Genomic DNA, 144,179 nt, shown 5'->3' with positions numbered 1-144,179 from the left:
CTTCTCGAAAGAAGGCTTCCGGGCCTCTTGAAAGGAGGCTTCCGGGCCTCTTGAAAGGAGGCTTCCGGGCCTCTTGAAAGGAGGCTTCCGGGCCTCTTGAAAGGAGGCTTTCGGGCCTCTTGAAAGGAGGCTTCCGGGCCTCTTGAAAGGAGGCTTCGGGGCCTCTTGAAAGGAGGCTTCCGGGCCTCTTGAAAGGAGGCTTCCGGGCCTCTTGAAAGGAGGCTTCCGGGCCTCTTGAAAGGAGGCTTCCGGGCCTCTTGAAAGGAGGCTTCCGGGCCTCTTGAAAGGAGGCTTCCGGGCCTCTTGAAAGGAGGCTTCCGGGCCTCTTGAAAGGAGGCTGCGGGGCCTCTTGAAAGGAGGCTTCCGGGCCTCTTGAAAGGAGGCTTCCGGGCCTCTTGAAAGGAGGCTTCCGGGCCTCTTGAAAGGAGGCTTCCGGGCCTCTTGAAAGGAGGCTTCCGGCCTCTTGAAAGGAGGCTCTGGGCCTCTTGAAAGGAGGCCTGGGCCTCTTGAAAGGAGGCTTCCGGGCCTCTTGAAAGGAGGCCTGGGCCTCTTGAAAGGAGGCTGGGCCTCTTGAAAGGAGGCCTGGGCCTCTTGAAAGGAGGCTTCCGGGCCTCTTGAAAGGAGGCTTCCGGGCCTCTTGAAAGGAGGCTTCTGGCCTCTTGAAAGGAGGCTTCGGCCTGGCCTCTTGAAAGGAGGCTTCCGGGCCTCTTGAAAGGAGGCTTCCAGGGCCCTCTTGAAAAGGAGGCTTCTGGGCCTCTTGAAAGGAGGCTTCTGGGCCTCTTGAAAGGAGGCTTCAGGCCTCTTGAAAGGAGGCTTCCGGGCCTCTTGAAAGGAGGCTTCTGGGCCTCTTGAAAGGAGGCTTCTGGGCCTCTTGAAGGGAAGCTTCTGGGTCTCTTGAAAGGAAGCTCCTGGCCCTCTTGAAAGGAGGCCTCCCGGGCCTCTTGAAAGGAGGCTTCCGGGCCCCTTGAAGGGGGGCTTCCGGGCCTCTTGAAAGGAGGCTTCCGGGCCTCTTGAAAGGAGGCTTCCAGGCCTCTTGAAAGGAGGGCTTCCGGGCCTCTTGAAAGGAGGCCTCTTGAAAGGAGGCCCTCTTGAAGGCGGGCCTCTTGAAGGAGGCCGGGCCTCTTGAAAGGAGGCTTCAGGGCCTCTTGAAAGGAGGCTTCTGGGCCTCTTGAAAGGAGGCTTCGGGCCTCTTGAAAGGAGGCTTCCGGGCCTCTTGAAAGGAGGCTTCCGGGCCTCTTGAAAGGAGGCTTCTGGCCTCTTGAAAGGAGGCCTGGGCCTCTTGAAAGGAGGCTGGGCCTCTGAAAGAGGCCTCTTGAAAGGAGGCTCTGGGCCTCTCTTGAAAGGAGGCTTCCTGGGCCTCTTGAAAGGAGGCTTCTGGCCTCTTGAAAGGAGGCTTCCGGCCTCTTGAAAGGAGGCTTCCGGGCCTCTTGAAGGAGGCTTCGGGCCTCTTGAAAGGAGGCTTCCGGGCCTCTTGAAAGGAGGCTTCCGGGCCTCTTGAAAGGAGGCTTCTGGGCCTCTTGAAAGGAGGCTTCGGGCCTCTTGAAAGGAGGCTTCTGGGCCTCTTGAAAGGAGGCTTCGGGCCTCTTGAAAGGAGGCTTGGGCCTCTTGAAAGGAGGCTTCCTGGGCCTCTTGAAAGGAGGCTTCCTGGGCCTCTTGAAAGGAGGCTTCCGGGCCTCTTGAAAGGAGGCTTGGGCCTCTTGAAAGGAGGCTTCCGGGCCTCTTGAAAGGAGGCTTCCGGGCCTCTTGAAAGGAGGCTTCCGGGCCTCTTGAAAGGAGGCTTCGGGCCTCTTGAAAGGAGGCTTCTGGGCCTCTTGAAAGGAGGCTTCAGGGCCTCTTGAAAGGAGGCTTCGGGCCTCTTGAAAGGAGGCTTCCTGGGCCTCTTGAAAGGAGGCTTCCGGGCCTCTTGAAAGGAGGCTTCCGGGCCTCTTGAAAGGAGGCTCTGGCCTCTTGAAAGGAGGCTTCGGGCCTCTTGAAAGGAGGCTTCCGGGCCTCTTGAAAGGAGGCTTCCGGGCCTCTTGAAAGGAGGCTTCCAGGCCTCTTGAAAGGAGGCTTCCGGGCCTCTTGAAAGGAGGCTTCCGGGCCTCTTGAAAGGAGGCCTGGGCCTCTTGAAAGGAGGCTTCCGGGCCTCTTGAAAGGAGGCTTCTGGGCCTCTTGAAAGGAGGCTTCAGGCCTCTTGAAAGGAGGCTTCTGGGCCTCTTGAAAGGAGGCTTCGGGCCTCTTGAAAGGAGGCTTCCGGGCCTCTTGAAAGGAGGCCTGGGCCTCTTGAAAGGAGGCTTCAGGGCCTCTTGCAAGGAGGCTCTCGGGCCTCTTGAAAAGAGGCTTCTGGGCCTCTTGAAAGCAGGACGTCTTAAAAGGAAGCTTCCTGACCTCTTGAAAGGAGGCTTCCGAGCCTCTTGAAAGGAGGCTTCCTGGCCTCTTGAAAGGAGGCTGGCTTCCTGGGCCTCCTCTTGAAAGGAGGCTTCAGGCCTCTTGAAAGGAGGCTTGGGCCTCTTGAAAGGAGGCTTCTGGCCTCTTGAAAGGAGGCTTCTGGCCTCTTGAAAGGAGGCTTCTGGGCCTCTTGAAAGGAGGCTTCGGGCCTCTTGAAAGGAGGCCTGGGCCTCTTGAAAGGAGGCTTCCGGGCCTCTTGAAAGGAGGCTTCTGGCCTCTTGAAAGGAGGCTTCTGGGCCTCTTGAAAGGAGGCTTCCAGGCCTCTTGAAAGGAGGCTTCTGGCCTCTTGAAAGGAGGCTTCCGGGCCTCTTGAAAGGAGGCCTGGCCTCTTGAAAGGAGGCTTCCAGGGCCTCTTGAAAGGAGGCTTCCTGGCCTCTTGAAAGGAGGCTTCAGGGCCTCTTGAAAGGAGGCTTCCGGGCCTCTTGAAAGGAGGCTTCTGGCCTCTTGAAAGGAGGCTTCCGGGCCTCTTGAAAGGAGGCCTGGCCTCTTGAAAGGAGGCTTCGGGCCTCTTGAAAGGAGGCTTCCGGGCCTCTTGAAAGGAGGCTTCGGGCCTCTTGAAAGGAGGCTTCGGGCCTCTTGAAAGGAGGCTTCTGGCCTCTTGAAAGGAGGCCTGGGCCTCTTGAAAGGAGGCTTCCCTCTTGAGGAGGCTTCAGGCCTCTTGGAAAGGAGGCTTCTGGGCCTCTTGAAAGGAGGCTTCCGGGCCTCTTGAAAGGAGGCTTCAGGGCCTCTTGAAAGGAGGCTTCCGGGCCTCTTGAAAGGAGGCTTCAGGCCTCTTGAAAGGAGGCTTCCGGGCCTCTTGAAAGGAGGCTTCCGGGCCTCTTGAAAGGAGGCTTCCGGGCCTCTTGAAAGGAGGCTTCCGAGCCGCTTGGAAGAACTCAGCAATTAGTTTTTAAAATTTTACGACTTGTAAAATTGCAGAAGAATTTTACAAGCAAGAACAGCTTAAATTTATTTCGATATAAAAGAACAGTAAGATCAGTTGATTGTTACGCTTATTTGCATGCTCCAAATATGTGCATGATAATACAATTAAAACCACAACATATTTTTATCTGTCAATGCTTCCGAGCTACTTGGAAGAAGACTTTCAAGAAACCTAGGGTGCTTCCTTGCAACATGGCAACCAAGCTATTCGAAAAAAAAATCTGTCATGCCTTACAAACGGAGGATTCCGAACCTTTAGACCCTAGATTTTAGTTCAGAAGCATATCTTTAACATATTATTCAACATTTTGTTTCGATCAGGTAGATCGCATAAAAGATTTTTTTTATTTGTTTATCCAACGTTTTGTCCTTTTGATCTTTTGTTCCGCTGCCCTTCATACACTGTGCTGGTTATGATGGCAGGATTCAATTGACTTTGATTTATTTACCGCCATGCGTATTGTACAAAGTTTTGAAAGAGAAAAAAAATATACAAGTATCAAAATTTTATAAATTAGTTTTGATTGGAATTGTAACATGTCCGCCATTACGGATTTTTCCAGCGAAGGTACCCCCAGGGGTACATGTACCCCAGGTTGAGAACCGCTGGGTTATACGATAGAAGATAGACGCATAAAAAAGGAGGAAAGAAAAAATAAGCAAAAAGAAAGGAGGAAGACGGATGGAGGAGTAACGGAAAAGGGAGAAGGCAACGATAGGCATGGTGGAACAAGAAAAAGAAAGAAAAAAAAAAGAAAAAAGGAAGAAAACAGATGAAGGAAGGAGGAAGAAAGAAGGAAGTGGGAAAAGGAAAGAAAGAAGAAGAAAAGAAGAAAGAGAACTAAAAGGAGAGAAAAGAAGAAGAAGGAATAAAGAATAAAGCTGGACAAATAAAGTCGAAAGATGGAAGAGGGAAAGACGAAGAGATATAGAGGAAGAAGAAAGAGAGAGAAGAAAAAAAGGGGTGAGAAGAAGCAAGGGGAAAGAAAGAAAAAGGAAGAAGGAAAAATTATGAACTTTACACAAATTTAAAAATCACTATAATAAAGATTTTTTTAAAGTAAGAAGGAAGCAAGAATAGGGAAAAAGGGACAAGGAAGAAGGAAGAATGAAGAAATAAGAAGAGAAAAGGAAGATGGAAGAAGAAAAAAGGCTGAAAGAAGAAGCAATAAGGAAGAAGAAAGAAGAAATAAAAAAGAAAAAGGAAGAAGGAAGAAGAAAGAAGGAAAAAGGAATAAAGAAAGAGGAAGAAGGAAAAAGGACAGTGGAAGTAGAAAGAAATAAAATAGAATAAGGAAGGAGGAAGAAAGAAGGAAGTGGGAAAAGAGAAGCAGGAAGAAGTAGGATGAAGGAAGAAGAAAGGATAAGGAAGAAAGGAAAACACTAGAATAGAAAAGTAAAATAGGAGAATATAGAAGAAGGCAGAAGAGTGAGAAAGTACAAAGAAATAAGAAGGAAGACGGAAAAAGGGAAAAGTAAGAAGGAAAATGAAAGCAGGAAGCAATAATAAGGAAGAGCGAAGATGAAAGGAGAAAGTAAGAAGAAGGAGGAAGGAAGAAGGATGAACAAAGTAAGAAGATGGAAGAAGATAAAACAAAACAAGAAGGAAGAATGGAGGGCGAAGAAGGAAGACAGATGACGGAAGATGGAAGAAGTGGGAAGGAAGAAATAAGAAGAAAGAAGCGAGAAGGATGTAGAAAGTAAAAAGAAGATACAGGCAAACCTCCATGAGCCGATGTTCTATGACACGATATCGAAAAAAAAAGTCGTTTGGGCAAATGGGTCGATTACCCGTTTGGCAAGTCACATTTTTGGCTGAATGACTCGACCAAATGACATTTTCGAGTAAATGACCAATTAGGGCAAACGGATTTCTCGCTGGCAATTGTTTCGCAATCCTTTCTCTTTTTGAACAACTTCCTGTGAAATTTCCGAAGAATTACTAATAGATAATACATTGAATCTCCCGTAGAGATCCAAAGGAATTCTTTAAAAATCTTCCGTCGTTCGCCGTAGATCTAAAGGCTACTGACGAGAACAAATTTCCAACACCAGGAACATAGCCGACCCCCTGCAATCTATTTTTAAAACCAATTCTTCCACACGTATTGTTTTCTGCAATGCCAATCGAGTAGGATGAGTATTTAGTTTTGTCTGGCATCCACACACAGCATCATTAGCAAAAGCAATTGCGCACCAATTGCGCTTGGTGAGTTTAGGTAGCAAGACTATTCCCTGAGTTAGGACCCTCAACAAGGTTACCAAATTGTTAATTTGTAGTGCAGTTAGGTAGGTTTTCAAATTAACTAATCAAAACTTTCAGAGCTCTCTGTGAACCGAAATGTAGAGTAGGATAACAAATTTTATAACACAGTTCCCCCAGGAACTGGCTCCCAGCATTACTTCCGCCAGTTTGATACAGAGAGAATTTGAGAGTAATTCCCGGATATCAACGATTATTTAGATGCTCAAAGCATTTAATTGATTTTTCTTGACGGCCTTCGATGGCAACCAATGCATGTATAAGTTTGTACAATGTGTGCTCAGAGAAGATAAAACAATGATACCATTCACTGGGCAGATGACCCACAACGCCATCTTGGTTTGGAGGACCACCGATCAGGCTGTCTGAGGCCTCAACCTATCTAAGATGCAGTTCCTACAACTGAGACACGATTGGTAATCAAAACTCAAATGTATTATCCCGCATATTTTTTAATTCGCCTTCGTACGCCCTTGAAATCGCTTTGTATTAATAGACATGCCGGGGTAATATTGAATATATTCGTTTAACGAACGAAACTTATTATACTTGAATCGATTCAGTCCCTGTGTGACACATATTTAAGATTGAAAAACCTATATACTACACACTTGAGGGAAAATATATCCCATCCAGTCCAAGTTTGTTGTACGAAAAAGCAAAACTAGATGTATTGTCGCCAATCCGTTCCGGGAAACAGATTCCTTGAACAAGGCTTACAAGAAAAACAGCAAACAAGCAGATGCACCTCATAACAGAGGTTGCTACAAATTTCGTGTTGTGCGTGCTTAATTACCCTGCAGAGTGGGCGAATCCCCTGATGCGACGGTTAGTCACGTCAGAATTTTTTTTATGACTTCGTTATACGTGGTGGAGCGTTGCACCATCTCCATCGCCCAAATAGCCATTTTATGTTGCGAGCTTCATTTGTTTCTCGTGATGCTCCATCTCACTCAAAAACTCTGAGCCCAAAATTACTCTAAAAAGTTTTCTGATTATAATTAATGATGCCAGTATTTGCTGTCGTTGTTTGCAGTGTAAAATATGCAGAGATTGAAAATGAAGCAATGAAGTTGATCAATAGGAAATATTTTGCTTTGTTTAGTAGAGCTTTAGAAGAGTATTTTCAACATCAGTTGTATACTTCATCTATGTGCTTTTCTCCCGATCGGTGTAACAGCGCACTACTACTTCAAGTTTTGTGTAACACATCTAGGTGTCCTTGAAGGTAATAAACACTTTCATCATATTATGCAAAAGCACATTTACTGAGCAACCAACTATTGTACCGGAAGTTCAAAACAATGCATAAAGTCCCTCTGAATCGCATCTTCAAAGTTTTAAATTGTATTAACGGCACTACACATATCGAGTGCTGAATAGAATGGTAACACATTCGTTCGCGATAGTAACACTACTGCACCAAACATATTAGAACCCCCGTGGAAAACTCACGTGTTTATTCTTTATCATTGTAGCACCAGAAGCATTCATTACGTAGCTCGCGAAAGCTGTTTCCAACTTCCGTTCCCACACCTTCTACGTTCAGTAGAAGAACGTGCCATTCACGCAACGTTCTCTGTGTGCACATCATACCTAATTACACCGTCATCGACAATATATATCATTATAGTTGCAAGTGTGCAAACTGCATCCGCTGCAGCGAGAGCAACACTAATGCCATCACCGACACTTTATAATCATTATGAAGTGGTTTTTCGTACGCGAGAGAAAATTCTCCGGAACGATCAACCACAGCAGCAGCGGCAGCCAAACTTGATTGTAATTCACTTGGCGTACGTGGAAGAAAATTCTTTCCTCGCTCATTATCAACCGGAGAAGGTGAAACTATATTTCGTCGTCGCTGTTTGTTGGAGTAAAAACAGGTGCTGCCCCAATGTGGGAGATATTTCATCACAGGGACACTTAATTTGTAGTTAAGATGAACCAACTTCAGCTCCTAGTTCTCCACCCTAGTAAGATTTGAGTTCAATGCTGGTTTTATAGAAGTCATGTGAAGCGAATAATGGTTTTCAAGATCGTCATAAAACCAAAAAATGGATCAACTTGGGAAGGGTCAAGGCATGTTCGCACAACGGCCTGAATAGCATGTACTTCAAACTACCAACAAAAGGAAAAAATATCAAAATAGCCGAACAACATTTTCGTGAGGGCCGATCAACGACGGATCAAATGTTTACCCTGAGAAAAATCCTTGATAAACTCCGGGAGTACAACTTGCAGACACATCATCTGTTCATTGATTTCAAGGCGGCGTACGATTCAGTGAAACGGAATGAATTATAGCAAATTATGCTTAGAACATGGTTTTCCGGCGAAACTGATACGGCTGATTCGTGTAACGTTGGACGGATCGAAATCACGTGTAAGGGTTGCGGATGAAATATCGAATCGACGTCATTTGTTACCTTAGATGGATTAAAGCAGGGTGATGCACTCTCGAATCTACCGTAAAACTGTGGAAAAAGCTTTTGTGCCTTTCAAGTGAGAGATAGCGAAGATTGGACTCACGATCAATACCAGCAAAACGAAGTACATGGTCGCTGGCAATCAACGTGGGTTCGTTAGTGGTGGTGGTAGCGAAATGGTGCTGGGTGGTGAAAAATTTGAAGTGGTAGAAGAATTTGTGTATCTTGGAACATTAGTGACGTGCGATAATCATGTTACCCGCGAGGTGCAAAGGCGTATTGCAGCTGCAAATAGGGCTTATTACGGACCTCGTAACCAGCTTAAGTCCCGTAGTCTGCAAACGAAAACAAAACTCGCGCTGTATACTACTCTGATTCTTCCGGTGGCTTTATACGGCCATGAAACATGGACGTTAAAGGAGGCTGATAGGAGAGCTTTCGGAGTGTTTGAGCGTAAGGTGCTGCGGACAATACTCGGCGGTAAACTAGAGAACGGTATCTGGCGGCGTCGCATGAATCACGAATTGTACCAGGTGTATAAAGGGCTGGATATTATTAAGCTTATTCAACACGGCAGACTACGGTGGGCTGGTCACGTTGTTCGTATGCCGGAAGAACGTCAAGCGAAGATAATATTTGGTATAGAACCCGGAAGAGGCCAAAGGCTTCGTGGAAGGCCGCGTACACGATGGCTTTTTGCAGTTGAAGAGGACCTGAGGGCGCTCAATGTTCAGGGCGACTGGAAGCGATTGGCCCAGGATCCAGTCCAGTGGAGAGTACTCCAGGATATATACTCCAGGATATATATCCAATATCCAGGATATCTATACTCCAGGACATAGTGGAGGATACTCCATTCGGCGTAGGTTCATCGAAGAGCTGTAGCCCATCAAGTAAGTAAGTATGGTCCAGGATACAGATTTACGCGGAAAGATGCATTTTAGGCCAAACTATATTTTTTAGAATAAACTGTTGTTCTACAAAATTGTTAGAAATAGTAAGGCCATCATTATGGTGCTAACAAAAATAGGGTGGCCCATCATATAAAAAAAAATTGGAAATATTTTTTTTATTTCTCGGAATACTGACATGTTATGTTCCACAAAGTTGTAGCGCAGCTTATTCTAATAAATTTTGCTAAAAATGCTTTTCCTGTAGCTCTTGAATTGGCTGATTTAGAGCAATTTTACCTAATTGGATTGGGGTGTTCCTAAAAAAACAGTATTTTTGATCTACTTCTTTTGTTTCAGATTTCTAGAAAAAGTCGTCTTCGGGCGACTTTTAGAGCTCAAAAAAATGCAGCTTTTGGTGGGTCAATATGGTCAATATCTTTTTCTGATCAAAAGTTTTATTTGTTTTTCTGTCAAAAATACATTTTTTCAAAAGTTGATGTCTTAGGGCAGACCAAAAAAATATGTTCATACGGGGTTTGAAAGAGCTATTCATATTCTTTGTTTTGTCAAAAAATTGGAAATATGTTGTTTTTTTGTTTCAAGTTTTATTAATTTTACTGAAGTCATGTTTTTTCAAGTAAATTGATATAACTCGACAACAAAAGAAGATACAAACGATGTTATTATAGCAAAACACGCGTTTTGAAAAGCTCCGAAAGTGAAGGTGACATTCGTGAAAAATGAGAAATAAAAAATCTACAGCTTTAACACTTTTTATAAGTTTCATCATTATCACCGTATTGCAAGATTGACGAGAAAAGATGCATTTTCATTGTTAAGTATAATTATGGATACTTGGGCCCTTATTATGGAGTTATCGAAAAATAGGGTGGGCCATTTAATAAAAATGTGAAATTTCATTTTTTTTTATTTTGCGGAATATTGACATAAAATGTTAAACAAAATTGTAGCGCAGCTTTTCCAATCAACTTTGCTATATGAACTTTTTATGTAGCTCTTAAGCACACTTGTTTGGATCAATTTTACTTACCAGGGCTAGGATAAAAACAATATTTATGATCTGCTCATTTGATTTTTCATTTTTCTCGAATATCATCTTCTGAAGACTTTTGGAGCTTTTCAAAACGCTTGTTTTGCTATAATAACATCGTACATTAATAACACTTGAGACAAAAAAAAAACATATCTCCAATTTTTTGACGTAATGAAGAATATGAATTGCTCTTTCAAATGCCGTGTAAACATATTTTTTTGGTCTGCCCCAACTGGAGTAATCAACTTTAAAAAATGTAATTTTGCCAAAAAAAAACGATTATAACTTTTGATCGGAAGAAGATATTGATTATATTGACCCACCAAACGTTGCATTTTTTTTAGCTCTAAAAGTCACCCGAAGACGTTTTTTTTTGAAAAATCTAAAACAATAAAAATGGATCAAAAATACTGTTTGTTTTTTAGGTGCACCCTAATCCAATTAGGTAAAATTGCTCTAAATCAGCCAACTTAAGAGCTGCAGGAAAAGTTTTTTTTAGCAAAATTTATTGGAATAAGCTGCGCTACAATTTTCCGAAAAATAAAAAAAAAATCTATTTTTTTATACAATGGGCCACCCTATTTTTTGGTAGCACCATAATGATGGCCTTACTATTTCTAACAATTTTGTAGAACAACATTTTTTCCTAAAAAATATAGTTTCGGCGTAAAATGCATCTTTCCGCGTAAAACTGTATCCTGGACCATAGTGGCATTCGAAACGACGGATTTGACTAAAACGGTTGTTTTATTAATAATCCGTGGACCGATATTACGCCAAAAAACCAAAAAACCTACTTATGCAATTTTTGAATGGGGTATGTAACGCGTATTATTCATTCCTCAGAACTTCTGGATAAGGGAATTCCTAAAACTCCTAGATAAGGAATTCTTGAAGCAAATAAAAATAAATCCAGGGAGAATCAACACCACACCCCGCACAGCTTTGTTCTATTGTATAGCCTTGCCAATAGAGCACATAATGGTGGTATCCAAGAAATATGTAATTTGTTCACGGTTAATGATCCCAATTATCAAAGGCAAAGCCACAGGCGCTTTTATTACACCTTAAATAGTACGGCCAAGACCAGCGATTAGCAGCCTTACCAAACATGACCCTTTTCATAATTGAGTGCTGAATACCATGACTAATTTATTAAATCATACCGACGAACCTATAGGTCCACATCCTTCAAGAACCATGATGCAGTCCAGCACTGAAAAACACCGAGCAAGCCCTAAACGGCAACGTTATTCGCTTCGGAGTCACACTAACAATGGGTAGGAGAGAACATTGCTGTGAAATAGTTACTACGGCAAAAGTTAACAGCAGGAAACTCCACGGAGAGCAATATTTATGAGCATAATTGATGGGATTGGCGTTCGCTCACAAGTGTACAAAGATAATTAGTGGAGTTGGGTGCAACCACAGCTCAATCAAGAAAACTGTTTAGGTGACTCCTGGGATAACGCCGAACAGCTCAAACAATGTGAATGACACCACAGCAGCCAATTACAAAGAAAGGAAATTCTCGAACTTCAGCCTTTCGAACTGGGCTCATCTACATGTAACCGAAAAAGCATATACCAGTTGAAGTTGTCCCTCATGGGACTCATCAATGATAGCAGCCCCATAATACGATAAGTGAATTTATGGCTACATAACTGGTAATTTATACGTCGCTCCATGACGCCGGCATTCTAGAAGTGCGGATGAGTTCTGAAACGCCTTCCTATAGTAAACCCACGAAAGGCGTGCTGCATACCTATGGCCACTTCCCACTGCTGGTCCATCCCAAGTGACAAACATCATTAGCAGATGACAACAAAACGGCATTCAACTGGCAGCAGAGATGACGATTGTTGTCCCCGAGCTTATCTAGCATGTGCCTACTCCCCCGGCAATAAATTCTCCGCTGATTAATTGTATTCAACAGAGTCCTTCCGAAAAAGTGACCTGCCGCCTTCAGCCACCATGATAACAACCACAAGACCGATATTGTCCTTGTGCTGTCAACTTGATTCAGCCGACGTAAATCTTGACAAAAATTTGTCACGGTTTCGCCTGTCGTGCTCTGTCGCGGCCGGGTTTTCCACGAGTGAAGGGCGGTAATTATGATAACCGACGCCGAGTCGAGTAACGTTTTCTTCCGGAGAACGCGCCATGGTGCTCGTAAAGTTCCTTCCAAGAGAGTTCATCAATTTCGGGCAGATTAATTGGAAAACTTTTGATCATAAATTAATTTCCTTTGGTTTCCGACCTTCCTAACAACAAGCACCTTGTGGGAGAAAGCTATAATGAGCGAAGATCCGTCTATTTGCGGTGCAATTTTCGAGTCAATTTGGGAAACAGTAATTAGGTAATTAAATTTGCGTTTCTTGAGGCTATTGCTCGAAAACTAACCGGAAGCAACAGCTCGGGTTTCAAATGGAATGCGGTGTTATGGAATGGACAGTTTGAAAAACATGGAGAACACCCCTATTTCGGTTCCCAACGTTTCTTTCTCATTCCATCGCTCGTTTTGACGTTGGACAACGTCTTTCCCGAAAGGACTGGGTGTCAACACAGAATCCAAAATTAAGAACCATCACAAAACCATTTCAGCGTTTGAACGTTAATAGATCCTTTATCTTTGAATGAATTTTGGAGATTTATATATTAATCTTGTCCTACCCAGTAAAAATATCATATCTAAACAATCACGTTCTTGCATTCCCAACATGTACATCAGAATGATGTAAGCCATACGGGTTTTGACCCATTTCATTTACTCTGGATATAAAAAGACCCGTGTTTCGCGCTCCGCGTCATTTTTTGTTCGAGGATCCATGATGAGTGGTCACGGAGAGCGGGAAAGGAGAGCGGACAGAACGATGGGGTCGGTAGCGGTCCCAACATCGATAGCAGTGGTAGCAATTCGGCAGCACTCCAGTGAAATTTTCTCGCATGGTTCTGGATTTGGTTTTGTTGCAGTTAATTGGAAAGACACATTATTGAAAATAAATCGGTTCTTCAATTGCATATTATTCGACAACTCGGCCGTACGAGATTTTTTTTTGTTCAATATCTTGGCTGCGCAAATTCACAGTAGTGTTCACCATTTTCAAAAGTATCCCAGATTCAAAGTGCCACCCCTCTATTTCAATGAATATCTTAAATGGAGTCTCAGCCAACTCAGCTCAGCCAAATCCATGAAGATTTAGAGGTGCATCAACCAAGATTTGTGATTTTGCAGACTTTTCCAAAGAAATGTCGTCTGAACGCATCAATTTTACTCCCATAATAGAAGCATTAGTCGTTAATAGCTTCTTTAGACTATTATCTATCACTTTGTCATTGATACTAGGATGTTTAGAGGTCTATGACTTTTTAGAAGTTTTAACTGAAAAAATGCCTCCAAACCAGAAAAATAAATTTAGGTGCTTCTAGGTGTAGTATAAATTTGCAATATGTGCCCAATTCAATTTTTCCATTCTTTTCCTTCGAGTGGACTGCAGGACTCGTGGGAAATTAACAAAAAATTTGAATTGGGCACATATTGAAAATTTATACTACCCCCAGAAGCACCGAAACTTATTTTTCTGCTTTTTAGGCATTTTTTCAGTTAAATATTCTTAAAATACATAGAATAAGCCCTCTAAACATCCTAGTATTAAGTAATAACAAAGTGGTAGATAATAGTCTAAAAAAGCTATTAACGAGTAATGCTTATACTATGTGGTGTACAATTAATGCATTCAGACGACATTCCTTTGAAAAAGTCTGATAAATCACAAAGCTTGTTTAATGCCCCTTTAAATCTTCATGGATTTGGCTAAAAATCGGTCAGGAGACTCCATTTAAGATATTCATTAAAATAGAGGAGTAGCACTTTGAATCTGGAATACTTTTGAAAATGGTGAACAGATCTAATGCACAGCACATGTTTCGAAATTGACAAATTGATAAGAAATTTGCGAAAAAGGATCCACGTGTCTTGGAGGGATTCGAACCAGTGCTGTAGTTGCGGGGGGTCGGGGTTAGTCGGCGACTAACAAGCTTTATATTTTGCTTCGAGTTAATTTTTATTTTCAAAATTATAATTTAAATTTTCTTGAAATGCTAGAGCAGTGTAACATGTATATTGTAACATTAGCTTACTTAATTTATGCAAGACGATGTGAAGCACTTTCCGTTGCCGGATATGATGTGATCCACAAAGAGGAATATTAAAATTATAGATGATTCCAAATGAACGAATTGTTATCATACAGAATTTAATGAAAAAATCATATTTGAATACCAATCTGCGCATCAAAAAAGCGTTCATAGTGCACATTTGAGCTTGAACATAACCTGTCGAGGGGTTTATACAAGTATTTATCAATCAGCACGAAGGCGCCTGCAGTGAAAATATGAGTTCAAACGTGACCTGTCGGGCGTTCATAGTGGATCAAGTATTTATCAAACAGCATAGAGGCGCCTGCAGTGGAAATTTGAGTCCAAACGTGACCAGCATGGAGGCGCCTGCAGTGAACGTTTGAGTCCAAACTTGACCTGTCGAGGCGTTCATATTGGATCAAGTACTTATCAAACAGCATTGATGCGTCTGAAGTGCAAATTGGAGTCCAAACGTGACCAGCATGGAGGTGCCTGCAGTAAAAATTTGAGTTCAACATAACCTGACGCGATGAGAAAAATTCTTTGAATCTCCGACGCAGCGTCTGACAAGGCAAGTTGAAGTCGAAGATTGTTGATACCCTAATAAATAACCGCTGTAATCCTTCAATACTACCGTTCATACTGTAATTAGTCCGACGAAATGGCCTTCTTAGCATATCGTTATTTGGAAGTGCCCTCGGCTGTACGTTGATATATTTTGCTCCAAAATATCGCTACAACTATTCGGCCTTGCGAAACAACTGTAACCAGTACGGCCCAAGCAATGTTACGGCGATTCCTTAGCAGCTCCAGATCGATAAGCCGATAGCACATTACGTGGTGATGGTGGACATGATAGTTTGTTTGCCTCTGTGCGGTATTAAAAAGTTAATTATTTCGTGTGAAATTGTGCTTGTGCCACGGGAAAAATCTATTTAACGTGTGCCTATAGTGTTTTTTAATCAGGATAAGTAGGAGATATAATATCTCTGTGACTCATTTTCATATAATTTCGTAGTTTATTACTCAACACAGCATCCCGCGAAGCCATAGTACAACCTATAGTTTCGTGCGGCAAGCTGTCGTTGTCGTTTTTGCACCTTTTATTTTTGCTTGTCTCTGTGTGCTGTGTAGTGTATCGTTGCATGTTTGCATCCACTGCGGTGTGGCGACGATATGGAATGTTTTTTTTTTTTTTTTTTTTTTTTTTTTTTTTTAACGAAGGTAATGGAAATCTGCAAACAGACACCTGGGGAGGCGAACCCAGGTAGTGTGGGGATGGGATCACCACTCCCGACCCACTAAAACCAACTCCTTCCTCTCCAGTCATTCCCTGAGCCCGCAATTAAGCAATACTTCGGGGATGACTATTGGGCATTGCGCCCCTCCATGACGTACACAAGTGCACGTATGCGCCTCGACTCTTCAACGCTCCCCATGCGAAACATATGCACAAGACACACTGGCACCACATGGGCGCCCACTCTCACCGACCTATGCCGCTTGCGGGACTGCAAGGGTATAACGGTCACCTTGCATGGGGGTGCGCATGCGGCCATCTCACAGCGTAGGCAGTCCTCACTCAGTGTGGTGTTCACCCCATCCTGCAACAGGGTGGCACCACTTGTCTACCAAGCCGGAGGCGACCCTAGGTTGGTGGCTCCTATGCCGCTCCTACCTCAGCTACGAGGCAGACCCTTTCATGTCTCCTATTTCTGAGGTGCCGCAGAGGCATCAACGCCCCGACACTCCTGCCAGTCATGGCGAGACTTTCGTGTCCCCTACTTCTGAGGTGCCGCAGAGGTATCTGCCCCCCGACACTCCTGCCAGGCCTAGCGAGACTTCACTCATTCCGTCCCTGACAGCCGGATCACACTACTGCCTAAGCAGCCACTCTGACCATACGTACCATGCGAGTCTAACTTGTGTGCTCGCTCATACATTCAGTCCCAATCGCTTGCACCACTTGTGCACCACTCTCTTTGACATTCAGTCACTCACTCAGTGGGGTTGTGATACCCCATCTCCCATTTTTATCCACTCTGTGCACCTCCTGTGCATCGTTTGGGCGTGGAACACCCGGCACGTCAAGCGTGCCTAACACTCACCTACCCGGGCTTTGACACTGTCAATAGGACTCCGTAAGGTACTATGCCGGTAGCACCCACCCATTGACGTTTCGAAGCCCAGGTAGTCCTCAGCCAATGTGGTGGTCTCCCCATCCTGGGACGGGGTCACACCACTACCTTACATGTCTCCGATTTCTGAGGTGCCGCAGAAGCATCAACCTCCCGACACTCCTGCCAGACGCAGCGAGACTTTCGTGTCCCCTACTTCTGAGGTGCCGCAGAGGTATCTGCCCCTGACACTCCTGCCAGGCCTCACCAGACTTCAGTCATTCTAACACTACCGACCATGCGTACCATGCGAGACTTACTTGTGTGCTCACCCATACACTCGGTCCCTCATTCTGTGGGGGTATTACGAGTAATACCCCCAACTCCCATTCTCTTGCACCACATGTGCACCACTTGGGGGTGTGTGGGTACCACCCACTGCCACCCGCTTGCCGCCGAAGCAGCCATCACTCTGTGGAACCTCCACAGGCTCCGTTAACGACCTGGCTAATTGTTTCACCCCCAGGCCATTCATCCCTTCGGCACGGGTTAACCTTTTCCGAACTAAATCTATCACATGTTGTACATATGCATAATCAAGTTTCAGACATAGTAATTAATTTCCACTCCGGGTGGCTTAATACCCGGCATATAGGCAATTAACTTTGAATGTACTGATCTCGAGTGGCGATCTCTCTTCGCTTGTGTGGTCGTGTTGGGATCTGACGACCAAACTGGCACAACCTCACACAACCCTACTTCATTGAGCGCCGTTGCTGATGAAGCAAGTGTGTAGGAGCCGGACAATACTAAATACTCATCCTACTTGGTTGACATGATGTGTACAAAAATACATTTGAGAGAGTTAGTTCTGAAAATGTATTGCGAGAGATCGGCTGGTACCTGGTGCTGGGAACTTGGTTTCATCAGTACCCGCTAAGCTGCGGTGGACGACGGAGGTCCTTCGTAGCTTAGTAGGGAAAGCACCTGTCATGCGAACTGGGGTCGTGGGATCAAACCCCACCGAAGGGGCGGTTACCCTCCAATACCTTTTCCGAACTAAATCTATCACATGTTGTACATATGCATAATCAAGTTTCAGACATAGTAATTAATTTCCACTCCGGGTGGCTTAATACCCGGCATATAGGCAATTAACTTTGAATGTACTGATCTCGAGTGGCGATCTCTCTTCGCTTGTGTGGTCGTGTTGGGATCTGACGACCAAACTGGCACAACCTCACACAACCCTACTTCATTGAGCGCCGTTGCTGATGAAGCAAGTGTGTAGGAGCCGGACAATACTAAATACTCATCCTACTTGGTTGACATGATGTGTACAAAAATACATTTGAGAGAGTTAGTTCGGAAAATGTATTGCGAGAGATCGGCTGGTACCTGGTGCTGGGAATTTGGTTTCATCAGTACCCGCTAAGCTGCGGTGGACGACGGAGGTCCTTCGTAGCTTAGTAGGGAAAGCACCTGTCATGCGAACTGGGGTCGTGGGATCAAACCCCACCGAAGGGGCGGTTACCCTCCAATACCTTTTCCGAACTAAATCTATCACATGTTGTACATATGCATAATCAAGTTTCAGACATAGTAACTGATTAAATTGTTATTATATCATTCAATTAATTATCTTAAAGATAAATCGTCTAGCTCAAACCTTTGTAGGGGTATGTGGCGGGACCATCATCATTATCATCATCAGATATTATAACTTGACTGGCGAAATGGACCTCTCCACGGTAGTCTACGCAGAGCGAATCGTAGGAAACGTCGTTGCACGGACTCAATTTGTTCTGCACCGTTCATTGGGATTCCGCAGCAATACTCCAGTAAAGACCGCACCAGTGAGCAAAACAGATACTTCAGACAGTAAATGTCAGAAAATTCTTCGGCCAAAGAAAGATAAAGCCCAGGGTTTTGGAAGCCTTGCCCACAACGTACGAGATGTGCATCTTGTACGTTAGTTGGAAATCCAAAATTACGCCCAGGTCTTTGACATGAGTTAGTCGTTCTATTCTAGTATTCGGGTGCGTGTAAACCTCAGATTGATTCTTGGCCACCGGAGATGTTCCGGGTTTTACGAGGGTATGTTAATGCATTTTTTCTTCTGCTTGTCATTTTAAGTGACGTATACTTCCATCATGTTTTATCCTTTTCTCAGAAACTAGAACTAGTATGCCGACCAATGCTGGCTGATCGAAAATCCGTAAGGTATACGCAGAAATATGGCCATTTCCAAACGGTCTAGGATTGGCCCTGAACAGATGTAACTTTCGCAGATCACCCAGAAACTATAACCAATTGGCCAATGAGTCTTAGGGTCGATTTCTTCACCTCCGCTTAGTGCTTAAACCAGGTTTAAGCGTATGGGTAAGCAACGTTGATCTCGGCAATCACGACGCCTTCAGCGGAAGAGTGTACCACCTCTTGGACCAGATACCGTCCCGTTGTGCAAATAGCCGCCATCCTAGACCCGTTCGTCACCTAATAGACGACAGGAACTTTGTACGGGTCGAACAGGAGGACGACTGCCACAGCAGCTGCTAAACAGATGTACAGTGGTTAAAATTCAATTGTGGTATTAGCACGGCTTCTTCTTGTTTGTCTCTCTGATAGGATATGAAGGTCCACATAAAACGTGGTTACAGGCTTGCTTTTTGTTGGCGCAGATGAGGAACTTTGGTGCCTTATCGCATTCCTGCGCCTTGTGCTCTTCCTCACCACAACGCACGATGACACAGGTTACTACGGTCTGGGTCCATACAGTCGTAGGACTTGTGCCCCGACTCTAAGCACGAATAGCACTTGGTCACTGATGGCGGCTGGAGTTTGCTTACTGGGCATACTGACTAGCTGATCTTCAACTTCCATTCTCTATGAATTTTTTTGGCTTCCGTGACTGATCTAAGGTCGGCTACCTGCGTGCCGAAGGTGCCGCCTCTTAGGCGTACAGAGGTCTTCTCAACATCTGTGCCGCACTGCTCTCTGATGGCAGAGACGACATCGTCCGCGTTCGTAACCTCGTCCAGTTGCTTGAACTGGAGGGTCACTTCAGCCCCCAACGACCTCACATTGACGTCGTCACCCAAGATCTCTTGGGCCAACTTCCTATAGTCCGTCCCACTAGCTTGCACTCCGCGTTTCAGAATCAAGATCATTTCACCGGTCTTGGTGCGTCTGACGCTTCGCACGTCCTGACCTAGCACCGAAAGCTTTTCTGCCGCCCGCATCGATTCAAGGACTTCGGTGTAGTTTTCCTTATCTGTTTTCACTAACAAGGCCTCGTCTTTATCCTTTGCTTTCATTGCAGGTCGAGATACGCTCGATTTCCGCTTTGCCCTACTGACCAGCTGCCATGGATTTTCGGTCCCATGTGCCCATGGCACCGGCCGGCTGGTACCCTCTTCTGGCCCGGCGACTTGCGTCTGGTAGGCCCCTTTCGCCTTTTTGGGCCGAGAAGTCGCCTTCTTGGGTCGACGCCCTATGTATCCCAATCTTTAACAACAATTGATCAACTTAATGGTCGCAGTGGTTAAAATCCCAATAAAAAAAAATCCCAATCTGTTCCGTCCAGACAACGTTTACCCTTTATGGTCGCACGTCGTTTGGCTTTGCTCTGAGCGCCTTCGCCGGATTGCTGCCTTAGCTGTTTCGGGCCGGCCAATGAGGCCCGAAATCAATCGCCTTTTGGGCCATAGTCGCTCTTCCTAGGAAGCAGAAAGCATAAGTTTGGTCACCTTTGTCGGCCTTCTCTCTTCCCACCACCCTGATAAATGCGTTCTGTTCTTGTCTTGCGACTCGGGCGAAGCATCCGAAGGTTCTGTTTCAGTTCCTTACTGATGTTCTGCCTTGCACTCGCGAACTCGATGATATTATCGAGATGCTCGGCCTCCACCCACATCCAGTAGTCACTTGCCGAGCGTGTTTATAGGGCTACACCCCATCACTGCTGGGGAAACTCTGGGGCTATTAATTAATTATTAATTTTTGAATCACTCATTATCGTTAGGTAGAATTAATTTTTGAATCACTCATTATTGTTAGGCCCCCCATGTGGCTGTCGTCGAATCCTACTGGAGTAGTCGCCCTCAAAGATCCCATAATTATCATAATTCCTGACTTGCGCCAGATCAGCGCAAGTCAGGAAACGGCATCTGAGCCTACTCCCACCCAGCAGCAAAAGTTTGGTGCCAGGATTAGACAGCGTGCTACAAGGCTCGCCACGGATGGGCGGAAGACAGGCTAGTCATTAGCCCACTCGCCGATTCGAGTCAGGTTCACCCGGCTCTACTAAAGAGTAGAATGTCCGAGTGCCAGCCTTCACTTTCACAATATTACAAAATCCAATTACTATTATTGCGATATCTTGTCGTTAACACGCGGCCAGAATGCCATAATCAGGACTTCACTGGTATTGATCCTGATGTGCCAATTGACACTCCATGGGCCCCTGCACCTAGGAGTATGGCAACTTCAAAAAAATCCCAACCTACCCTCTGATGTATTGCTCAATCTTTCAGTACCTTATGATTTGTGGTTGTAGATTTCATTTTGGTCATGGAAGGCGCTTTATGACGTTCTCACTTTCTGCGGAGTCCGAAAACCATTTTCAATTTTTCCTGTATTGGACTTATTTTTTAGTGTGCGCCCTCTCTATTGCCTATGTGTGGTAACGCCCCCAATTTTTGCCGACTAACTAGCTTTTAGTTCACAACTACAGCACTGATTCGAACCCTCAACCTCCTACTTTCTAGATAGGCGTGTTAACCACTACATATCAAGATCACTTAAAGTTAAAGGTCACGTTTGCGGAAAAGCCATCAGAATCCGAGTACCAACCTCGAGCTCCACCGCAGTTGATGATGATCATGTGATGATTGGGCAATTCAAGCATCCGAAAGATATTCAATTTGAAAAAAAGAGATAACCGCGGTGGAGGTTGGTACTCGGATTCTGATGGCTTCTCCACAAAGATATTTAACAAAAAAATCGGCTCTTCTCAAGACCAATATACATATAAATTCTGAAGTCTGGACGAATTTGATTCAAAGTTAAAATTAATCGCTTGTCAACCGCAAAAAGTTGCCGTCCGTAGCAGAATTAAAAGCGCATGTCGAAGAGAGATGTCGCAAGCATTTATTCGCATGGTTGACATCAGTATCTGTAATGTGAAGTTTTATTTCAAGATTCTGATTTGGTTTTGTTGCTATTAGTGTCTGGAATGGCGCTTTATGGAATTATTTTCCATTCAGTTCTCTCCATTCGGTACTTTCTAGAACTACATTTTTATAAAAGAAAAGGTTAAACCAAGGCGATTTTTTTCAAAGTGCAATTCATAATCATAAACATAAGACGAGTTCGTACTATTCCATTTCAAGACAAAATTTTCAAAACGACTTATTTGCTTTTGTAAACAAAGATTCAAAAAATGATTCGACGAATCTGATAGCACTTACACGCAAACCAACACTATCTATAGTTAGTTGAACACACTTAGTTCAGCTCGGCATTTTTTGATTCTTTTGCCGAGATCCGCACAGCCGAGCGCTCGGTTCGTGACTTTCTGCTGATATCTCAGCTGAAACAGCAATTTGTTTACTGCGGCACTCAAAGGAGCCACCGTAATCATACGTTCATTCAGCCGTTATTTCAGCTAACGAACTTTAACCGAGATTTGCACAGCCGAGATCGGTGAAAAATTTTAAGTGTGAAGGTTTCGGCTACCTGTTGATGGCGTTGGTTTGCGTCAAAGTGCTATCAGATTCGTTAAATCGACGTTTGAATATTTGTTTACAAAAGCAGATAAGTCGTTTTGAAAATTTTGTCTTGATTTAATTCCACTACTTTATTGTACCTTTGACGGGTACAAAAGTGTGTCAAAGGTACAATAAAGTAGTGGAATTAAATGTAATAGTATAAACTCGTCTTATGACAAGTGAATGCATTCCACTAAAAGCTCAAAATAATTTTCTTATCAATTCATAATCGCTTGGTGACGGCAGAAAGTTTCCGTAGGTTGAAGGGTAGTATAGTAGTATTGAAGTACCCTCGACTGGTAATCAGTGGAAGCAGCTCTCAAGCCACAATTTGCTTGCAAATTCAAACTATTGAGTGGTTGCTGTTAGTGATTCAAAAAACGTATAAGGGTAAACGTACCGAGAGTCGTGGATGCTCCTACAGTTGCGGTATTCTAGTTTTTTAGAATCTACATATTAAACGTAGTAACCCGCATTGTTGATCATTTATGTGAACTGTCACTATACGAATTTATTTTAGGCAACAATGATAGGCTTCCTTGCGATCGAAACATGTTTCTCATAAAATAAAGCTGATGAACTTTTGGATACAATCTAAAGGTAAGTGAAATGAAGTATCGTTTAGATGTGAGTGATAGAATAGTGAAGGCGCGTGCTTATTGTGTGGCCCCAAATGGCCGGAACGAAATTATGACAACAACTTTCTGTGGATGCGTGTGCACGCCGCGGAGATCTGACCAGAAGAGGCCAAGTCATGGCTTGCTGCTCGCCGATTGACACGCTGAGATGTGAATCTATAGACACACTATGAAGGTATTTTACTCAAACCCCACATTTCCCCTCTTCTCTCATTAAAAACTAAAAAAAATCTTCTAGCATAGGACTTGTTTTTTCTTCACAGTTATTTAAATGAGATTAGGGTGAACATCTGTGGCATTTGAGCAACCGGTTAACTCCATTCTGAACTGCTCACCAACTTAAACTTGTTTCAACATCATGGTTTTTTAACCAGAACAGTGATTTAGACCATGGGTTCCCAAACTGTGGGTCATGAAATATAAAACGTGAATCATACATTCGTTCCTATCCCGTACCACAAATGTATACAAGCTTTAAAATTAGGACCTAAGAAAAGATATTTTAGTTACTAGATAAAGATTGTCGCTTCGGTTCCCTTTGTTCTGCTGTCCGAAACATGTGTGGTACATACCTGTCAAATCGTATGGATTTTCCTTCTTTGACATTTAGCTCCCCTATCCTCGCCAGCAAAAGATGTTCCGGACAGCGACGACAGCGACAATCTTTATCTAGTAACTAAAATATCTTTTGATCTAAGTAATGAATGGATGATTGGAGAACAACAAACTTACGAAAACAATGTTAGTGTTATTCGAGATTTTAGCAAATACAATGAAGTTCCAATTTCATCCAATAACATTACAAATATTACCCAAATGCAATCCAAAACTAAGCGGTGTTGAACTTCATTACTAATAAGATTTGAAAACAACTTAATAAAGATAAGAAAATCCATGCTAATCCAAATACAATTCAATTCAAACTCAAATCCAATCCAGATCCAATTCGAATCTTGGAATACATTTAGTCGTACGTTTAGTCCAACTTTTAGTTTGGCGTATAGTACACCATCAATCTGGGGCTTCATTGCGCATCTCCTTTCGATAGTTCTTTCGTATGACAGCTTGCATGGTGTGCTCGTTTCGAGTCGAGGTGCGCAATGCCACCTCTGAACTTCAGCATATTGATGTTGACCCTCCGAGCAAACGCCTTGCAAATTACATTTATCTTGAATCCCATAAGATCTGAGATATTATATCCAAATAAGAGACGTGTAAATTAGTACTGCTAGCCAATGACTCCGTACTAATGTTACGCATAATAAATTCGAACTTCCGAATAGCTTTGTGATATTTGGCAACCTTATTATTAATAAGTTATTAGCATATTCCAAGATATCTGTTTCCGAACAGTTTCGAATAGTGCAGCATAAAATATTTCTCAACTTGTCTCAGATTTCGTTATATGTACCATAGCTCAACTGGTAGTCTCACTAACGCCGCCAAGTGGCTACATGAAATCTAAATTTGTTCTAAGCAAAACCAATGCTCGGAGGACTTTAAGATTTTCTAGATCGTAAACCATTTCTGTCGGTCTTCCATAAGCACCTTGTAGTTTCACCAACTGCAATACATTTTTCGGCCTCCTTCCAGACACGCCTTATAGTTTTCTGCATCATAAACCATTTTTTCCAGCGGTCCTTCAGACGCACCACCTCAATCCATTTTCCGACGGTCTTCGAAAACCTGTGCGTCAATTGAAAATGTAATGGCCTCGGCATGATAGATCATTTTCAGCCAGCGGCGGCGTCACGCCGTTGGTAATTGGAAGTCCTCAGAAAGATGCTCCAGGACTTGACCCGGAACTTCCTCGAGGAATTCCTTCAGAAGTTCCATCAAGAATTCCTCCTGAAGTTCTCCGGAAGGTACTACAGGAATTCTTCCACAAATTCTTCTGGAAGTTCCTTCGGGAATTCCTCCAGGAATTCTTCTGGAAGTCCCACCAGGAATTCGCCCTCCTCCTCCCAAAGAACAGAATGAGAGAGCCCCCTCACAAAGAATAACAAATACTACAGTTCCCTCTCACTCACTGCAGCTCTCTTTATTCAACAATAGGTATATACAATCATCAATAACAAAATCTATACCAAAGAGCAACCTCAACTAACCGGAGCCTGCTTCTTATCATCTACGATCTACTGCGAAGCGTCGCACACTACCTGACATTCCAACAAGAATTCCTCCGGAAGCTCCTCCAAGAGTTCCTCCATAAATTTCTCCGGAAGTGCCTCCAGGAATTCGTTTGATAAAACACTTCAGGAATTCCACCGAAAGTTCCAATATGAATAGTTCAGGATGTTTGCTCAGGAAATCCCAGGGGAGGCTCCTAAAATTCTCTCTGGAGTTCCTCCAAAAACTCCTTCAAGAACACTTGACAAATTACTTCGCATACTCTACAGAAATTATCACGAGATCTCTTAAGATATTTCCTCTGAGTTTCTTCAGAAAATCATCCACCTTCCGGGAATTCTTCCGGAAAGTTGTCCAGGAATTTTTGAAGAACTTCCTATGGGAATTAAATGTCGAATTCTAGATCTAGAAAATCTTCCGCGCATCCCTCTGGTAATTGTTCCAGAAATTTCTATCCCAAAATTTCTCCAAGGATTCCCGGAAAGTCGTTCACGAATAAATTATCCTGGAAATTAATTTTCCGGAAGTTTGTTTAAGAATTCTTCCGATTTTTTTCCAAGAACTCTTTCACAAATTCTTCCCAGAATCTCCCCGGCAATTTCCTGAGGAACTTCTGAAAAACGCGCCCAGAAAATTCTACAGGATTTTTCTGGAAATTTCCTGGAAAACTCCGACATATCATAAAATAATTACTATGAAAAATCTCCTACTTTTTTTCAGAGATTTCTTTAGAAATTCTCCAAGAAGTCCCACAAAAATACCTACAAGAATATTTGTAAAACATCTTTCATGGACTCTTTCAGAAATATCTCCCCTGGAAATTACTCTAGAAAATTACTCAAAGAACTGCTCCGGGATATTCCTGCTACATGAACAATTCACAATGGATTTTTGTGAGAATATCAGAAGGAGTTCATAAAAGATTTTGATACTACTTTGAGTATTTCTTGAAGAAATTTACAAAGGCATTCCTGGTTTAAAACATTTCCATTATTTTCTAAATATTTAAATTTTGTTTGAACAAATATTGTTTTGTTTTACCGAGCATATGTTGTACAACAGTGGTTCCCCAGCAAACAATTCAGGCTGAATAAACTACTTTTTTAGCTAGAAAAGCCTAATTTAAATTATATAAGCCCTTCATCAGCTTTCAATTTTGATGGGTCTAGACTTTATTGAGCATGAAAATAATTGCTGCATAATTGTTAAGAAGATAATTGTCATATGAACTTGGCTGAAAATATTTATTTCCGAAAAAAGCTAGATAAATCTAGACTTTCAAGAAAAATGCCATCGGCGTTGTAAAAAAAAATTCGGCCGCGTGGACAATTTTCATAAGGCGGCGGCGTAAGAAAATCGTCGGTGGCGGCGGCGTGGCGTGGAGGCGCACAGGTCTATTCGAGACGCGTTTTGTGATTTTGCAAACTTCAAACCATTTTCCGACAATTTAACCACTTGAATTCAACTTATCTCATGCAATCAGCGACAGGATCCAAAAAGTAAACTTGCAGGATAGCCAAAATGTGTGATCAACTTTCTATTCAAAGTAAGCTGATCCGAGAAGAAACATCGCAAAGATGTCTGTATTCGCGCGGGAAACGGATCCGGTTTCGGACACTTCCAGAAGCTGTAATTAAACACTCGCTTAATTGAATCGCGACACTTTATTCCGTGCAAAAACATTGAATTTTATTCGGTACGAGCGACGTGTATTTCCCGGCGGTCTGGTTGTAACTATCTACAATTTATTTATTGGGATCAGCTGTCTACTGAGATATCAGATAAATTCAAATTGCCCTTATCTCTTATCTCCTGCTATGTGCATCTTAAAACGAAACAGGCTAACTGACACCGCGTGATAGACAGGGATCAATAGATTTCTGCCTCTGCGCTCTCTCGTGTTAACCCTTGCTTGACCATACCGGCCGCCTTGAAATCTCAATATAGGGGAACTGGGGGTAGGACGCCCACGTTAAGGAAAATGCCATTTTTATCAATGAAAACCACCATTTCAGCCAGTTTTCATCAGCGAATACTGAAGAACAGCATATCTGCCGATAACAGATATCTAATTGTCCATTTTATTGCACAGAAATTTGATTTTTAAAAAGCACCCGAAAAAAAATGATTTTGAAACCATGCGGGGTGAGATGCGCCAGTGGATGGGTTAAAACGCGCATGTGCTTATCGTACTGATTTTCATTTTAATTGCCTACATTAAGGCAATTAACCGAATGTTTCAGCTGTTTCGGTCATACGAAATGAGCATGGGCGTAATGCCCCACACCGACCTCAGAAGTTTGAAGGCCCATAAAATCGTTTTAAAACCATTTTTGACGACGATTTCGTGTGGAACATAAAGAACACGAGTAAGCAGCATGGCTCATGGCTCAATTATTAATTTATCAATGTATAACAGCGACAGAACGACTAAATTCCACCGAGCTAGAATTGCATCAAAACACGCAAAAATCGTTTTTTCGAGTTTTTCATGTATAACTAGAGAAAAATCATGAAATATATGTATCCAATGGCAATGTTTTTCATTGCTTTATCGTATAGACTATTGAAAATAATCAAAATGGGGATATTTAACCTTATTCAGGGGTGGCGCGTTTTAACCCCTATGGGCGTGCTACCCCCACTTCCCCTAACTACCTACTTCTACACTCTGTTGGTTTTACTCAACTATATGCTCAATATATTCAACTTAAGTATATAATTTGCACAGTCGGTAGCCGGTTGACCGATGAAATTTCTATTGAAATATTACTGTTGGACGTATTGTTTCTCCACTATCGAGTTGGATGGATGCTGACCCAGTTTCGGAAGTAAATATTTGGTTGCTGCTATTCACTGCGAGACGTTCTGTTTCTGCTGCTTTGCCTGACGACGACAACGACGACGACGATACCTTGCTCCAAAACGATGAAATCATTGGACTTCTGTTGCCTAGCCTGACGACGGCGATGAGGACGATTCTGTGCTTGTACTTGACGATATACATAAGACGTTTGCTGCTACTAGCCGCTTCTCCGCATACTTGATCGATTAATTAATGCTTGACTGTTTCTTCCAGGGTACCGTTGAATGTTCTACGACGAAATGCTTGTGATGCTGATGATATTGACGATGTCCAATCGAAACTTCCACATTGGTGAGACGGTTGGTTATTGGTTGACTGATCTGGTTCTACGGTGATGCGATGATGATTGGTGGTTTTTGTCCTGGTTGGTGACTCAGTGGCGGTACAATCCGAACGGGCCTTCTGGCCCCTGCATACAGTGCTACAAAATAGATGAACGGGTGCTTTTTAAACCGAATTATTGAACCATACAGAGACTTGCCTGAGACGGAGGCCGGTTGGCCTCCGTGGCGCCCCAGGCGCTGATAACGATCCTACACATCCCGATGGCGATAATTGGTACTAGTTGACAAGTGGTGTACATACTCCCATCGAACTCTCATCGTATTGAGACCGTTGTCCGAGTTGGCCATACTCGTTAACGACCTCGTTGCGGAGTCCTGGAGGACGAATAGCGCTCTTCTTCCTCCGGTGTTCACTAGTGCGTCAGTACCTCAAAATACCAAGCGTGGAATTGTGTTTAGGAGGGCTCCAACAATGGAGTTTGGGGTTGCTCCGATGATCACATCTACTGGTCCGGCTTCGTAGAAGTTTGGATCTGCCAAAAGAGCTGTCCTGGGAAGTTTCCATTCCGAAGGATTGAAGCTGGAGGTCGGCAATGAGGAAGTCAGCTTCGGAAGGACGAAAAACTGCATCTCTTCTTCGAACGGAGAAATCTTCTGTGACCTCGGTGACACTCCTGCACTAACTAACTTTGTTGACACACACTGCCCAGAACCAATACCATGAACTGACAGATATGTGGGTGAGACTCGGAACTTGAGCTTGTTCGAGAACTCCTTAGTCATCAAGCAATGTTGGGAACAGGAATCCAACAATGCTCGAGCTAGCATGACGTTTCCAAAACGGTCTTTAACTCGAATGAGTGCCGTTGGCAAAAGAATGTTTTGTGTAGGTGTCTTGGGTAATGCAATGTACGTGTGGCTTGTGCTGGCTTGACTTGTGCTTGGTTGTGGCTGTGGTGGTCTTGTGCTATGTGAGTTGGTAGTATGGGTGGGTGCATTGTTCGCTTGAGTGTGTGCTTGTTGGTTCGGTTGCTGTGGGTTGGAATGTGGTTGCCGATGAAATTGGCGTTGTGGTGGGCTAGCTTCTTGATTTCTACTCGACGCGGGTGGAACGAAGGATCTTACCGGAATGACGTGCAGGATGTTGTGGTTTTTCTGCTGGCAGGGAATGGCAGTCACCTTTGTCACATGTTCTGGCAATATGACCAGGGTGCAGGCAGTTACGATACGACAAAGTTTTCCTCTCATAACCGCTTCGTTTCGCTCCACAATCTTCATTTTCTGGAACTTGAGGCAATGGAATGGGGTGTGCCAAGAATCCCCGCAAAATGGACATTTATTCGACGTCTTCACCACAGCATGACACATTGACGCCTTCGACTGACGTTGATCTGAGCTGCTTGCCTTCAATGGGACTATTGACTGCAACACTGAACACTGATTGCGGTGGAAATTCACCAGGTCCTTATACTTCGGAACGTCCTTGGAATTGTGGTGAGCCTCCCATAAACGTAGTGTCGCTGTGTCCAACCGACCACAAAGCATGTATGCCAGTATAGTGCTCCCCTGAGCTGTCTGTTCACCAATCTTTTCCAGCATCTGCAGGTTCTTTTCAAATTCGCTGACGAGCTGATTCAGTCCGTCGTACGACTCTCTTCTGAGCGGCTCCATCGAAAAAAGTGCATCCAAGTATGCCTTGACGATCAGCTTTTTGTTCTCATAGCGCTCCTGGAGAACCTGCCCTGCAACCTCGTAGTTGACGGCCGAGAGTTCAATGGTGTTTATTTCCATCAGAGCATCTCCTTTGAGTGACGTCCTTAAGTATATGAACTTGTCCATCGGGTTGATGGATCAGACTGCGGAAAATGTTCCGAACCATTTCCCAATCTCCTTGTTTGCCGCTGAATGTAAGCAAACTGATTTCTGGCAATTTCACCTTGGAGTGTTGTGCGGATTGCCCACCAGAATTCCCATCAACTCGCTGAACCGAAACTTTTGTCGGAAGCAGTTTCAGCAAAGATCCTTTCACCATGCAGTAGCGGTTTTCAAACTTCTCTGCGACGTTCGCGGGAAATAGCATCCTTCTTCTCTTTCTCATCCTTTTTGGAATCGCTTCCGTCTTCCTCCGTAACTTTCGCATCCTCCATCAGCAGCTCGATTTTCTCACGCAGCAAAAAGAAATCTGAATACACTTCATCTAGATTTTTCAATCGCACTTCGATTTGACACTCGTCACGATCCCTGTCGAAAGCTTCGACGAACTTTGCCACCGTAGCCACTTTTTGCTGAACCATGGGCTCACGCTTCATCAAAGGACGTAAATCACTCACTGCACTGCACCGGTCAAAGTAATTACAGCAATTAATCATAATCACCGATTCTTAATCTCACTGTGACAGATCTACTCGACGTTCCACGCACGCGATTCAAACAGACAGATTTAGAACTGTACAACCCAATCAACAGCAGCGAGGGGAGGTCAACCACGGGAAAGCAACAACCAACAGAACCAAGGGGAAAATCCGAGACCAACAGAAAAGCGAACACGACTCATGCACCTTACCAAGAAATAAAGACTCACATGAGTTTATAAGATTTATTGAATTTTCATCAGTTGGCCACATGCATCAAGCCATCGTAACATGCAATCACTTTCCCTTTATGTCACTCTGCTCCCGTTGAATTTGATGGCGCCAACCTCCAATGGCGAATTGATCCTTTAGCAGGTCTTCGATGGCGCCTTCTCCTTTGTGCCCTATTGTGGCAACTCAATTCCACTCGCGATGGCGAATGATCGCGTCCACTAAAGCACAGTTTTCCTCGTCGGCCTTTGTTCACCGACGACAAGCACTTTTCTTCGTGAAATTCACAATGTTCACTTTTTTTCCCGGCGGTCTGGTTGTAACTATCTACAATTTATTTATTGGGATCAGCTGTCTACTGAGATATCAGATAAACTCAAATTGCCCTTATCTCTTATCTCCTGCTATGTGCATCTTAAAACGAAACAGGCTAACTGACACCGCGTGATAGACAGGGGTCAATAGATTTCTGCCTCTGCGCTCTCTCGTGTTAACCCTTGCTTGACCAATGTCCTTACGTTGTTCAACGTCTACCTTGCGGTCGTGTCTTGTACAAAACCCTTCTGATTTTTTTATTCTTCGACCGTACAGTGGAGACTTGGAGAATCGACTGTACTTAAGATTCCATGACTGCAGCAATACCGGAGGGTCGTTCTTATTCGCTCATTTTTTCCAAATTATTTTGGAAATTTGAATTTTAAAACTATGCAAATATTATCACCACCGCTTCTTGACATCCCTGGTTAAAGTGTAGTTGCGTTAGCTATATGATGACTTGCACTGTATGAGATTCTACCACGATTCTTTTTCTTCATATTCAATGGCTCTAGACTCCAACTGGAACTTGGTTTGCTTTTTAACTTAGTATTCTATTAGCATTTTCACAGTAATTAATAGCCCGCTGTTGCATCTTGTGTGGCAAGTACACTAGCCTCTTGGGTATAGAGTAAAATTTTATTTTTTAAATTAGTTGAAATGAACTCTGCATTGAAAACTCAATAACCTGGGTTGTCTTACGCCTTAGACTATAAATATCGAAGCCAGTAAAATGAAGACATTAAACGAAGAGGAAAAATGTCCATTAAAAGTTTCTGTCAGCTCCGGAAATTTGTGGGCTGCTGATAGCAAAGCTTGCAGTTAAATACGGTTCTACCCACCCCTCGTTCTGAATAACCGAGTTGATAAAAGTTGCATCAGGTGAACTTTATCGTGCTCTAATAATTATGCCAGTGTCTTTTTTACTCTGACCCTTTTCTAATATAGGTATATTAAAAAAAAATCATCTTCGGATTTAGTAAAGTGATTGTTAAATGATTTAAATGGTAAAAGCATGAGTAGTACGTCATCGGAAACATAATGAACGAGTAACTTATTTCCATTAACAGACATCGTTAAACCGAAAACACGTTGGTCGGCAAAAACCATCCAATTCCAGCAAAACGCAACAAATCGTTGCAAGATGCAATCGCTTGTAAACACAAATAACAACCTAACTCCATCTGCCAGGGGTCAGATTCAACAGGCTGTCAGGTCGACTAGGCTTCTATCACGTCGGGCCAAACAGTACAGAGCCAAAAATAGCAGTCGATTAATGCCGGAAGCATGCATTTCGCACATGTGTGCACAGACATGATTGAATTCCAAGCAGAATTCACAACACTTCGTACCAATAGTTGCTCCAATGCTGCACCAACTCGTCAGCTTCAACTGCACTAGTGCCGCACTGAGTGTGTGTGAATTAGAGCGATACAGCAGCAGGGAAATGCAGCTTCAAATACCATGCGGGAGCTGTCTTGAGTCGAAGTTTGGTTTGATCTTGAGAAGTTTTGGGTTATGAATTTTCACTACTTCCCTTGACGCAGACGTGGTCTAGGCATTGCAATGCTTTATTAATAAATATTATTCACAAAACAGTTATTGATTTGGATATGTTTTAAATTGAATCAATCCAAGTGAAATAATTAGATTTGTATTTATGGATATATTATGCTACGGTTTAGGTTACTTGCTGAATTGGTGGTAATTTTATCCTTCCATTTTATCATCACCCTAAGGTGCGGTGCGTATATCTCACACATGGCCCAACAGACAAAAGGAAGTCATATAATTGAATCAAATCTACAAACGAACTACTGACTAACCAAGAACGTATGTTCTACCGGCTGACCTTGGTCAGATTAACAGTGTTTATTTTGTCGATGGCACTGTATCTTTTTGTAGACTGAATCGTCTAACCAATTCCATATGTTCGATAAGAAAAATTGTCAAGCTGTAACTGGTAATCTCTTTTGAATTCAAAAACCAACAAAAAAATCAATCATGAAGCATGATTGGTTTGGTTTTATGATATTAGCAGACCCAATGTGCTATAAATTAAACGACGAATTGTTTGTAAGTGAGTACACTGACAAAAATAGGCTAAGACACCCATAAATCTATCTGACCCCAGTTTTTATTTCACTATTTGAAGTCTAGCATAGTAGGGCAAACGATCCGATAGTCGTGGGTGTTCCTATAGTTGCGGTATAACAGTGTACGTAAATCTACGAATCAAACTAAATCTATCACATGTTGCGCATATGCATGAATCGAGTTTCAGACATTGTAATTAAGACCAGATGATTTTATAACCATGATTATTTATCTTATACCAAAGACCGACCCGAACATGTAGAAAAATAGTTATTTTTCAATTACAAATGTCTGACGAGGATACAACGAGATACAAATAAAATCACTTGTAATAGAAAGCTTTGAAGTTTATCTTTTGAAAGTGCATTGATTTGGCTGCTATTTTTGCATCCATTGCATTTTGCATTTTGGTGTAAAAAATGTGTAATTTTGTTCGTAAATCTCGAATTTCCTTCTAACAATTGAAATTGTTGTTATGACTCAGTAGTTGAATGCTGTATTTTTATGTGCTGAATATGTTTTTAGAACATTGTTGACCTCAAAAATTCTACCATGGAATGTTATTCATTGAATAATAATTGAATCTTTTGTTTGAGAAACTGCATAAGTCCATTTTACACTATTTCGAGAAAACAACAAAAAACTGTTTTCGAACAAATTTGTACCGAATCTTTCGATTTCTTCGATACAGATCAATAGTTTTTGGAAAAACTCAACACCTTGGGGCATTTTCAGTGCAAAAAATGTAAGCAGTACTCCACAATTGCTCTTCAAAGTACGTGGACATATGTGGTTTCTCAAACAAATGAAAATTTTCTCATACATTCCTGAACAAAAATATTTTTTTTTTCGTATTTTTTGCCAGAATACGTATTTTTGGACGAGGATACAGAATATATAAAAATCTCATTTTGGCCAAAAATGTCACATATGCAATTTCTCAAACAAACGGTTCAATTATTACACGAATGGGGGACCTAGATTTCTGACCGCGTTTTATATAAGGTACCCCGGGGCAAGTGAAAATACGGGGTAAGTGGGTACTATGGCTGCCGATTAATCGGTGAACGTTTTTAATGGTAACAATGTTCTAGAAAGATGAAGGAGAATTATCAACGAATTAGCCTGACACAAAAAAAAATTGGACTCAAAACCATTTGCGACACCATATTAATGGTATTGTTTAATCATGACTTTAAACTACCGGAAAAACCTATCACTTTTATTTTAATTCAATAGATTTCCAACGAAATAGTTGTTTCTAAATTCATCATTGATGTGGAAAATGAATATTTTGAGCAATTAAATAATTGTGTGACATCAAAAACGATTTAAAAGTTTTGATTAAAGCCAAAATCTGCAATTTTCACTTTCCCTTGATTTTTAACATACATGGGGCAAGTGGGACATATTTGAACAACATTTTTGATAGAACCATTTTACCTGTTTTTAGATTGTTGTCTAGTGGAAAATAACTTCGACACTCATATATCATATGGATCTGAATCAAATGCAGTTTATATCGTTGGTTTAGTTGTTAAGAAGTAGCTGATTTACCAAATGTGTATTATACTTTCCGAAAATTATCTCCCTCATGGAAAAGAGCAATTTTCCGTTTACAGTGCAAACAATCTACTTATTCTGTAGATCAACAGGTTTTGTCTTGTGTTTTGTTATTTTTAAACTTCGCATCAGATTAACAGATTTTCAGATAAATAAAGTGCTTAAGACATAAATTGGCCACTTCGTTCTATTATAAATTTACAACACCGCCTGAATAAAAACGTTCCTTTTGAAGTTCTGATTTATGTAATAATTTATGTTAAACAGAGAAACATTCATTCGAAAAGTGAACAAAGATTTGCTTATCTCTTCCATCTAACACATTTGGTAAGAAAGTAAGCTAATGTAAAGCCAGACAACAGACAATTAAACGGGAAACCGGCTCTTGTCTTGATTTTATATCTGCTAACATTGTTATCCCTTTCTTTTGCCAAAAACAAAAGTCTGACAAGCAATAAACCTCCATAGAGCAGAATAGGTCCCACCTGCCCCGTTTGAAGGGGTAAGTGGGTCCCACAGGTAAATTTATTTAAGTCACTACCAATATTTTTGTAACTGAATAAATGGCTTACAACACGTCTACACTTCAACAGCGGAAGCATATAATGATGTATCCGTGGTTAATGTCCTGAAATACCCTGTTTTCTAAATATGCTTCATCGATTTTGCTGAACTAGTGTTTTTTTAGGTCCCACTTGCCCCGAGGTACCTTACCCGAGAACCAAACGTTGACTTTCCAGTGAAGTCATTTAAAAATAAGATTTGGAAATAAAAGATTACCTTAATTAATGGTGTAGCTAAAACACTGCATGTGAGTCATGTCACCATAACTTTGAATTCATGTAATTGATGTAACACAGAAACAGGCCTCACACACAATATTTTGCTTTCTTCAAACAATGATAACAAACACTTCTCCCAACTCCTACACGGTTTCGCTTCTTCATTTCCCCTCACTAATCCACCCGGGCGTTTATATATAGGGCAGCAATTAGCAGTGTGTTTGTTTGCGAGCAGGATTAAGCTAATGAAACTCTGGATTTTATCCTCTCCAGGATGAAGCATGAAAGTCAGCAAATCTTTCCAATTATTATCGACGTAGGAACTGAATGGCGACTCACATACACCCGTACACGTTCACAATTACACTCGAGAGTCAATTGAAACAAGAAGCATCCTATCGTTACATGATAAAGGCAGAATCTGCTTCGTTTCCCGTCCTCAATTCACTTCATATTCGACAGGGCAGAGTTTGTCTTCCGGCTTTGTCTGGATTAAAGCGACAATAAGATTTGATGCTGGTGGTGATGTACCTTGCATCAATTATCTCAAGAACAGAGCAAGGAAGTAAAGGCAAGGTTTTGCCATCATCTGAGATGCCGGTGTGACCTAAGGCTGTCGAACGAGGCGAACCGGATATTCAGCGCTTTCCAATGTGACCCTGTTTCAGTTAAGTAGGTTGGACGCCCTGTATGGAGGCGTACCAAGCGGTAATTCCTTCCAATTCAGTGGAACAGCAGTTCACTCGTTCGAAGGGCAACTCAATAGTACAATTCAATACCATATTTTCAAAACGACTTGTCTGCTTTTGGAAACAACGAGGCTTTAAACTTTGATTTAGGGAGTCTGATAGCAATCCTTCACCTACGTTACGATGTTTTTGGTTTGCGAGGGAATGCTATCAGTTTGGTCAAATCGGTATTTGAATCAGATAAGTGATAAGTCGATTTGAAAATTTAGTATTGAATTAAAATATTGTGAAAAGTGTGAAAAGTATGAAGAGTGAAAAAAGTACGAAAAGTGAGATATGACTTAAAATATGAAAGGTATGAAAAGCTAGATTCAATCAAAGTTGTATGTTTATTTTCCGTGCATTGACGACCCGGACAGGATTAACTATGTTGCACAACTTGTGAAAGATTTGGTCTAGCATGCTGGGGTCGTGGGTTCAATGAGGAGTGAGAAATGAGGAGTGAGAAGTGGCGATTGAAAAATGAAAAGTGAGAAGTTAGAAGTGAGAAACTCTATGTGAGGAGAGAAAAGTGAGAAGTAGTAAGGAAAAAGTTAGAAGTGAAAAGTGGTAAGTGAGAAATGAGAAGTCAGAAGTGAGATACAAGAATGTAGAAGTGAGAAGTGAAAAGGGAAAAATGAGAAATACGAAGCGAGAAATGAGATGTGTGAAGTGAGAAGTGAGAAATAAATAGTGAGAAGTAAAAAGTTTATAGCTAGCAGTGAGATATTTGAAGCAATTTGAAGAAATTAGAAGAAGTGAAAAATGAGAAGTGAGACGTGAGACGTGAGAAGTGAGAAATGAGGAGTGAGAAGTGAAAAGTAAGAAGGGAAAATTATATGTTAGAAGTAAAAGTAATAAATATGAAGTCAGAAGTGAGATATAAGAAGGTATAAGTGAGAAGTGAAAAGTGAAAAATGAGAAGTATGGAGTGAGAAGTGAGAATTGAATTGTGAGAAGTGAGAAGTTAAAAGTGAACAGTGAGGAATTCGAGATAAGAAGTGAGTAGTGGGAAATGAATAATGGGAAATGATAAATTAGAAGTGCGACATTAGTATTGCGAAGTAGTACTGAAAAGTGAGATTGGCGAAGTGAGAAATGTATAGTGAAAAATGCGAAATGAGAAGTGAATAGTGGGGGGAGGGAGGTGGGAAGAGAGAAGTAAAAAGTAAGTAATGGTAAATGAGGTGTGAGAAGGGAGCAGTAAGAAGTGAAAACTGAGAGCCTAGGAACGACAAGTGAGAAACGATTTTTTTCTGTTCCTTCTTTTTTATCATCTTTCTACTTCTGTCTTCCTTCTTCTCAACATCTCACTTCTCACTATCCAATTATCATCTCTCATTGCTCACCCCTTGCTTCTGTTTATCTAACTATTCATATCACACTATCCTCACTTTGCAACTATCACATCTCACTTCTCACTCACGTAAAAGTACGCGTAACCAAAGATCATTCGGGCTGTTTTGATTATGGTATATGCCCTTTGTGAAACATATAATAGAATGTGCTCACAACAGATGTTCTCTGTCATCCAGAGTGAGTAAATTAATTGGTGTGCAATCGGACGTGTTTCAGGTAGATCTGGAAGATTTGCAAGATTCGGGTTACTATACTCTGCTTTGGACGCTTCGCAAATAAACTTATGACTTTTCATTTTATTTTTTATTCACAAACAAACTATATTGTCGAATAGAGCTACCAAGTATTTACCCAACCCAGTAACAAATTTTCCTTCCCGAGACATCTATGAAGAGAGTACAAATTTCCTTCATTTTCACTAGGAGATAAGATTTTTTTTTCTGCTTTTAGTGGAATGTATTCATCTGTCATAAAGCGAGTTTTCACTATTCCATTTAATCCCACTACTTTATTGTAAGGCCGTCTTCAGTGTCTCGTACTTGACTCGATTACAAGTACGAGACACTGAAGATGGCCTGACTGTTGAAGTCGAAACACGTATTTGTCAAAGGTACAATAAAGTAGTGGAATTGAACGGAATAGTACAAACTCGTTTTATGACAAGTGGGCACTAGGCGATGTTAGGGACGATTCAAATATGACGTCCACTACTTTTTGAGATTTCTTGACCCCCCCTCCCCCCTCTGTCACTCTTTTTTGTATACCTAGTATATGCAGTGTCACAAAATCTTAGACCCCCTCCCCCCCCTAACACATGTGACATCATTGTTGAATGACCCCTTAAGCTAAAATGTTTTGGGCGGAGTTTGGCCAAAACCCATACGGCCGAAAGCCATTTGGCCGAAACCTGTACGGCCGAAAACCATTTGGCCGAACAAACCATGAGGCCGAAAGTCATTTGGCCGAAATGATCATTTAGCCGAAAGGGTCATTTGACCGAAAGGGACATTTGGCCGAAAAGATCGTTTGGCCCACAGAGTCATTTGGCCGAACAGGTCTGAATTCTCATTCCTCATTTCTCACTTCTCATTGTAAGAAATGAGGTCGTTTGGCCAAAAGGGTTATTTGGCGGAAAGGGTCATTTGGCCAAAAGGGTTATTTGGCTGGAAGGGTCTTTGGCCGAACGGGTCGTTTGGCCGAAAGGGTTATTAGGCCGGAGGGATCGTTTGGCCGGAAGGTTCGTTTGGCAAAAAGATTTTGCAAAGTCATTTTGCCGAATAGGATATTTGGCCGAACAAGTCATTTGAAAAGTGAGAAATTTGGAGTAAGAGGAGAGACGTCTCAATTCTCATTCCTCATTTCTCACATCTCACTGTTAAAAATAAGGAGCGCGAAGTGCGTCTCACCACTCACTTCATGCTTCTCACGTTTTACAGCGATGTCTGTCCTATTCCTATTGTGACCCTTTCTGCCAAATGACCATTTCGGTCAAACGACCCTTTCGGCCAAAGACCCTTTCGGCCAAATGGCCCTTTCGGCAAAACGACTGTTCCGGCCTAATGACACTTTCGGCCAAACTACCCTTTCGGCCAAATGGCCTTTTTGGCCATATGACCCTTTCGGCCAAACAACCATTTCGATCAAATGAGCTTTTCGGCCAAATGACCCTTTCAGCAAAATGAGCCTTTCCGCCAAATGGCCCTTTCATTTAAATGAGCTTTTCGTCCAAATGACCCTTTCGGCCAAATGAACCTTACGGCCAAATGATCGTTTCAGCCAAACGACCTGTTTAATACTTCACGGAATCCTAAATAACCTGGAAATGAAAATTGAAATTGTATATAGATAGATAATGAATTTGTAAATAATTAACCTTACCTTTAAGTACGCTAATCCTAGAATTAAGAAAATCATTTGTACAGAATTTTGATCATCAAATTACCCATACTGCGCATACTTATATTGTAAATAGCTTAATTAGTAAAACTGGCAACCCTTCCGCCAGTATGTTTATGCGCAACATAAATAAACAAAAAAGTTGGAATAAAATCTCGTCGCGAGCGGTTTATCTTCCCCACGAAAAAGTTCGTTTTTGTTGGTTGTTGCAGTGGAAGAAATCGAAATGCTATTACCGTGTGTGCACCTGCGTTAAAGGGGAACAATCTCGTAGTGGTCGAAAGTGCGGGAATTGGTAAAAAGGGTGGTGAATTATCCGTTGCAAAGAGGAAGCAAAATTGAGGTGATACAGTGAATGAGTGAAATACAGTCCGCTGATCGAATTGTTTGACTAATTACTGAACATAATTTGGTCCTTCGAGCCGGATACTGTGCCACAAGTGAACAAAAAGTGCTTAAAAGCCGTTGAAGTGGCAAAGAGCGCTGTTGAAGAGGCTACTAAATTGCAATTGAAGAGCAAAGAAACCATTTTCCCGATAGTGACCGCAGTGGAATTTCGCCATCACAGAAAATAGCCACTCAGTGCGTGTGACACGACGAGCCATAATCAAGGGATGGTTGTCACCGTGAGTGTTTGTGTGAAGCGCCACGGTTGGGACGAAGTTTACGGAGTAAAGTGGACTCGCGTTGGTCAAAATTGTGTTTGGACGAAAAGTTTGCCAAACCGGGAAAATTGGAATAGTGCTAAAAAGAAGTAGCAAAAATGTCGGAGGAAGTGCTGAAGAAGAGAAATTGTTGAGTCCGTAGCGTTGTTGGAGTCCTACAAGAAGGATTTTGATAAGGAGAAACCGCCACCAGGGCATGTCCAGGCGTGGTCAGAAAAGCTGGAGTCACTATATGAGCTGTTTCATCGCTCTGCAGCTGAGTATGAGGCTTTACCAAGAGAAAGGGAGAATCCGGTGAGTCTTCAATCTGAGCGATTAAAATTCGATGCACGTTATTATTCCCTCCGTGAATTTTACATTACTAAAATGTCAACGCCCGTAAATTCCTCCGCCCAATCGAATCCACCTTTCCGCTGTGTTAAGCTTCCGGAGCTGAACCTTCCCAAGTTCTCCGGGAAGCTCGAAGACTGGTGCGCTTTTCGAGATTTGTTCGATTCAGCTGTAGGCTCCCACACGGACATTGGCTTGGTCGAAAAACTCCAGTATCTGAAGAGATCCGTCCAGGGTGAAGCTGCACGTCTGCTGGAGCCGATCAAAACATCAAAGCAGGGGTATAGAGATGCCTGGAGAACCCTACGGCTGAGGTACGAGAAAAAGCGGCAGCTGATCAAATCTCACATTAGGATGCTTTTCGAAGTTCCGTCGATGAAGAAGGAGGCTGCCGACGAGTTACTTGGTTTGGTCGATCGGTTCGAGCAACAATTCTCTGTGCTCAATTCTCTTGGTGAGCCAGCAGATAAATGGAGCTCGATCCTAGTATACTTGCTATCCACTCGCCTGGACGCTTGCACACTTCGCACCTGGGAGAGCAACTGTGCCAAGATGGATTCCGAGAACGTTGCTGCTGTACTTGGAGGAATCTCCACCAAGCAAAAAGATGAGGACGCCGATGGAATGCCATCGTATGTGTCGATGGTGAACTTTATGCAGAACCACGCACGAGTTCCACAAGCAGCACCTCTTGATCTTGATCGCGAGGCACCATCGTTCTGGGACCGGAGGCCGAGAGGCCAGAAATCTGCATCGTATGCTGTTACGAGTGCATCAGAGACGCAATCACCGCTTCTGCCGGCGACGCCAGCTTACAGGAAGTGTTTCATGCAGTGTGATGCACCCCACTTCCTTTATCACTGTCCCAAGTTCCAGAAGCTTGACTTTAAGGGAAGAATCAACGTTGTGAGGCAGCACAATCTGTGCATGAATTGTTTGCGCTCTACGTTTCACTATGCACGGGACTGTCCAGCGCAATGTTGTCATCGTTGCCAGCAGAGGCACCATACTATTCTCCACGCCGCAAACCCCGCTCAAAGAAACACCCCGATGGAAACAAGAGGAGAACCTTGTGATTCCTTTTCTGCTTCTCCTGCTCCGACATTCTCCACAGAACCTTCCCAATTCGGAGAATCCTCCCAATCTGGAGACCCACATGTTGTCTGTGTAGCGTCCACCGACACCGTAACATCCAGTATCGTCTTCCTTCCGACTGCGCTAATCAACATTCGTGACAGCAAGGGCGCTGTTTATACTGCTCGTTGCCTGCTGGATAGTGCATCTCAACACGACTTCATCACACAAAGGCTGTGCGATCGAATGAAGCTTCCTTGCCTTCGTCTGCCAGTTCCCATTCCAGTGTGTGGTATCGGAGGTGCCACAACGTCGGTCACATACCAAGTTGTTGCTGCTATTTCCTCTCGAGTTTCTCCGTTGGCGTTAACAGCAAATGCCCTTGTACTACCAAACATCACGGTGCGGTTACCACAAACCACCACGGATCCTCGAAATTGGTCTGTCCCGGATCGTGTGGATTTGGCAGATCCAACGTTTGCGATTCCTGGCGACATCGATGTCATTCTGGGTAGTGCACACTTCTTCCGCTTACTACGCTACGGTTCCATCACGATCGGTGATAAGCTTCCGACGCTGAAGCGGACAGAATTTGGCCGGGTAGCTGCACGCTGTTCAACCACGATCATTCGGATCCGCGATCCTGCCACTTCAACACCAAGTCTAAGTCCACTCACAACACCAAAGAATGGTCGTTTTACGAGCAGTTCCGCGGAACGCACTTCTTCGAGAACACCACAAGTTTCGGAAACATTCGCAAAATAAGCCGCACCCTGCTGAACAGCAACCACTACAACGCCATCAATCGCTTTGCACATTTCGTTGGGACAAAAGCGAGCGATCAAAGCAGAAAAAAAGACGCCAAACCCCAGCACGTTTTGCCTTACGTGGTGATGAAACCGGAGAGCACGACTGCGAAACTGCCAGTCAAGATCAAGACTCCCGCTTGATGATATTCTGGCACATCCTAACGATCAACCACAATTATACATTCTCTGGTGTGGTGATGAGAACTCGCCACCCAGGATCGTTACCTACGAGTCTCGCTTCCCACTAGTCGCACCAGTCGTTTTAACTTTCGTCACCGCAAAATCTAAGTTCACAACAACGTCCACCTGGGAAGCATACGTCGCGAACCGTTTAGCGGAAATTCTGGAGCTGACTGCACATGTCTTTTGGCACCATGTTGCATCCGACGGCAATCCCGTCGATCTAATCCTCCTTGGCACTAATGAAAGCCGAAGAAGAATGTCTAGCAGCACTAGTAGCCACATTTGAGATGAGAAATCTCTCGCATAGCGATCTCACGGCACGGGGCTTAACACAAGTTGAGTATCCCATTTGTTCCATAAATCCAACCTTTTCGTACAGGATTTTCTCATTCGCCAGAATCACCTTCGGGGATGTCGGATGTCGCTTCGCTACGTAAAGACCAGCACCATGAGGAACGAGACCCTGCAGCCGATGATGATGTAAAGGATTTTCAATTGGCGGCCGGGATGTTTAATACTTTACGGAATCCTGAATAACCTGGAAATGAAAATTGAAATTATATATAGATAGATAATGAATTTGTAAATAATTAACCTTACTTTTAAGTACGCTAATCCTAGAATTAAGAAAAAACATGTGTACAGAATTTTGATCATCGAATGACCCATAGTGCGCATACTTATATTGTAAATAGCCTAATTAGTAAAACTGGCAACCCTTCCGCCAGTATATTTATGCGCAACATAAATAAACAAAGCAGTTGGAATAAAATCTCGTCGCGAGCAGTTTATCTTCCCCACGAAATAGTTCGTTTTTGTTGGTTGTTGCAGTGGAAGAAATCGGAATTCAATTACCGTGTGTGCACCTGCGTTACAGGGCAACAATCTCGTAGTGGTCGAAAGTGCGGGAATTGGCAAAAGGGTGGCGAATTGCAAAGAGGAAGCAAAATTGAGAAGATACACAGTGAAATACAGTCCGCTGATCGAATTGTTTGACTAATTACTGAACAGACCCTGTCGGCCAAATGACTTTCGGCCAGATGGGTTTCGGTCAAATGGTTTGTTCGGCCCAGTGGCATTCGGCCAAATGGCTTTCGGCCGAATGGGTTTCGGTCAAACGAAAAGCCTTCTTGGGATTAGAAAACTGTTCTCACTGTACATACTTTCATTGATTCACGACCAATAACAATATCGGCCACTCCTTACAGTCAATTTAGGATTAGACTCTGCATCTCCGTGAGCGCCACGGGAAAGGGATAGTTGGTTAGATGAAAAGGTAATATATGGGAAGTTGCCATGGTAAGCGCACAATAATTGTTTTGTACGAAGTTATGTCAAAGTAATTTACTCACCCGTACTAGCACAATGTTTGCGTCCTTGAGAAAACACGAGCAAACGCGCATCAAAACACGATCGATCGCGCAGTGATTGATCTATTGTCCGACCGTACAAAACAGAACTAATAGCCCAGATCTCGCAAAAGTTCTGCGTTCGATACGCAACATGTTTGATCAGTTTTTTTTTTAACGCGATGATTATAACAAACTATTATTCAACCGCACAAAGCAGATCGCATTAGCTACCTGCACACCGATCAGGAACACGATCAAACGCGCGCCAATTGATTTACTTTTACTGAACGCACAAAGCACAACTATACCGGATCGTGCAAAGTGTCTAAGAACCGAGCATGAACACGCGCATTCCACACCATCCATGCCTTGTGGCATATGCAAACTGTGGAGGATAGCGCTTTGAACAACCGAAATGACGCTGTTCTTTAGCGAGAAAACAATGCTTGCACGGTAGCATATGCAAACTCCATTCACATATGTCGTGAATGCATTCTTTTTTGTGTACCACAAAAGAAATGTTCTTCATTTGAAACTTATCAATAGATCTCTGGTTTCACGTGTAGACTTCAAGGCCTGACTTCAGGGATTCACTTTATGACCATACCAATATATCTGGAACGCATCCTCACTACCCCCATTTTTGGCCCTTCATACAGCGTGTAGACTTTTAAAAATTGCCTGGGTAACCATGAACGTATTCTATATGACCTCCCTCTTTTCTCAATCTGGCCTTATTATCGTACAAATCGTAAAAATTCAAATCGTGTAAAATAAAATTGTAAAGAAATAAATTGTGTAAAAACAGAATTAATTGTATTTATATTAAAAATACGGAGAAACGATTAAAAACACTTGTTGCGATATTTCACGAGATCCAACAGTTAATCAAAGCAGGGAATATAAGCAAACTATAGCGCATTTGTGCTCGCTCATATATTATGACATCACCATCGGCGGGACCCAAGGTTGGCTCGCAAAGGGAACTCTTCAAGTTCCCTGTCATCCAGTGTTGAACTTAATCTGTGAATTAAAAAAACACATAAAATAAAGGTTAAAAACAAATGTATTAGGTATGATATTTGAAAGCTGAGTAGCTGCACTACAATTTCGCTTGAGGGATTGATTCGAAATATCAATTTACCTGCTTAAGAACGAAAAAGCTTTACTTTCCACAGGACCCAGTCCTGTATGACACCTCATATAATCACAAGCTTTTTCATTATTTCGTTAAGCTCATCTTTGCTCAATTTATAATAAGCCATCTCTCTGTTTCCCAATGTGCTAACATGACAGCAGTGCTGTAATGCTGGAAACCAAAAGTCAAGTCTAATCATCTCAAAAACTTTATCACTTCTCACTACCAACATCCTGTCAACTTTAGTTTACGTCTGCAGCAAAAGTCAAAAGTTTGAAACAACTAAATAGTCTATAAATTACAGTGCTACAGTAATTTTACTGCTGAATATCACACAAGCCAAAAGCATTAACGTCAGCAAAACGCCTTCCATGTCCAATATCAACTTGCTATATGTAAAAGGCTTCAATTTTACTGAACAAGTCGTATTTTCTACACGCTCCCGTGCGTAGGGTTCTCTATGCTAAAGCATCTTCTAGCTGATAGTGAATAACCGAACACTGTGAAACAAGAATACCTTCTTCTTTTTTAACCGGCTTCACATTCCACCAGTTGGACATTGCCACCTTTCTACTTTGTATCAAGCGAAAATGGTGGTCTTTAACTGCAAGGTTTTAAACCACGCTACCATTTATGTATCTGTATATCACATGAGTAGCACAACCATTCATGTGTGTGTGTGTGTGTTTCATCCTCTACCCCTCACCCAGCTGGGGGTGTTGATTAAGTAGTACTACGAATAATTTGATCATATCTCATGATCCGTAATGGTGTCCTTTTTGTTACGAAGACTAGTACTATAAAAAGGAATCACTCCTGAAGCAAGAAAGGTTTCTTCATGAAGTGTGGGGAATGGGATGTACTAGGTGCTCATAACAGGTACAGCAATACTTCACAAGGACGCCCTTATTCGTGTTAACTACTCAGGGAATAGAAGGTCGAGAAGAGCCACCGTTGCTAACTAAAGCGTGAACCGGATATCTGGGACTCCCACAATATCCGCGGCAATAGCAGCAAACGATGCCCTGTACGTATTTAGTGTTTTTTCGCAATTTTAAAATCATGAAGCAATGAAAGATAGGAAGGCAAGAGTTAGAACTTGCTCGCCAGTTGAGTTTATCCACAATCAAAAAAACTCCAATTTTGATCATAATTGTTAATTTGATTTATCGTGTGCATCAATAGTAAGAAAATACTAGTCGAATTAGCTAATTGAAAAAACAATAAATTAAACTAATACAAAATTTTATAAAAAACGATTTAAACAAAAATGTTATTGAATATTATGGTTTGACGACTTGAATATGAAAGCAAATTACAATACTACAAATATCAGTTGAAAAAATACTGAATTATCCCGAACGTGTACTCTAATAATGGAAATTGCAATATCAGTCTATGATGAGTGTGAAAAAAAATCCTTGGGGAAGTACAATAATGGACAATGTACACAAGAACGTAAGGCGGAAACGCAAAGTCTGTGGCGGATTCGGCTGGAGTGCAAGTTACAGTGGCAATTTAGTAAAAAAAGATCGTGGATGAAGGATCAATTCTGTGGAGATTCCGAAAAACAGAAAATATGACAGATCAAAGGCACAGTTAAGAAAGATAGCTAGAGAGAATTTAAATTAATATTGGGTTGATCTCACCAATGCAAACTGGGGTTTATACGTCCTTCAAAAAACGGATGATCTTTTAGCGGGACCGAAACCAACCGGGTTCATAGTAGACGGGTTTATAGTGAAGGTAGCTTCCTACATGTCCAACTGTTGCAATAGGAATCCGCCAGGGGACATACGGTGGACACGAACACGTTGGCTGATTGGATGCGGTGAGCTTGAGGACCACTTCTTCTCGATGTACCAAATGGTGACGTGATATACAGCAGTGGTGCTTTCGAATTTCACTTTTCTTATCGAAATAAAGTAAATATACTTTTCTCAAACACGAGAAACAATTGAATTTAAATATAGGCAAAAAAAATTCACAAAAGACAAAAATAAGACGGATATTTTTTTTTTCCGCATCTTTTCCGCATAACAACCTACTTCGATCTCCATGAGTAGCACAACCATTCATATGCTCAAATAAGCTAATTTTTCAACAACAAACTTTTTAGACAGAAGCGGTATTCCAATACACTTTCAGCATGGTCTGTTTATTGACGGCACGTCTTCTAATTGAGCTACGAAAGACCCCAGCCAAGAATACCATATCCACCAATATAGCATCACCCTGCCCAGAGTTGGGCTGTCGTCTGTTAAAACAAAAGTAATTTCATACACCACTGAAGACATTATCGTCAAGCGTGGTAAAATACGACTTAGTTCCACCACCCGACGATTAGAGGCCAAAGAGTTGTTTGCTATCAACCAGCAGCGTGCGCCTTTTGGATGCCCGCCGTCCCACCCGACCGACGTGGATCTTGCCCGGTTGAAACATATCTGATGTGGAAAATGCTTCGGAAACTTTATCCAACAGTTTGCGACCATATGTGAATGGGTTGTAGTCGGCTGTAGATGGCCGACGAGTCGCAAGGACAATCCTCGGAGACGTGTGTTCGAACGGTTCCCAATACAGCCAGGAATATGGATTAAGTTCCGTCCATCGCCGTCGTCGTCGTCGTCGTTGCCATCATCATCCTTCGACTAGGCTTTCGAACTGTTCAGAACGAGAGGACATTATTTATAGTTAATATTCGGAAGGATATCAGAAATAGTATCCGGATAGGGGTTGATCCGGTCGGCGGAAAGAGGTAATAATTTAACTAAAATATCTCCAGTAGTTTCACACGGATAAATGGTTCCTTCGTGAAATTAGCTTTGAGACTTTTGGTTCCATGTCGTATCATGAAGACAGAGGGTTGTGCTTGGAAAATTTAAAGTTTATTGATTTCATGAGAACTAACTTAAATTAGTTATCGAAAGTAAAATTTTCACCGAGTTTTCTCACATCCAAGTTTGGTAAGTAAATATGCGAATTTTTACCACTTGATTAAATTCGATGACTTGTGATGATTGCCTCTACCTATTATAACATGAAAAAAATTAAATTTTTGATTGCATGCCCTCACTTATTTACTCCACTTGGTGCTTTGAGCTATCTTTTAACTGGAATGTCATTGCATAACTGAGATATTGAAGCCTCTTACTCTTAGTGTGTGTGTGTGTCATCCTCTACCCCTCACCCAACTGGGAGTGTTGATCAAGTAGTACTACGATTAATTTGATCATATCTCATGTTCCGTAAAGGTGCCTTCTTTGTTACGAAGACGAGTACTACAAAAAGGATTCACTTCTGAGGAAAAACAGGTTTCTTCAGAAAGTGTAGGGAATGGGATGTACTAGTAGTTCATAACAGGTACAGCAAAACTTCACAAGGACGCCCTTATTCGTACTAACTACTCAGGGAATAGAAGGTCGAGAAGAGCCACCGTTGCTAACTAAAGCGTGAACCGGATATCTGGGATTCCCACAATATCCGCGGCAATAGAAGCAAACGATGCCCTGTACGTATTTAGTGGTCAATTTTGAATTTTAAAATTTTTAAGTTTATAATATAATGATAGAAAGGAAAGAATTGGAACGTGCTCACCAGTTGAGTTAATCCACTAGCAGCTCCATTTGAGAACAGGACGTATCAAGAATATCCAAGTAGATGATATATTATCTTCTTTTCCTCCTTTGCTTCCATTGGAACTTTGGCCGCAATACCCAACTGTGGCCGATTTTTCACCTGGCAAGGTTCTTATAGGGTTCGTTTCCGTGGATCTTCCGATAGATGTTAGTGTCAAAGCTGCTACCTTCGTTGCCGCAGCTAAATTGGTTCAGGCCAACACATACCACAGTTCGCTCTCATTGAGTCGTGCAATATTGTTTTACTCATTGACAAAAATTCATTCTCCTGAATAACGTTGTCTACGAGTAAATAAAAATTGACGTTTATCAGTGACTTTAAGATGGTTACAAATCATGTGTATCTCACTCCTTCAAACATTTACCCTACTGTTCAGATGCAAATAAAGCATGTGTGCCAGACATTATGGGATTATCTCAGTTTATAGGAATTTAACAATGTATATCATTAGTAAATTTTGAATTCAAATAATGATATAATAAATATCTCTTAGGTCCTTTATCCTTTGTAACAATTTCCAAGAAGCTTCTATAAGCTTATTGAAAAATTTAGAATGCACTTGGTATCTAATAAAAAAAAATCTGTTTTCCCAGTATGTACGAATTTGAAGCCAAACATTAAAATTTCAGTTTTTTATTAAGGTACCCCAGGGCAAGTGGGACCTAAAAAAAACGCTAGTTAAGCAAAATTGTTAACGCATACTTAGAAAACAGGGTTTTACAGAACATTAACCACTAGGGTGGTTCAAAAAATCGATTTTGCTCCACAGTGCTCATCTGATTCCCTATCATGTTCTGAGTGCCCTGTGAAAACTTGAGCTCATTTGGATTAAAACTGATTTAGCACAAGCCGTTTCAAGTTTGCATGCAAATTAGTATGGGGAAATTCATTTCTTCATTACACTGTTAATGACGTCTCCCCATCAAGCACAGATTAAAAGAAAACCTACATAGCTAAAAGGGATACTCAACAGTTGTCACCCATCTAAAACCGCATGTTGACTAATCGTCCCAATAATTAGTAATTGATTTTAAGACAGGTTGCGAATCTTTAGTTATGATCGTTAAACTTCTTTGAGGGCATCACTGAAATGTGCAGTGCAACATAGTAGCCTGAATTCATGTGCGCTATCTTTCGCGCCACGAGCAGCAATGTTGCCTGTTGATGAGTTATGCAATTAGCTCCACAAAACCACGGTATAGATTAAATTCGATTACTAATTATTGGAACGATCAATTAAGACGCAGTTTTCACTGAGTGAAAGCTGTTGAGTATTCCTTTCAGCTATGTAGGCCTTCCCTCAACCTGCGCTTGATGGGGAAGCGTCATTAACAGTACAATGAAAAAACAAATTTCCCCATACTAATTTGCATGCAAACTTGCAACAGCTTGTGCTAAATCAGCTTTAATCCAAATGAGCTCAAACCTTCAGAGGACACTCAGAACATGGTAAAGAATCAAATGAGCACCGTGGAGCAAAATCGATTTTTTGAACCACCCTATTAACCACGGATACATCATTATATACTTCCTTTGTGAAAGTGTAGACGTGTTGGAAGCCATTTATTCAATTACAAAACATATTGGTAGTGAAAGAAATAAATTCACCTGTAGGACCCACTTACCCCTTCAAAAGGGGGCAAGCGGGACCTATTCTGCTTTACACTATCGAACGAAACTAACTAAAGAAATATACAATATTCATGTTTATTTATGAGTCGTAGTATTTTTAGATCATGGATGGAGGTTGTTTGCTTGTTGGACTTGTGTTTTAGCTTTCTTGTTGCTTATAATTTAACAATGTTGTAATAAAAACAAGACAACAAGCCGACTTACTGTTTAATTGTCTCTTGTCTTGCTTTCCATTAGCTTACTTTTGTACCAAACGTTCTAGGTGTAAAGGATGAGCAAATCTTTATTCACCATTCGAATTAATGTTACTCCGGTTAGAACACGAATTATTACATAAACCAATACTTCAAAAGAAACGTTTTTACTCAGGCAATGCGCAGTGTTCTAAATTTGTAATAGAACGAAATTACCAATTAATGTGTTAAGCACTTTATTTATCTGAAAATCTCTAAATCTGATGCAAAGTTTGAAAATAACAAAACCTGCTGACCTATTGTAGAATAAATTAATTATTTGCACTGTAAACGCAAAATATCGTATAGTCATAACGATTGCTCTTTTTATTCGGGAGATAATTTTTAGAATGTAAAATACACATTCTTTAATGAACTGTTCAGTACTTTTCAACAACGAAACCAACGATATCAAACTGCATCTGATTCAGATCCGTATGATATATGTTGTTGGATCCGTATGATATATGTTGATATATATATGTTGGAGTGATTTTTCACTAGACAAAGATCTAAAATCAGTTAAAATTGTTCTATCAAAACTGTTGTTCAAATATGTCCCACTTGCCCCATGTATGTTAAAACTCAAGGGCAAGAGAAAATTGCAAATTTTGGCTTTAATTAAAATTTTTAAATCGTTTTCGATGTCACACAATCACTCAATTACTCAAACTATTCGCCTTCCACATCAAAGAAAAATTTAGAAACGACTATTTTGTTGAAAATCCATTGTATTAAAATAAAAGTAATAGCTTTTCCCGGTAGTTTAAAGTCATGATCAAGCAATAACATTAGTATGGTGCCTCAAATGGTTTTGATTCCAAATATTTTTGTGTCGGGTGAATTCGTTGATAGTTCTGCTTTATCTTTCTAGAACATTGTTACCATTAAAAACGTTCATCGATTCATCGGCAGCCATAGTACCCACTTACCCCGTATTTTCACTTGCCCCGGGGTACCTTATTAAAAAGCAATTATCTCCCCTCCTCGGATTTTTTTTTGCCCAAAATTTATATTTTGAGGGGGCAACAAAAAAAATTAATGATTTTCAAACATTTTTTAACAAATCTGAGGAATTTTTTTATTTTTTTTTATTTTTTATCATTTTAATCAATTTTTTATCGTTTGATTTTTTATTATTCTTTGATCTGTCGGAGACCAGTAGGATATAATTGGAATTAAATATTTGTAACGCCCTAATATATTATACATAAAAATGTAAAAAACTATTCAATAAATAAACAAAAATAGTAATAATAAAAATAAATATACCATTAACTGTCCACTCAGAATACACATTTTTATGAAGATGTCCCATACTACTGTGCTAAAAATGGTATCGTTTTAGAACCTTTTTTATCAGTAGTGATAATAGGAAATGATAATTCTTTTCGATTATTCATAGCAATGAAAACTAAGAAAGATATTAACATTTTCAATTATGCTAAAAGGACTCCAATTTTTTGAATAGAAACGCCATAGAATGATGGTATAAAAAAAACAGATCCGACATCGGCTGTCAAAAAAATCAGATCTGGAAAGATTCTTCAGACTCCAGATCTTGAATAATGTTGCGATTTTTGAAATAGCACATTCTGTTGAAATCGACGAAGATGACAATGATATATAGTTCTATGCCCACGTAATATTTATATCAAAAACTCATGTTCATTCCTATGTACAGAACTAGTGTATACAAAAAATCAATAATTTGACAGGACACTATTCTTAATACCATCTACAAATTATTATCCTAAAAATTTAATACAATAACTTTTAAAAGGATACTTTGACAATTCCATTGTGAAATATATTATTTTTATTACATCCTAAGCATAAATTATTACATCCTAGCCAATAATATATTAATGAGGTTGAAAAACAATTTTCTGGAAAGTATATATTTTAAAATTATTCAATGGCTTTATTTACACTTTGATAGACGAGAGAAAGCAATCATTTTCTAAATCAATCCATCACACTCTATAAGCCGAGTGTATATAGGAGGGTATTTATATGATATTTTCTTTTAGTTGATGGGTTATAAAAGGTAATGTAGATTTTATTGCAAAAAAAAAACATTAATTTCCTGCAACTGTATTCATTCGACACTGTTGATTTCGCAAATGATTATTATTAATATTATTATTATTATTTATTTTGGACATTTCACACCACAATAGTGCCTTATTCGTGTCTAGATTTCGAGAAGGAATGTATATGAAAACGTTTCCAGCTATGTAATTCCTCAAACAACTAAAACAACAACATAAAAGTAATAAAAATGAATTAATACCATTCTAAAATTTCACATTTTGGAAAGAATCACAACATAAAATATTTGAAACATTTGTAACATATTTTGAATCTTGGCTTGATGGTAAGTGGAGCTTAGAGGCAAAATAAATTATGTAATGATGTCAATTGTTTGAAACAAGCATAATGTAAAGAATGGTTGATGATGTTAATTGTTTGGAAAACAGTATTTTTCAATGTACTACTATTTTAAAAAAAATTTGGCTTATGTATAAAAGGAACTTTCAACAATCGTAGCGTAGTCAAATCAACCAAAGTAACTTTGGAATAATATTTACTTTGTTGTTAATGTAAACTGAACACAATAAGAGCACTGACTTTCTGAATAAGGCGTTCAACCAATGATCAAATTTCAACCGGTTTGGTGTGCTCTAAAGTACATATTAGAAAAATAAAAAGTAGCAATAAAGTGACCTGCTACAGTTGTGATATATATGTACTTATATTTATCGCACCTCTATGGGCGCTAAAATTTTAAGGAATCTGGAAAGAATAATGATTACAGAACAATTATACTTAATAAAACTCCGTGTTGCTCTCCAGAAATCCAAACCGTCGTCGTCAAGGAAGATTGAAGGAATAGGAGGTTTTCAAATTCCGATATCCACTGCGAATAAAAATCCAATAACTTTTGAAGAAATGGGTTCCGACAAAGCTATATTCTTGAATGCTTCTTGAGCTTTCATAACCAGGTGATGTAAATGTTCGGAGCACGAAGGACGATGAAAAACTGCACACTCAAATATGCTTTAGGTACTCGAAAAATTTTACTTCTAGCTTGCCATAAAGCAACGAAAAAATCTAATCCACGCAAAAAAAGTAAAAATTTCAGCGCAGAGAAATGACAAAATCCTTGAAGCCTCTTACTCTTAGTAAAGTTTTTATGAAACACCATAGAACAAGCGCAGGTTCGATACTATTCGATAAAGCAGCAAGCATGCCGGTGCTTTCCAACTAATTCAATCAACATTTACCCGATGCTTAACTTGTCGAATCGAAATTTTGAGTGATATCAGAGGTTTATAAACTCCAAAAGGAGACAAATTTACAAGGTTTTCGCACTGCATCTTAACATTTTTCTTATTTAATTCTATGCAATACACTTTTTCCATAAACCGAAGTATTTGCTGGCGTGTAGGCCACCGTAAAACTTTATATCTCGCTTAACTTTTCAAAAGGTCCTAAGTAACATTTTTTTCATGAATTCATTTGAATAGTGCAATCAACAGACTAATATGAAATCTTTTAATTGCATTATTCAAATTAATTCATAAAAAAAAAATATTACTTAGGTCCTTTTGAAAAGTTAAGCGAGATATTTACTAACTTGTTGATTTTATCGGTGATTTTTATCACCGATAAAAATCAACAAACCAGAAAATATAAACCGAAGTATTATATAAAGCAATAATCCAACAATTATAGTTGGGGAAGAATAGGGATGTATATGCTTTGGATTCTCGATTATCGTAAACCACGTGTAATCGAGTCCGACTATATTGACAAATGATTTTACTTAATCAATATAACGTAGCTAAGTACGGCAATACATCATTTATTACGTGTTCACTTTTACGCAATGCCATTTATAGAATGCTCTAGCAATCATCACTTTCATTCGTTTCCTAGCGTGACAAAATCGTAAAGCAGCACCATGTCTGATATCCTGAAAACCATCCCGCTGATTTGGAAGTTTCCCAAGGAGAACATCTTTGAGTGCATGATACTGCACTACTTTTTCCTTAAAGCAAATGGTTATGCGTGCTTCTCCATCGATGGCCCAATCCAATCGGGTAAAATCCGGACCAGCATTCTCGACAAGATCTACTTCATGACACACCTATCGCTGGGTTTCGTTTTATGGATTTGCGTCGTCAAGTTCTTCAAGGCACCGCCGAACATATCGCCGCTTCAAAACATCGGAAGTCGTCTCATTTGGTTCACGTGCTATCTTTCGGCGGTGCTAGGAGTTTTGTGGAATTTCTACAACCGCGCCAAGGTTTGGTCGTTGTATGTCGGCGTGTTTCGCGTGGATCAGCAGCTCTTGGCGTTGGGGGCCAACATGAAGTACACTCAGTTCTACCTGCTAATGGTTGGGGGGTCAGCGATGGGTTCCATTGTGTTGGTGGTTCTGATCATTGGACACTTTGCTGAACGAGATTTCGATATAATTGAGTTTCTCGCTTTCTCATATTCGAATCTGAGTTTGACTATGCTGGTGACAATTTATTCGGTTGCGGGAAATTTAATAATCTTTCGTCTATGGGTCTTGAATAGAATAATGAGGTGAGACTACAGCATCTGATGTGTTTCATATATGTTAAAAAATTCTTTTTCGTTGTTAGGAGAAATATGGTTCCTACCAGAGGTTCGAAAATGATTCTGGTGGCGGAGAAGAATGGTATTCAAACCATCCAGCAATATATGCAGATTTATGACCAACTGAGCGACCTCACGGAAACAGTAAATCTATGTTACAGTGCTCAGGTATCGTATGCTTAAAGTTAGAATTAAGTTGAAGATATACAATACATGTATGTGTTTGTGAGTGTTTGTGCTTTTTAGGACGCAGCTTGTTTTCGGAACCACAAAGTTGCACTCAAAGATGATAGCCAAAGATTAGCCTCACTTAAAAATCGATCTTTGCATTGAAGGCTTGAAGGCCCATAGTGTAGTATACCAATCGACTCAGTTTGACGATTTGAACAAATGTCTTTTTGTGGTGTGCCAACGACGCGATTTTATCGCTTGGCGACTGCGATTCTGTCGCCATTGGTATGGAAGCATAAATGGAACATAGCCTGAAGCGACCCAACGATAGAATCGCGCCGACTAGTTGTCGCCGTCGCGGCGATAAAATCACTTATGTCTGGTAGAGCCTTAACCGTCATTGGGAGTGACAATGGAGCCAGGGGTGTGAATTAGGTCGTCGCTCTCACCGACAGTCTTGAGGTCGGGTTACAAAATCATCCAAAAAGGTCTGACATAATTTAGTTTTATTGCCCTAATTCAATCTATTTCACAAGCATTCTAAGTAATTGAAACATTTAGAGGAAGGTGGTCGGTTGCTATGGGGCCCTCCTTAGCTAGCCGTGCGGTAAAATGCACGGCTACAAAGCAAGACCATGCTTTGGTGACAGGGTTCGATTCCCGGTGCCGGTCTAGGCAATTTTCGGTTTGGAAATTGTATCGACTTCCCTGGGCATAAAAGTATCATTGTGTTAGCCTCATGATATTATTTTATTCTTACTGGTATTACATCCCCACACTGGGACAGAGCCGCCTCGCAGCTTAGTGTTCATTAAGCACTTCCACAGTTATTAACTGCGAGGTTTCTAAGCCAAGTTACCATTTTTGCATGCGTATATCATGAGGCTAACACGATGATACTTTTATACCCAGGGAAATCGAGACAATTTCCAATCCGAAAATTGCCTAGACCGGCACCGGGAATCGAACCCAGCCACCCTCAGCATGGTCTTGCTTTGTAGCCGCGTGCCTTACCGCACGCATCATGATATACAAATGCAAAAATGGTAACTTGGCTTATCTTCTTCTTCTTCTTCTTCTTCTTCTTCTTCTTCTTCTTCTTCTTCTTCTTCTTCTTCTTCTTCTTCTTCTTCTTCTTCTTCTTCTTCTTCTTCTTCTTCTTCTTCTTCTTCTTCTTCTTCTTCTTCTTCTTCTTCTTCTTCTTCTTCTTCTTCTTCTTCTTCTTCTTCTTCTTCTTCTTCTTCTTCTTCTTCTTCTTCTTCTTCTTCTTCTTCTTCTTCTTCTTCTTCTTCTTCTTCTTCTTCTTCTTCTTCTTCTTCTTCTTCTTCTTCTTCAATGGCTCTACATTCCAACTGGAACTTGGCCTGCTTTTCAGCTTAGTATTCTATTAGCATTTCCTCAGTTATTAATTGAAAGCTTTTCTATGCCCGCTATTGCATGAGTATGTATCTTGTGTGGCAAGTACAATAGATACACTATGCCCAGAGAGTCGAGAATGTTTCCAACCCGAAAACATACTAGACCGGACCGAGAATCGAACTCACCATCTCCGGATTGGGAATCCTGAGCCTTTGTTCGCAAGGCTACTGGAGACCCCAACTTGGCTTATAAACCTCGCAGTTAATAACTGTGGAAGTGCTTAAGGGCACTCCTGACGGAATCCAAGTTTCAAAGTACTCGCGTTTTCAAGGGCACACCATTCGACACGGAAGTAACGCACATCTGTCATTCTTATTTTTTCACGCATGCTGCGATGCAGCAAAGCAGAAACAATGAAAATGACAGTTGTGCATTGCTTCCGTATCGAATGGTGTGCCATTGAAAACGCGAGTACTAAAGGATAATTCATTACGTAGAGAGTGAGTGCTAGTAATGGACTCCTTAACGACTAAACTTTGCTTCAGTCGCTCCGAATTGTAGTTCTGCTGCACCAGATGACAAGCAACAGGTATTAGCATTGTGTTTCGTACATAAAACTAGCCAAAACAGACATGTTTACTACTAAAGCAAGAATTTTAAAATTATGTTACTAGTATGCCTATTATGGTCATCCCCGGGTCCATACTACGCAACTCGTCGTTGCGTGTGTTTATATACGTATTGTGGTCCTCCCATTTGATTTACATGTTCCATTCCCACATGTTTCTTGTGCCTATTATGGACCCCCCCCTTGTGTGCTATTAATGGACATGTTTACATTTACAAATTAGTTAATATAACTAAATTTGTGCTTCCCTATCCATACCATACCATACCGTATGTATGGAACTGCTGTCTCGTTACATGCAGCAACTCCACCCGACGGAAGTTTGCAGAAAATAATCGATTCCAGCGTTTAATTTGGGGATTTGTTCAGGGGTCCATGATACGCACAGGGTCCATTACTAGCACTCACTCCCTATTTACAAATTAAGTCTATTTGTGATTCAATTTTGAATGCTACCGTAGCGTTCGAAATTAATATTTTATTTTTACTTTTCAAAATGGTTGCTAAAAAGATTTTAGTTACCAGATGAAGATTGTCGCTGTCCGGAACATATTTTGCTGGCGAGGATAGGGGATCTAAATTTCAATGAGGGAAAAATACATACGATTTGACAGTTAGGTACCACACATGTTTCGGACAGCAGAACAAAGGGAACCGAAGCGACAATCTTTATCTGGTAACTAAAATATCTTTTGGTTGCTACCTTTGATTGTCGGCACCCAAACATGGTCGGTTGTCGGCACCCCTTTTTCCAAGGGAATATCGAGACAAATCAAAGTTAATTCATTGATGATCAACGTGGTGATCAACGTCAGGTGATCAACGTGGCAACGTGTGAACGAAAATGACATTTTTTGAGAACTTAATAAATATGTAGGGGAAGGTGGTCGGTTGCCGGCACTGGACTGTTGTCGTCACACAGTCGTAACTTTTCTAATCTAATCTAATCTCATACATGCGTAGCCAATACTTGAAAGCATCCTGGAAAATGACGGTTTCTAAATTCCGTCATTTTTCTTTTCATATGGCCAGGCCAACTACGCAGTATTACCGCAGAGATGACTCCTAGATATTGAGCGACTTCAGGAATACCTAAAGTCACTCAATAGCTTGGAATCAAGGGGAAAGGAAGAAAGCGTGGACCTCCCGTACCAAACGCTTCCAATAATATAGATACCTAATATATGATAAAAATCTTGTACGTGTTTTTTGTATGATGTATATGAGTGTGCATGTGTGTTTATATGTCTACACTGATAGACAAAAGTATTCGTCATGTTTTAATAGAACTACTATGAAAACATGACGAACACTCATGTCCATCAGTATATGTATGTATTTGTGTATATGTATGTGTGTATAATGTAAATGTGTGTGTGCGTTTGTGTGAGTGCGTGCGTGTTAAATTTACGGATAATCAAAACCTTACCTCTCCTCAATAAATCTGACGCTGAACATGTTTGAGCATTTACATAGCCTTGATCGCAATATTAGCAAGGGCATTGCCCTTGATAACAATCGATCAGCCCTTGCAAGCACAAACATGCGCACGTCTTCCGGATCTGCAGCACTTTTTTAAACACTACACATTTGTTTCGACCGCGGTCACTGCACTGGTTCTATTGTTCTACTTTTAGGCGAATCACCGCACAAAAGTAGAGCGCAAAAACCAACCGCACTGGAAGACGGTCGAAACGAGACTCCTGGAAACGCTGAAGACGTTTTATAGAAGAAAACTACATACGTATTTGTCGACCTTTTCGTCACACAGTCGTAACTTTTGACAGAAAACATGACCACATCCATTTTGACATTTGCAATACGAGCAGGGTTGGGAAAAATCAAATTTTCGAAAAATCGAGGATGATCAAACTCACCCGCGATTTTACTTTTAAATTATCAAGTGATTAAAACTCGCCAGCGATTTAGAATCGTTTGAAAATCGTATCTTGATTTGAAGCATTTACCGTTACATTTTGAACTCTTTTTCCTCACTAGCATGAAGCTATAACGCCAAATAGAAAATATAACGGGACTGTTAACAATTAGCTATTATTAGTGAAGATTAATGATTGAATGAAAATTCTGTGTTTATTATCGTTTGAGTACAAAATTTGAGAAGTTGTCGCCGGTGACAACTCGCCTACTGTTTTCACTTGAAAAGTTTTCACATGAAAATTGCAATCATGATCGTCTGATAATGATTAAGCACAACACTGAATACGAGTGCTGTGTAAGTACGATCTTGCTGTGCCCATTTCCGAAGCATGAAGAAGCTTTTGTTTCGTTTTACAGAGAAAACACTTTTTTGTCAAGTGAAAACCCACTCCAAAGTTTTTTTTGGTAAATGGCTTAGTGCTATAAACCGTAGTAAAACGATCGAAATGGTGAACGCATTACATATTTACAAAGCAAATTCACTCCATTTTGTGATTCAATATGGAATGCCATCGTAGCGGTCACAATTTAACTATTATTTTCATTTTTCAAAAGGGTTACTTATCATCAGTTTATTGCCTAATTGCGATTTTAGAAATCTTTATAAAATGTGTATAATGTACTTAAATGTATTGTTTTTGCTATTGACGCAATAAATCTTGATCTTTTCAGCCAAAACGCACGCACTTCATACTTTTTTATTTTGAGTGGGTTTTTTAGGATGCCGACAACCGACCACCTTTTTCGAAACGGTATAAAATCAACGCTTAACAAAATTGGTAATAATTACCCTATAATGTATTTTAATATAACATCATTACCATCTAAATAATAAATCGTGATATTTTTAGACATATCGCCAACAGTTCATATTTTTCCTTTTTTAATGTTTTCTTAGAGGTGCCGACAACCGACCAACTTTTTTTAAACGGCATAAAATCAACACCTAATGATACTATTTTTAAAAATTTTCTAAGAAATAGAATAAATTAAGTTTCCTCACCAGTTATTAGCTTATGTCTTAGCTTCCATTGGTATGCAAATATCAAAACTATGTTCAATAGGGTGAAGTTATGAACCAAGAACAAAAGAGTGCCGACAACCGACCACCTTCCTCTACTCATTCTAATATCTATTTGACCAATTGTCACCCTCGATGACAGTATTTTTATATTCTCATAAAGTAAAATTGATCCCCATAAAATTCTTCAGTGCAAGCGAATCTTAAGTACAGATGCATTGCGACGTAACTCTTCACATCGACGACTACGACTTCGGGCGGCATGACCTCCAGGAGTTGTCGTAGTTGGCAAATATAATCCATAAATGTTCATTAACTTCTTTAAACCATCACTTTTAAAATATTGGAAGAGCAAACTTTACACCCATGATGGCAACGCGTTGATGGAAGAAGGTCTGTTCAACCGAAACTTATTCGGCCGAAAGCCATTTGACCGGCCCGTTCGGTCATTTGGCTTAATAGGTCAGCAGGTCATTCGGCCGAATAGGTCATTCGGCCAAATAGGACATTTGTCATCTCACTTCTTAATCATCTTTTTTTCACTTTCCATTGCGAAAAGTGAAAAATAAGAAGTACGAAATGATGGATGAGAAAATAGGCGTCTCCCTTCTCACTTCGCTCTTCTTATCTTTCACAGTGAGAAGTGTAGCATGAGAAGTAAGACGTCTCTCTGCTCACTTCTCACTCATTATATAAACTAGCTTCGAAATACGAGTAGAGTTGATCATATGATAAATGGGAGGATATGAAATCTGCATGGTATTGGAAGATCAAGACAGCTGATGCAGCTGGTGGTAAATTTGATCCGATAGAAAGAAAACTGCAGCTGATGATCCGGTAGAAAGAAAACTCCGATAGAAAAAAACAGATGTTTGCGCAAATGGAGTTTCCATTGGATAAATTTACATTATTTTTGCCTTCGATCCACTAGTTTTTAATTTATACACTTGTTTGCGTCAGATTTGACATTATGTTTTGTTTGTTTTGATGTATTCTTCAACAAGAGCACTTTCTCCCAATCAAAACCACATAGTTTTAAGGAAGTTTTATAATGGCATTTTGAAGATCGTTCTTTCTTAATGAAGAGTACCATAAAACTTTCTCAAAACTATTTGGTTTCAATTGGGATAGAGTGCTCTTGCTGCATAATTTATCAAAATAAACAGCTTAAGATGGACCTGGAGCATATCATAAAACTATTATAAGAGAATTTAGCTTTGAGGTAACTTGGACTAGATGAAAACTATGATAAAACTCTACAGTTTATGGGAATCCTTGATAAAACTGCAATAAAACTTGAATAAATCCAAATAGAAATCCAAATGTTACTTGGGTTAGGACGTTTTCATCGGAATGTTCAATCAAAAACTCAGAGTGAAGTTGGGATAGGAATGAACTTAAAGTTTGTGGTGCTGTTCTTCTCCCGCCAAACCTACAGCACATTCGGTTAAAAAAAGTACCTAATTTTAGGTACTTTTTTTTCTCTTGCATCCCCCTCCTCTTCCCTTTGTTGTCATAAAATGAAAAGCAAAACCACTCAACAAGGGCTGTAAAGTGTGGGAGTTGAGTGAAAAGTACCTAATATTAGATACTTTTTTATAACCGTGCAGATTGGGCGTTCACCCTTTTTTTTTTGTTAGAGCGTAGAACCACTGCGTCCATTGAGTTGAACTTTTGTGGTATTACCGTTCACCCTTTATCCGCTTTAACTATTTCAAGCGATGAATAACGACAAAACTGACCAACCGAACTAACACGGATGTAAACGTCGTTTGACGTTTGGCCGAAAGCGACATACGGCCGAAAGGGAGATATGGCCGAATCGGCCATTTGGCCGAATATGTTTTTTTGGCCAAATACATAGAGAAACACGTTTACTGGGTGAATTTTTCAGCAGAGAGAAAGAGATAGCGAAGGAAAAGTACCCATTAATGAGTAAACGATTTTTACCGGGTAGGTTATACAGCCGGAAATGCCATTTGCCGAAATAATCGTTTGACAAAAAGGGCCATTTTGCCGAACCGGTAATTTGGCCGAAAAAGTCGTTTGGCCTAATAGGTCATTTGGGGACACGGCAAATGCTGGGTAATGCGTACCATTGGTACTTCGCGTACCTGAAAGAATAAAATAGACCCCATCTCGCGGTCCTTAGCCTCTTACCCAGCAACTCCTATCCCTACCTCCCCGTGGTGCTGGCCGGGATACGAGCAACCTTAGGAAAGATCGGGTAACCAACCCCGGTGGGAACTATGGTCGTATGCTGACAGGGAAGGGGGGGTTTGCTCCTCTCCGGAGGTGAAAATCTTATTGAGCGTCTGTTCTCCATGTCAGGATCGGCTCACAACAGCGTCTGTTCTCCATGTTAGGGGCGGCTGATCATCGTCCGAGTGCCAGCGAGGGACTCTAAGTGAAACTGTGCACCATGGTCCACCGAAAATAAGGAGGAATGGTCCTCCGGAAATTTAGGGGGTTTGGTGTCAGGCCCTGCAAGCCAGCCTTTAAAAAATCATAAGCAACGAACAATCAACAAGAGAGTACGGACCGGAACCATCGGCGAAGACCACTGCGACGACAAGGGACTAGCGATTGGAAACTCGGTTCGTGGAACTGCAAATCTCTCAACTTCATCGGGAGCACACGCATACTCGCCGATGTGCTCAAGAACCGTGGATTCGGCATCGTAGCGCTGCAGGAGGTTTGTTGGAAGGGATCAATGGTGCGAACGTTTAGAGGTAATCATACCATCTACCAGAGCTGCGGCAACACACACGAGCTGGGAACAGCTTTCATAGTGATGGGCGACATGCAAAGGCGCATGATCGGGTGGTGGCCGATCAACGAGAGAATGTGCAGGTTGAGGATCAAAGGCCGGTTCTTCAACTTCAGCATAATCAACGTCCATAGCCCACACTCCGGAAGCACTGATGATGATAAGGACGCATTCTACGCGCAGCTGGAACGTGAGTACGACAGCTGCCCAAGCCACGACGTCAAAATCATCATAGGAGATTTGAACGCTCAGGTTGGCCAAGAGGAGGAGTTTAGACCGAGTATTGGAAAGTTCAGCGCTCACCGGCTGACGAACGAAAACGGCCTACGACTAATTGATTTCGCCGCCTCCAAGAATATGGCCATTCGCAGCACCTACTTCCAACACAGCCTCCCGTATCGGTACACCTGGAGATCGCCACTGCAGACAGAATCGCAAATCGACCACGTTCTGATTGATGGACGGCACTTCTCCGACATTATCGACGTCAGGACATATCGTGGCGCTAACATCGACTCTGACCACTATCTGGTGATTGTTAAACTGCGCCCAAAACTATCCGTCATCAACAATGTTCGGTACCGACGACCGCCGCGGTACGACGTAGAGCGACTGAAGCAACCTGATGTCGCCACTGCACACGCGCAGCATCTCGAGGCAGCGTTGCCGGAAGAGGGTGAGCTCGATGGGGCCCCTCTTGAGGACTGCTGGAATACAGTCAAAGCAGCCATTAACGATGCAGCGGAGAACAACGTCGGGTATATGGGTCGAAGTCGACGGAACGATTGGTTCGACGAAGAGTGCAGACAGATTCTGGAGGAGAAGGACGCAGCGCGGGCGGTCGCGCTGCAGCAAGGTACCCGGCAGAACGTGGAACGTTATAGACGGAAGCGGAGACAGCAGACCCGCCTTTTTCAGGAGAAGAAACGCCGCCTGGAAGAAGTGGAGTGCGAGGAGATGGAACAGCTGTGCCGTTCTCAAGACACACGCAAGTTCTATCAGAAGCTCAACGCATCCCGCAAAGGCTTCGTGCCGCGAGCCGAAATGTGCCGGGATAAGGATGGGAGCATCTTGACGGACGAACGTGTGGTGATCGAAAGGTGGAAGCAGCACTACGAGGAACATCTGAATGGCGCTGAGAGTACAGGCAATGAAAGTCAAGGCAGCGGAGGAGATGACTACGTCAGTTCAGCGGACGATGGAAGCCAACCAGCCCCCACCTTGAGGAAAGTTAAGGATGCCATTCAACAGCTAAAGACCAATAAAGCAGCTGGTAAGAATGGTATCGGAGCTGAGCTCATCAAGATGGGCCCGGAAAAGCTGGTCACTTGCCTGCACAAACTGATAGTCAGAATCTGGGAAAACGAACAGCTACCGGAGGAGTGGAAGGAAGGGGTTATATGCCCCATCTACAAGAAAGGCGACAAACTGGAGTGTGAGAACTTTCGAGCGATCACCATCCTTAATGCCGCCTACAAAGTGATATCCCAGATCATCTTCCGTCGTCTGTCACCATTAGTGAACGAGTTCGTGGGAAGTTATCAAGCCGGCTTCGTTGACGGCCGCTCGACAACGGACCAGATCTTTACTGTACGGCAAATCCTTCAAAAATGCCGTGAATACCAGGTCCCAACGCACCATCTGTTCGTTGATTTCAAGGCGGCATACGACAGTATAGACTATGGACTATGGAAAATTATGGACGAGAACAGCTTCCCTGGAAAGCTTACCAGACTGATCAAAGCAACGGTGGATGGTGTGCAAAACTGTGTGAAGATCTCGGGCGAACACTCCAGTTCGTTCGAATCGCGCCGGGGACTAAGACAAGGTGATGGACTTTCGTGCCTGTTTTTCAACATTGCGCTAGAAGGTGTCATGCGGAGAGCCGGGTGTAACAGCCGGGGTACGATTTTCAACAGATCCAGTCAATTTATTTGCTTCGCGGATGACATGGACATGGTTCTCGACAACGATCCGACGGGAACAAGAAGGCGAGGTGCACAGCGGGCAAGGTGGATCGATCAGGTGGAGGACGACTTGCGGACCCTCCGCAGACTGCGTGGTTGGCGAAGTGCAGCCTTGAACCGAGCTGAATGGAGAAGTCTTTTATGTGCAGCACAGGCCACTCCGGCCTTAGTCTGATGATAAATAAATAGGATGACATGGACATTGTCGGCCGAACATTTGAAAAGGTGGCAGAACTGGACACCCGCCTGAAACGTGAAGCAACAAAAGTTGGACTGGTGGTGAATGCGTCAAAGACAAAGTACATGCTTGTGAGTGGAACCGAGCGCGACAGGGTTCGCCTGGGAAGCAGTGTTACGATAGACGGGGATACCTTCGAGGTGGTCGAGGAATTCGTCTACCTCGGATCCTTGCTAACGGCTGACAACAACGTTAGTCGTGAAATACGAAGGCGCATCATCTGTGGAAGTCGGGCCTACTACGGGCTCCAGAAGAAACTGCGGTCGAAAAAGATTCGCCACCGCACCAAATGTGTCATGTACAAGACGTTAATAAGACCGGTAGTCCTCTACGGACATGAAACATGGACAATGCTCGAGGAGGACTTGCAAGCACTCGGAGTATTCGAGAGACGGGTGCTTAGGACCATCTTTGGCGGTGTACAAGAAGACGGTGTGTGGCGGCGAAGAATGAACCATGAGCTCGCCCAGCTCTACGGCGAACCCAGTATCCAGAAGGTAGCTAAAGCCGGAAGGGTACGATGGGCAGGGCATGTTGCAAGAATGCCGGACAGCAACCCTGCAAAGATGGTGTTCGCTTCCGATCCGGCAGGTACGAGACGACGTGGAGCGCAGCGAGCGAGATGAGCAGACCAGGTGCAGAACGACTTGGCGAGCGTGGGGCGTATTCTAGGATGGAGAGATGCGGCCTCGAACCGTGTATTGTGGCGTCAAATTGTTGATTCAGTGTTATCTGTATAGATGTAGACTAAATAAATGAAATGAGATCATTTGGCCAAAATGTTCGTTTGACAGAAAACGTTATTTGCCCGGCTAAAAATGTCGTTTGCTCGAATAATCCACTATCGTGGTTCTAAATTCGACTCTATCTGATAATTGTTAAACTGTGCCCGGAGACGAGCCAGCTTCGGGCTGAGAGGCTCTCTAACAAAGACATAAAAAAAAACTATGCCCAAAACTATCCATCATCAACAATGCCCGGTACCGACGGGTACCTCGGCACGATCCAGAGAGACTGAAACTGATGCAACCTGATATCGCTAATGCATACTTGCAGCATCTTGAGGCAGAAAATGAGCTCTTGGCGACAGTTAGAGCAACCATTAATGACGCATCGGGGAAGAACGCCCGATGTGACACGAGTTTGACGAGGAGTGCATTTTTGGCGGTGTGCAAGAAAATTGTGTGTGTCGGAAAAGGATGAACCACGAGTTTGCCCAATTCCCCAGCGAGTAGGCTTCGTGGCCGTGTGGTTAGCGACGTAAATCGACTAGACGCAAGGGCTATAAGGCGTGGGTTCGATTCCCGCCCCGGTAAGGAGAAAAAATTCGTGATCGAAAAATTTTCCACCGGTCCACTGGGTGTTATGTGTCCTGTCTGTGTTGCCCTGTCTAATCTAGGTGTTGAGTGTTCCGTCTGTACGACCTCTTGCCGAAGACGGTGTTCCTGTATTTTCTAATATACAGAACGAGGCAATAACTAGAAGAATACGATGAGCAGGGCATGTTGCAATAATGCCGGACAGCAACCCTACAGAGATGGTGTTCGCTTCCAATCCGGCAGGTACAACAAGCTGGGAAGCAAAGCGAGCTAGGTTTGTGTACCAGGTACAAAACGATTTGGCGAGCGAGGGGCACTACCAAGGACGAACCGTATATTGTGGCATCAAATTGTTGATTCAGTGTTATCTGTTTAGATGCGTACCTCATACATAAAATAAATGAAGGACGCAAATATATCAAAGATTACGAACTCATTAGTCCACGGTCACATTTATAAGCCGTGCAATCGTCCGTTAATCGATTGCATTCAGTTCATATCGTGATAAACCCGTGAAGCAGCAACATGTCCGACCTTTTCAAAACCATCCGGATGATTTGGAAGTTTCCCAAGGAGAACATTTATGATTGCATGCTGCTGCACTACTTTTTCCTAAAAGCGAACGGTTACGCGTGCTTCACCATTGATGGCCCAATCCAATCGGGTAAAATTTGGACCAGCATTCTCGACAAGATCTACTTCATGACACACCTATCGATGGGTTTCGGTTTGTGGATTTGCATCATATTTTATTTCAAGACACCAGCAAACGTGTCACCACTGCAGGTTATTGGAAGTCGCCTAATTTGGTTCACGTGCTATCTTTCGGCGGTGCTAGGAGTTTTGTGGAATTTCTACAACCGCGCCAAAGTCTGGTCTTTGTACGTCGGCTTGTTTCGCGTGGATCAACAGCTCTTGGCGTTGGGAGCCAACATGAGGTACACTCAGTACTATCTACTTATGGTCGTAGGGTCAGGGATAAGCTTCTTGGCATTTCTGCTTCTGCATATCGGACACTTTGCTGAACGAGATTTCGAAATAATTGAGATTCTGGCTTTCACCTATTCAAATCTGAGCTTGACTATGCTGGTGACAATTTTTACGATTGCGGGATGTTTGATACTCTTCCGTCTATGGGTCTTGAACGGAATAATAAGGTGAGATTTCTGCTCGTGATTTGTGTCATTAGCTGAAAAGTTTTCTTTGTATTAGGAAAAATATGATTCCTCCTGGAGGATCGAAAATGATTCTGGTGGCGGAGAAAAACGGTATTCAAACCATCCAGCAATATATGCAGATTTACGACCAACTAAGCGACCTCACGGAAACAGTGAATCTATGTTACAGTGCTCAGGTATCGCTTGCATAAACAGTATGAAGAAAAAAATCGAGTGCGCAGAAAAGAGCTTGAATGATGAAGGAAGTCATATCAGGGTCAAAAAAATCAAGTTAAAGCAAATTTGAATGAATGTTTTCAACCTGCTTTTCACTTTGGATGTCACGCTTATTCTTATATTCTCCAACTCGAAAAATATTTCCAATACAATTAAAACATGTTTTAACGACATTGTTATTTGTGAACATTTAAATGTTGCAGAACAAGCAGATTTTTAGCTATGATTATACAAAACAATCCTCACATGGGAAACTCCATAACTTGGGAAGCTAATTATCAAAATTTCAGATAGTATTAGTCTAAAAAGAATAATTTTTGATTTTATGCCATATAAATGTGGTTCAGCTCTGTGCCCTCGTTAACTTTTCATCTTTTACTATGTGTTACTATTGTCTACTGATGAAAAACACAACTGTCATATACTCCACAGGTTATGATTGCCGTAGCGGGATCATTCGTTTATTTACTATTTTATGGATTCGAAGTCATACTCAACATCAAACGAGGGGTGCCGTTACAGGAATATTCTTTGTCTTCTGGCATCTGGAGTGTCTGCTATTTGACGAACGTTATTGTCGTAGTTACCATTGGAAGTTTACTCAGTCAACAGGTAAGCTAAATAAAAAAACAGAAAGAAAAAAAAACAATTCCATTATTTCAGATAAAACAATTTTCCGAATCATCACCACGCTCGACAGGGCGTGTTTGACAAATTGCCATCTATTTTTCAGGGCAAAAGCACATCAAATTTGATCGACCAGGCCATCAATTCAACAAATAATGCAGAAATAATCGAGATGGTATCTATCATCCGCATCACTATCCGAGTGTAATGTTTAATACGGGTGATAAATCGTCGGCACTGCACTGAGGGATCATAGTCATACAATATTCACACAGGCCAACCAACGCCCACCTCACGTAGATGCCTTCCGCCACACACACACCCTCTGCGTTAGTGGGTTTGCCAGCGCATATGCACTGCACCATCATCCACCGACGCCACAAACGTGCTGGTTAATACCAATCGCATGCACTGCTGTTCTAATAGAAAGAACAAAATAAATTCGTTCAGATTTTAGAAGAAGTGTTACCAGATTGACATATTTTGAATAGAGTTCGCCAAATATTTCGATGGTTGTGATGTCAACGGATATCGAAGAAAAAACCAATCTAAAGTGTTTAAACTGCAGATATGTTGCATGAGAATAGGAAAGCCTACATGTGCTTGGACGCATTCTTATGCCGTATTAAAAAATCTAGACCAACATTTGAAAAGGGCGTAACAGCCAAAATTTATTCCTTTTGATTCTTTGACTACATATATAGCTTTATATGTAGAAGAAGAATCAGAAGGAATAAATTTTGGCGGTTACGCCCTTTTCAAATGTTGGTCTAGAAATATTATAAATATTGCAATGAAGCCTTTGAGCAACTCTTCAAAGATGTTTCTCATGTGTTATAGTTTATATATATTTTATCACTTGTCGAGTCAAGTACGAGACACTGAAGACGACCTTACTGTTGAGGTCGAAATACGTATCTGTCAAGGTACAATCAAGTGGTGGAATTAAATGGGATGGTACAAACTCGTCTTATGACAAGTGAAGACATTCCACTAAAAAGCTCAGAATAATTTTCTTAATATATTTTATGTTTGCTATAAATTATTATGTTTAGATGTGACACTTTCCTTATAATATTATCCAATAAATTCGTTGAATTTATCGTAATAAAGCATTGGCATTTGTACACAGCTTTTATTATTATTTTTTAAATCTTTATTCAGGTGTTTTCATCTTTTATTAGAATTCTCGACATTTCCAAACACAGAATGCAAACTTTTCGTAATCGATCTTCATGACTATTGGGAACATATCATTTACTCTATATGATAACATGTCTTGACATTTTGAGTTTATTACCATGAAAACATTGGATTTTCTAATCTGGAGTGTAAACTGTGCAATTAGGAGCGAAAACTTACGCGTTCAGCAATGTTGTTCCACCAGATTTATAGCTCTACCAATCTACGCGAATATGGGAAAAACCATACAATTTTAAAATAGGGCGTATTTAAAATTTCACTGATGAAAGATTTTAAAACACCCCGTTTCTTTTTCCTGGTACTCTAAGCTTTCTGTTCATGAGAAAACCACGGAGGTTCATGAAAGTTCGAAAGTATATCCGTGACTGGAGCACCGTGCATCATTCAAATAAGGCTATAGCCGATGTCCTTGGCTATCCAAATTGTTCTGGAGTTAAAATCAATTGGTCCACCGGCTCAATTACGCTTGTTACCAAATCTAAAGCGAACCAGCATGTCCAAGCCAGAACCTTGTGATTTGAAATTTTGAGTGAATTGAAATTAAATCTCGACTGGGTCTTTGTTAGGTGACACTTCATACTATTTTCCGTGCTTTGCCATCAAAATGTCAAAAACGAAAAAAAAACTTATACAGCATTCTGTCTATTAATAAAACACATACATTTTCTCCAACAAATCATTATATTTATACGCGTTGCTCTCAGCTGTTACAGATCACAGTTTCATGTGCGTAATTTGCTCTAAGCTGTTGGGTCACATTTTTCATCCCGGTGTGGCAGACGAGCACCCAGCTTTGAGCTGTTTGAGCAACTGGTTTAACGTAAACAATATCAACTGCGCCGGTTATAAGTGCACCTATCTAAATAACATTATTGCCTCGTACTTTCTCTACATATAAAACTCATAAATGCCGTTTGCCTGCGATAATAAACTGGCTCAAAATGCATTTTACACAGCGCATCAAACAGCATTTGTTTGATTTGCCTGAAATTTTGCAAATGGATATAGGGTAACGGGAGGAAATGTTAGGCCTGGATCCAACGTTGGCTCATCACGCAAATTAATCGATAATTCAACAATAATACATCGTTTTTTAGAGAGAGATATTTATCAATGCTTCTTCGAAAAAGTGTATCATGCCGACTTTATTTATATTACGCAAGATTTATGCACGTCTTCAACTGATAAACGCAATAAACCTGCGTGAAAAATTGCTCTGACTCGGTTTGTTAGCAACCACTTAAGTTAGCAGGCAGTGCAAGAGATATTTCTTTTGCCCAAATAAAGTAGTTTTTGGAATGGACTTACCTATTTTCGCACATTAGATGAACGGATAACAATCACACTATTTTAGCATTCATATTAAATTCACTATTTACATTAGTATAGTGACACAATTAACCAAAACTTTTTTGAACAATATTAGAACACTCGTTGCTAAAATTCGGCTGAATAATGTGAATAATGCACCAACATTTCATGGGCCGAAAAAGCATCCAACACCAGGGCCGAGATTAGGAAAACTGGCCGAACATAAAGTACATTTCGCACAAAACTGTTGATGGATTAAATAATAGATTTTGAACCATTATTATTGTTTTTGAATATTTAGCGTAATAACCAAAAGTAAGAAAGCCGTTTGGTGGCATAATTTGCTTAAGATCTTCAATATGTGAATATTTAAATCGATAAATGTGCTCAACCACAGCATAATAGGCTAAGGTTTGAGCCTTATACCCTAGAAAATCAGGCAAATGTGGAACAGTTTTGGTTGCAGCGGCTTGTATACATCACAATCACTATCAAAGTCTCATCACAAATATCCATAAAAAAATTTGATCGTTTTATCCACAATTATTAAAAACTTCAACCGCAATCATACTCGTATTTCCGTAGCAAAAAAACTCAACGTGGAATATCATCATCCGATTTTTTTATTATCAGACTAAGGCCGGAGTGGCCTGTGCAGTGCATAAAAGTCTTCTCCATTCAGCTCGGTTCATGGCTGCACGTCGCCAAACACGCCGTCTGCGGAGAGTCCGCAAATCGTCGTCCACCTGATCGATCCACCTTGCCCGCTGTGCAGTTCGCCTTCTTGTTCCCGTCGGATCGTACTCGAGAACCATTTTCACTGGATTACTGTCCGACATTCTAGCTACGTGCCCGGTCCACCATAGATGGTACGCAGCACTTTCCTTTCATTATCTGAATTTCTTTCAAATCACGCGGAAACATTCGATAAAACATAGATTTCTCCAGATGGAGAAAACTGACGCCGGGAAAATTTGAAGTGGTCGCATGTAAAAGGTTTGTTTTTAAAAACTATTTTATTTGTGAACTCTGTGTTTTAGTGGATGTAAAGGCAAACTCGTTTTAGCTGCTTTTACAGACTGCTACGGTTAAAAGAAATTCCTAAAGCTGTGTTTCAGTTTTCTGATCGACTCTACATAAATAACAGGTGGTCTCTACTCCAAAATGGTGAGTTAACATACCTTAAAAGCTCCAATCTCACGCTTGCACGGGTCCGCCAATGACAATCGACCGCCAGTTAAGGGCTGCTTTCGTACTTGGCTGGTAGTGTAGCACGATTGACCTGACATCAGCAAGGTAGATTGAGAAGCTGCAACCTGTGCGGTGTACATAGGAAGTGGTGGGGTTTAGCAGTGGGCTGCAAGAATCCGCTAGCACACCCTACCAAAGCGATCGTTTGCCGCTCAACGCGAACTAGCCCAGTGCGCCATGCATGGCTCCAAACAGACCTGACATGACGCCTCCAGGAGGAGACGGGAGATTTGCATAGGGGAATTGTGGGTAAAACCGACACCACTTCAAATATCTGATTTCAAGTGATTATCGGTTAGAATTTCGACACACTTTGAATAAACGTTTGATTTCTTGTATTTCTAGTCATTTTGTAACTGGCGGAGATGTGTAAGAGTAATAATAAACAGACAATCAGCATTGATCACCATTGAGGAGATGAATTATGTAAAATTTTGGTATCGGTGTATAAGCTTTTTTGACAATTATTTGTTGATTTTCAGTATTTAATCCATCTTCGATCCATACTTGAACATCATTTTGTGTATGTTGTGGAAAAATAGTTTTCTTTTCTAATTATAAACCTACACATGTATCTCATCATTATTATGTTATCAGATGGGGTAAATTCGACACCTGCCATCGAATCATGAAATACCTCTGTCTTATTAGACTCATCATTCGCATAATATAATTCAAGTTTTGGAAAATGAGACGCCGGGGAATATAACTTAATCATAGACTTATTACATACCATATCAACATTAGTCGTGACAATAGGTCTAGGGGGTAATATTGAGTCATCAAGGAAAACCTGCAGGTCGGATAACAATATCGCTCAAAAAAGAACCGTATTTTCAGGCTTATTTTGCTTTTTAATATTTTCAATCCGTTCTCTAGTGTTGTTCTTTCGTGATCCTTTTTCATTCATTTTAAATCGCCGTTATAAACAACTTTTTAAAAAATGTGAAATTTAAATGTTAAATGTCTCCGCTCAACAACCTCAAAATCCTCATCTCTCCAAAAAATAGTCGCCGAATAGAACTCAAGTTGAAGTATTTTCATAGTTGTTGAGGTTCAAGTGTTCTCTACAAGAACACTTGAACTTCAACCGACTTCAATAGCTACCCCGGAGAAACGAAGACTCTAAAGTAGGTGGGCCGAAAACTAGGGTCAGGATTCCCGGGTGGGTGACAATGTTTAGAGGCAAAATAAAGAAATAGATTCACCTTATTGAAAAATTACAGAATATAAGTGATGCCCCTAGTGAGTTCGTGTACATATCAGTCTACAACTAATCAATGATTGAATGAATGAACATTAAACTGAGTCTTACCTGGGATACCACGTAATTGAGATTATTTGTCATTTGTTCGGATTGAACAGAGATCTTCTTGTATTAAAATCAAACTATGTACTCACAATACCATCCGGATGACTGTCGTCACTGCCGTCCACCACGGCAGCCCTTTTGTCTTTGACACTTCCCGTGACAGGAACGTTGAATAAAAGATCTCCGTAAGGGTCGCCTGCAACGTCTCAGTCGAAATTCAACCGTTGACCGCATATTCTTCCGGATCCCTTCGTTTCCGATCTCAGACATCCCACCTTTTTATAAACTGCGTCGTCCCTTCGCCAGTCCGTATTATATCACTAGGGCTATGCACCGCAGCTATGTGAATGATTGTGGAACACTACGTATTATATTGATTTTGGTAGGAAGGATACAAAACAGGCTAAATTCAAAATTATCGCGGAATGCAAGGCGGAGTCAAGAAAATGCGAAGCAGCAAAATGTTTGTGCTGGCATTCCCGCGCACAGATTACTTCGATCTCCCGCAGTGGATGCACTATGATCAGATAGTCGAGCTCGTCATCTTCGGATTGGCAAACTCAATCTTTTTTTAAAGCTCACTGGAAACCCCATTATAAGTAAGTAATGAAAGAATTATTATTAAAGCACTAAAGATGAGTCATAAATAGTGCTATACTGGGACGGGACTTGCAAAGAGGAAAAAATGTAACTTCATCTGCAACCAGCAAGCGCTGTCACGAGTTGTCAGATGCAACGAGCACCTTTTTGTGTGAAATTATTGTTACCCCTCAAAAAGTGTGCCAAATGATTTTGTTTTACGAGTACTTTTGACGTAGGACTACGTCTGTGTTTTCTATATTGGGGTACACTTTACGATTGCAAAAATCGGGGACCGTCACGAAAATATGATAGACTTTAAACTTTAATATCTAAGCCATTTCTCGATGGATTTTCATTTTTTTTGCAGCATTCGATCAAGGATGAGTCAACGCTTCTTTGTATTTATTTGAAAATACTGATTTTAACTATTTATTATCGATAATTGATAAAAAGTTTAGAAATAGGTAAACTAACCAATAACGTACATGCATCACTTGCACAGACATCAAAAATCAATCACTTGCGGGTGTGGATCTAATCCTCAGTTTGAACAAGATTTTACGCATAGCAGACGCATCAAAGCGATCGTAGCGGAGCGGACACAGCATCACGGAGGCGCTAATAACATTTTAAAAGAAAATCCATCGCATTTGTGGTGGTGCTCGATGTGTTGCTGCAGATCATTCAACCTCAACGAACCAGAATTTCATATGACGGAAAGGTTGACCATAAAAATAGCACTGTGGCAAACCCGCACCACTAGTGCCGATGCTGAAAAATTATAACAAATTGTGGTGTCAGTTAGTTGGAAAGGAACATTGGGAAAAGAAAATTGGTTCTTCTCAGGACCAACATTTTATGGAAAGAAAGAGTTAATTGCGAAAATGGACTGTTTCTGTGGCATCGGGTTTGGCGTGGTAGCTTGGTTGCTGTTAGTGATTCCATCCATTCAAATTTACTGCATCATCTCCCTCCGACGCGCTATCAAATTTGCTATTTACGATTGAGTTTTGCACTTTGAAGAATAGTAGTTTGTGCAACAAGTTGCAAAAAGATGATTTTTTCAGCACGAGTTGTACGTTTATCCAACGAGGCTTGCCGAGTTGGATAAATACTACGAGTGCTGAAAAAATCGAGTTTTGCAACGAGTTGCACACGCTATTTTTTGTAATGACGAAAAATGGACTTTAATTTGATAAATTTGTACCAAAAATGTACAGTCTAATTTTCTCCACATGATCACTGTTGCCGATAAATTGTATTGCTGCAAAAACAATCAGATTCCATGTTACCGTGCCACATTGCATAGTTTGCAAAGCCGTGAAGCGATAGATGAAAATTTTTGATGTCATGTCCATCGAACTATTTCAATTATTACGCAACGCAGAGAATACACTATTTGAACACTTACCCAAGCTCATTCAGCAAAATGTAGTCATGTAACTACTGTTCTTATGTTGGTTTTTCATTATAGCACCCAAATGAGTGCTGTAATGAATATTATGCAACCCATTTGAGTTGCATAATGTTCATTAAAGCACCCATTTCGTTGGTATGGAAAAGTAGGCCGTTTTATCACTCAAAGACGAACTGTAAACCAGGTATTATGATCAGGAATTGCAAAAAAATTATTTCGGTTAGTTGGATCCTTCTAATGTATAAAATGGTGGCTTTTGTATAAAATCAATGAAGACGCCACCTTTGTGAAAACTATGAAAACTACAACAACTACCCATTAGTAAACGTCGCTTGGACAGACAGATGCCAAAAGATAATGTTTTGTAATATGAAGAAACTTCGTCTTGAGTCAAATTTCTGTTTTCATTCCTCGCAACAATACGCATCTTAGATAAACAACATCTCATAACCAAATTCAGAATCTTGCGAGAAAGTTTCATTTGATTCTTAGAGTTCATCATTCTCCGAACGGTCCGTTGTCTGTGGAAACCCGATCGAAATGGCTCGCGTAAAGCAGCTTTCTTATATCTAATGAAGTAATTCCATTAGCCCCGCCCCTTCATTAATCGTTATGAGTGCACATTATATTTACATCATATAAGCTCATAAAGGGGCGGGGCTTACGGGTTTAATTAATTAAATACAAGAAAGCTGCTGTTCGGCGCGCGCGAGCCATTCCCAAGTAACAATTTTCATGCTTGTTAGATTTATTTAATTCTTATAGCGGATTTATGACAGCAGTCACCATGGCTAGTTGCTCAGATTTATTAGCGATCTTATTGCTATCAATAAACCTCTAATAAATCTATTCGAAAAGCTTCAAACGTCAAATGCCGACTGGTCTTGTTAGCAGCTCTACGGTTGTAACGAAGAGCATAATAAGTCTAATTTTCAAAGCTCGATCAAAGCCATAATTTTGGGTCGTAATGTGGTCAAATGAATAACCCCAATAAGAATATTTACATTGCAAAGGGTTTATAACGGTGTTTAATAAGAGCAACATTTTTCTGATCGAAATCTATGATGGCCATATTGGAAATGGAGAACCATCCTCAAGTCAGTGAAATTTATCACTGGAATTTATGATTAGACGGTGTTTTCGCCGCAAAAAGACACGTTTTTGGTAAAGGATATAAAAAACAAACATATCTGGGTGTAATATAAATTAGTTTAGCGAAGATTTACGTTATTGGTATTATAATAATTTTAAATTCATTGCCCAAAACTATATTATTTTGCGGGCGCGTAGTGCTAATTCTCATTTTTGCACTAGCTTTCACCATGAAATCGAGCGCGCACCTCGTTTCCATGAAAGTACATTGGAGAAAAAACTTAAAAAAGTATTATTTTGTAGTCATCATCATCATGATTTTCATCAACACTTTAGTTTGTTATTATTTGCTTGCAAGATTTTGTTTCTCTTTTTTCAAAGCAAATTTTTGACAGCTGCCGCAGCCAAATTCCCTTTTTTGTGGGCGGCTTGAAACGGATTTTTATATACTCTTATAAGAGGTTTATAGTGGTAATCTAGATGATGATGATGATGATGGTCCCGCCACATACCCCTACAAAGGTTTGAGCTAGACGATTTATCTTTAAGATAATTAATTGAATTTAATTTTTCAACAATTTAATCAGATTTGCAAAACAAAACAAAAACGATCTGATTACCATCACAGATATAAATTTCTTAACTTTCCATTACTATCCAGCAAAAATATTAAATGTAAAAAACTGTTTAGTTCATCTACAGATTCTCATAAGTATCAGTAGTGATGCTTCGAGTGCATACAAATGCAAAACTTGTGATACCTCTCGCACAGATTTCAAAAGTTCCACCAAGAATCGCGTTTCATGTAATAACAAGTAACGTTAGCCACTCAAAGCATCAATAATAATCTAATAAACTATGTCGTTGTCAACAAAATCAAAACTTGTGTTACCGCTCCGTCGATATCAAAAGTTTCGGTATCAACCGCGGAAACCAAACTCTACTAGATAGCCTATTACTAATCCGCAGAATCATTGAAACAGCTGAAAAAGCGCAAGTCTGTACATAAATTTAAAAATCATTCATATCTGCTTTACGCGCGCGAGACTCAAACTTTTGTAGACTACACAAGAAAAAAGTCAAATTACAATTACGACAATAAATATAAAATCCATCATCATCATCGAGGCGAACAAAATAGTTTATTAGTGCCTCAATAATTGAAAAAAAAAACACAATTGTCCAAACAAACTGTCCGAAGATCAAACTTCGTCAAGATACAATATAAAAGTCAACTAAGTAGCTGCTTATAATACAGGTTTTACGTGTGAAACACAAAGTCTCTTGAATTGTGATAATGTCGTTGCACGTTTGATATGTGTAGGCATCGAATTGAAAACATTTATTCCTTCGCAAAACAAAGAATTTTGTGAAGCTCCATGCAAAAAGTTTGGTGTTCTTACATCTTCCGCGTTTCTAGTGTTATATCTATGAATGTCACTTCCTCTTTCAATTCGATCACACAAATATCGAGGCAGCAAACCATTTACTACTTTAAAAATGAACACCATTGTTAAATACACAATTCTTTGCTTCACCGAGAGCCACTGCAATGCATCCAACAAAAAAGTTGAGGAAGTGAATCTGTTACATCTTAAAATCAAACGCATAATCTTATTCTGCAAGCGCTGCAATCTCGATATTTGTGTCTGATTTGCTAAAAACAAAATAGAAGGACAAAAGTCCAAGTGAGGAGAGATGATTGATTTGTACAACTGTATTTTACTAGCTGTATTTAATTCGTTTTTCAGTCGACATAGGATTCCATACTTCTTGGCTATTTTCTTGATGACATTGTCAATATGTTGGTCAAATTTCAATTTATCATCAATAATCACGCCAAGATATTTAATTTCCCGTACGCGATCAAGAGTCTCGTCATCAATTTTCACAGAGACATTATCAATTGAACGATTTCATGAAATAACCATATACTTTGTTTTACTAATATTCAATTTTAACTGTTTGTACTTCAACCATCTACTCAAAGAATGCAAATCTGCATTCAAGTATTCAATCGTTTTCTCCAGATTTTGAGCTGCAATGAATATTACAGTATTATCAGCAAACAAATTAATATCACAATAAGGCAAGACCCGTCCCATGTCTTTAATGTACATAATGAACAAAAGGGGCACTAATACACTTCCCTGTGGTACGCCAAGGTCATTCTCCACGGGACACGACACATAATCATTGAAAGCAGTCCGTTGGGATCTGTCAGACAAATAGCTTTCAAACCATTTGTATGCAGAACCCGAAATTCCAAAGCGCTTAACAGTTTTCAACAATAAGGGCCGAGAAATTGTCTCAAAAGCGCGTTTGAGATCCAAAAACACAGCTAGAATAGTATCTTTACGCTCCATGTTTTCTTTCCATTTAGATAATACCAAGTTCAATGCAGTTTCACAGGAATGACCTTCTCTGTAACCTGATTGTTCCGGTATTAACAAGTTATTACTATTTAAATATGTAATTAGCTGGCCTTTAACTACAAGTTCTAAAATTTTCTCTAATGTGTGCAACATGTTGATGGGACGAAACTCTTCGGCTTTAATCGTTCCAGCAACTTTTTGTATTGGAATCACTAGTGATTCCTTCCAAACATGCGGCACGTGCCCAGTTTGTAACGATTCATTTATAAGGTCCAGCAAGTTGCGTCCAATGACATGAAAGCAATCTTGAATAACTCTAGCATTAACATTATCAACTCCAGCCGTTTTACCTAAAGAAAAGCAAATGTTTTTAAGTTCTTCAAAAGTAATCGGGTGAAAACACTCAAATCTACAGTTAATATTTATCGGCTGTTTTATTTCATCAGGCTCATCCACTAACTCGATAGATCGGTTAATGGATAAGACACTATTGACGAAATAATCGTTGAATTTAGATGCAATTTCTTGTTCTGACTGTTCTAATGTGCCATTAAAAGTTATGGACCGCGGCTTGCAACTACTAGGCTTTAATAATGATTTCAATATTTTCCATAACTCTTTGCTGTTGTTTTGATGCTGATAAATTTTCCTCTGAATATACTCGCAACGTGTACGTGTCAAAGATTGCGAATATTTGTTCCGCGCTACCTGATACCTATTCCAATGATTTTCATTATTAGTTCTACGAAACTTTTTATACAATTTATCTCTTTTACGTTTCAGGCGCAAAAGGTCTAAATTATACCAGCTGTTAGAATTATGCAAAGTTACTATCTTCTGTTCTACTAATTGATTGGTACAGGATTTCAAAACGTTTGTAAGAACAGCTGATCTTTCATCTATATTACCGGAATTTTCTTGAAAATCCACGTTTCTTTCGACAAGACCCGAAATTGCTTGTTTAGAATATTTTCTCCAGCACTTCATTTTAATTAAATTACTATCATTACTATTATTGTCGGTAACGTTAATGACTAGCGTTTCATGATCGGTTACTTTTAAATCATTACTCGTTTCGCTAGTTACAGAATCAAAATTTGTATACACATGATCAATCAAAGTTCTACTGTGCTGGGAAATACGCGTATAAGAATTTACTTTTTGTTTCAAATTAAAAAAAATCCGCTAAATGTTTCAAATGATTCGAATTGGAATCGTCACACCAATTGATATTAAAATCACCAGCAATTACATTTAATTTACTAGGATCTATAAATGACTCAAACCAGTTTTCCAAAATTTCAATAAAACGCTGGTCACTTGCACTGGGAGAGTGATATAAAACACCATAATTACCCATCTTCATGCCACGTACAACTGCAATGCCTAAGAACCAGTTTCCATCACAAACTTCGTTCAATTGAAGCTTGAACTGAACTGATTCTTTGACATAAATAGCAACACCGCCAGTGTGTCTAGAATGTGATAAACAAGCAGCTACACTATAACCCGGAATGCTATACTGATCAAATGCTTCAATGTCGACTATATGAGTTTCAGATAAAACACTAAAAATGGACGTTTATCTTCTACAATCTTACGTAATGCAACGTAGTTTGTAGACAAACCCGCAATATTCAAATACAAAATATCGAATTTGCTCTTATTTCTACTAGAACTTGGTTGCTATTCATTGAAACGTAAGCTGCTCTTTTTCCGTTCAACTAATCGCTTATAAACACTACACTCAGTACTGAAGGCACTGTGGTTCACGTCCAATTTCATTTTACGTTCGGAATTCATTTTATACAATTGACACATTTCAATACAGTTGACGTGCATTCGGATGTCTTGTGACGATCGCTGCACTTTGAGCACGCAATGCCATTTTTGCAATCCGTACTCATGTGCCCAAATTCTCCACATTGAAAACATCTCAAAACACTAATTTCGGGAACAACAAGGCACCGATCAAACCTTATGTTAACTTTTCTCGCGGTCAACAAACAACTATAAGTCTCTTTATCGACTTCAATAACAACATTGTTCTTGTTATACTTAAAACGAGAGAGGGCCACTTGGACATATCTTACTCTTATAGTGGCCATCAGAAGGTAATCCTGTAGTAATGGGTTTTATTGTCAGTTCTTGAAATTCGATCTTGAAAACCATTTCTAGAGCGGAATAAAACTTGAAATGTTACTTGGGTTTTGATCTGGATTCCACAGAAGGCGGTTCAACATTCGATGCAGCGGAGCGGACACAGCAGCACGAAGTGGGTGGCAGTGTGGCAATGCTGCAAATTTATTTCAACCTTTGGAGGCTCAGCGAAAAACCATCAAGTGGCGGTCGGACAGTTGCAACGCAAGGTGTCATCAAGCGATTGGATGCAGTTAGTTATTGGACAGAAGGCGTATTGGGAAAAGAAAATTGGTTCTTCTCAGGACCAACATTTTATGGAAAGAGTTAATTGCGAAAATGGACTGTTTCGGTGGCATCGGGTTTGGCGTGGTACCTTGGTTGCTGTTAGTGATTCCATCCATTCAAATTTACTGCATCATCTCCCTCCGACGCGCTATCAAATTCGCTATTTACGATTGAGTTTTGTACTTTAAAGAAAGTTTATTTCGCAAAGTCGGATCATCATTCTTTTGTATAAAATCAATGAAGACGCCACCTCTGTGGAAACTATCTACCATCGGTGAACGTCGCTCGGACAGACAGATGCCGAAAGATAATGTTTGGTAATATGAAGAAATTTCGTCTTGAGTCAAATTTCTGTTGTTACTCTTCGCAACAATACGCATCTTAGATAACCGACAGCTCATAACCAAATTCAGAATCTAGCGAGGAAATTTCATAAGATTCTTAGAATTTGTCATTCTCCGTGCAGAGCGGACACAACAGCACGTAGGCGGTCGGCGGTCGGACAATTTCAACACAAGGTGATGTCAAGCGTTTGGATGCAGTTAGTTATTGGAAAGACGCATTGGGAAAAGAATATTGGTTCTTCTCAGGACCAGCATTTTATGAAACGAAAGAGTTAATTGCGAAAATGGATTGTTTCGGCGGCATCGGGTTGAGCGTGGTAGCTTGGTTGCTGTTAGTGATTCCATCCGCTCAAATTAATTGCATCATCTCCCTCCGGCGCGCTATCAAATTCCCTAGCTACGACTGAGTTTTGCTCTTTAAAGAAAGTTCATATCGGATTGTCGGATCAACCTTCTTTTGTAAGCATAAAGACCTTTTTGGAGGACACCATCCTCAAAAATGGCCGAAATAAAGGAGAAATAATCAGAATCAGAAGTGGCGTGAAACCAAACGCAAATAGATTTATATGCAACGTTTGGTTTTCACCCGCGATGTAAGCGTTCGTTACAAAGTAAGGATTGTGATGTCCCCGACTGAAAGCCAGTCGAGTGGCTTCAGCGGACAATAAGTCATGTTAATTACACGGTTAGAGACTTCCATCCAACTGGGAACAACTATTCGACCTCTTGATTCAGTTGGCCTCCGAGCAGTTTGCTCAATGTTAATAAAACGACACACATTATTATGGCAAATACTATCAATTTCGAATAGCTACGTAGTCCTACGTCACCTTTACGTACAACCCGATTGGGCTGCACCTTTGAGTTTTTCACTTTGAAAAGTATTCTAGAATAGCCGAACAGCTTAATATTGCACAGTTATGAATACGTGTTTTATTCCCGATAGGAAAATCTCTTTAAAAATAAGATTATAAATCCGTAAATTGCAAACACTTTTATTGCGCTCAGAAGATTCTACCCGGGATTTAGGTGAAACCAGAGGAGCGACATCCAATTTTTTTACTATGGATTTTGACAGGTTTGTCTGTTCGTTCTTTTTTGGGGGATAAATTTATCCCCCAGTGTCAAATTACCCCAATACTGATTTATTTTGCAATAGTATGTGCGTAAATTTTGAATGTTTACGTTTTTACAGGAGAATATGATGCAAAACGCCCATACCACTCAATAATGCAACATGATACAATCATGAGAATTTAAATTTTACAATTACAATTTACAAATAAAACAATTTTACACTCGATTCCATGCTTTAAACTTAAGAATGTTCAACTTATTTGCTCAATTATTTAGAATGCTAGTTGCACAAGGTACTGTCTATGCCTTTGTTCGTTTTATATCATTTTCACCCTCGCAATTGTTTATGCTGCATTCGCAGTGCAACTCAAGAAAACAGTTGAGAATCAATGATCAACTGTGATGAAAAGAAGAACAAGTGTCAAAACAAGGAAAAAGAAGCCGTCTTTGCAGGTCTCGTCTCAGGTACTATACACTGAGGCAAATGGACGTAAGATTTTAATCAAACGACTTATAAATTTACCACAAGGCATGAATTTCAGAAGGTTGCCTTATGAAACATGATTTTCATTTTAAAAAAAGAAAAGTCCTGGGAAAAGACTGGGATCAAACCATGGACGTCGGGGGGTCGAGAGGCCGGCATGTAGACTTCACGCCCATCGACGCTAGAGAAGGTTATGCACCTGGGTGCTGCGGATAGAGACGCTTTTCTGCTCTCAAGTCAGTAGCGGGATATTTTGAAATCAATCCTATAAGCAGAATTATTTTGCAGTTCTCCGGCTGTCAAACATTTCCCGCTCTTCGAATTTCTATTTCCATGCTGCATGAAGGCGCACGAATGCGCGAGACTCTACATGACTTTATGATGGTTTACATACATTCCTGCTCCAATCAGCTGCTGAATCTCGTGAAATCTCGTACCAAGTGCGTTTTAGTTGCATTCCTACTAATTATCCACTCGAAATATAATGTGAATATATTTGTTACAAAGAATGCAAAACTCAAACTACAAAAATCTTCAATGTTTGGCTCCGGCACAATAGAAAATTTTGACTTCAGTTTGACAACCAAATCGATTCTATCCGCACCACCCAGTTATACACTAAGTTTTTCTTTTTCGATCTTGGCAAAATCGGGCACCGCTGTAACTCTGCAAATTTTGAAACTAAACTTTGGCAGAAATTTTTGTTCATTTTTGATTCTCAGTTAAATATTTACTGTATTTCAGCAACTGAAACGTCACTTTCACTTAGATCTTGGCAAAAATCATGTTTGCTGAAACTTGACGGTGCCCATCTCGGGAAAATAAATGAAGAATTCTGAGATCACGGCAAACAAACAAGTGTTTCGGAAACCAAGTGTTACCTCATATGAAGCACTGTTGCGTAGGGTATCTGTTCCATTATTAATAACATGCTCCTGTATCAATAACATTCGCAAAACAGACAATTTAGGCTCAATTTGTGTGGTGTTTTGTTGTTTTCCGGCGTGCTCACTGCTGAAAAAAATCACAAAAATGAGAAATAAAACAATTAGCCCACCAATTCTTTGTTTTCGAGTGGTATTGATTTGGGTACATGGTATGAATTCAAGGAGCAGTTCCCCTATATGGAACACTGTTATTTGGATAATCAGTTGAAGGTTCATAATGCAACGTACACACCAGTCAAGCAGTTCGACGAACATTGACTCCGCCCCCCAGAAAACGCTTCGGTTGCTGCTTTGTTTGAACGTGTGTGAAGTTGTTCGAACAACCATTTGACAGTTGGCGGCTCGGTTGGAAAAAATTAAAACGGTTTGATTTTGGTTTGAGTTGCCGGGGGTGGAGTCAAGGTTCGCCGAACATGTTTGAGCATTTGTAGTGAAGTTGCACAAACCCTCATATATTTTTCGATGGTTGGTGCTCAAGTTGGCGCTTCGGTCGTTCGTGTGTGATATTGTTGGTCGAATAAATTGATTGTTCGTGCCGCTGTTGGTAAAACTTTATGGATGTTTGAATAAACGAGAGGTGGAGTCAATGTTGGTCAAACTGCTTGACCGTGTGTACGTTCCATAATGCGCGAATTATGAATTTCGATAGTCCTGTTCGCTGAGTGTAGGTCAAAATAAATTCGATTTAATGTTCACCTTAAATCTAGACCAACATTTGAAACGGGCGTAACAGCCAAAATTTATTCCTTTTCATTCTTTGTCTACATATATAGCTTTATACAGTCAAACCTCCATGAGTCGATGTTCTATGACTCGATATCGACTCATGGAAGCAAATTATTACATATTAAAAAATATTTTCTGGGTTACTATGATGGTCCCTTCAAACAGTTCTCCAAGGATTTTATATTCCACATCTCGATATTTCCATGAGTCGATGGTCCCTTCAATATCGACTCATGGAGGTTTGACTGTATGTAGATAAAGAATCAGAAGGAATAAATTTTGGCTGTTACGCCCTTTTCAAATGTTGGTCTAGAAATGAAGCAATGTACTAACTGAAGCGAATCTATTCGCAGCACTATTGCCAGCTCTGTTTCAGTAAGGTCAATCACGTTGCTCCGATCAGCTGGCATCAATCAACGAAGCACACAATACTGTGATAGCGAACTGTTGATGCTCAATAGGCTGCTCTGTCGTGTCCAACCAATAAATATCGCTTCCGCCTCTGCATGAACTGCTGCAATTGTGCTCCAGAAACATATAGGGTTCCACAGCACACGGAGCGAAAACACTTCAAACGTGGGTGAAATTGTTTTCATAAATAAATGTATTTGTTTCAAAAGCTTAACCAAAATATGTAAATAGTAATAGTATCTCAAAGAGCTCAGTTGAACCATACGAAAGCGTTATGAACTTTGTGTATTGGATGTCATACGTATTTCACTTTGAACTACTTACGTTTCTCGTGAAATAAGTTTGACTTAAAGCTTTTACTTCACCTTTAAAACGCTGTACAATAGCTGACATTATATATCAAAGTTCTCTAACTGTTCTATCATCAAGCTTTCATAGGGACACCCCATCATACACGCTGCATTGTATCGAGCACCACTCGCTGTCAAGTGAAACAAAGTTCAGTAAATCAATTATATTGTTAACCGTTTTGAATCAATTTAGCTTTAATGCTTCGTGGATTGTTCTCACTTTATTCCTTTCTGGCTTTTCGTTCGCTCCGATATCCTATCTCTCCTACGTACTTCCGGCCCGATTGCCAACATGGTCAGCTGCGCCTATTTTTAATGCAACTGGGTCACAGGACGCCGACATTAACATGCGGATTGTTCCCATTCGATTGGACGCTCGTTTATTCGGTGAGTTGGAATTTGTTTATTATATGTATGTATTTTTTACTGTTTTTCTACCACTACCCCTGTCCAATGTACGCACTACTTCACTATAGGGAGTAAGTATTGTAATTGGAACCGTTTGTGAGTTTGCCTGACTGACTTCAACAGGGACTGGAATTTATTTTTGCCGTATCCATCGGTGCGGAAATAGTGGAGAGTAAATCTGAAATTGCAAAAACTATTTCGGACTAAACGGGCACAGCTGAATGATGATCCATACTTTACATCGGAATACAAATGCCAATAAAGGGGGTCCCACTGAACGTTCAATATGGCATTCGCATAGCTCGCCGCCATGCTCCGAATATAAAAAATGTTTATAAATATAAGGCGTTTAAGTCAGTCAGACTGTGATGACAATTTCGTGATGCATTCATGGAATCGAAGATAATACTTTATGACTATTTCAAAAAGGGAGACCAACCAGAATGGTCGCTAAATCCAATTGAAATCGGATTTTATTCATACTTCCAGGGAATGAACTACAATTTTGCTTGAAAAACTGGAGTACAAAATGCTCGATGTTTCCTTTCAATACCACTCGTAAGTTTTCACTAAATTTTGTATATTTCAAAGATAACACATTTCACAATACCTCACATAGGCTATTTACGACGTCTATCTCCATTTTTTAATTTTGAATATATTGTTTGGACAGGTTGATTTGTTTTGTCAAAATCCCAGCACTTTTGTATTTCTTCTACCCCTTTCACTGGGGTGAGCACTATCGACTCTTACCATCTGACCTAATATCTCAGTGAGCGTTGCCGCAATATGTCAAATAATTGTGCTGAAAATCAAATTACAAATATCATTTTTCACCGAAGTTCAATTTCCAAATTTACTGAGCTGCAATGTTGCCTAATATTGCCGATCTCCAAAAAGCAATACTTAGTACAAAGACTTTCAGTTTACGTCCACAAATGAACTATGCTGGAACTTATTTCTCATCTTACTTTACACGGGATGCCTAAAAAATTCCGCTCCATCTCCATCCAATAGATCAAAGGAATATTATTCAGCAAAAAAGTATCGTACGTGACAACGCGTGAAACTTATGGTAAGAATAATCTTATCATTATTTTAATGTAATTCACTTAAGATAACGATATTCAAGAGGGATGTATTGATAGCCCTGTTGACTAAATAAGCTTACGAACTACTTATAAAAGTTTTCTTCTGAATCCACTTTTCACTCATCATTCAACCCCGATGGTCTGATTCAACGTGTTATCAAAATGCAACTTGAACTAGTGAGTTGTATGATACTGATACAAGCGATACTAGCAAGTGTTGTGATTGACTTAGAAGAAGAACATATTACCTCCGATGGAAATGGATCGATTAGCTTAACCCCATTAACAGTCGATAGCATAAGTCATTCGGTCACAGATGCTAGAGTAATTCCACAAACGTGTAACAATCATCTTTCCGGAATCCAACCCGTTCAACCAGAGTTTGGCTTCAACGACCCGTTCCTAGTGGTCTGTGATCAAGATTACTCCGGGGGGAATTGGACGGTGATACAGAACCGATTCGATGGAGCGGTGAACTTCTATCGCGGATGGAAAGCATACGAAGACGGCTTTGGTGAACTGTTTGGAGAATTTTGGCTAGGTTTGAAGAAAATTCATGAGCTAACCTACGCAAGGCAGCATGAGCTGGTTATTGTTCTAGAGGACTTTGATGGAACAACAGTGTGGGCTCGCTACAGTGATTTCTCGGTGGCAGGTCCAGAGGAAAAATATAAGGTCAACAGCTTGGGCACGTACAGTGGAACTGCTGGAGATTCATTTGGAATGGTTCTAAACCAATATTTTACTACACTGGATGCGGATAATGATCAGAACCCAAATTTAAACTGTGCTGTTTTGTACAGAAGTGGTTGGTGGCACAAAAGTTGTCATGCAAGGTTCGTATATGAAAGGTACCCAATGTTATATTGTAATCATCGTTGAAGTCTGGTATTACAGTAATTTAAACGGTATGTACCAACCTGGTCCACAAACGGAATACGCCATCACGATGTGCTGGAGAGATTTCCGAGGATATTACTATGGTTTGAAGAGTTCAAGAATGATGATTAGAGCTGTGAATAAGCGTCGAACCATCTAATACAATGACACGAGACAGAATATACATACATGTCTTAATTTATCTGAATGGTCAAAACTTGCTGTCTTTTATGCTTTCTTTTTATGCTTTTTATTCTTCATCAATATCACGTAACCTATGGGAACCATTGCCTGCTCAAAGCATATAGCTAATTTACTCCAAAAGTTATATTGTAATACTGCTTCGTTATTATCACCTTTCAAACGATTCTCGTAGGACTCCTTCAGTATAAGCACTGATGGTCGAGCTCTAACCCACGACATTTGATACATAGTAACGAATTGAAATAAAACAGGAAATGGGCAATACACCTGTGTTCAGAATAATAGCAGCAGAAGCCGTTTTTTCATACAAAATGGTCAACTTTGACAAGCTGTAACTTTGCACCCCATTGATCGATTGAGCTGAAGTTTTGACAGTGAACTACAAATATGATTAAATTTACACATACTCCGTATCATTTTTTTCGAATGACGCGTTCAAAAATTACGCACTAGGTCAAATTGTTCAAAATAATAGCAGTTTTTGTTTTGGAAATATCAGGAAAATAATTAATTGAAATATTATCAATTTGAATTCAGGTGCTGCGAGACACTAAGTTTATATTTGTTAAATATCTTGGCTGTGCATATGCACAGCATATGTTTCGAAATGGACAAATTGATATGAAATTTGCGAAAAAGAATCCACGTGTCTTGGAGGGAGGGTCCCTCCAAGACACGTGGATTCTTTTTCGCAAATTTCATATCAATTTGTCCATTGCGAAACATATGCTGTGCATATGCACAGCCAAGATATTTAACAAAAAATGGTTTTCGTACGGCCGAGTTGCCGAATAATATGCAATTAATTACCAAGTTTATAATTAAAAAAAATATAAATTGTAGAATTTGACATTTGAATTGGCCAATATATCAAAAATAAAAACTGCTATTTTTTTGAACAATTTGACCTAGTGCGTAATTTCTGAACGCGTCAATCGAAAATTGATACGTAGTATGTGTAAATTTCATCTTATTTGTAGTTCACTGCCAAAATTTTAGCTCAATCGGTCATCGGGGTACAAAGTTACAGTCTGTCAAAGTTGACCATTTTGTATGAAAAACGGCTCCCGCTGCTCTAATTCTGAACACAGGTGTACGTACAAGCCAGTTTACCAATCTAATGCCATAATTCGCCAAATATACAATCTTCAGAAACGGTTTTATGTTAACGAAAATGGCATAGCCGAAAACGGGTTACCCATCCAAACATATCAATTTGAACAATTCAATTTCACTAGCCACACGTACATGAGTATGTGCCTGCACGTTTGTTCATTTAAATTGGGATCAATTCAAGTGCACTGGAACGTGATTGATTGATTCATTGTTTTGATTGATGAGCGGCTGCACTTGATTTCGCTTGTTTCGAAATCCGTACATTTTTCCACCGAAACAGATTTTCTCGCCTGCGAAAGCTTTAGAGCCACGCTGGCGGAGGCAGGGTGGAGCACATACCCCGCAAATGGAACATTCTTCCTTCACTTTTTTGTTTCTTTTTCTTCCTTGTTTTACTCATGCCACTGCAAGTGAAAATTGTTTTCCCGCAGCTTAGTGTTAATTTAGTACTATCACAATTATTAACTCGTAGCTGTGTTAGATATTGTTTCGCTAATAAACAATAGAGGACGATTGTCGCTGCGGTTCCCTTTGTTCTCATTCCCAAAAATGTTGGGTACATAACTGTCAAAACGTGGGGGAGATATGTATAAAATGCGCCAGTTGGGTAAAATGCGCCAGCACCCTTGGTGCATACCCCAAATTTTGTCTCAAAATCGTAAGCGGCTGAAGCTAAAAAATATTTGTAAGCCGTCAAAAAAAACTCAGTCAAAAACTTTGTATTAAAAATTTTAGAAATAAAATGTTATTTTGATTCATTCCAACGTAATTTCGTCGTTTCCGTCCTCAATGGTTTTTCTTTAGACACAAAAAATATTTTCTCCTTATTACCATCAGTCTGAGACATTAACCAACTAAAAGGATAGAGTTGACACAATTCTAGTGCAGAAGAGTTTGAAAATTTTGGTTGAAAATATTGGAATATTTCGATTATCATTTTTGGGTGGCGCATATTGCCCAGTATCGTTAATTTTGGATTGAAATTCTCATTTTTGGAATAAAATTGTTTTGTTGCAATATTTCTGGCTTTACATGAAAATTTTTGGACCACATAATGACTGATATGTTGGATTATTGATAAACAGTTCGAAAATACATGTTTTCGGGGGAAATCACCATTATTAAGTGATTAGCTTAGGGGCGCATTTGCGTGACTATGATTTTTGCTCTGTGGTCTATATGTTATATGTTTTTGCACAGGAATGAGAAGGGATGAAAAAGGTTAACTTTGCGATACGTTAACCAAACCAGCTGGTGCAATTGTTTTTACAGTTCCGTATTTTGAACTTTCAAAAACAGAACTAGCTGTATGTGCCCAGCCTTACTCGGTTTTGCCAGTTTGATTCACGGTTTTTGTTACAATCGGAAAATGACAAAACCAATTAGTCAACAGGGTATTTGTGGTTCTTTTTTTATATGAATTTATTTTTATTTTTAGTTTTCTGTTTTCACAGGTACACTCAAATAAATCAACTGATAATTTCTATGTGCGAAACTCGCATAGAATTTATTTACGGTACCAGACTGTAGTGTGAAGTGCACCTTTTGAAAAATATGTGCGATCATATTGAACTGCATTACTAATTTGAAATAATTTTAAGTGCATAGGATATTGAAATCGAACTATAGTTCATCGCATTTAAAATTTATTACGAAGGCAGTCAACGAATCTCGAGTCCCTTCGTCAACAACAAAACATAAGAAACAGCGCAGAAGGCAAGCCGTTCAACAGTTGTTTTACGCGGTTTATCAACTGTATCCATTATCAAAAATAGTTGTGAAGTAAGTAGGAAGTAAGATATATCTATTCTACGAAATATAGAATCAATAATTCTATGCTTCGGATGTTGCACGTTTTTACTGGACCAGTTATGTCACATGAGCTGGAAGATAATTCCTGATGAAATAGAGATGGAAGCAAAAAACGAAGGTAGATGGAATGACGGATTAGGCAGGTTTTGTTCTATTATTGTCAGGGGGTTTTCTATAACTAATTATACTCAAATTTGGCCTAAACTTTCTTTGCATAACAAAGAATATTGTAGCCAAATTTCATAAAATTTGATCAACAAAAAACCTCCCCGACAATAATAGAACAAAACCTGCCAAAGCCGTCATTTCCCCTACTAGATTTTCATTCCAAAAAATGACGGAAAGATGGCACATTCCGCAAAAAACGCGTCCCGCATCTGATATGCAGTGTTTTTACGTGATATGATCGGGATTTTCCGGAATGGAAAAACTTGGTTTCATCCCTTAAGAAAAAAGGAACCGTTTAGAAACCTTCAACGGCGTAGTTTTATTGTTACGGAAATGTTCCCGTCATTATATACCTAAAAATGTATCAAAAATTGATAATAAACACTTTTCTAAATTCATTGAATAAACAATTATTTCATCCTTCATCCTTATTACTGTTAAATTATAGCCAGTTTGAATGATTATGGAAAATATGTGCAAGCCTAATGATTAGGAGCGAATTAGTTTCCTCATGCATTGTAAGTGCGGCCCTAATGAAGAAATGAATACGTTCGCACATAAAACTTATGATCATTGAATCGGAATATTTCTATTAGCGCCGCACATATTTTGGAAATGCGAAGTACACTGGTCAAAATACAGGTGCGAGGCACATATATACAATATGCATTTTATTCTGAGTGTAGAGGATAATATCTCATTAGGGGCTCTCTCGTTAAACTTAAAAGTGCCAGTTCGAAAAGTAAAAAATTACCCGGGCATAAGAATAGCTGGTGCAAATACAACGATGAAAAATGATTCGACATATCTGTCACAAGTAATCTTGCTCTGCGAACAGGGTTATTCGTTAATTATTAAAATGTCACTTTTAAGTTTAATTCTCCAAATGAGACAGACCCTAAGGCTTTGGTCCGATTCACGAATTAAAATCAAATTAAACATATAAATGACAGTTCGGAAATTGTGAAATCCCCCGATGCTACCCAGCAAGACCAACAAAACATCTATGAAAAATTATACAACATCTGTCAAAAGAGTAGAAGCATAAGTACTAGAACGCTAGTGGCACTGTAGTCATTAAAAGTGTTTAGCCGAAATGTGCTTCCACAAGCCGTTTATTTTGCATCATGCTGTAGTACATGTTTTGTTTCATCATCAACATTGGTTTGACACTTGTAGTACCAGTACTTCGGCTGCCAGATCAAAGTGACCTAGATGTTAGTCACGCGAACAGGAGCATCTACTGTCAAAAATAATCTTGCTCTGCTGGCAGGGTTATTTGAAAAATTTTAAACTGTAATTTTTAAGTTTAATTTGATTTTAATTCGCGAATCGGACCAAAGCCTAAGAGTAAAACGTGATATTGATAACAAAACATGATAAGAACTTGTTTGAAATAAGTAAAATAACAAGCAAAAATAACAAAAAATTGCCCTGAAATATCATAAAAATAACACGTTTTGTTATTAACAAGAACTTATCAACATCTTGAGCTATTAGTTTGTTCTTGTTAATAGCTTGTTATTTTTACTCATATTCCAAACAAGTTTTTTTTTGTGTCTTTATTATGGAGACTTTCAGCCCTAGGCTGGCTCGTCTCCGGCCTTCAAACAAGTTCATATCATGTTTTGTAATCAATATCACTGCTTCTACCCTGGTTTACTAAACTAATTTACAAGTGCAAGTGCTCGGCCGTATCGGAGCATCCATAAATTACGTAACGCTCGGAAGGGGTGGGGGATTGACCGAAGTGAAACGATCCGTACGAAAATTTTCAATGACTCATACAAAAAGTATGACACAGGGGAGAGAAGGGTTTGAAAATGGCCAATTTTTGCGTTACGTAATATATGGATGTATGGCCTATGGCCCTTCATCTTTGGATTTGTCTTTTGTCCTTAGAAAGGCGTCAATTAATGATTAAATTTGGTAACCTAACTACTATTTACATTAATATTTAAATTACAATTTGATAACCTAGATTGAAACCAGCGCCCTAATAGCGGCATGATCCGAAGCTATGCAACGGGCCCTAAACCGATCGTTACACTCACCAAAGCGCTCGTGAAGTGTTTTGATACCAGCCAGACGGTGGACCTTGGAATAGCGTGTCCTGGGAGGAGTGTTGAGATCATCCTCTGGAACTTGTTTTGCACTCGTTGGAGCTTCAGACGATGAGTTTTAGCTCAGCTATCCCAGACCGGCATGCCGTATTCGATTATGGGGAGGATGATCTGCTTGTAGACAGCAAGCTAATTCTTCTGAGACAATGACGACCAACGGTTGATCAAAGCGACAGTAGTTTCAACAAAACGTTACACTTCGTCACCGTGTTGTCAACCTGTTGCCGGAAAATAAGCTTGCTGTCGAGGGTCAAGCCAAGGTAGTCGGCCTCATTGGCCCATTCCACAGTCGTGCCATTGAGGATGATTTTACTGGTTAGGGGATTTAGGGTGATGAGCTGGATCTTTGCCGCATTGATACAGATCTTCCAGCTGGTGAGGTACTCTGTCAGGGCATCCAGGTCTCGATGGAGTTTTGCCACTAGCGCTCTAATCACTCTTATAAGCGAATGGTCATGGGTTCGATTCCCAGCCCCTCCACCAAAAAAACCCTCGTCTGTCGCCGGATGCGCAGTCGCGGTGGCGTATTGGAGAGCGCTCTTACCGTTACACTGCCTGATGACAACTGACAAACTGTTCTTCTGGGAGTCATTCGTCCTACATACACGGATACATGGCATCCGAAAATTGCAACGATCATTGGATTCACGACACGGACAAATGGACACAATGAGCTCACGGTGAGATGGACAAGCAACGACAACAACAATGAATAATGGAAAAATCTTTTAAAATAAAAATAGATTCTTTGTGGATTCTGACTGCAGAATACCACAGTAGATCTCGGCACAGTAGCGGTTAAGTAACACTGAGTACCAAATAAAGAAAGGAATAAAAAAAATCATGAGTTTGAGCTCAAGATTTAGAATGATGTCGAAGCCTGAGGCCTTCCTGTTTTTTGTTGATTTGATATAGGCCGTCCATTCAACAGCTGTGATCTCTAACTCCTCCGAGAAGTCGTTTGGAGTCAGATGGATGTTGTTCGCAAGCTCGCTGACTGCTGCTTCATGAGGACTGATGATGTTCTGTCCAAGATTGTGTGAGCTGACGAAATGGCGACCTGTTTCGGCTGCCTTCTCTGTAGGAGTTATCAAGCGATCTTTAGAGTCATGTTGTCTAGTGGAATCAAAGGTGGAATGGGCCGAGGTTTGGATTTTAGAATTTTAGTTAGCTTCCAGAACGGCTTAGACTGGGAGAACGTGGATCTTATTGGAACAATCACTATTTCTGAGGTCCACCATTCTGGCCTGGATAATTTTGGTCATACGATTGCACCGGGTCTTGATCGCAGGCAGTCCAGTACGTTGGTACTGCCTGCGAGTGACATTTTGCAAACGGATCAAATCTTTGGTGTTGCTTAACTGTCGGGCCCAAGATTCTTTTTATGTACAGGTTATCCGACTTCGTCAGTAGATGGGTAGAAGAACCGTCAGTAGAACCAGCGCGGGGGGGAAACATACATTTTCAGTGCAAAACGTAAACAAACGAGCATAAATTCCATACAAAAATCCAAGATGGCTGAGTTGGGGATATTGACAAGTCGGATAACCTGTACATAAAAAAATCTTGGTCGGGCCTTTGAAACATGCTGTTCTCGGGCTTGGAAAAGAGGCTCCTGGATGGCGTGCAGCTGCTCGTCGACGTCTTCCGGATGACACCGGATGCCGCTGGTGGTCGATGTTCTCGTACACGCACTGTTGAAACCGAGCCCAGTCGACTTGAGATAGCTACGCTGGGTTAGCTCGTGCCGATTCACCGAAGTTCCAAATTCAGCCTCCACCGGATAGTGGTCCGAGCTGAGCTCCTAGATGACGAACGGCTGGGAGACCTGATCGTTCATGTTCGTGATGAAGATGTCGAGCTTGCATGGGCCCCGGACCGTGTCAACCGGGAAGGACTGCTAGGGCTCAGGATGGTATGGTGGGCCTCCAGCACGTCGTTGGACCAGACGAATCCGTTCCGGTTTAAGACGGTGTTTCCCCACGATTGGTGCTTTGCGTTCAGGTCACCGGCGATTATGACCTGCCCCTGCGGCAAGTGAGCTTGACTATATCCTTTTTTAGTTATGCCGTCGTTCCGTCGTAGAATTTGACTTGTGTTCCACGATGAACGTGACGTGATGAACGGTGACTTCCCCTCCAAAGGCTTCGATTATATTGAACTTGAAATCCGACAGCAGGCGGCAGGCGAAGTTGGTCCGCAAAAGGATTGCCACTCCTTCCCTCTGGAGCTTGTTCGATCGAACCTCACCAGCCTAAATCCCAGAATTGCTACGCTTACCTCTATCTTCAGATGGGTTTCGGTGATGAAAATTTCCTTCACTTGAAGGAAATCGCTGAAATCGACGTTTTTGCTCTTAAGCGAGCAAGCGTTCTAGTTTACCAGACCCAATCTAGAAGCCATTTTCAATGACGAAAAGACCCAGAATGTACCGAACCGGGATTTGCAGCTTCGAAGCCGAGCCGCAACTTGTCCGGGATGTAGAGTGGATCGGAATCCTCCGGGGGTAGAGGATGCCCATCTTGCGGCCGGCGGAATCCTGAGGGAGGGAGCGGAGGTCATTTACTGGTGAACTGACTGGATGTTGCTTTACTTCCGATGGGACCGAAGCAGCAGCTGTTAGTCTTCTTTGCGGTTGCAGCGGTGAAAGGACCCGAATCGTTCACCGTGGGGCCGGGATTGCCGGGAAGTTTCGTTCGTCGAGCAATGGGAGCGAGCTTCGGGCTGGACGATTTCTTGCGAAAGTTTTCTTGCGGATTTCGCTGAATTCCGCGCGTTTCGGGTAGGCCTCCGTGGTGGCCCGGTGCTTTTCCCCACAGTTGGCATACTTGGGGTCAGCCTCTACCAGTTTATGCACTGCGTCACGTCACGATGCACGGGCTTGTATTTTGTCCACCCGACGACGGTTCTGTTGATGGCCTTGATTTGCTTGTGGTCCTTCAGCGTGGTAGTACCGTGCTCCAGGTGCCCCAGGTACAGCTGATCACGGTAGGTCTGTTAAGTGTAATGCCGGCGGATTTTGTAAATGTTGGTCGACTTCAGATCGCTTTCCTCCGGAGCTTCCTTCAGTTCCTTTTGGTCCACGTCGTCGAGACCACGCAGCACGACTTTGAGAGGCTTGCTGCCGGGGATGTCGTGTGTGTGTAAAGCTTAAACCGTTTCTCATTCAGGTCCTCCAGTACCTTATCGAAGTGAGACCTTCTCCCGGTCATCAGTCTCACACCTTCGACGCACAGTCGAAAGATGCGTTTTAGGTTCCGAGTGATCAGTTTCCGGAGGTCGGGGTAAAGGTCCGAAGGGTCCCATTTCATGAAAATCGGCGGGCACTCGCGGGCTATTGCTTCTTCCTTTTTTTCGTGATGAACAGCGGTGTCACCATCCTTGAGCGAGGAGTATTTGTTGCTCAAGAGAAGGTTTTCACTTCCCTCGTCAGAAGCAACCTCCTTCGATGGACGCTTTCGCGTTTTATTCGCGACTGGATTTACCCCGATATCTCCCATGACGGGTCCTGGAGAAAATAACGCCAACGCGACGAAGCGAAAACGTAAACACAGCGAACGAGCGAAAAAAAAAAAGCGCGAGCAAGAGGCACGTCCGTACGCTGTCACAATCTTAAATGTGGTTCGTTAATTCACCATTTTGATTAAAAGAATGACACTTTTGAGAACATTGACTACGACTTATTAATGATAGGGAAGCCACGGTAACACGGTAGATCACTTTGACGTAGTGTGTTGCGGTGTAAGATCTACCAAACAGAGCCCTAGCCTAATCCATTTTTCTAGCTAGGGCAATAAGTTGTGGTAATTTAGGATTCATCGTATTTAGTCCTCGCTACCAACAGCAATCTCAGAAATAAAACATAATTAATGTTATTACGCATTGCAAGAAAAATTTGGAATCCTGGAAAATTCAAAGCGCCTCCTATGAATATTTTCCGGGCTAATGATCAAAGATAGCTAATGTAAAATTTTAGACGTTTTATTTATATTTATATTTATGACATTTCTATATTTAATCCAATCTGAAGGAAAATAAGGATAAGGACTATGCCAAAGAGTCTCAACAATCCCTTCCTTAGCCACTGTGAGCTGTGAAACTTGCCTAGGATGTGGTGGGGCCTTGAAAGAGGGTTCTGGTAAAAGCTGCATGTATCAGCAGCAGGACCTACCAGAGCGATCGTTTGCGCTCGAAGCACACTAACCCAATTCATGGTGGAGTCTTAACAGACCCGGCACGACGGCCTCCCGGCGAGACAAGAAGTATACCCAGACTCGATAAGCCACCGATAACACCAATCATTACCAACAAAATGAGTGTTTTAGGACGTGAAACTGCATAACATTCTTCTTAATTTGATAGATATTTCTTCGAATAACATATTAGGAACCAGTCCTACATTTCGAGTTTATTGGCATATTATTGCTAAACTGATGATGAGTCCTTTCATATTTATATAAGTAGGTACACGTGTAAACACGCTATTCAACTTATTGGACTTTATGACAGTTGATTTGATATCATGTTCAATTCAACGCATACTATGTATGATTTGTTCTATGCGGGGATTGCCTTCTGCGCGTTATTTCCGCGCAGCCATCCAAATTTTTCTTTTTCTCCGTAATACCTTGCAGACAGTTGAAAGACTCGAATTCCTCTTGTTTGAGGCTAAACTGTATGCAGCGGAAACAACTTTTCAAGCAATTAGTTAAAAAACCTCGGTACCCGGTCCTAGGCTGTACTGACTGCTGGAAAAATCGAGTTAGGGGTTTAAATACGTATCAACTCTTCTTGAACTGGTGAACAATGGTAGTGAGAGGAACACACGGAAGTTCTTATTACTGAATAAATTCTCTTTCTTGAAAAGGTCTTGTAGACAGAGCTAAATCCCGGGTTTTAAGAGTTTCACTGGTGATATTCTAGAAGCAAGACAAGGATGTGGCTAGGGCTCCGATGCATGGCCAAAAACAGTATTACTGTTCTGTTTTCTCAAGAAAGGATTGATTTCCTATTGATAAGGGGCGCGCCTTCAATGGGATTGCTCTCTATGAAGGGTCTAAATAGCGGGACTTTGTCATGGTGGTCTTGAGAAAACAAAACAACAACTGTATCGAAACCGATACTGCTTTGTCTCTCAATAGCACTGGAGTAATTCGACATGCACTTAAACACTAAGGATACGGGTAACGCTACAATAGATCTAATAATTGGTCGCAGTGGCACACCCGAACAGGAAAAAAAAAGATAGGGAAAAAAGTTGATTTCTCAGGAATTTTATTTTCGGAATATGCTATTTTCGGGAAAATGTCATTTTCGTGGAAAAGTCATTTTCAGGAAAATGTCATTCTCGGGAAACGACATTTTCGGGGAAACGTTAATTTTGGAGTAAATATCATTGTCGTGACCGTTGGTCGATTGTGTCATCGAGCTGAGTCAACGCTCCGACGAATAGAGGGCGCCGCCACCCGCTTACTCATCGTCGGAGCGAGGGAAATGTCATTTCCCAGGAAAAGTCATTTTTGAGGATTTTTTTATTCTTTATTATAGTGATTTTTTTCTATCCAGTATTTTGCGCTCGATAATGGCGGCAGAGTGAGTGCCATTTTGACATCCAAGAGGTAGAAAATATTTACATATTTAAATCACAGTAGGCTTTGATTCATTGAAAAACATTGGCACTCATTCGGTATCAACAAACAAACAAACAAATGTCAAACATTTCTTCAACGATTTGGATTTGGTACTTTTGTCATGATTTTTTTTGTAATAATTACATTTTATTTTCTAGGAATAAAACCACAAAATAACGATAAATCAATGAGGATTATAATCATTGAAAGGAAATTTGCAACCGGACACCTGGGTGAGGCGATAACCAGGTTGGTAGTGTCAGGCTGGATTAACTACGCTAGACGCATAAAAATCAATTCCGTTTGCTCTATCCAGCTGCCTCCGACCCCAATCGAGCAATACTTTAAGAAGACTGTTGGGATTGCATCGACAGCTCTTGTACTCCCCTTTTCGCCACTGACTGTACACAATAACGTTCTGGCAGCTTTCCATGATTAAAATAATCATTGAATTGTCGATTTCTTGTGGCTTCATTCCTAGAAAATAAGAATAAAATACTACAAATCATCCATGAGAAAAGTACCAAATTTTTTAATAACGTAAAGGAAATGTTTGACATAAAAAAACAAATTTTGTTTGTTTGTTGACACCGGATGAGTGCCAATGTTTTTCAATGAATCAAGGCCTACTGTGATTGAAATATGTAAATATTTTCTACCTCTTGGATGTCAAGAAGGTACTCACTCGGCCGCCATTAGCGAGCGCAAAATACTGGATATACAAGAAGTTCATCACTTGTTTTTGGGAAATGTTATTGTCGAGAATTTGCTAATTTTGGAGAATTTCGGCAGTTTGAGTACCAAGCTCAAAGAACCTTACATGAACTGAAGAATGGGGGGTTTAAATTATGCCTAATGTACATTATGCCTAACGTTATTACGCTTATTATGCTTATGCAAAGGCACCGGTGAAGAATATGTGGCCGAATATTGGTGGCAATCGGTCAAGGGGTTCAGAAGACAAACTAAATTGTTAGTTTTCTAAACAATACCTACTCAACCCCAAAAATACCCCGTTTCCAAATAATGAACCTCCCATCTGCTACATAATCGTTTCTTAATGACAGAGTATACGTGTTCCAAATTTGGTTGATATCGTTTATGGGGCTCAGAAGTTACACTAAGTTGATAAATATCTTCCTCCTTCACCCTCCCCGTTTTTCAATAACCCTCCAAACTCCACTGTGATCGTCTCCTTAGAACAGAAAATATTTGTTTCTTATTTGGTTGAAATCGGTCAGGAGGTTCAGAAGTTACACTGAGTTGATCGATAATTAAATAATACCCCCTTCCTCCTCTCCTCACACCACTTTCCTTTTTCCAATGCCCCTCTTCTCCGTGATAAATATTGAACCATACATGTCCCAGATGCAAAAAGCCTGACTCCACTAGTGGGTAAAGCTATTGGCATTACGACGATGATACATTCCCCGTTTGTCCCTTTGTTTCCCCTTTAGCGAATTTAACAGTTGACCTACGATGTGATCCTTCCTCGGATTAATTCCATTGATGGAATCGGTTTGTTTGTTCTCCCTGATGGACGGGTTCCCACATTCCGGCTACATTAAAAAAAAATCAACAACGAACACATACGGCGGCTCTGATTACAATTGATGTGATGAGCACACGAACGTTTGTGTTTGTTCATTTTACACATTTTAATTTTTCATTTCTATATTTGCAGATATTGGCTACCTCTACCACTTACTTAATCATATTAATACAGTTTGAGAACTCGCGATCTGATTAAAGAAAAGTTGATAATTATTAAATTGAAAACATTCTTTCACATTTGCAACAACCTTTGTGCATCACCTGAACCAGATAGCAACGAACATACATCAAGCAGCTGCATAATCTAAGTGAACCGCCTCATGCGGCGTTCTAATGGAAAACCACCAAGTGAATCTAAGTACTCATTGCTATCCATTGTACCCCGGTCCAACAGGATACGGCCGCTGCATCACGGCGGGCGCCACAGGTACCGACGCGAATCGTTAACGTATGAGTTGAACTCCGATCTTCTCTGTGGGTGCACATTTCAATTAGCATAAATAATAAACACCGCATGAACCACCGGCAACCTTATAAGCGCGTCCCTAAGGCTCCGGTGGTGATGCATAGACGGAATGGAACCGCTTCCAGGATACGATAGTGTGCCGAACTGCTTTACATAATCCGCGAGTGGGCCACCTCCATTACCACCATCGGAATCGGGAATCAGGATAAGCTTTCATCCGGAGATCCAGACGGTGGCGAACTTTTGTCGCGCACCGAAGAGCAAGTAGCAAATAGATGCATATTTTGGCAAATGGGCTTGTACAAAGTTGGGTGATTTGCATTTTGAGTGGATCCAGGAGGATTAGTTTTAGTTCTCAGATGATTTAAAGTGTGTATTATAATATATCTCAGATTAGGAATCTAGTGCCTTTTTCATTAACTTCGAATGCAATTTTTACTTTTCTGTAATTACACAATGCTAACACTAAATATGAACTGTTCAATCGAAAATGCAAATTAATAAAGAGCCGATCACTCCCATCCCAGCAAACCAGCAATCGTATAAGAATGTATAAATTAAATTATATATATTCGCAGATCAGATCGTAATCATATAGAGATCCAGCAGAAGTTGTGAAAAATTGTAGATATAAAAGGTTACATATAATGCAAATGTACAATTTAATTGCAATCTATGTCACAAACTCACAAAGGAATCATATATCGCAAATATTTGAAAAATTGCATATATGCGCAATTGAAGTTACAATGTCGTTAAGACATTGTCCTCTGTCCTCTGTTATAATGATTTCAAATATACAAACAACAACTCTGTTGATCCTTGAATGTTTAGTAAAATATTCTTATTAAAAAATATTAGAGGCCCTCCTTGGCCGTGCGGTAGGACGCGCGGCTACAAAGCAAGACCATGGTGAGGGTGGCTGGGTACGATTCCCGGTGCCGGTCTAGGCAATTTTCGGATTGGAAATTGTTTCAACTTCCCTGGGCATAAAAGTATCATCGTGTTAGCCTCATGATATACGAATGCAAAAATGGTAACTTGGCTTAGAAACCTCGCAGTTAATAACTGTGGAAGTGCTTAATGAACACTAAGCTGCGATGCGGCTCTGTTCCAGTGTGGGGATGTAATGCTAATAAGAAGAAGAAGAAGAGCACATCGGCGAATGCGTGTTCTTCCGATGAAGTTAAGAGATTTGCAGTTTCACGAGCCGAGCTTCCAAGCGTTAGTCCCTTTTCAACGCTGTGGTCATTGCCGAATGTTCTGGTCCGTATTTTTTTCTTGCTGGTGGGCCGATGCTGTTAGCCTACCTTATAAACACCGAGGTTAACTGCTGGAATTAGACACTCTGGCTGGAGCGTAGGAGGTCGATATCTCAAGTTGTTTTCGTCCTGCTGCTGAGCTCGATTCACCTGAAATGTTTGCTGTTCTTCAAATGTATGCACCAGAACGATCCATGAATTAAATCACGATGTATTTTTGCTGGTTCACGAATTCGGGAAAGCTTTTTTTTTGCGTGGGAATCGGTTTTCTGCGAATTTTTGTACAGTCGGTAACAATTTGTTTCTTATATGACTCAAGTTATGAGTAAAGTTTATTAAATCTTCTTTTGGAAATCCTGGTATAGGCTGCGATTTCATTTAGCAAAAGCAAAAATGAGACGAAATTACTATTGAGGGCGATGTACAATAATTTGTCAAGATACAAACGAAGTACACTAGATTCTGTTTTTACACGATTTACATTTTCTCAATTTTGTACTCTTCCTAAATGTTTAATCCATATTAATTATCATGTGATTTTTCTTTGATTTATTCAGGATTTTTTGAAACATGTTGCAAAGATTTTGGTGTTAAATTGAAGTAACACGATTAAAAATACGAGCGAAAAAAAACCTGTAAAAACAGAATCCTGTGTTGATGCAAATACCAAATATTGAATACGAATTTCCATGGCCCTTTAAAATGAAACAATATGAATGATGATCTTATGGTAGAGTTATGTAGGGCTGTTCCAACTCAACAACTCATTCGAATCGTACTGTTTCCCTCCTTCTGCCTAAATGTGCAGTGAGAACACAGATGGTCGAATGAAATTTCCAAATAATCCGATTATAGGCAATGATGCTTCGCGATCTGTACGAGTGGTTTGCAGAAAATTATGTACCACCGCGACCACCAACATTAGTATGCACTCGCCAAAAAGAACAGTGTTTTGGGAACTAATTTCGGTCCCGCATCACTATGATGTGGGCTGCTATAAGCGCGACGCCACCACTGCTTCCGCACTGTGGGTGACTTTTAGACAAGGTGAATGGTATTTTAACTGATTTGCTCACTAAATCAACAGATTTTAATTCTATACTTTTAGAGAACAATGTTATACATCACTATCAGGTTATACAACTCAGTATAAAAACAAAACGCAAATCTTGGCATAAACGAAATTATAGAAAGATTAGATACAAATATAGCACAGGGACGACGTGTTTAAGTTTTTAATTCGCAACTCCGATTGCGATATATTTGCACTCTGTGAAACATGGCTTTCTTCTGAAGATGAAATCAACTTCCACGATTTTAACATTATTCGCCAAGATCGGAATGATCATTATGGTCGCGTTCTTCTGGGAATCAAAAAATGTCACACTTTCTACAGAATTCCCATTCCGACTGTTAATGGTTTAGAAATCGTCGCTTCAGTGTATATTCCCCCAAATGCCCCACTTAATCGTCGGCATCTTTGGAGCGCAGTCTCTCTTTTATCATCCCCAGTTTTAATACTGGGTGATATGAATGCACATGGTATTGCATGGGGCGAAACTAGAGACGATAACAGAGCGCCTATTTTCTATGATTTGTGCGACGATTTCAACTTGAATATTTTGAACACAGGCGAAGTAACTCGAATAGGACCTCAAGGTCAGGAAAGTCGAATAGATCTGTCTTTATGCTCTAATTCACTATCATTAGATTGCACGTGGAAGGTAATCCAAGATCCCCATGGTAGTGACCACATGCCAATAGTCACCTCAATCAAAAGCGGCTATCAACGATCAGTGCCAGTTAATGTTCCTTTCGACCTCACGAAAAACATTGACTGGCAAAAATTTGCATCGGCGGTAAACATTGGTATTGAATCAACTGATATTCTTCCTCCACTGGATGAGTATCGATTCCTTACCGAATTGATTCATAAAAGCGCACTAGAAGCTCAGAAACGACGCGTTCCAAGTACATCTGTCATTAGAAGACCAGCCACTCCTGGATGGGATGATGAATGTACTAAGTTGTATTCCGAGAAATCTGATGCTTTCAAGGCTTTCCGTAAACACGGAAGGTCGGAGCTTTTCGAAGAGTATTTGAGGCTTGAAAGAAAGCTCAAAAATCTTCTTAAGGCTAAAAAACGTAGCTACTGGCGACGTTTTGTTGAGGGACTATCACGAGAAACCTCAATGACAACACCTTGGAAAACGGCCCGCAACATGCGGAACCGCATTTCCACCAATGAGAGTGAAGAATACTCCAATCGATGGATATTCAACTTCGCAAAAAAGGTCTGCCCAGATTCCGTACCAGCAAAACCGCTATTTCGAGAATCAGTCACTGATCCCGGTTCTTTGGGTGGACCATTCTCAATGCTGGAACTATCTATGTCTCTTCTTTCATCAAACAATTCTTCTCCGGGATGCGATAATATCAAATTCAATCTTCTAAAAAACCTTCCAGATATCGCTAAAAGACGATTACTTGACCTGTACAACTGTTTCATGGAGTACAACATCGTACCACCAGAATGGCGACAGGTCAAAGTAATAGCTATTCAAAAGCCTGGGAAACCAGTGTCTGATCACAATTCATACCGACCGATTGCCATGCTATCGTGCATGAGGAAATTATTGGAGAAAATGATCCTTTCAAGAATTGACCATTGGGTCGAGCAAAATGCATTATTGTCAAATACTCAATTCGGTTTTCGAAAAGGTAAAGGAACAAATGACTGTCTAGCGTTGCTCTCTTCAGATATACAGCTGGCCTATGCGCACAAGGAGCAACTGGCTTCAGTTTTCTTGGATATTAAGGGCGCTTTTGATTCTGTTTCCATAGAAGTACTGTCGGAAAATTTGCACAGTAGTGGATTACCCGTTATTTTGAATAATTTCTTGTACAATTTGTTGTCAGTAAAACATATGAACTTTACTCTTGGCACTCTGACAACTTCCAGAAATAGCTACATGGGCCTTCCCCAAGGTTCATGTTTAAGTCCCTTGCTTTACAATTGCTATGTTAAAGATATTGACAATTGTTTGGAAGGACAATGCACGCTTAGACAACTTGCAGATGATGCCGTGATCTCCCTAAGAGGTTCATGTGCAAATGTCATGCAAAGACCATTGCAAAATTCCCAAAATAACCTGACTGTTTGGGCCAGACATTTAGGGATCGAGTTCTCTCCGCAAAAAACTCAATTGGTAGTGTTTACTAAGAAGCGGTATCCAGCTCAACTGAAACTAAAGCTGTTGAAAGATGACATAAACCAATCTTTATCTTCTAAATACCTTGGGGTCTGGTTTGATTCCAAGTGTACCTGGAAAACCCATATTGATTAACAATGATATGGAAATGCTAATATCATCTTCCAAATTCGGACGTACCTTCCTTCTGATAGCCATTAGAGGCGATATATGTAAATATTGCCTCCGCTCGCTTTCAAATCGACTTCTATAAAAAGACATGTTTTTTTTTATGCCTGCCGTATCCTAACGGAACTATCAATTCTATACTTTCGCCTCTAATGCTATCATGAACATGTACGTCCGAATTTGGAAGATGATATTAGCATTTCCATATCATTGTAAATCGTTTAACTTCACGTAGAAGTAACACACACGAAATCATTAATTTACCATATTGATTATTTGTTAGAGAAATGCCGAAAAAGGATCCATTTTCTCCGTTCTATCTCCGGAACTTGGTGGGGCGCTCACCCGGAAGACCTCATCAAACTATATAAAACGACTATTCTCTCTGTTTTAGAGTATGGCTCTTTCTGCTTCCTCTCAGCAGCTGAGTGCCACCTAATCAAATTGGAACGAATTCAATATCGCTGTTTGCGTATTGCTCTTGGCTGTATGCATTCAACGCATAACATGAGCCTGGAGGTGCTTGCTGGAGTCACTCCTTTAAAGCAACGTTACTGGGAGCTCTCACTTAGAATACTGATCAAATGTGGAACAAGTAACACACTTGTATTAGAAAACTTCGATAAAATGCTTGAACTGGCTAATCGTTCAAGATACCTGCGAGTCTATCTCAACTACATATCGTCAGATCTCTGTCTTCCATGTTATAATCCACCTCGAGTTCACTTCGTCAACGACAGTTCCTCAATTGAATACGATCTGTCCATGAAACACGCTATTCAAGGAATACCAGATCATCTTCGACAAATATCTATTCCCTCCATTTTTTCAGAAAAATATGAACATGTCAATTGCAATAACAGATATTTCACTGATGGTTCTCACATTAACGGATCCACTGGCTTCGGTGTTTTCAACGTAAGTTCAACCACCTTCCAAAAAAATCAGGAACCGTGTTCGGTTTATGTTGCTGAGCTGGCAGCAATTAACTTCGCTTTGGGGATAATTTCCAATCAGCCCGTAGACCATTATTTCATCTTCTCGGATAGTCTTAGTTCTATCGAGGCACTCCGGTCGATGAAACCAGTTAAGCACGCATCTTACTTTCTTACAACTATAAGAGAGCAGATGCATGATTTGGTCGAAAGATCATTCAAGATTACCTTTTTATGGGTCCCATCCCATTGCCTAATCCATGGCAATGAGAAGGCGGACTCGCTAGCAAAGGTGGGCGCACAGGAAGGTGAAGTTTATGAAAGACAAATCTCGAGGAACGAGTTTTTCCCATTAGTCCGTCAGAATACTCTTCAAAATTGGCAAATGATTTGGTCACACAATGAACTTGGACGGTGGCTATTTTCCATAGTTCCTAAAGTTTCTGCGCGAGCGTGATTCAGAGGTGAGGACTTAAGTCGAGGCTTCATTCGCACGATGTCGAGACTTATGTCCAATCACTATTCACTAAACACACATCTCTACAGCCTCCCGTATCGGTACACCTGGAGATCGCCACTGCAGACAGAATCACAAATCGACCACGTTCTGATTGATGGACGGCACTTCTCCGACATTATCGACGTCAGGACATATCGTGGCGCTAACATCGACTTTGACCACTATCTGGTGATGGTTAAACTGCGCCCAAAACTATCCGTCATCAACAATGTTCGGTACCGACGACCGCCGCGGTACGACCTAGAGCGACTGAAGCAACCTGATGTCGCCACTGCATACGCGCAGCAGGTGAGCTCGATGGGGCCCTCTTGAGGACTGCTGGAATACAGTCAAAGCAGCCATTAACGACGCAGCGGAGAACAACGTCGGGTATATGGGTCGAAGTCGACGGAACGATTGGTTCGACGAAGAGTGCAGACAGATTCTGGAGGAGAAGGACGCAGCGCGGGCGGTCGCGCTGCAGCAAGGTACCCGGCAGAACGTGGAACGTTATAGACGGAAGCGGAGACAGCAGACCCGCCTTTTTCAGGAGAAGAAACGCCGCCTGGAAGAAGCGGAGTGCGAGGAGATGGAACAGCTGTGCCGTTCTCAAGATACACGCAAGTTCTATCAGAAGCTCAACGCATCCCGCAAAGGCTTCGTGCCGCGAGCCGAAATGTGCCGGGATAAGGATGGGAGCATCTTGACGGACGAACGTGTGCCCAAGTAGCACACGCAACATCTTCCTAAAAGCTCCTTGTTCCTATTCAGTTCCATTAAAGGCATTGGAAAAACATCAAAGCACGAAAAAGTTGCATCAAGATGTCAAAAACGTTCGAATTGTGATCAATGTTTCATTAAAATTGCAATGCATTACTTGTTTGACATTTGGAAACAAACAAACAAAGAATACTGCACTTCATGTTGCAAACACGAAACAAAATCATTAAGTTGCATATTTTTCACCATGTTACTTCAATGCGTCTTTCAAAATTTAATTGTTTGTTTAAATTAAGTTGCAGATAAGTTGAATGTGTCTTCATGTTTAAATTAGCATCGTTCAACGTTTTGACAACTCACATTTTTTTCCTGTGATGGTGCAATCAAGTAACAGGAAACCTGAGTACAAAACTTCATAATCGTATAGTTTTTATTGCGAGTCAACATGCAGTCCCTTCGAAGTGTTGAATGGTGCTGTGGTAGAGTGAAGGACTATCAATCACAAGATCCATAAATCGAATCCAGTTTTATATTTTTATTTTATTTTTTTCCGCTGTAGTATTTTGCAACATTATTGCAATTTTACTGCAATCGAAGGATGTTTCCGTAGGCTCCACCTCTTGCGCTTTTTAGCTTGCAAGATAGTTATATTTGATGGCACATACGCAAAGATTGCTTTTTTCCGAATAGTTGCAACACAGTGAAATTTTCAGAAGTGAAACAATTTGTGCTGCTTGGGATGGTGATCGAAAGGTGGAAGCAGCACTACGAGGAACATCTGAATGGCGCTGAGAGTACAGGCAATGAAAGTCAAGGCAGCGGAGGAGATGACTACGTCAGTTCAGCGGACGATGGAAGCCAACCAGCCCCCACCTTGAGGGAAGTTAAGGATGCCATTCAACAGCTAAAGACCAATAAAGCAGCTGGTAAGGATGGTATCGGAGCTGAGCTGATCAAGATGGGCCCGGAAAAGCTGGCCACTTGCCTGCACAAACTGATAGTCAGAATCTGGGAAAACGAACAGCTACCGGAGGAGTGGAAGGAAGGGGTTATATGCCCCATCTACAAGAAAGGCGACAAACTGGAGTGTGAGAACTTTCGAGCGATCACCATCCTTAATGCCGCCTACAAAGTGATATCCCAGATCATCTTCCGTCGTCTGTCACCATTTGTGAACGAGTTCGTGGGAAGTTATCAAGCCGGCTTCGTTGACGGCCGCTCGACAACGGACCAGATCTTTACTGTACGGCAAATCCTTCAAAAATGCCGTGAATACCAGGTCCCAACGCACCATCTGTTCGTTGATTTCAAGGCGGCATATGACAGTATAGACCGCGTAGAGCTATGGAAAATTATGGACGAGAACAGCTTCCTGGAAAGCTTACCAGACTGATCAAAGCAACGGTGGATGGTGTGCAAAACTGTGTGTGAAGATCTCGGGCGAACACTCCAGTTCGTTCGAATCGCGCCGGGGACTAAGACAAGGTGATGGACTTTCGTGCCTGTTGTTCAACATTGCGCTAGAAGGTGTCATGCGGAGAGCCGGGTGTAACAGCCGGGGTACGATTTTCAACAGATCCAGTCAATTTATTTGCTTCGCGGATGACATGGACATTGTCGGCCGAACATTTGCAAAGGTGGCCGAACTGTACACCCGCCTGAAACGTGAAGCAACAAAAGTTGGACTGGTGGTGAATGCGTCAAAGACAAAGTACATGCTTGTGGGTGGAACCGAGCGCGACAGGGTCCGCCTGGGAAGCAGTGTTACGATAGACGGGGATACCTTCGAGGTGGTCGAGGAATTCGTCTACCTCGGATCCTTGCTAACGGCTGACAACAACGTTAGTCGTGAAATACGAAGGCGCATCATCTGTGGAAGTCAGGCCTACTACGGGCTCCAGAAGAAACTGCGGTCGAAAAGATTCGCCACCGCACCAAATGTGTCATGTACAAGACGTTAATAAGACCGGTAGTCCTCTACGGACATGAAACATGGACAATGCTCGAGGAGGACTTGCAAGCACTCGGAGTATTCGAGAGACGGGTGCTTAGGACCATCTTTGGCGGTGTACAAGAAGACGGTGTGTGGCGGCGAAGAATGAACCATGAGCTCGCCCAGCTCTACGGCGAACCCAGTATCCAGAAGGTAGCTAAAGCCGGAAGGGTACGATGGGCAGGGCATGTTGCAAGAATGCCGGACAGCAACCCTGCAAAGATGGTGTTCGCTTCCGATCCGGCAGGTACGAGACGACGTGGAGCGCAGCGAGCGAGATGGGCAGACCAGGTGCAGAACGACTTGGCGAGCGTGGGGCGTATTCGAGGATGGAGAGATGCGGCCTCGAACCGTGTATTGTGGCGTCAAATTGTTGATTCAGTGTTATCTGTATAGATGTAGACTAAATAAATGAAATGAAATCTCTACAGAATAAACCTGGTCGATAGCAACCTATGTAGGTGCGGAGCCGGTTACGATGACATCGATCACGTAGTTTGGCATTGCTCGGAAAATGACGCCTCCAGAGAGCAACTATTGGATACCCTTGTGGCCCGAGGTAAACAACCCTTCCGGGATATAAGAGGTGTTTTGGGAGATCGCGATGTGATATATATGCAGGCCATCTATGCCTTCCTTTGCTTGGCTGACATCAAAGTTTAATGCCTATATTCTTCTCTTTCTCAGTTTTTTTCTTTTCCAATCCGTTTTCTCTGTACCATGTACCCCGAAGCTCTGGCCCCTCTGGCTCCCTGACGAACCAAAATCGAGCACGACGCCACGCAAAATCGTTTTCAACGTTCAACGTCAAACGCCCGGATGAGCAGCTGAAATAACCTAAACCCAAATCCCTACCCCGTCCGTCCTGTATTAAGTTTTTTAACCTTGAGTCGCCACGAGTATTATGGTCTATGTCCCCTCCCAACTAACTGTTAAGATAAGATGATATACCATGTAAAAATATCATACTTGAGAATTGCGGCTCCGTAAAGTGTCACACACGACTGAGCCTACCAAATAAATGAACAGGTAAAAAAAATAGCACAGGGACGCATGCCGAATTGGACATTATACGAAACTTGTAGAGGAAGCTTGTATACAAGCTTCCTCTACATGTTTCGTATAATGTCCAATTCGGCATGCGTCCTTGTGCTATATTTGTATCTAATCTTACAATATTTATATATGTTTCACAAAGCTCTTTTATAGAATTGTGAGAAAAATTAGCACACGCTGATTGATTTTACCTATCACAGCATATGCAATCGAATAAATTCTCCGTTACAACGCGAAGTATTGAAGCAAACTTCGGCCTTATAAAATCATAGAAAGCATAATACTATTGCACAAAACGAAATTCTTTTGTTTTCGAAAGATTTTTCAGATTCTTGAGGTGTATGCGGAATATGGTTCAAGCCAATTAAGTTTTGTTCTTCTCATGGTTTTCAGTAACTTTTGGCCGCCAAGGAAAACTGAAAAAATCAAAAACATTCGTCACCTATTAACTGATTTTTATTTGATATGCTCGCTAAACTTTTCAAAAGGACCTAAGTAACATTTTTTTCATGAATTAATTTGAATAGCGCAATCAACCGAACAACATGAAAGCTTTTGATTCCAGTACTCAAATTTATTCATGAAAAAATGTTACTTAAGTCCTTTTGAAAAGTTAAGCGAGATATGTTTTAATATTTAGTTTTTCAAACCATTATTTTGCTCACGCTTTTTCTTTCCTGATCTTCACTTTGGTATGTCACCTTACTAGGATTGTGCTATCTACATCTAGCATTCTAGCGGGCTTTTTTCGATACTATCCCGTCCATCGGCTCTTTTTTTTTTTCAATTTTTGCCTCATGTCACACCATGGTGTTTCAATGCGATGCTTTCAGCCCGTTCGATGGTTCCAGTAGGACAGGAAGGTTGAGTTGAACGCTTGTCGGAGTCAATTAACGTTGGTTTTTGGCGATTGCTTGGTTGTGACCCAATTATCGCCGGGGTACACATGGACACGAACACTCACTCAACAAAACGGGGAGAATTGGGGAGGATTTTTTGGATGCTCAATTATAATAATTGGGTTGATCCTAATCGATTGTTGTCCGTCGATTGGCGACTATTGTTGATAATCTGCTTAGTGCTGCTGCGAGACATGGTTTAGTTGAAAACGGTTTTGTCAAAGATAGATTGAAATGATTGTCGCATTTGCATGGTTACTAATAGGATGAAAACAATCTATGACATTGCAGCAATGTGTTTGTTCATTTGATAAAATGCTAATTAACATTCAGGCACTCATGCAATTGCATTTCGTGCAACAATATTCCAAAATTTGCTTGTTACACACATAACTAGTCACTAATGTGATATTTAATAAAGATAGTTTTTGATCACCGCGTGGCTTAATCAAAATTAAATAACTACCTTTTTTCGGTGAAAATTGTACTAATCAAAGCGGAAGGGAGTAGATGAAAGTAATTTAGAAAGCAGTTGACTAATGAGGTGCACATGAGCCATGGCTAATTCGTCTATATACCGATCATTCGTTCATTTGGGGCCAAATGTTTTTGTTTTAATGTTGTTTAATTGGTGATAACAAAGCTTCGGAGGTATCGACGTGCTATTTTTCGACATAAACAAGCTATACAAGCAATAATTGTTCGATAAAATTCAACTAATCATAAATTTGTGTCATCAAATTTTCTTTGTCGATAATTAGCACTAACTACGAATGAATTGCCAGCGACCATATACTTCGTTTTGCTGGTATTGATCGTAAGTCCAATCCTCGCTGTCTCCCTCTTAAAAGGCACATTAAAGCCTTTTCCACAGCACGGCGATCAATCCCGATAATATCGATATCGTCCGCAAATCCCAGGAGCATATGCGCTTTTGTGATAATGGTACCGCTTATTTGCACACCAGCTCTCCTAATCGCTCCCTCGAGCACTATATTGAACAGTAGATTCGAGAGTGCATCACCCTGCTTTAATCCATCTAAGGTAACAAATGACGTCGATATTTTATCCGCAACCCTTACACTTGATTTCGATCCGTCCAACGTTATACGAATCAGCCGTATCAGTTTCGCCGGAAAACCATGTTTAAGCATAATTTGCCATAATTCATTCCGTTTCACTGAATCGTACGCCGCCTTGAAATGAATAAACAGATGATGTGTCTGTAACTTGTACTCACGGAATTTATCAAGGATTTGTCTCAGCGTAAACATTTGATCCGTCGTTGATCGGCCCTCACGAAAACCTGCATGGTATTCTCCGACGAAGGATTCTTCAAGCGGTCTCAATCTGTTGAACAGAATACGGGACATAATTGTGTACGCCGAATTAAGGAGGGTTATTCCTCGGTAATTGGCGCACTTCAATCTGTGCCCTTTCTTAAAGAGAGGGCAAATGAGTCCGTCCAACCAGCTAGCAGGCATCTCCTCGTCTTCCCATATTTTCGACATAATATGGTGCAGAATTTCATGAAACTGGTCACTGCCATGTTAGAGAAGTTCAGCCAGGAGCTGGTCCTTCTCCGCAGCCAAATTGTTTTTCAGCTCTTCAATGGCTTTTCTATTTTCATCTAGTGTTGGGGATTTCACAGCTTGTCCATCGTCGCTAATGTTTATTCTGTTCACCGATGCACTGTCACAGAGCGAGCTGCGAGATGACGTTAGACGGGTCTGCTAGTGACTTGATATAAACGGCCCAACGCAAAGTGAGGAAAATCGTGCTTTTAGCGCGTTTATTAAATAGCATTTTTATTATGCGATTGAGCGGTATGGTGTCTTCCAGACATTTTATCAGTAAGTTATTGCGCTTCTATAGAGGTATTCAGCTTAATGATCGATCCTTCTAAAAGTGAGATGAAAAAAATATATTTTTTCTACTTTACATCATGCAAGATTTGCGTCTTTACAAAAGCTGTAGCAAAATTTCTCCTGAAAAACTTTGTCGAAGACGCCAGGTTCGTAATTTCACTACTTTCTAGAATTTATTACTTACTTACTTAAATTATTACTTATTAAAACAAGTTTTGACTCAACTTTTGAGAATGTTCAGCATATAAGCATACAGGCATATGGAGACGCATGGTGCATTGTGTCATCAACTTGTGAATAAACTTTTTATTCAAAAAATATTGGTTTAAAATATTCTGCATAACAGTAAAAGCTTCCCCAGCAGCACATATATTTCACATAGGTTACTGCAACTCATATATGACCGGATTCAGTCACAATTAAGTTGCGGAAACCATTTTTGTCTGACTTGTGCTACTCGGGTTGTAACAGCTATGTTGTAAAATGGGAAAAAAATAAGTTTTTATCTCACTTATAGGGCGATTGATCATTAAACTGAATACCTACAAAGAAGCTTCTAAATTAGTAAAACAGATTTTTTTTCCTCAAACTCGTTTCAGATCCGCCCGGACCCGATATTGTTTTACCCCATTTACCCCATAATAATAATTAATTTACCCCCTTACCCCATAACCCCCCAATCGAACGCGACATCGTACATATGATATTTCAAGCCCGAACCCATCGGGTTCAGATTCAGGTCGGGTTTCGGATTTGAAAACGCGAAACCTGACCATCTCCACACTCTAACTTTCATTAACTCAGTGACGGAGTAAAATTGTATTGCCGTCTTTTTTCTTTCCATGGAATTTTAAATTAATTTCCGCCAAAAACAGGATAAAGGCTTTCCGGAGACGAGCCAGCCTCGGGCTGAAAGTCTCCTTAATAAAGACACAAAAAAAAAAAAAAAAAGGATAAAGGCTCCCTCCAGACCTAAGCGATTCCATCGCCGCGACGGCGACAACTAGTCGTCGCGATTATATCGTTGGGTCGCTGCAGGCAATGTTTCATTTACGCTTCCATACTAACTGTGACAGAATCGCAGTCGCCAAGCGATAAAATCGCGTCGCGATTGTCGTGTCGCGTATGTTTGGGGGAACCTTAATATAATTTTAATTATAATATAAATTTAGTCAGTCACTGAGTAGGTAAGTTATCGTGCAGTGCAGATGGATTGTAGGCTTTGTCTTACTAATTAAAAAATTAACTTTTCAACTGTAATTTTTAGAATCAGGAGTAAGTGTTATGTGTGACGAATCTATATTTTCAAGTAGTTATATTTAATTATCATACCGAACAGGTTGCTCTGCATTCAGGATACTGTAACTAACTGATACAAAATTACATTCAAGAAACTTGCATACAATAATGAAGAAGCTTTATCCAAGTAAAAAGCTTTCCCCGACAGGGAACATTGGATAACGTTTTGGCGAGCTTTTAAATATTCTTTAGATATAAATTTCGTTGGAAACATTAAACTGTTCATATTTGTTTAGATTACTCATAAATTTGCTTGCGTTTTCATAAAAAAAAATGTTTTTTCGATTCCCAACAAACATTGACGACGAATAAATCGCTTATACTGCCAAAAATAGGCTTTTTCGGTGAAAAACTAGCTTATTCAGCATAAATTGTTTGTTGGGTTTTTCGTAAACCAAAGTTGTACCGAAAGGCTATCATTTCATTACGAGAACGAACTTTCTATAGAATCCTTGGAAACTTATAGTGTTATATACCAATCAACTTAGCTCAACGAGCTGAGCAAATGTCAGTCTGTCCGTTTGTATGTATGTGTATATGTGTTTGTGCACAAAAGCCAGAAAAAACATTATACAACTTTTCATACATAGTAATCCTCAACCGATTCACAACAAGTTTCATTCTACAGGGGGCAAAGCTAAGTTGATCACTATTTATTTTAATAACGATCGACCGTTGTGTTAAAAAGTTATAAAGAAAATGGTAGGCGCGTTGAACCATATTAGCACCATATATGGTTGGTTTCTTGGCTAAATGCGAGAAAGGCATTAGCACTACTCGGTGAACTAGGTTGGGATTTGTTTTCTACTGCTCTGTTTTTGTCTTTCCCGTACACGAGTGAAATCAGGAGTGATTCAGTTTCATTCCAAATTTTCGACCACTATTCTAGTTTGAATCTGGAGCCAAATAGAACAAACTCGCTGGTTTCCCCAGCAGTGTTCTATTCATGTTTTTAAAATTTTCAATTAAATGAAATCATCATGTTGGCGCTAAGAAAGAGGCCGTAATTGCAAAGTGAGTTGATCAGTAGATAAAATGACGCATTCATACACCAAAACAATTGGAAAATATTTGAATCTCGTGATTCAATCGTGGTTCAAATCTGCAGAAAATAGAACGGCGCGTTATACCAGTTTTATTTTTTTGACATTTGACTGGTATAAAAAATGAATCTAGAACAGCTGCTGGGAAAATGAATGTTTCAGATTCATATTCAAACTGACAGCCCCGAACGATTTGAATCACTGCTGATTTTACCCTAAGTACATCGCAATGCTAGATGTTCGCTCAAAAAGCAAACTTGTTCATAAAGGCTCGGACACCCATTGCACAATGGGAAAAAGTTGTCAATAACGCGAATACATTCAATATCTTGGCTCGGTATGTGTGGATTGCGCTGAAATTTCGATATAAATCGTAGAACTTTCTGGATAATTGTGCAAAGGTGGTTAAGATCACTGCACGAAGCTGCAAGACCTCGTTTTACCCTAATGCTTCTTATATACTTATAATGTTTTATATACCAATCTACCAAGATCCAGAATAAAGTTTTTTGCGAAAGATGCATTTTACGCCAAAACTGTATTTTTTTTAGAAACTGATGTTGCTCTACAAAGTTGTTCGGAGTAGTATACTTATACCTTATAAGACCATAATCATGCTATCAAAGAATAGGGTGGCACACCATATAAAAAAATTAGGATTTTTTTTATTTTACGGAATACTGGCATGCAATGTTCTACAGTAGTGCAGTAGTGTAGTGCCGCTTAATCCAATAAATTTTGCTTAAAAGGCATTTTCATTTAAGTTGGCTGATTTACCTACTTTTTTTAAGTATAGTTTTGGCCGAAAATATATCTCGTAAAAGGGTGATAATAATAAAACGAATAAAAAGTTAAGAAAGTTATTATGAGCTTTTTAGTGGAATGTCTTCACTTGTCATTAGACGAGTTTGTACAACCCCATTTAATTCCACCACTTAAGGGTGAAATCAGGAGTGATTCAGTTTGATTCTAAATTTTCGACCACTATTCTAGTTTGCATCTGGAGCAAAATAGAACAAACTCGCTGGTTTCCCCAGCAGTGTTCTATTCATGTTTTTCAAATTTTCAATTAATTGAAATCATTATGTTACTGCCAAGAAAGGCGTCGGAATTGCAAAGTGGATTGATCCGTAGATAAAATGACGCATCCATACACCAAAACAATTGAAAAATATTTGAATCTCGTGATTCAATCGTGGTTCAAATCTGCAGAAAATAGAACGGAGCGTTATACCAGTTTTATTTCTTTGACAGTTGACTGGTATAAAAACTGAATCTAGAACAGCTGCTGGGAAATTCAATGTTTCAGATTCATATTCAAACTGACAGCCCCGAACGATTTGAATCACTGCTGATTTTACTCTAACTGTACCTTGAGTCAAAAAATATTAAGAGCCAGTTCGCGAGAAGCGCGACCCCCTTTCCAAGGGAGGTTGCAACGATGTTCTCCGATTTGGATGACATTTTCAGGGTTTGTTCATATATGTAAGAGAAGACATTTTGCAAATTTTCAGATTTTTTCATTGAGGGGAAGTGGGGTAAAACGGCTCTTCAAAAATTATTTATCAAAAATCTCCAAAACCAAAAAAATGCAATAACTTCGGCAGTGACTGACCGATTTTGTTTAAATTCTGCACGCTTTTTCTACTCAACTAGTGCTTTATACCAAGTGAATAATATGGTTATAATGTTGATTATTTTAGAAGAAAATGGACTTTTTCGATAAAAAATGGTCGTTTTTCCAAAGGGAATATTGTTCACCAACAGATCTAGGATAAAAAACTAAACCCGTAAGGCAATTAAGGAATTAAAGAGCTTTCATCTCATATATAATTCAGAAGCGCCAAGTCAAGAATTTCAAAGAAAATCGCAATTTTCTGCAACACTGTTTATTCAGAAGAAAGTTCGCACAAATTTCGACCCTACTTAGGTTGATGTTTTCCGATCTGGTGAAAACTGGCAAACTTTTTTGTCTAAGTAGAAATTAAAAATCAGGATTTTCCATTAGGGGAGTGTAGGGTGAAATAGGCCTTTGAAAATAAATGTCAAAAAATACATCATTTTTTTATGTGAGCTCTAGCAGAAAATAAGTTTAAAAACACTATGTCTTCTTCCTTTCAATTCATCTATATTTTTCGTCCCAATAGAAACGTATATCCTTCGCTGATCTATATTAGATGGCAATCTATTTGCAGAACAATTTTCAACACAAGTAAAATAGGACCAAAATAAGTGCCTTGAACATTAGCACGTCTTTCGCACACTGAAACAAAAATAAACGGATTCGGCGAAAGTGCTTGTTGATATTTTTTTTTAATCAGCTACAATTACTGTGGGTCCCGGTACTGATGTTGCTTTTACAGCTATGCGAAAAAAAAAATATTCTTAACGGCAAATGAACAATTTCGGTAAATTGGGTAAAATAGTCTTGTTAAAATAAAATGTCAAAAATTCACAAATGTTTATATGTGAGCTCAAGCAGAATATACATGAGTATAAAAACATGACGTATTTCCTTTCTAACTTGAAAATTTATTGAAACTTATTTCAGTGCGCCGACTTAAGAACAATCAATCAAATTATAAGTTTCCGCACACTGCACTGTTTGTTTGCAAGCCAGTTTGTGAGAATCGCAACTCCATTTTTATCGATGTTTCTGCATCTGGCTGAAACTTACAAGGTTTATTTCTATATGTAGATGAAACTATTCGGCAAAATATTATGATGGGGAGAGAGGGGTAAAATAGATCTCCAAATATAAATAATGTTACGAAACCAGATGATCGTAACCACACTTCTTAGATTTGATTATTCCGACCCAACTGGCAACTAATCTAGCGATTTTGCTAGTTTGCTTCAAAATTCTTCCAAGCGTAGTATTTTTATGGTTTTTTTGTCAATTAAATACTTCACAATCTCTCAAAAATAACGTGAACTGGTTATCCAGTCATGTCATTTATATAATATTCTGGCAGAGGTATTGTAAACTTAGCGCCGTCATAAACTTCCGTTCAAAAATATTGTTCCACCAAAATATATTTCCACCAGTTCTTCCATATATGGGTGACGTCTTAACTGCAAGAACGATGCAATTTTTAGCAAACCACACCTTGGATGGTTGGTTGGAAATATGTTCATATAAGGTTAGAAAAGATTTTAAGAGAAAAAGGCTGATATTCAAAGCATCCATTTTACACATCAACTACATAGTCTTATTAAGGTATTCAAGCACTTTCAGGTGGTGTAAATTAAGCCGAGAATAAAACAGTTTTGCTTGGTAATCTTTTAATTAATTGATTAAGCGATCTACAATTTATATACTTTATCTATGAGTGTAGAAACGTGTATCCTGAAATTTGAAGTATTTTCATTAGGGGTGTGCTTTAAAATCGTCAGACAATAGTATACTCTATCCTATTCAATAGTATACACATTACATTGTTACGCTCTCCGTGTAAAAAAAAATCAGCTCGTTGTAGCGAAAACAAAGGTTTTTTTGGATCATGCAAAATGAATGAAACTTTGTTAAACTTTGAAGTTTTTTTCACACAGTTGTGTAAACATAGAATCGAGGGTATTCCATTACCTATGAGATAAAATTGGCCAACCCTTGAAAATATATACACCCGATTAGAACTGGTATGTATTTTCTGCTAGAACTCACATACAAAATTGATGTATTTTTTGACATTTATTTTAAAAGGGCTATTTTACCCTACACTCCCCTAATAAAAAATCCTGATTTTTAATTTCTACTTAGACAAAAAAGTTTGAACAGTTTTCACCAGATCGGAAAACATCAACATAAGTAGGGTCGAAATTTATGTGAACTTTCTTTGTTGCAGAAAATTGCGATTTTCTTAGAAATTCTTGAGTTGGCGCTTCTGAATTATATATGAGATGAAAGCTCTTTAGTTCCTTAATTGCTTTACGGGTTAAGTTTTTTTATCCTAGATCTGTTGGTGAAAAATATTCCCTTTGGAAAAACGACAATTTTTTATCGAAAAAGTTCATTTTCTTCTAAAGTAAACAACTTTATAACCATATCAACTACTTGGTATAAAGTACTAATTGAGTAGAAAAAGCGTGTAAAATTTAAACAAAATCGGTCAGTCATTGCCAAAGTTATTGCATTTTTTTGGTTTTGGCGATTTTCCAACAATAATTTTTGAAGGGCCGTTTTATCCCACTTCCCCTCAATGAAAAAATCTGAAAATTTGCAAAATGTCTTCTCTTACATATATGAAGAAACCCTGAAAATTTCATCTATATCGGAGAATATCGATACAAGAGGGGGTCGCGCTTCTCGCGAACTGGCTCTTAAGGAGATGTCTTATCCTCAACCTTAACTAAAACACTTTGCTCACAACAAGTTGCATTCTACGAGAAATCCTGTCCCATTGTTTCCTATAGAAAAGTGTCCTGATCGTACAATTGGAAAGGAAGTTATGAGCAAAATTCTTTTTTTTTTTAATTGGTAATTGGTACTTTATTAAAAACGGTAGCCTGCTAATACAATGCTTTTAGTCAGGTCAAGGAAGGTATTTAAAACGTGTATGGAGAAAATAAATGTTTTGCACTTATACATACCTACTGATTCGATTTTCTCGCAACAAAAAATATAAGACGGACCTTTAATATCGCATGAGAAAGGAACTAACACCACTAGGTGGAGTAATCAGGTTTTTTTTTATGAAAGACGAACTTCCTCTTCCGCTGCAATAACGCTCTTCTTATGCAGATCATATTTAGTGCACGAAATGGAGTACTTTTAGCACGCAGAACTGTGGGCAATTTGTCCCACATAAGTATCTTCCCTACGTCTCGTGTCGTTAAAATTTATGAATGAAACTGCAGTCATCATCTTGTAGAGTCCCTCGTTCAGGTTTATTCTCGCGTGAAACCACTCAACCGTAAAAGACGAAGACGACGTGGGAAAGCGGGGGAAAAGATCTGAATGGAAATGAGCTGCAAACTGCCGCATGAAGCCATAACTTTAGCGACTTTACGGCCTGCGCTCGATCGTTATCGATTAGCTCCCTTCCCCATTCCGGACGCTGTCGCGACTTTCCGACGATCATCTAGGTAATAGGTAAATAACCGTACCGTAGGATTAGCAGTTGATGGTTCCGAACGTTCCACCACGCGTGATCCCCACCTATCGTATCATTTTTCATCGCTTGATTGAAATGGCGATTTTTGATGGGACTATATTTTTGAGCAGCTTAGAGTGGGATTCCGAATGAACAAAATTTAATTCCATGTTACGATGCCGAACCGTACCATTTTGGGAAACAAAATGTTTGTTTAGTTTTCGACCGTTAGCAAACGAAAAGTGATCCCTGTCCTTGAGTGTTGTTGAACATTTGCAACACAAAATACATACACAGCACATGCTTGTGCTACGATAAGATTCTTCAAATTGACTTGCATTTCTTTTTTTAACCATGCGATCCACTTAACTCACATATCACATACAAAACAATTATTTTCATTGCGTATCCATTCTAATCGAATCCTCCTCCATCTCGTTGAAAAATTGTGGCGTGTAAGTGCATTGACAACATCGTTTCAGTGGAAACCAGATTTCTGCAGGAGCTACATAAATGACTTCGCCATTTATACTTTTGCCGTGCAAGTGAACCAGCACAAGGGTCCTTACACATATTACGTCATGCTGTTAAATGCAAAAAGGAAGACAATGTCCAAATCAAATATAAGACTTATTATCATACGTCTTTAAAATGATACTTTTCGCGTTACGTAATTTGAGTATGATTCCCGAAAGGAACATCGTTTGGTGCACAACAATGTTGCAGAATTCCAATAATCTGCCCCAACGCTTAAAAACCTTGTATGTCACTGACTTATGCCACCTTATGCGCTAGTCATAAAAACATCAAACAGCACCTCTCAGCAAAACTGTTGATCGGACCAACTGAAATACAGATAGCCTGCAACCGAAAGCTGCCGTTTTGTTGATTGCTCACTTTCTCACCTACAGGCAGATTGCCACGATGACCTGCTTGACGTTGTTTGGTGGCTTACCATCCCACGCGCATCGTTTCCCCATGCGTTAAGTACCGGTGAAGATGGAGAGAGGAAATGGACTCCATTCAATTTGATTCGATGTAAATAGTAGCACCTCGTAATCGTTTCCGCCAAAAAGCTACGTCAAGACCGTACAATGTGATTTTCTTAACTCTAGGTGAGTTAGACCTATCAATTCTATCTGCTACAAATATGAGGCGATATTTGATACGAGCTTTTCAAATTCCAATTGATTGTGTGCTCCAGAACCGACATTGAAACATTGACGAAAGATTTCTGTTTGTTTCCTGTAATTCATTAATTGTTTCCCTATTTTTTCAGTTATTATTTTTGCATTCGTATATCATGAGGCTAACAAGATGATACTTTTATGCCCAGGGAAGTCGAGACATTTTCCAATCCGAAAATTGCCTAGACCGGCACCGGGAATCGAACCCAGCCACATACAGCATGTTCTTGCATTAAAGCCGCACGTCTTACCGCACGGCTAAGGAGGAAAGCCACATAGGCTCATGAGAAATGCAAAAAAAAAGTCGTTTGGCCGGAAAGGTTATTTGACCGGAAGTGCCGTTTGGCCGAAATGGTCGTTTGTCAGAAAGGGCCATTTGACAGAAAATGCTTTTTACAGACCTGGTAGCGAGTCACTTTTCAGTGACTTGCTCACTATTTTGAGGCCTAAAAAGTCACTATTTGCACCAAACAGTCACTAAAGTCACAATTGTTCGAAAAAATGGTCACTATAGTCACTATTTCTGCATTGCCTATTGTAAAGAAGTTAAAAAATCGTTTCTTGGGTACTTATTACTTATACGCGACAACAGATCTCTCCACCATCCATTCTATCCGGATAAATTACAGTGAGATAAACCCCGGCACAAGCGGTAGTGAGAAAAATTGTTATCATTCTTCGTAAAAATCAAATGCGGCTTACTTTGCCTCTACAAACTGATTGAATCTGACATTGCGTCACGATAAGTAGAAGGTTCAATATAGCAGTTTTTCCTTCGTTTTCAATAAGTTTATGTGGTAGTGCGGTGGACGCTCTAAACATTTTCAAATTGTTTTGGGTTCGAATCCCACTGCGGTGCTAAATTTTTGTAAATATGCTTGTAAAATTTATCTTGCTCACGAATCTATCACCCGTCATTCTATCCGGATAAAAATGTTGTATGAGAATACTTCCTCACAGGAAATCACACAATCATACTCCGCTTAATGGATTAATCGAGTGAGAATTCAGAAGCCTGCATGACGATGTTTGATGTTTCTCAACATGAGGAAGAATAATGAGCCATAAGGGCGTTGATAACAGAAACTACATTATGATTATTAAACGGTTCTTAAATCCGTTTATGATTGTTAAATCCGCTTTGCGACCCTTGGTGATAAGTTTCGAAAAAGAAATTGTAGAGCAAGCTCAGTCAGCAGTAATTCTGGCACAAGTCATCAGGCTAGATGGCGTTTTGACCGCTTTTAGAAAATGAGTTGCGGATCATTTGCAGGAAGTGGTGAATGAAAAAAATGCTTAATTGGCTTAATGGCTTTTTCAAACAGAAAAACAAAATGACACGACGTTGTTCAATTTTGCTTTCGAGGGTGTTCATTTTTACTGTAATTTAGTGCTCCTAACTCCGTAAGATTTGTAAAGAAAGAACATGTGCGTATGAAAAAAGCTCGCGAATAAAATTGTTTAAAAAAGGATCACGGTGTAATTCAAAACTTTTTGGTTGAAATTATTTACAAATATCACATTTAAAAAAAAAGATTCTGATTAACAATTAAGAATAGATACCCGAAACACTAGTGTGGAGGTGAATGAATTGGTCGGATTTTTTAAAATTTAAAATAAAACAGAAAAGACTCAAAAAAAATTTTTTAAAATGAGATTACTTCGCCATCCATTTTTTATAAACTTTAATGCTAAAGTCTGCTTGCATTTCTAATAAGAGAGCATGGTTTTATTGATGCTGGGTCATTAGGCCGAATGTTTGTGCCGAATGGTCATTAGGCCGAACGGTCATTAGGCCGAATGAGAACTGGGGAATGAGAAGTGAGTAGTGCGAAGTGAGAAGTAGAACGAAAACAAGAAAAAAGAGAAGTAAGAAGTAAGAAGGAAGAAGAAAGAAGAAAGAAAGAAGGAATATGGGGAAAAGAAGTCAGAAAACGGAAGAAAGAATAAGGAAGAAGGAAGAAGAAAGAAGGTAGAAGGAAGAGGAAAGAAGAAAGAAGAAGGAAGCAGGAAAAAGGAATAAAGAAGAAGAAAAAACACGAAGAAGGAAGAAAGAAGAAGGAAGACGGGAGGAAGAAGGAAGAAAGCGGAAAACGGGAAGAAGAAGGAAGACGGGAGAGAGAAGGGAGAAAACGGAAGAAAGAAGAAGGAAAAAGGAAAGAGGCAGAAGGAAAAGGAAGAACAAAGTAGGAAGAAAGAAGAAAGAAAAAAGAAGGAAGAAGGAAAAAAAGAAGAAAGAAAGAAGGCAAAGGGAAGGACCAAAAAAGAAGAAAGAAGAAGGAAAAATGAAGGAGGAAGGAATAAAGAAGAGGGAAGAAGGCAGAGTGAAAAAGGAAGAAGGAAGGAGACTGAAGGAAGGAGACTGAAGGAAGGAGGAAGAAAGATGAAAGAAGGAGAAAGCAGGAATGAAGAATAAGGAATAAGGAAGAAGGTGAAAGGGAGAACAAAGTGAGATGAAAAAATGAATAAGAAAGATGGAGGAAGAAAGAAGGAATAATTGAGAAGACAGAAGAAAAAGAAAGAAATAAAGAAGCAACAAGAAAGAAAGGAAAAGAAAGAAGGATAAAAGAAGAAGGAAAAAAGACGAAGGGAGAAAGAAAAAATAAGAAGGAAAAAATAAGAAGAAACTAGAAAGAAGGATGGGGAAAAGAAGAAAAAAATAAAGAAGAAAGAATGAAGAGGAAGAAGGAAGAGGGAGGAGGAAGAGGAAGAAGCAAAAACGAAGAAGGAAGAATAGAGAAAGAAGAAGAATGAATGAAGAAAGAAGGAACAAGAATGCAGAAAGAAGAAGGAAGAAGAAATAAGTAACAAAAAAGAAGGAAGAAGAAAGAGCGAAAAAGAAAAAATGAAAGAAGAAGAAAAAAGAAGACAGATAGAAGAAGGAAGATGCAAGAAGGGAGAAGGAAGACGGGGTAAGGTGAAGAAAGAACTTCTTATTTTAATTTTTTGCTAATTCGGCCTAATGGCCACTCGGCCTAATGAGCTTCGGCCAAATGGCCTTCAGCCCAATGGCCTGACACCGTTTTATTAGATTTTCAATTTTTTTTCTCAGAATGCCACGTTGAGTTCAAAATCCTAAAAAATCTCTCATTTAAATAAAAAAAACATAGTTTAATAACAGGTAAAATCGTAATTTCAAAATTTCTTCATTATTTTAATTACTTTTATTACTATATTTTTTCAAACAAATGGTTCTACCGAAGATTTATAAGCTTTGTGAGTTCAATTAGTTAACCGTCTTGGAATCCATAAGATCATTTTATATCATTCTTTTGCCATTGTACAGAAAACTTCGAGCTCATATTAAACAACAAATTTACAAAATTATCAACATAGTTTTGTGTAACTTGGGTTATTGTGTAATTCACGATTCCGTAACGCCGGTTAGATACCTTCTCGTGGTGTGTTAGTTAATATGATGTTTTATTATGATCGTCACATTGCTAGCTTCTGGCTGATCCATCGAATACCATCCTCAATATCCAACTCTGCAGTACTTATGAAAGTGTCGCAGTCACAGGCTGCTTGCTTCCATCCTCTCCCTCCTTACGGTGAAGACGGCCAGTAGCAATAATTTTCATGATTTTGTTGTTTTTTCCTTTTGTTGATTTCTTACAGCATTCTAGATAAGGATTTCAAAAATAAAACACTAGTTTGCAATCTACGAATCCTATCATATCAATGCTGATCACCTTTTGGTCACTTTTTCGTCATCGTTGGTCACTAAAGTCTCTATTTTGAACGGCATTCATCGCTACCAGCCCTCCATTTGGCCGAACAAATTATATGGCCAAAAATCTCGTTGGCTAAATGGCCAAAAAGCTAATGCAAAAAGTGTTGAGCGATTAATGATTATTGAGAAATGGAAAGTGGGAAAGACAAGTGAGAAAAAAGAACCGACATGTTTTCACTTTTAATTTTTCACCTCTCAATTCGTTCTTACTTTTCACAGTGGAAAATGAGAAGTGATAAGTCTCAAGTGGAAAATGAGAATTATTAGGCTCACGTCTAACTTCTCATTTCTCAGTGTGAAAAATGAGAAGTGAGCAGCGCTCTACACTTTTCCCCTTCACTGTTTTTCGACCAAACGACCATTTTGCCATATAAACGGTTCTGTAAACGACATAGGGGAATTGTGGGTAAAACCGACACTGCGGGTAAAACCGACAACACTTCAAATCTCTGATTTCAAGTGATTATCGGACAGAATTTCGACACACTTTGGATAAACATTTGATTTCTTGTACTTCTAGTCATTATGTAACTGACGGAGACGTGTAAGAGTCATAATAAACAGACAATTAGCATTGATCCCCATTGAGGAGATGAGTTAAGTAAAATTTTGGCATCGGTGTATAAGCTTTATCGACAATAATTTGTTGATTTTCAGTATTTAATCCACCTCTGATCCATGATTGAACATCATTTTGTGTTTGTAGAGAAAAATTGTTAACTTTCCTAATTATAAACATCCAAAAGTATCTTATCATTATTATGTTATCAGTTGGGGTATATTCGACACCTGCCATCGAATCAGGAAATACCTCTGTTTTATTAGACTCATCATTCGCATAATATAATTCAAATATTGGAAAACGAGGCGCCGGTGAATATAACTTATTCATAGACTAATTACATACCATATCATCATTGGGCGTGACAATGGGTCTAGGGGGTAATATTGAGTCATCAAGGAAAACCTGCAGGTCGGATAACAATAGCGCTCAAGGAAGATCCGTATTTTTAGGCTTATTTTGCTGTTAGGTATATTCAATCCATTCTCTAGTGTTGTTCTTTCATGATCTATTTTCACCCCTGTAGCTAGTCATTTTCATTTCATGCCATAACTGCACAATACGCATTTATTTTAAATCGCCATTAAAAACAACTTTTTAAAATAAGTGAATTTTAAATGTAGGTCAATATTTACAGTAGTTAGTTAATTTGTTACTAACATTCATATACTCTATATGTTTTTCACCCGACCTACTAAAGAAACTAAATAAAATATGATTTGTGATGATGATTTTAAATATATAAAATTTTGTGAATGAATAAACAAATATCAAAATGAATGTTGTTGAACATTTTCGATTGTATTGTAACACCATTTAGAATTGTTATGATGTTCATTTCCATAATGACTTGATGTGTCGGTTTTACCCTCATGTGGTGTCGATCTTACCCGCACCGCAGCTGTTTTGGCTGGAAGGTGGACTGTTCGCGTTTTCATCATAAATCCAAATCTATCAAGAAATATTGTCCTGAGACAGAATGGACTGAAGCATGAAGAGCCAAAGTATGCTTGTATGAAATTTCTAGACCGGGAAATTGCTTCATAGATTGGGGAACTGTAAAGTTGCTTAAGGTGTCGGTTTTACCCACTTTTCCCCTACGGGGCCCTTCTTAGCCATGTGGTAAGACGCGCGGCTACAAAGCAAGACCATGCTGAGGGTGGCTGGGTTCGATTCCCGGTGCCGGTCTAGACAATTTTCGAATTGGAAATTGTCTCGACTTCCCTGAGCATAAAGTATCTTCGTGCTAGCCTCATGATATACGAATGCAAAAATGGTAACCTGGCTTAGAAACCTCGCAGTTAATAACTGTGGAAGTGCTTAATGAACACTAAGCTGCGAGGCGGCTCTGTCCCAGTGTGGGGATGTTATGCCAATAAGAAGAAGAAGAAGAAGAAGAAAAAGAAACGACATTTTTGGTCGAATGATCCGTTCGGCCAAATGACATATTCCGCCATATATGACCTTTTCGGCCAAACGACATTTTCGGCCGTATCAACCGTTCGACCAAATAACTATTTCAGCCGAAAAGCCCTTTCTGTTTATCGACCATTTCGGACAAATGGCATTTTCGGCCAGATGACCTATTAGAACAAATGATTTTTTCGGTCAAACGTCATTTCCGGCCAAACGACATTTTCGGCCATATGACCTGTTTGACTTTCGATCAAATGACATTTAATTTAATTGGGGGTGAATTCATTTATTAAATTTCAAGCATTTATTAAATTAAAGCCTACTAAAATTAACTCCCAACTCGAACCAGTCTAAATCCACGTATGCACTATGGGGGATCCCCATACAAGCGAGCGGTCAAAAATAAAATTGGACTTTTAAAGTGATTTTCCACTTAGTTTTAGCTGTGTATGGTCGAAATAGCATGAATATACAATTTCCAACCCCCCCCCCTTTGGGGATCGTCTATGAATTACGTAATTATTTTTTTCATAGGTTCGATTAACGTGACAAAGCAAACCTATTTGGGAAGTTGAAATTTCGTGCGTTTTCTTAAGGAGAAGGAAGGGGCTGTACAAAAACTAAGTTCAGCAATTTATGGACATTATGGCGGCGATCATGTTAAATGACATTAATTTCATGACATTCCGTGATATTTTTTGTTCTCACTCTCATGCCTCACAATTTGTATTTAGAACAATTTGTTTGACAAAGTACTAGGATCTGAAGGATCATAAAGCATTAAATGTTAATCAAATAATCAGAATTGAAAATAACTTTTGAAAAAGGGTATTAGCAAATTAGAAATCGCAATCCCATGACATTTTTACGTGTACAAGTTATTCAAAAATGAGATTAATATATTCTCAAAAAATGTGGACATTCATTGTGGAATGTAAGAATGCTCCATTCTTCCGAAAAGCAAAATTCTTTTAATTTAAATAACAACACTATTTGAATTACTTTTGATTTGTTTTCATGATTTCTACAAGTTATATACAGCATCATTCTTTTCTGTGTCAAGGTTTAAGTCTTCAATGATATTTTCTTCAATTCCATCAACGATGGAAGATGAGATAAATTCATCTAAAGTATTAGAAGATAAAGAACTTTTGAAAATCTTCAAATATTACAAAATTACGCATGGCATAAGAATAACTAAGTGAAAAATTTTTTCCAACGTCTCCTCGTTATCCAAATCGAGCTTAAAATGGATCTGATTCATGTAAGGCACGAAGGAAAATGTCAACATTTGCCTCTCTTGATCATTTTCTTGCATTATGAGTTCTAAATTTCTTCAACTGTTTATATTGACTTTCCGCTGGTTGTTCAGCCAGTGAACCTCAAAGTGTAGATGAGTGAATAAATATTTCCCTACCATTAGCCAGACATTCATGAACACTAGCAGGAATTTCATACGCTCCGTTCTAACTAAGATATTGTTCGTCTTTACTTTTGCAATAAACATGTCGGGAATTATTGATTCCAGGAGATTTATAAATATTTACATATTATGAAATCTCATATTTAGTTCTCCATCAGTAGCTAATGAATAGCTCAGAAAATTAGGTTTAGAGAATAACTCAAACCACTCAAGCCCCAAACGCATTTCAGCGGAATGGCGACGGAAACGGTAAAATTTGACAGGAAATATATGAGCGAACTGTTAAATCCTTCCGTTACCGTTGTGCTGCATTGCATTGGGGGTTTTATTCATTTACTCCTTTGAAAAGTTAATTAAATGAGCTCAAATGGTTATAAATAAAGTCGAAGTTATTACCAATAAATGTATTTTGACCATACCCTTTGAGCGCATAGTTCAGTCTGACCCATTTTCAATAGGAAACGATGGGACTAGATTTCCCGTCGAATGAAACTTGTTGCGAGAAAATCGGACACAAATAAGTGTCTAAATGGCGATTGCGTTCTTTTGCGCACATACATACAGACGCGCATGCACACACATACAGACATCACCTCAATTCTTCGCGCTGAGTTAGTTGATATATACCACTAGGGGTCTCCGGGCCTTCTATCAAACATTCGTTTTTGGAATGAGCATTAACCTTGGAGTACGAGAGAGGCAAAACACGGTAAAAAACAAATGAAAAAAAAATCAGAGTGACTTAACTCTGTTAATTGCAAATACTTGCAAGAAACTCTTTCTGTACATTGTAGTCGAAGCTTTGTGCTTGCTGTGTATCATAAAAGAACCCGTGGATTCCTGAGGAAAAAAAAGTGCTTCACTATCAAAGTTGCAAATAGCGTCGTTTTTGGAAAACAATATTGCTTCCGCATTTTTTTCAATTTTTTTTCACAGTGTAACCATTAGTTTTTGCACACCATTTAGAAGCTTATACAATAACCTTTGTAATGCTGTATTAACATTTAAGACAAAACATTTAAAAAATATTTCAATAAATAGTTGAAAATAAAATATTTTTTCTGAAAATTTGCTAACTTTTTTACCCATTTCTGACTTTGCCACCTTATATCTTTGGAACTAGTGCACCTAGAGACTTCAAATTCAGAATTTCTCTTAATTAGAGTATTGACAATGGAGAGAAAATATTTTAAAATAATTCGGAAGACATGACATTTTCGATTAATGACCGCCCGAAATCCTATAGTGGTATGGTGTCCTGCATACGAGCGTAGTGTTATTGCTAATCAATATAAACGAAACAAAGTGATATGCACACCGTTCAGCGTCTCCGCAGCCATCTACTGCCCACATCCCACGCAGTTCCACTGCCATCCAATTACCATTCTCTTGCCATGTCCCAACATTTACCGTCCTCTCAGATATGAATGAAACTACTCGAATCGTTGTTTTTTTTTCTCACAAGTTCGGCTCTCAGCCGGAAGAACCTATGGAGCAGACGGAGGAATAAGTTAACTGAATGAATGAAATTTAAAAAACCTGCTCCACGCTACCCAGCTCTTCGTGAAGTTTTATTTTCCAAAGTATGCAGAGTAGGGTGATTCATAAATACAAAATAATAACGCAGCAATTACAGTGCGGATAAAAAATTCTCACCAAAAACAATTTTCGATTGATAGACTTGAGCAAAGTTGAGGTGGTCACGACGATATGTTCAGGATATGTGCACAATACACATATCTTTTCTAATTGTTTTTAGAGTATAGTGAAGTTAAGCAAAATCGAATAATCATTCGATACTCAATTTTTCTCCAATAAATAAAATAGTTTTAGTATTCACAGAATGAAAACCAAGAAAACCGATGGTAGTAAAATTTTCTATCATCAATTTTTGCAATATTTTTTTTTTACTGATTCACTCTTTCAAATCCCGGTTATCTTTGAAACTTTTATAGATAAAGAAGCATTTTTTAGGTTCAATTGTTTTATAACAGAGATGGTAGCAAAACATCATTCCTGATCAATGTTTTGCTGTTTTATTCATTTGAATGCTGAAATGCAAATCTAGTCAGCCATCTTTTCCTATCGTTTACCATGTCTTCTCAATTAAAAAGTGCATTTTGCGATTTGAGAAATTATTTTCTGTTAAGTGAGAAACGAGCCTCACTACTAGATTCTACGGCACTGTAAGGTATCATCACTTCTCCGATCTCTTCACAGATCTCCGGAATCACTTCTTTTTCGGACGTGTAACTGAACTGAACCAACCTTGAATCGTGACCAAACATTTGAACTGAAAAATGAATGTACGTACTCTAACAAAAATGAAAAACAAATAAATTTAAACGAAAAATGAAAACGTTGCCAAACGTTTGATTACAATATCAGTGGAAACCGCTTTGAAAGTAGCATAAGCCAATTAAAATAGGTGTAAATGTATTAGTCTACGAAGTTTACTGACGATCAAACTAGTGCGTAATAAAGTTGCCTTGCTGTAATAGATGGTAAAAAATGTGTTCAAAATTATAAAACAACAACTCTTGCAACAACTTGTCTAAGACGAGTTTACTACTTTCCATTTAATTCCACTACGCTTTTAAATGGAAAGTACAAAACTCGTCCTAAACATGTCAAGACATTCCACAAAAAGAGTTTGAATAATTTCTCTAACAACTTATTTACAGCATGGTTTTTTCATTCGTATGGTTTTTGGGTTGCTCTATTACAAGCAAAAAGTAAATAAAAACTGCACGTCTCGATGTCAGCCATAACCCCATAACGAATAGGTTATGACTGAAAGATTGAGGATCGCTCAACAATTTTGAGATTTTCCTAAATTTAATTTATAACATTCGACACAGGAAAGCAGTTGAAGCTCTGCAAAAGTATGCAAAGGTAGTAGAAAGTGTGCCAACTTTGCAACAAGTTGTTCAAATTTAAAGTAATATTGTTTCAAAATAACAATCGTCACCGTTGCGAGCGGAACGAAACTAACACAATAGAACGATCGCAAATTTATATCACTGTCCAACGGGGTCATAGGCATGCACTAACTCTATCGCCCACTAAATCGATCTTGTCCAGGTCGACGCGTAGGCTACCCGCTTGGATTCCACTAGTGTTCAAAGGCGAATCGCAAAACTGCGTCATTTGTTTGCTTTCCATTCCCAAGACTGAAGAGCTTCTGTTTGTGTTGTACAAATTGTCCAGTTTGGTCGTTCTCAAGAGTGCTATTGATCGTTTGTATACTGCGTTGAATTAGTCACTATTCAAACGGTTTAGGAGGTGCGATGACATAGGTATAAGAAGAAAAGTTGACTGCTGGAGGTCTACAATTGAAGAGGCATCTGTGATATAAGCGATGATCATAAGGACCTGATGGGTATACACACTTGGGAATCTTAATAATATATACGAAGTAAATATGAAATCGAGATGGGGATTCCTAACTTTTACAAACTTTGCATGAGTACGGAAGTCTCTAAACAACTGTGATTCATGAATATTGAAGTAATGAATAAATAATATAATATGCATAGAAAGCTTGTTCTTTTACCAAAACTTCACCGAAGCTGTTCGTGCTCTTTATGATGCAGTTGGTTGAGCTGTTTCAGAAAGGTGTGTCAATACGCAGCATGTGCGAATCTCAAATCCAGTAGTGTACTCGAATGATGTGGTGGAAATACTCGATTCACGAGTAAGAAACGAGTGTACCTACTGGCTGCATACACATGCTTACTTTGTTTTCGACTGTCGGCAGCGCAAAGACAAAAAGTATGGCAGTATTTTGCTCGCGAGTAAAAATCACGGTCACCGGTTTTTGTGGTTTCTTCGGATAAATTCGAATAAATTGAATAAATTTAATTCTAAATGAACACAATAACAATAAACAAGTGTGTTCTTTATTCTAGATACGTGAGAAACACGTTCCGATGCTGTTTTATGCTATTCTCGGATGACTCGCGAAGCTTCTATTTTGTGCCGAACTTAGAGCAGCAGAGCTTCACGAACATTTTCGGGATACGTTTTTCTGGTTTCCCTGCGAGTAGTAGGTAGGCAAGAAAAACGCAAAACAAATGTTTGCGAATAGTTTGCATTGCCTATTTCTTGTTTAAACCCGTTTCGACCCGGGTTACGATTTCAAATTGTAAAATCCACTAGTAGTAAATGCTCTCAATAATAATGCAATCGTTTTTATTCATCATTTTGCAATAGTGGGATTGGAAACTGCACGTTTGGACCTCCAAAATCCGGTTACCTGGCTCCCCCAGGGAAGTGGTCACTTTTTGAATGGTTCTGAAACCCAGCTTGCGACACATCAAACTTCATGATTTTGCAACACAAATACAATAGAAGACATTTGCAGAACATCTGGGCACATTGGCCATTTCCGGGGTTTCCCTGCGATTCTGAAAGAAATCCTGGAGGCACTCCTGGTGGAATTTTTGGAGGAATTCCTGGTGGAACTTCCGAAGAAATTCATGGTGGAACTTCCGGAGGAATTGCTGGTTGTAATTCCTGAGGAACTCTTGGAGATACAACCGAAGCTACTGCTGGATGAACTTCCAGGAGGAACTCCAGAAGGAACTTCCAGAGAAAATCCAAGAGGAACTACCGGAGGAATTGCTGGAGGAACTTCCAGATTATTTCCAGGAGGAACTCTTAGAGGAACTTACCGGAAGAAATCCGAGAGGAACTTCCGGAGGAACTCCTGGCGAAACTTCCGGATAAACTGCTGGAGGAGCTTCCGAAGAAACTCCTGGAGGAACATCCGTAGGAATTCCTGGTGGAACTTCCGGAGAAGTTCCTGGTAAAACTTACGGAGGAATTTCTGGTGGAACTTCCGAGGGAAGTTCTGGTGGAACTTCTGGAGGAATTACTGGTAGAGCTACTAGACGATCTCCTGGAGGAACTTCCTTAGGAATATATAAAGGAACTGCCGGAGAAATTGCTGGTGGAACTTCCGGAGGAATTCCTGGTAGAACTTCCAGAGGAACTCCTGGGGAAACTTCCGGAGAAGTTCCTGGTGGAACTTACGGAGGAATTTCTGGTGGAACTTCCGGAGGAAGTCCTGGTGGAACTTCTGGAGGAATTACTGGTAGAGCTACTAGACGATCTCCTGGAGGAACTTCCATAGGAATGTATAAAGGAACTGCCGAAGAAACTCCTGGAGGAACTTTCGGAGCAAGCCTTGGAGAAACTTCCGGAGGAACTCTTGAAGGAGCTAATGGAGGTACTCCTGGAGGATCTTCTTGAGGAATTTCTAGAGGAATATCCAAAGGAACTCCTTAAGTAAAATCCTAAGGAATTCCTTGATGAACTTCTCAACGAACTTATTGAGGAACTTCCAAAGAAATTCTCTTGAGGCTCTTGAGAAGGAAGTAAAACGCTCATGTCGACGAGACAAGCGAGCGTGGGCAGACTCTCTGGCCGACGAAGGAGAGAGAGCCGCCGCAACCGGGGACATTCGCCTCCTCTACGATATCTCACGACGCTTAAGCGGGGCGAAGATGAATGCAACGATGCCTGTGAAAGACGCGAATGATCAGTTATTGACCGACCCAACTGACCAGCTGAAACGCTGGTTCGAGCACTTCGAACAACTTTTTCAAGTGCCAACCAGGCCATTACCACCTCGGCATGATCTGCCTAGGATCCGACGTATAACACGTGTCAATACCGAAGCTCCATCACTGCTAGAGATTCAAACAGCCATCCAAAGCATGAAATCGAATAAAGCCCCAGGGGTCGACCGCATATCAGCCGAGATGCTCAAAGCTGACCCCATGACATCCGCTCAACTGCTGCATCGTTTATTTCGTAATATCTGGGACACCGCAACTTTCCCGGTCGACTGGATGCAAGGTATCTTAGTGAAGGTGCCCAAAAAGTGTGACCTGACTGTATGCGATAACTGGCGAGGCATTATGTTGCTGTGTACCGTTCTCAAAGTTCTGTGCAAAATTATCCTAGCCCGGATTCAGGAGAAGATCGATGCGACTCTCCGTGCCGGAAGATCCTGTGTGGACCATATTGTCACGCTCCGCATCATTTTGGAGCAGGTCAACGAATTCCAAGAGTCCCTTTACTTGGTATTCATTGACTATGAAAAAGCTTTCGACCGTCTCAATCACGAGAATATGTGGGGCGCCCTGAGACGCAAGGGGGTTCCTGAGAAAATCATCGGCCTCATCAAAGCACAGTACGAGGCCTTTTCGTGTAGAGTGCTGCACAATGGGGTCCTGTCCGACCCTATCCGGGTCGTAGCTGGTGTGAGGCAAGGATGTATTCTATCACCGTTACTGTTCCTCATCGTAATCGATGAGATTCTGGTAGATGCGATTGACCGTGAACCAAACCGCGGGCTGTTATGGCAGCCTATAACCATGGAGCACCTAAACGACTTCGAATTGGCGGATGACGTTGCACTACTCGCGCAACGGCGCTCTGATATGCAGAGTAAGCTCAACGACCTTGCCGATCGCTCCTCCTCGGCAGGTTTAGTCATCAACGTCAACAAAACCAAATCGTTGGATGTAAACACGGTGACTCCTTCCAGTTTCACAGTAGCCGGGCAACCAGTGGAGAATGTTGAAAGCTTCCAATATCTTGGTAGCCAAATGGCGTCAGACGGCGGTACCAAGATCGACATAGGCGCACGGATCAAGAAAGCAAGGGCTGCCTTTGCGAGTTTAAGAAATATCTGGAAAAACAGGCAGATAAGTGAACGCACCAAAATACGAATTTTCAACTCTAACGTGAAATCTGTGCTGTTATACGCTAGCGAAACATGGTGTGTATCAGTGGAGAACACTCAATGGCTGCAGGTGTTCATTAACAGATGCCTGCGGTATATAATTCGGGCCTGGTGGCCTCACAACTGGATCTCAAACAACGAGCTCCATCGTCGTTGTCACCAGAGGCCGATAGCAACAGAAATTCGGGATCGGAAGTGGGGCTGGGTCGGCCACACTCTACGTAGGGGCGGAAACGAAATCTGTAAGCAAGCATTAGACTGGAACCCAGCGGGACATCGCAGCAGAGGCAGACCCAGAGGCTCATGGCGGCGAAGCCTCAATAAAGAAATAAAAGAAGTCGACCGAAATCTAACCTGGCAACAGGTTAAAGCGATAGCCGGGCATCGTTCAGGATGGAGATCTTTCAAGTCGGCCCTTTGCACCACCGGAGGTGCACAGGATCCATAAGTAAGTAAGTAAGTCCAAAGAAATTCCGCAGAATTTTGAAGTTTGAGATCCATTCACGCCGACCCACGCCGCCGCCATCGATCATCAACGGCGTGACGCGCACCGTCACGCCGCCGCCAAATGAAAATTTTCAATCGGCGCGCAGGTCTAATTAATACAAATCATCACTACTACTACTTCTACCTCTACTTTGAGCACACGCCTATTGAACTGTGAATCTGTATATGTCAAACAACCAGCAACATGAGACCAGAAACCGTTACCAGACCGGTATCGATAAACAGCTTTTAATCGTAAGGGATATACATTCTCAATGAGGCATGGCAAATGCTGGGTAAAGCGTACCATTGGTACTTCGCGTACCTGAAGGAATAAAATAGACCCCATCTCGAGGTCCTTAGCCTCTTGCCCAGCAACTCCTATCCCTACCTCCCCGCGGTGCTGGCCGGGATACGAGCAACCTTAGGAAAGATAGGGTAACCAACCCCGGTGGGAACTATGGTCGTATGCTGACAGGGAAGGGGGGGGTTTGGTCCTCTCCGGAGGTGCAAATCTTATTGAGCGTCTGTTCTCCATGTCAGGATCGGCTCACAACAGCGTCTGTTCTCCATGTTAGGGGCGGCTGATCATCGTCCGAGTGCCAGCGAGGGACTCTAAGTGAAACTGTGCACCATGGTCCACCGGAAATAAGGAGGAATGGTCCTCCGGAAATTTAGGGGGTTTGGTGTCAGGCCCTGCAAGCCAGCTTTTAAAAAATCATAAGCAACGAACAATCAACAAGAAAGTACGGACCGGAACCATCGGCGAAGACCACTAAGACGAAAAGGGACTAGCGATTGGAAACTCGGTTCGTGGAACTGCAAATCTCTCAACTTTATCGGGAGCACACGCATACTCGCCGATGTGCTCAAGGACCGTGGATTCGGCATCGTAGCGCTGCAGGAGGTTTGTTGGAAGAGATCAATGGTGCGAACGTTTTGAGGTAATCATACCATCTACCAGAGCTGTGGCAACACACACGAGCTGGGAACAGCTTTCATAGTGATGGGCGATATGCAAAGGCGCGTGATCGAGTGGTGGCCGATCAATGAAAGAATGTGCAGGTTGGGGATCAAAAGCCAGTTCTTCAACTTCAGCATAATCAACGTCCATAGCCCACACTCCGGAAGCACTGATGATGATAAGGACGCATTCTACGCGCAGCTGGAACGTGAGTACGACAGCTGCCCAAGCCACGACGTCAAAATCATCATAGGAGATTTGAACTCTCTGGTTGGCCAAGAGGAGGAGTTTAGACCGACTATTGGAAAGTTCAGCGCTCACCGGCTAACGAACGAAAACGGCCTACGACTAATTGATTTCGCCGCCTCCAAGAATATGGCCATTCGCAGCACCTACTTCCAACACTGCCTCCCGTATCGGTACACCTGGAGATCACCACTGCAGACAGAATCACAAATCGACCACGCTCTGATTGATGGACGGCACTTCTCCGACATTATCGACGTCAGGACATATCGTGGCGCTAACATCGACTCTGACCACTATCTGGTGATGGTTAAGCTGCGCCCAAAACTATACGTCATCAACAATGTTCGGTACCGACAACCGCCGCGGTACGACCTAGAGCGACTGAAGCAACCTGATGTCGCCACTGCATACGCGCAGCATCTCGAGGCAGCGTTGCCGGAAGAGGGTGAGCTCGATGGGGCCCCTCTTGAGGACTGCTGGAATACAGTAAAAGCAGCCATTAACGACGCAGCGGAGAACAACGTCGGGTATATGGGTCGAAGTCGACGGAACGATTGGTTCGACGAAGAGTGCAGATTCTGGAGGAGAAGAACGCAGCGCGGGTGGTCGCGCTGCAGCAAGGTACCCGGCAGAACGTGGAACGTTATAGACGGAAGCGGAGACAGCAGACCCGCCTTTTTCAGGAGAAGAAACGCCGCCTGGAAGAAGCGGAGTGCGAGGAGATGGAACAGCTGTGCCGTTCTCAAGATACACGCAAGTTCTATCAGAAGCTCAACGCATCCCGCAAAGGCTTCGTGCCGCGAGCCGAAATGTGCCGGGATAAGGATGGGAGCATCTTGACGGACGAACGTGTGGTGATCGAAAGGTGGAAGCAGCACTACGAGGAACATCTGAATGGCGCTGAGAGTACAGGCAGTGAAAGTCAACGCAGCGGAGGAGATGACTACGTCAGTTCAGCGGACGATGGAAGCCAACCAGCCCCCACCTTGAGGGAAGTTAAGGATGCCATTCAACAGCTAAAGACCAATAAAGCAGCTGGTAAGGATGGTATCGGAGCTGAGCTCATCAAGATGGGCCCGGAAAAGCTGGCCACTTGCCTGCACAAACTGATAGTCAGAATCTGGGAAACCGAACAGCTACCGGAGGAGTGGAAGGAAGGGGTTATATGCCCCATCTACAAGAAAGGCGACAAACTGGAGTGTGAGAAATTTCGAGCGATCACCATCCTTAATGCCGCCTACAAAGTGATATCCCAGATCATCTTCCGTCGTCTGTCACCATTAGTGAACGAGTTCGAGGGAAGTTATCAAGCCGGCTTCGTTGACGGCCGCTCGACAACGGACCAGATCTTTACTGTACGGCAAATCCTTCAAAAATGCCGTGAATACCAGGTCCCAATGCACCATCTGTTCGTTGATTTCAAGGCGGCATATGACAGTATAGACCGCGTAGAGCTATGGAAAATTATGGACGAGAACAGCTTCCCTGGGAAGCTTACCAGACTGATCAAAGCAACGGTGGATGGTGTGCAAAACTTTGTGAAGATTTCGGGCGAACACACCAGTTCGTTCGAATCGCGCCGGGGACTAAGACAAGGTGATGGACTTTCATGCCTGTTGTTCAACATTGCGCTAGAAGGTGTCATGCGGAGAGCCGGGTGTAACAGCCGGGGTACGATTTTCAACAGATCCAGTCAATTTATTTGCTTCGCGGATGACATGGAACTTGTCGGCCGAACATTTGCAAAGGTGGCAGAACTGTACACCCGTCTGAAACGTGAAGCAACAAAAGTTGGACTGGTGGTGAATGCGTCAAAGACAAAGTACATGGTTGTGGGCGGAACCGAGCGCGACAGGGCCCGACTGGGAAGCAGTGTTACGATAGACGGGGATACCTTCGAGGTGGTCGAGGAATTCGTCTACCTCGGATCCTTGCTAACGGCTGACAACAACGTTAGTCGTGAAATACGAAGCCGCATCATTTGTGGAAGTCGGGCCTACTACGGGCTCCAGAAGAAACTGCGGTCGAAAAAGATTCGCCACCGCACCAAATGTGTGATATGTGCAAGACGCTTATAAGACCGGTTGTCCTCTACGGACATGAAACATGGACAATGCTCGAGGAGGACTTGCAAGCACTCGGAGTATTCGAGAGACGGGTACTTATGACCATCTTTGGCGTTGTGCAAGAAGACGGTGTGTGGCGGCGAAGAATGAACCATGAGCTCGCCCAACTCTACGGCGAACCCAGTATCCAGAAGGTAGCTAAAGCCGGAAGGGTACGATGGGCAGGACATGTTGCAAGAATGCCGGACAGCAACCCTGCAAAGATGGTGTTCGCTTCCGATCCGGAAGGTACGAGACGGCGTGGAGCGCAGCGAGCGAGATGGGCAGACCAGGTGCAAAACGACTTGGCGAGCGTGGGGCGTATCCGAGGATGGAGAGATGCGGCCTCGAACCCTGCATTGTGGTGTCAAATTATTGATTCAGTGTTATCTGTTTAGATGTAGACTAAATAAATGAAAAAAAAAATGAAAATGAACATTCTCAATGAAATCAAACTTTTCGAGCACTTTTGCCCTTCATGATTCGCAATAAAATCATTCTTCTTGTGGGCGTCCCACAAACGCAGTGGAAGAAACTCTTAAATGCGGACGTCCCACCACGCAGAATTGTGATCTTTCCGATCCACAATAACACCACTCTTCTTGCGGGCGTCCCACCAACGCGGAGAAGGATGCACTTAAATGCGGGCATCTTTTCACGCAGAACTGTGCTCCATCCACAGCTACAGCAATCAATCTCGTTTTGTTGAACTTTTACATCGCATCCACATATTTTTTTATTGATAGACCACATTCAAATAAAACTCCAATTTATTTTTGAGTCTTAACAGTATTATCCATCAACAATATTCACCTAATCAAAATATTGCTAATCAACTGCAATCAACTTAATTCACGCTGTGTTGTAGGTTTTTTTATCGCAGCATTATTTCATTTCACTATACTTAAATACAAGGAACAGTGCGATTTCATGTTCCTGATAAATAAAGCTAATGTCATCAAGAAGAAAACTCTGAATCATTTTGTTTGAAGATGGCAACACTGAAATTATAACACATAGGAGAAATGTTGCATCGTACTGTATGTGAATAATATGCTAAAAATCATCCCATGACCCTATTTTGATATTTGAATTTAAAAATAAAATGTTGAAAAATGTAATTCAAATTTTCAAAAATCTTGGAATTAGTGAATATTTTGCAATTATTGCACCCTTTTATAAGTATGGAACATTTCTCATTGGTGAATTGTAGAGTTTCAGACTACTTCATCACTCTTTTCGTACTTCTTTCAATTTTACCAAACATTTTTTTCTTGTGTATCGATAATCAATAAAAAAAAAACAATCTATATCTTAACTTAACTGGATCGTGTTGCCTAAGCTGACAACAAAGGAAAACAGGGCAACTTGTTCGGAACTTAATCATTCGACTTATCTTAGCATCAACAACGTATAAGCTTATCACCCAAAATGACCATCTGAATTAGGATATACTACCAAGGAAGCGGGTACTAAAAACGATGTTGGGTTGAGAACCATTGTACCGTGGATGACAGGCGTTTCATCCGTTTTAAATACCAAAATAAATGCCAGAACATAATCGCCAGAAACCTTCTAGAGGGCTTCAAAGACCAAAGACAATCACAACACAACGAAAGCAGCATCCCTTTGATTCATTACTCTTCTTACCTGTTTGAAAAAAAATCGCTACTTCACCTATTTTTCGGCTCCCCGAGAAATGCGTTCTTCTACACTTCTACATAACATGATGGTTGATTTCACGAGCAAGGCTGGTACACACTCCTGGCAGGATCGCCAAATGTGCAATGCAAAATCGCTCATAACAATCACCCATCATATTTGCATTGCTTACACTCGCGACTCACTAGGATTGACGGACTGTAAAAGTGTGTCTCGTACGATGGCTGCTGTGATCTGTCATCTGACTGAGGAACAGTGGTATTATATAGGCTTGTTCATGTTTATAGGCCTGTCCAATGCCACACAATATACACATCTGAGTTTTCAGAACATTGTAAATCAGGTAGTAAACTATTCGTGCTGTCGATATACTTGCCTGAGAAAGGTTGTCGGAAGAACCACTCTCCAGTCCCATACACAGGACCGGAACGGCTGATGAACGATGACTGGTTGACTGATCTACTCGTTGTCTATTGATGAGATCTTCAAATCCACGGGCATCGGTCTCCCATGATTTTGAAAATGGTTTACAAAGCCAAGGTTTGAGTTTGTTTCGGTGGTGTGCAATCTGTTATAGCACATTTGATAGATTATAATCAGATAAGATTCACTTGGGCAGTAACCCCTATTCCCATCCTCGACCTTTATTACCAAATGGCTTGATTTTTAAACGTCACAAGGAATCTACAGATATGAACCATTTACTAAAAATGATGATTGGGAATAGATGTAGTGCCCAAATAGATCTTCTTCCTGTTGACTTATTTTGCGATGCTAATGTATCACGATGGAGGCGGACCTCGCCCACTGCTCCCGAGCCATGTATGATTCAATTAGATCAATCATCATTATTGTATGCAAAGTAATCACTCGCGCTTGGGCGGATTCTTTACGCAGCAGCAGTACAAACAGTAGTAAATCAGAAGTCGCGAACGGCTGGACATTTATTTATTGATGGATTTTTCGATCATTTGATTTAGTATTGCACCCTTCCATTGTCATAGTAAATCACATTGGAACAGAATGATCGCTTATTCATGGCTACATGGCTACATAACATTAGTGAGGATGTATTTTATTGCTACATATTGTATCAATTTATTCTCTGATTAGCTAATTACACCTATCCTAAAGTAGTTCAGAATAAGGCAAACACTCCGTAATACTTCTTCAAGAGACCGAAGCTCTATATCTTTAGTTCTACATCTTCATGTCATGTGGCGCGTACAACATGAATAGCAGAATATGAAAAGATCGTTCGTTCACGTTGAGAGTTAAGTCGTAGCAAGGTTACCCGGTGGCGCTTGTTATTACCTAGAGCAGAATATTGTAGGTATCCGCCCAACAAGATAAAGATACGTGTCGAAGTGCGTGTTATTTTTTTTCATGAACTGGCAATATGGACAACACGGAGCGGTTGCAATTATCCAAACGTCATCGACATTAAACAGAAAATTTGCAACGTTGCACACTATAATGAATGTGGGGGCATACGACGACGACTGTCTTGTATTGGCCCACATGTCCGATGTAATTTCAAGTAAATTTATGTATCGTTCGTTGTCGTTCATATTAGGTCAGAATATTTTGAAAAAAAAACTTTGCTAATTAGAGGTAATATTTGTGCAAAACTCACGAATCTTCTACTTCAAAGGGTTCTTAATTTCAATTGGATCTTAGCCAGCTTTTCAGATTAGTGTTCTTTTCTGAATCATTATTATTCTACTGCTGCTACTGGCTGTCACTGCTATTGAGGTATTGTATGAAGCAGGAAACCTGTGAACCTCTTCACAAAGTTTTTCTAGCACCTAAGTATGGAATACTTTCATTGAACAGATTTTTTTTTATTTTGTGATGAAATTTACTATTTGAAATCGCAATCTATCGCTCGTCATAAACGTTATAAATTGATTTCGGATTTTCAGAATTTGGTGCGAAAAATGTTTTAGAAAGATTGACCTGAAACCTGAAGTATAGCTATGAATATTGTATCTCTGTTTGCTATAGTTATATAGGAAGGGTAAACAAAGTTTAAATACATTGAATTCTGCTTCCCTATGTTAAAAATATTTCTTGGGCGCCATGAGCCGCTCAGCGGACACCATGAACCACATAAAGATTCGTTATTAATGGTGTCCAACAGAGATGATGATACCACAAAGGAGCATCAAGACGAATACTGAATGCTGGATGATTGGCTTCAGCCAAATGATTCTACATGAGAAGTGGGATTGAACCACAAAACCACAATCTTAAACCGTAAGCCACCTCGAGCCACAATCGTCCAGAAAGCCGAAAATGACATACGGTGCTGTTGCTGCAATGCCTGCATATGATAAATAGCAGCATGACCGGGGTGCCCATTGTTATGCTGGGTAGGTTGCGCGTACGATCGGACTCTTCCATAATAATAATCACCTCCGATTTGCGCTACGTGTCTGAGTCCTGAATTGG

At 40.6% G+C, this 144,179-nt stretch overlaps 2 protein-coding genes and 1 long non-coding RNA gene across 4 annotated transcripts; all 3 read left to right on the top strand.

Moving 5' to 3' along the window:
- Positions 1-27,552: 27,552 nt before the first annotated feature.
- Positions 27,553-30,460, top strand: LOC134224778 (uncharacterized). Its single transcript, XR_009983060.1, has 3 exons — positions 27,553-27,772; positions 27,863-27,940; positions 30,333-30,460. It is a non-coding gene; the product is annotated as an uncharacterized LOC134224778 (long non-coding RNA).
- Positions 30,461-54,277: 23,817 nt separating this feature from the next.
- Positions 54,278-101,532, top strand: LOC134221663 (putative gustatory receptor 28a). The gene is made up of 6 exons (XM_062700853.1): positions 54,278-54,909; positions 54,969-55,086; positions 68,180-68,359; positions 68,481-68,549; positions 85,984-86,070; positions 100,799-101,532. Exons 1-6 carry the CDS (start codon positions 54,278-54,280, stop codon positions 100,862-100,864), a joined length of 1,152 nt encoding a protein of 383 aa, XP_062556837.1. The 3' UTR covers positions 100,865-101,532.
- On the top strand, positions 87,097-88,307 carry LOC134220813 (fibrinogen C domain-containing protein 1-like). 2 transcript variants are annotated; one of them, XM_062699916.1, is made up of 3 exons: positions 87,097-87,166; positions 87,361-88,018; positions 88,080-88,307. In XM_062699916.1, exons 2-3 carry the CDS (start codon positions 87,369-87,371, stop codon positions 88,219-88,221), a joined length of 792 nt encoding a protein of 263 aa, XP_062555900.1. In that variant the 5' UTR covers positions 87,097-87,166; positions 87,361-87,368; the 3' UTR covers positions 88,222-88,307. The 2 variants fall into 2 exon arrangements, with proteins under 2 accessions (XP_062555900.1, XP_062555899.1); XM_062699915.1 differs by lacking the exon at positions 87,097-87,166 and having other exon boundaries at positions 87,291-88,018.
- Positions 101,533-144,179: the final 42,647 nt, after the last annotated feature.

The sequence above is a fragment of the Armigeres subalbatus genome, chromosome 3 (assembly GCF_024139115.2).
Source record: "Armigeres subalbatus isolate Guangzhou_Male chromosome 3, GZ_Asu_2, whole genome shotgun sequence".
NCBI classification, from domain to species: Eukaryota; Metazoa; Arthropoda; class Insecta; order Diptera; family Culicidae; genus Armigeres; species Armigeres subalbatus.
The sequence above is the reverse complement of the archived record's forward strand: the minus strand, read 5'-3'. Positions and strand labels throughout refer to the sequence as shown.

What these genes read in the sequence shown, in the direction of transcription:
- LOC134220813 (XM_062699915.1), top strand. Translation starts at nt 87,345, where the DNA reads ATGCAACTTGAACTAGTGAGTTGTATGATACTGATACAAGCGATACTA. An exon ending in CACAAAAGTTGTCATGCAAG is followed by an intron (nt 88,019 to 88,079) that starts GTTCGTATATGA and finishes CTGGTATTACAG; the next exon opens with TAATTTAAACGGTATGTACC.
- LOC134221663 (XM_062700853.1), top strand. Translation starts at nt 54,278, where the DNA reads ATGTCTGATATCCTGAAAACCATCCCGCTGATTTGGAAGTTTCCCAAG. An exon ending in GAAGTTTACTCAGTCAACAG is followed by an intron (nt 68,360 to 68,480) that starts GTAAGCTAAATA and finishes TCTATTTTTCAG; the next exon opens with GGCAAAAGCACATCAAATTT. An exon ending in ATTGGACGCTCGTTTATTCG is followed by an intron (nt 86,071 to 100,798) that starts GTGAGTTGGAAT and finishes CTATATTTGCAG; the next exon opens with ATATTGGCTACCTCTACCAC.